Raw genomic sequence first — 144,179 nt, 5'->3', positions numbered from 1 at the left:
GCTTGTGTGCCTGAATTCTCAGAGAATACATTTTTATTTCCCTCTCCATCCAGAGCCAGTGGCAGACAGACACCGTCTGCCTCTGTAGGATGGACATTCCTCTAGTTCATCATCCCCACGAGGGTGTCCTTCTTCACAGGTATCGGCATTATTCATCATTCTCAAGTCTAATTTCCCTTCCTGTGAGGGTGCAACATATGTCTCTGGTCTTCCCGTAGATGTGTCCATTACACTGAGTTCCAGTCCTTCTCCATTTGGAAAGCATTTCCAGGGAAGGCTGTGGCTTCAGAGCCTTCCTGGACATATACTGCTTTGCTACTGGCCTTAGCAGATGTCCCTTACTTTCTTGATAGCTTACCTTTGCATGTACAGAGTACTAAAATTTTCATTTAGTCTTATCTTTCTAGGTATTTTGTGGCAGGAGGGTGTCAGGCTACTCATCTTTCACTTCACAAATATTTACTGAGTGCTCAGCTTATAGCAGACGCTCCCCATGGCCCTCACAGGGAACAAAGATCCCTGCCCTGGGGAAGCACCTCATTTGGCCTTACTGTTCTTTTTTTTTTTCTTGTGAGGACATCAGCCTTGTGCTAACATCTGCCAATCCTCCTCTTTTTTTTTTTTTTTTTTTGCTGAGGAAGACTGGCCCTGAGCTAACGTCCGTGCGCATCTTCCTCCACTTTATATGGGATGCCGCCACAGCATGGCTTGCCAAGCGGTGCGTGGGTGTGTGCCTGGGATCCCAACCGGTGAACCCGAGGCTGCTGCAGCAGAGCGCGTGCACTTAACCGCTTGCGCCACCAGGCCAGCCCCTTGCCTTACTGTTCTAATCATGGCAACAGTAATATAATTATGATGTACTGGAAATCTTTCTAAGCATTGTTTATATTTTAACGTTAGTATTTCTGTAATGACCTAGTGATAAAGATTTTTTTATCATTACCATTTTACAGATCAGAAAACAGAGGCCCCAGGTGTTAAATGCAAACTAATTGATATAAATGATTGAACACATGTATGAATGAATAAAGTAGAAATTCAAGAGATTCAAATTCAAATCCCTCTGAAATCAAAACCCATCACAATATGCTGTCACCAGGAAGCCAGTGGCTTGTAATTCTAGAGGAGTTCTTATAGTGTTCTTCATTTAGGATTGGTAGTTTTGACCCATCTCCTTTGAACACCTTTTTGTTCATGCAACTCTATCCTGAAGGTTCTTTCAGGAATAACGCTGCAGACAGGCTGAGAAACAATTCAGAGGATGCGAGACTGGGGGCGAGCCAGTGAGCCGCACCTCATATGTGGAAATTTTAAAACTCAAGACCAGTGAAGGTTTTTCAGATGTAAGAGTGCTCATTGTGTGGTGGATCAATGATATGTCAAATTATAAAATATTCATTAAACGTTTCCTCCCAGTGACTGGAAATTCTAAGCAATCACTCTGTCATTGCTCCTTTAACTAGGATTTCCTTTTGGTGATGTAACAGATCTTCGGGTCTAGCAAACATGATTCCTTTCCGTGTGGCTTCACTAAGTGCATTATATATATATCTTTTACTAGGAAGTGTAGTGTGCCAAACATTGCGTGGAAGCACTTTTTTTTTTTTTTTTTTTTTTTTTTTTGTGAGGGAGATCAGCCCTGAGCTAACATCCCTGCTAATCCTCCTCTTTTTGCTGAGGAAGACCGGCTCTGAGCTAACATCTATTGCCAATCCTCCTCGTTTTTTTTTGTCCCCAAAGCCCCAGTAGATAGCTGTATGTCATAGCTGCACATCCTTCTAGTTGCTGTATGTGGGATGCGGCCTCAGCATGGCCGGAGAAGTGGTGCGTCGGTGTGTGCCCAGGATCTGAACCCGGACCACCAGTAGCGGAGCGCGAGCACTTAACCACTAAGCCGTGGGGCCGGCCCCCGAGCACTTTTTGACATTCATTCATTCTCTTCAAATCCTTTTATGCAGAGGATATCCTTGCTATCGATACCACACTCAGAACAAAAGGAAGATGGCATTAAAATACTGCATGATGCTTATATAGGAATTTCATCACATGATAACATCATCTTTGTGGTTGTCATGCAAGTCAGACATTTCTACAAAGTCCTTCCACAGTCTAGTTATTAAGGAGATCTTTTCCAGCTGGGCTACCTATTGCAGAAAAAAAACAACAAAATTTCAAAATCTTATAAGAAAATATTGTTACCACATCATCAATTCGTCTTTTGTTACTGGTTGTCTATAAGCCTCTAATGAAAAAACAAAACAGTAAATTCAGATAGAAAGTAAAAATTCAGCATGCTGTCTGAAATTGGAAAATAGCTTTTATAACTAAGTAGAAAATAAGTACAAATGTCAGAGGTCATGAGCTCTCATGTTTACTGATACTGTAGAAGTATTTTTCTACTTATGAGTAGGTGGGTGGATAGAGACGCAAAATTTGGAAGACAGTTTCTAAGGTATTCAGCTGCAGAAAAGATCTTCAGAAGGATTTTTAGCCTATTCTCTGTAAGAGCCTCTCCCATCTCTACAAATCCTCTCATTTTGGTGTCACCTGGGTTGTTGTTTGAAGGTAGAGTCCTCCAGCTCCCAGGCAGGGTTTCTGTCATTGGCTGTGTCTACAGGGATTTGCCATCCTTTCCTTTTCCTTCCCCATTGAGTGACTCACAAAGTAAGCTGGGGGCCATGTGAGGAGCTTCCAACATAGTCATTTCTTAAATGGCCTGAAGCTTATACTAGTATAATTACTTAAAAATATCCCCAGATACCAATGAAACTGGTTTCTTAATGCCTCTTGGAGGAAGCCTTCCAAGAGTCCTGCACCACGAAACCTTTTCTCCTGCCTCTGAATTTGAACTTGTTGTTCCCTAGATTTTAAAGGTCACCAGGGCCGGGACCATCTATATTTTTTTAACTATTGTTTTCCCAGAATCTAATATAAGTTCATACTGTAGCTGCTTAATAACTATCTGTTGAATAAAGGAACACGTGATGCCCACTGCCTACATCACACGTTTGGCTAGTGGCTTCGCTAGTATCATCTGGTTCAATGTCAACAGGTAATGAGTAACTTCTGGAGTTAACCACAAACCAGGCTAAGGCACTGTTGGGGAAGCTGCTTACATAGATATTCTCTATAATCACCAGAATTTTAAATTTAATGGTCAAGAAGGGCCAACTCAAATGAAAGTTCATCTAATTTGAAACAAACTTTGAGGAATGCTTTAATTCTGATCTTTGCAGAGCACAGACATAAATGTACTTTATTTTACTCAAGTAAAATAAAGATATTTTAATTAGATATTTTATTCAAGTGTAATTACATGCAACACACAAGCATCTAATACAATGAGTTCTGTTACTAACTTTAATTCCTTTTCATTTAGCCTAGTGGTTCTCAACTGAGTGTGCTTTTGGCCCCCAGGAGACATTTTTGGAGACAAATAAGATTGCAACTAGAGGGAAGTGCTACTGACATTTCGTGAGCAGAAGCCAGGGACACTGCTAAACATCCTGCTATGCAGAGGACAGTCCCCACAACAAAGAGTTATCCAGTCCGGGATGTCAATACTGATGAAGATGAGAAACTCTCACCAAAGGTGGCTGTGGCAGTGTCTCTCCCTCTCACTGTTCAAATGTTCTCTTTCAATATGTTTTACCTTTTCCTTTAGTCTCTCAATTTTTCCTGGTCCTCCTCTATATTCAGCCTGGTCATTGCCAGCTCTGGCCTTATCCCTTGAAGCCAGGCCAACCCATCCATTATTGTGACAGTGTCATCTTTGAGAGTCACACCAAACTCTATTTTCTTTTCTCCCATCTGCATCGATCCCAATTTTATTTGCTTTTATTGGTTGATCCTTGGCTGTTTTTCATTATTTTGGTCCTACTTTTACTCTTTGATCTTGACATCGCTGTTTGGTTTCCTCAGCTGTGGTTTTGGGCTTTTGGGGACTTGCTGGTAGATAGCTAGATATCCCATTCCCATTTGAGAGAATCCGTTACCGCAACTCCAGCCTCACACCCTACGCTAACTCATTTGGCCAATTATTAGCCAAAGCTCATCTGTGTCTCCAATAATAAGTGCCTTCAAACACTTACTGATGATGGCAGAGGACTCAATTTCCACCTACCAGAAGCACACAAATATATGTGTTCATTGGAAATTGGAGGAAGCACGGCCTTGCCATCTTGAGACCACAGACTTGGCACATAGTCATTGGACAGGAATAGACGTTATTTAAGGGCAAGTGAAGGTTTCATTCAAACTTATTTTCCTTCTGTCTGATATACTTTATAATGCCTTAGGTTTATGATTCAGCTTTAGGAAAATTAAACTAAACAACAAAAATGTATAGAATGAATTAAATCCCGTTCTAATACCTGGCTATTCCATGCTTGCTAGTGTGATATCTGGCAGCCTTCAGAGCATGGTGGGTGAGCAGGAGGTTTGGCACCAGTTCTCCTGGTCTATATCTACTTGTCTTCTCATCACAAGGAATTTGGCAAACTTATTTATTAGTTTATTAATTGATAGTTTCTCAGGATAAAGGGTGAGTGACAGACTATGATGACCTATATACATATTTTGATTGTCGTGGCTTATGCAATTGCTCAAAGTTAATTTAAGTGTTACCTTTGCATTGTGTAATACTAAGTATATTTGCTTCTTCCAAGGTGCAATGCTAAATGCCAGATGCAACATACTTGCTTTTTAACTTTTTGTTACAACTATAACATACAGTAAAGTGCATAAAGCTTAATACATTTTTACTTTATTTATTCTACTGCAATTTTTTTAGCCTAAAGCAAACACATCCGTGTAACCATCACTCCCAATTTATAAAACATTACATAGAACCCACAACTCTCCCTCTTGCCTCCTTCAAGACATTACCCTACTCTAGAAGAAAACCTTTTTTTTGATCTTTATCAGCATACAATGGCTTTGTCTGTCTTTGAACTTATAAATGGAAACAAACAGTATCTTTCACTCAGTGTATTGTCTATAAGAACAATTTAAGTTATTCTATAACAAAAGTTCATTTTTTCTTTTTTTTTTTTTTTTTAGTGAGGAAGATCAGCCCTGAGCTAACACCCGTGCTAATCCTCCTCTTTTTGCTGAGGAAGACCAGATCTGAGCTAACATCTATTGCCAATCATCCTCCTTTTTTTTACCCCCCAAAGCCCCCCCCAGTAGATAGTTGTACGTCATAGTTGCACATCCTTCTAGTTGCTGTATGTGGGACGCGGCCTCAGCATGGCTGGAGAAGTGGTGCGTCAGTGCGCGCCCGGGATCCGAACCTGGGCCGCCAGTAGTGGAGCGCGCACACTTAACCGCTAAGCCACGGGGCCGGCCCATCATTCTTTTTTATATATATATATTTTATTCTTGCTTTATTGAACTGACTAGCATCTCCAGTTTGATTTTGATAAGAATATTTTTGGTCCCATTTTTAGCAATCTTTTCATCAGACATGGAGGCATAAAATGGAGAACACACTTTCCTTAACAAAACCACAAAGCTGGAAAGAGGCATAATGAAATCAGAGTTCTACTTAAATTAATTTTTAATTATACCTGTTTGGTAGACTCACAACTCTAGACTCATACATCATAAATCTACAGAACAGTGATAGAAATCTAAAACCCAGCTAATGGAAGAAAAGTACATTTACAGTATATTAATATGTCAAAACAGTATTTTAATATGGCAAATATATCAACGGAACATTTCTTTGGTCATATTTTTGAGAAGTATTTAATGACTTGGAAATGTGCTTTTGACAGAATAATAAATGATAAAATGCAGAATGCAAAACTGAATACATGTGTGTGTGTATCCTATACTATAGGATACCAAACTGCTAATTTTGATAAGCAAAACATTTGTAGAGCTATAAAACAGAAAGATTAAATTTAACCACTGTTATTTTAAGATTGTGAGTTGTTTTAGGGTTGTTATAATCTGTAATTTTCTATTATACTGTATTTTCTAAATGTTATTATTAGTTTCAATAGTGTAGAGCTAACAATTTTAATTAGCTTAAACATCTTTAAGGAAGATGTTTAAGGTAGCTTGTCATGTCATCTGCAAATATGCTAATTTGCATCCTATCCTGATGGGTCTGTTTGTTTGTTTCAGGTCTTATGTGTTGGCTAGAAATGGAGCAGGCATCTATATCTGTTTCCTGATTTAAATTAAAATGCCTGTAGTGATTCCCTGTTAAGTACAGAGTTCAGTATTGATTTAAGAGATGTATTTCCACAAAATCTTGATTAGAATTTCTGATGCCATTTCTTTAACTTTCTGTTTCTAATAAAGATTATAATTTGGTATTGCATTTCAGCAACTCCTATAAAATATTAAAAATGAGTGTTACTTTTTTCTTTTGTGAACAATATAGGCACAACACAGAAAGAGAAAATGCAGTTAATTAAAGGTTAAAGAAAATAGAAGAAATTAGAAAAACTAGAGCTCATAACCTCACCAAACAGGGATAACCAATATTAAAATTTTTTCCTTAAGTACAGTCACTATGTATGTGTATATAGTTTTGCAAACTAACTTTTCAATAAATATTCAATAAATATTCATCTATATTGTCATTTTTAATGACTATTTCATTGTATAGTTGCACCATGAAAATTAGCAAATCTCATAAAGCAGTATTTGAGATTTCATGACTTGAGGCAGAGGATGAGGAGGGTGAAGTGGGTCCCCATATGGTAGATGGATGTGATTTTTCTGGCCATTGTCCAGTCAAGCTAAGTTCCATGGGGACAATGTGGAGGATGGGGGTGGGTGGCACAGTGCACTTCGCCTCTCTATCATTCCTTCCTGACAGTCTCTATTTGGCCTTGGACCCTAGTTCAGGCATCTGTAATCTTGGCTTCTTGGCGCTGAGGTCAGCACTTCACCCGGGGCCCACAGACTGTGTGTGTGGGTGTGGATGCACATTTTTATGGGGATATAGTGTATGAATTTTCAAAGGGACCTGTCAGTACATAGACATTGAGTATTAGTTAAAGAAAAAGTTCTTTCTGGAATCTAGCAGATCGTGGACTAATGTTTCTAGATTCTAATTTAATGAATATTTCCATAGGAACTTGGGGAACAGTGATTCAGAAACTTATTTAGCCAACATTTTAACATGGTAGTATCCAGTTTGGAAGAATTTGTCATTTTTGAAATAAAAAAGATAGCCAGTTAAAAAAAATGTTTTTTAAATGTGCATTTGTTTTTCCATTTGTATTATCTCTTTGTTGTCCTATTGACATAGTCAGGATAAGAATGGTCATTGATGATGATAATGTTGATAAGTAAAGATTACAGTGCTAGCTGTTATAGAGACAAAAATAATATAATGATATTGACTCAGTATAGTCATTAATATTATTTTCTCCTCCTGCTTAAACAACAGATAATTCAATTCTTTCTGGTTTTTACATCCAGAGTGGGCTAGTATTCTGGATCCTAATGAATTCAGTCCTTCATGCTTTTCTCTGAATTTCTCTAGGATATTCATAGACTATCTCACTTTTCTACGAGGACCCACGGGGACCCACCTACACACATGCTATATTCTTTTATATCATGGTGGCAGCAGCAGTAGTAGCAGCTGCAAATGTTTATCAAAAGCCAGATATTTCAGCTCTTGCTAGAACTTTATATTCCCTTCTGCAGTACTGACTCTACAAAATTAGAGCAATGTCTTAGATATAACCCAATCAGTTAAGGCTTTGTTTTGATGCTTTCATTAGCACATTGAGTCCATTTGATACTAGGGATGGGACAAAAGAGAAACAAGTTGAGAAGTGAAATACTATAGTTTGAGGGTTTATGCTATAGGTCAACATATCACATTAAAATTTGCACAATGACCCTATAAGTAAGTGCTATTATAACCATTTGTATAGATTCGAAGATAGAGGTCTAGAAACATTATGCACTTTGCCAATGTTTGGACAGTTGTATACAATGGAGAGAGGATTTTAACCCAAGTTTCTCAGACACCAAAGCAATGTTTTGTTCCACTACCTTGTATGAGCTCTGAAAATTGTCAGAGGCAATGACAGATAGCTTCAGAGGTTGCACTCGCTGTGGTCATCAATGATAGTTTTTCAAGCTCAGTGATCATGTGGTTTCAGTGTGAGGGGGCATATCAGTTACAGCAAAGTGTGGTTGCACAGGGGTCAGGGTTATTAATAGCTTCATCAATGAAGGGCATGAATTTAGTTCTACCCAATCCGATGTGACTCAATTCAATTCAAGCTAAAATTACTTTTTTTTGAGCACTAATTACATAGTCAATCATCTACTGGGTCTCTGTGCTATGGACAGAAAATAAGTACAGATCTAGATTTTACCCTTCAGAATCTCATAGTCTAGCTAGTGATACAACTAACAACCATGGAACAATTAACAGGCAATTTCATGTTAACCTGTGAATTGATGATAGCAGCAAAAGCATATAGTTTGAATCAGATATCTCAGGTACTGTATTCAAACTTTGATACGTCCTAGCTGTATAACTGTGGAGCATTCTTTCATGTATAAGATGAGGATTAAAAAATTCTTCAAGAGATTTCTTTTGAGGATCCAAAGACAGACTACCTTAGAATTCCATTTTGATTGCATATGAGCCATGGCTTGGGCTCTGCTGGAGGATTAAATTAAATGTAGTGGTCTCACTTCTCTTCAGATAATTAATTTCATCAATACATTCAGTTAGGTGCTGATACCCTTCAGAGAATAAAAGGAACCAAAGCCTTATTCCTGAGATTCGAAGGCAGAAAGTGAGTATGCTGGACTGGGTTGGTTCTGTATAATTCATAAATTCTCAGAAAGGAGAACTAGTAACTGGCAAGGTATATAGATGATTAGAGAAACACACTTTGATCCAGCTATCTTGGGAATATGAACTGAAATAATTGTGCAACTTGAAGCCAAGGCCGTTTTGGTCTGAAGCACTTCTGACTGTGTGTACCATGGAAAGAGGGAATGTTTCTCTATCGCCTTGAGAAGGATTATTTAAGGCTTATGTACTCAATCTGTCAGCAGAAACAAGTGGTTCAGTAATGCCAGTGGCAGAAGTGGTGGGGAAGAGAAACTCCAGAACTAGAAACTCATGGGGATATAGATTTTTATTATCTTTTACTTTATTATTATTATTTTTTCCATTGGACACTTGACTCCATCAGCAGAAATTGCCGTAGACACATGGTTTCAACACTGGCTATGTAGTCAGCATGAGGTTTTGCCTTGAGCATCATCTGAATGCTTACTCTCCAGACCAGAGCATCAAAGAAGTGGATTACATCCTTATCCTGGTCACACATGGATCTCTCTGAGACCCAAGAAAATATTGGTGTAAGGCACCTTGCGAAGAGTTGGGGATTTTGCTAAAAAACAGATTATGACTTAGAAAAACCACAATTTTAGACATGAAGTTGCATAGGACTTTATTTGCACTCAGAGGTTAGTGAAATCTGAAATATACTGGAGACTTAGTAAAAATTACCTAGCACTGAATTGATAATTTTAGAAATTATTGTTATTTTAAACCCAGATGGACTACGTCCCTTTAGGTGTTTTCCTTAGGCAGCAGAAACAATGTCGAGCAGTGGTAATCTTTTCTTTTTCATAGGAGAGCTTGGTGGATACCACATATCCTTCACAATTTATTAACTGTTTACAGAAAACACTGCAGTAAGAAATTAGCAGGTCTGTATATTTATATTTGAAGGCCACATGGCACAGGTGGAGGATCGACCTGGCGTGTCTCTAGAAGGCCTTTGAAGTATGTTTCAACTTCATAACATAGGGCGGCTTGAAATCTGACCCCTGAGAAACCCCACTCAGAGGGTGGTTGAAACTGATTAGAAGCGTTCCTCCCAGGTGTTGACCAGGAACTCATCACAACACTGGAGTTGCAGGAAGTGGGGGAATGACTTGCTTTATTGTCTGTTTACCCTCTGTATACACTGGGCTCTGGGTTAAGCAATTCCCATGTGATAACTCTGCTCTGACTCTGTTCCTTTAACCCGGTGGTCACCTGTGCACCAGGCTCTTACCAACAGATAAGGAAGAGTCAAATGTGGCCATCAGCTGTTCCCTGAAGACAAGTTTCTCTCTCTCTCTCTCTTTCTCCCTCTTTTTCTCCTAATCCATCTTCTCTGCTCCTAACCCTGTTTAGTGCCTAACTACTGATTTTTGTTTTCTCTTTTCAGATCTCTTCTGCCCCTCATATGGTTTTGTTATTTGGTCTTCTCAGTGTGATACTAAGATTTTCCAAATCGTAAGTCTTGTTTCCTCTCCTTGTTATTTCATCTCAGAAATGCTCCAAGAGGATAATCTGTCCTGAGGCTGATTCCGGACAAGCCCTGACTTGGGCTGAGAGCTCAGTCAGACTCACCCATATGCCAGGAGAGGTTGGAATTCATGTTACCCAGTGCAATACTAAAATATCCCTGGATGACAAAGTTCATTCACTATTTCAGGGTCATTGGAGGTGAGGGATAGTTTTTTTCCTCTTAATGAAAACGGGTCCTTTGTGGAAGAATTGGGGCCTTAGCAGTCAGAGCATCCCACCTCATCCCATCCTGCAAATCTGTGAGAGCAAACTCAAGCACAGAGAGGATGTGTGTGTGTGCGTTCACATCCGCTTCTGCATCCCAGCTTCCCAGTTCACTACGTGAAAGGTATCATTGCCTCGTTCTATAGAGGAGGCTGAGTCCAGAGGGGCTAGTGAGAAAACTGGCCACTGCCAGCTGTGCACTGACTGTTTTGTGCCTGTTTCTGTGAGCCTATTAAGACCTCCTGCCTCTGGCCCTTGAGACGTTATAGAACGGGAAAATGCCCAGTGAAGTTCTGGACTCATTAAGAGGATTTTCAGTGTTTTAAATGGAAATAGGCCTAATTAATAAAGATGCCCTCAAAAATAATATCAGTTACTTTCTATTTAACTTACAAAATGCACATTTTTTCACACTTGCTGAGTGCCAGGCTTAGGACTAAGTGTTGGCACTTATAGATTTGACATTTTCATGAGAAGAAATAAACAGTGAGTATGAAAATTAATAAAGAGAGATGAGGACAAAGAGCGATAAGTGCTTTGAAAAATCGCCTAGGATGATATGGTAGGGAGTCCGTAAGAAGGAGGGCACTTGACTATAGGAGAATAGAGTGGACCTCTCCTAAAAGATGACACTGAAGTCAAAACCTGAAGACAAGCATCAAGCTCAAATCGTGCTGACTCAAGCCGCCCTTCCTTCCAATGCGATTCATACTACAGAGAGCAGTCATGGGTTAGGGGCCAGTTCCTTGGTGATAGCTGGGTCCCTCAGGCAAACTACATTCAATAAATGGGTCTCAATGTCTTAATTCTAAAAAGATGGACTGTAGAGTGTCTCTCTTGTCTACTTCATAGGAGGATCTGTGAAGATGGAATGTGATAATGCTAATGAAAACTATTTGCATATTTAATAAGTTATACCAGTGTTACTTATTACAGAGGATGGGAAGAATATATTTGAGTATTGACTGTGTGCAAAGGATCTATATGTATTAGGGGCTTTATATATGTTCATGTTCATGTCCTGTAATCCTTAGACTCACTCTGTAGTACTGGTATTATTTCCATTCTAAAGTTAAGCCAACTGCTCACACCAGGAAGAACTGGAAACCTTGGCGATCTGACTCAAAGCTTTGTGTTAACTCCCGTATTCCTCATGTCCATATCTGTTAATTCACAGATTATGTCAAATCTCTTGGCAACAAGTGGCTTCAAGAGCATAATCCTAGATTCAGAATAAGAAGGAAGTGGAATCTTGTTATTGTCAATTAGGGTGGATTTCATTCTGTCAAAAGGGATCAAGACAGCCCCATGAAGATGTCTGAGCAGTAGGCAGGCAAAGAGGGCCTCAGGAATGTAAAAGAGAAGAATCTGACAGAGGGGTGCTGTGTCACAGATGTCAGCACATCATCAGCTTAAAACTACAATAACAAAATAACACAGTCCCATGCTTCTAGCTCTCTCTCTCTCTTTCTCTTCCTCCCTTCCTCTCATTTTCCCTTCTGCTCAAAATCGCCATTTCCGAAACAGTGTAATATCTCCTAGGGGGATGTCCATTTCTGATTGATTTGCCTAATTAGGCACTTGACAGCTTTACTGTAGCCAACTCTTACTTTGTGTAGACTGTACACCAGGTGCTGAGGTAGACCCAGCTGTATGCTCCACACTTTGCCTCTCTCTTTTTTTTTAAAGCTGAGGAGGGCAGAGGTGTTCCGTCTGGGACACTTGCAGAAAAACAGTTGCAGATGGCATCGACCTGTACCTGTAGGCATCCAGCTCAAGCATCTGTAAATAACAGTCTCCAGAAGGATTTCTGTTGACATTTTCATTTTTCTCCCTATCCTTTTTATATTTTTCAACCAGAATTTTTATGAAGATGCCCAGTCTGTGTGAAGGTGTTAGACACAGTTAACCACACATAGACCATCACACAGAGTCGGGCAGGATCTCCCTCTCCAGCTTCTCTTTACTAATACTTGTAAAAGCCCCAAACCCTTGAGGTTGGGGCGCTAGTTCTCTTTTTGTCTGGTGAGATGGTTTCCCTGCTCTTGTCGCATGTGGTCTGGCCTGCAATGGGACATAGGCTTCTGACTTCAGAGACTTCACTGGGTCTTATTTTGCTTCAGCATTTGCTCATAGTAGTCTCTAAGTCCCACGTGTACGGAATGACGTCTAAGCCTTGCTCTGCGTGTTGCATCCTGAGTCTGTGTTAAAGCAGCAGGTCTCTATCTAAACCAAAGTCTGCATTTTCTCTGCAGGATCAATCATTCTGTGACCTGGAGCAGTAGGAAGGATATTTTAAACCTTTCTTTGGAGGGAAGCATCATTTTATGCTTAGAATCTGAACATGTGGACTCCAGGTTACTTCCTCTGTAGCATCATTAAACATCAACCAAGCAGCGGCAGCTTGTGAGTAGTTTGGGGTATTATTATTTATCACTTCATGCGTGGTGTCATCTGGGCTACATTAGCAGCAGTTGGAACACCCCCAAACAATGACTCCATCCTGTGGGTCCCTGGCCATCTTTAGGCCAGATGTCACTGCATCATCTAAGTCTTATGTGGTACAGATGCAAACCAGGCAGCCATGAGCTGTAAAACTCCAGATGATGGGCATTTGTCCTGCCTAGGTGCAGGAGTTACAAATGAAAAAGAGTGAGGGCAGAAGCTCTGTAGCCACAACCCTGAACTGATATAGGGCGACTGCAGCCTTGCCCATACAACTCAGGGCCAAGGATGCTAAGGGGACAGGTGGGCCCTCAAGAAGCCTGGGAAATGTCTCAGTTACAAAAAGCACTTCTTTCGGCCACCTTGTAGCCAACAGACCAACTTAGGGGAAGAAATGACTGTTCCACTTGCCCTCTACCTATACCAGCAAAGGCCCTGGTATCAGTCAAAAGCCTCTGAGACTGTCTGGATCTGCTTAATGGTTGAGAATGTTCCTTTATGCCTCACCAACATCAAACTTACTCTTTATCCTCTGCAAGCAAAATCCAGCTACCACTACCTGGAAACATGATAAGCCATCTTAAGGAGCATGGAGCTTTGTTTTATAGGGAAAAGTCAACGTACTTTTGGCTTATTCTGTTCATGGCAGACAGAGCTCTGGTTCATTTGCAGTAGAAATATACATCTTTGAACTACTGTAAGATCCTTGCATACAGAGGAGGGACTGGATTGATTCTTATATCATTATTTTCATCGAGTATAAATAATAAGCCCTGCTAATTAGAACATTCTGCTTCCAGACCCAGCACACTCTCATTTCACCAGAAAAGGCAAGCATCTGAAAGACTTTTAATAATGCTATCCTTTGAATCTCTAGCCGCAGAGAGGAAATAGAAAATAGCTATATCATGCTTATTGCTTCAGAGTGTGGTTAGCTTGTCCAGAACTGCGTTTAATTTGATTGTTAGCTGTATCTCTATATCACTCTGAGTCAGCAAGCAAATTTCCAAAGTGATGTATGCTCTAATTCTTCTCCAATTCCAGAATTCAGCTCTTCCTTCTTCTTCCTTCATCTTGATTAGAAAGGTGATATGAACTACTGGGGAAAACATCAATTTTGAAATCATCAGACCTTAGTTCTCATCTTAGCTCCCAAGTTACCACAGGGAGACTAGAGGACTAGATTATTTATACTTTCTTAGCCTCAGTTTCTCTTACTATAACAGAGATATAGCCACTTTTGTTTTTTGATGATTATCAAACGAGATAAAATATTAAAGAGCCAACTGCAAGTAAGTGATAGTAAATATTTCTTAGTTCAGTTTTCCTCTTTTTCCAAAGCATCTCCTAGTGGAGATACCATCTCAAGATATATTGCAATTTTGTTCTGAAATGCCTGTTCTTTGCCCTTTTTAAAAATACAGCCTTTCACTATTCCTGCTTGCTTCTTAATCCTTTAATCCCTGTACAATTGTACTGACCAGTCTTCCAGCTTTCGGACACTTCTCATCCTTTGCAGACTCTCAACTGCCACTAGACCAGTCTTCCTAAGACAGCACATTTTATGCAACATCTTCTGCTCCAAATTGGTTATGGCGCTATTCCCCATATAGGCAAGTTTGAAGATTGTCATTCATTCACTATTTTATTCGCTGATTCAATAAATAAATGTGCATTGACTCCGTGGGATGTGCACATACCCTTGGAAGGTGCTGTGGAAACAGATAAACAGCGACCGTCCTAAGACCACAGATCTAGTGAGAAAACAGACAAGCAAGCGACTTGAGTAACATGATGTGATAAATACTGTTCTAGAAAAGCAGCAGTCTCTCCCCAACTATAAATTCTCAATTTTAGAAATTTGATTTTACTTGACTTGACTTCTGTATATTTTGCCTCAATGATGAGGATCTTGAATCAACGTACAAGTGTTGCTCTGAGTTGATGACAAACAATTATTTCATTAGAGCATTTAGCACACTATTCAAGTGTTGGATTTCTTGGTATAACGTGAATGCCCACGAGCAAGTGCTTTGCTTCATTTATCTCTGAATCTTCAGATGGCACAAGACTGCTTTTTCTAGTAAATGGACGAATGACGAATAGAAGGAGTATTGGCTTTAGAGATAAACATTAAGAATTAAATCTTAGCTTCATCGTGTAACGATTGTAGGCAACATAGATGAGACTTCATGTCCCTGAGACTCAGTTTCCTCAAGTATAAAGAGAAGCTGATATAAACTACCATCAACGATTGTTAATTACATTTATGTAAATTAGGTACATGGTTCAAGGTTTAGCATACAGTAGATGCTCAAAACTTGTCACTTTTTTTCTCCTCCTTCTCCTATGAGAATCCACTGAAGTAGCACAGATAAGGCAGTTCTCACAGTGCCTGGCACCTAACTAGGAAATTATAGTTAGTGCTTTCCTCTGTCCACTGTGGATAGCCAAGATGCTGTTGGAGAGCTTTGCTTTTGTATGGCAGCAGTTGGGTGAATCAATACATGTCACTTGCCCCCTGATCTAGGCAGCCTTCGAACATAGTTCTCTAAGAGCACTGCAGACCTGAGACCCGAGACCTCAATACTTAAGAACCAAACATCAGCAGGCATGTTAGCATAATTTATCATTAAAAAGTATACAGGCTTTTGATCTAGTTGCATAAAGAATTACTTAAACCTCCATGAGTGCTGAACCTGCCTCCTGCGTGAAGTTTTTACTTAGCTTTTACCCCTTTCTTTAAAATATTGAGTGAGGCTCTTTCTAACCCAGGTACATAGATCTTTTGTACATTTGTTCTGATTTTACTGAAATGCTGACTTCGCCTCAGGCTTTCCAAACAGTTGGAATTCCCAAGACTTTAAATTCCTTTCTGCATAGATAAGGGAAAATGAACAGTTTCCCACACTATGAAATTGTGCTACGTATTTATGGATTTTTGAAAAGTTCTTTCAAGTCACAGTGCATTATGTATATGTGAGAGGAGCCTGAGAAGATGGGAGACCAGATGTTTAGGCCACTGTTCCTCTTCCTTGTTGGGATGTAATTCAACCTTTCTACACCATCTGCCATGGTAGCAAGACACTTGGAAATTCTTTACTGAATGACTTTCTTACAATTAAAAGCATATGTATAAAGTATAAGACCAGGAAATGCATAGTTTTATACCTTATATTTTTCTTTATGGTTCTTTCCCCAAAGATTCAAATATTAAAGCCATAAATTCTCAAGTAAAGACAGGAGGAGGTCTGCGGCTGGAAGCAAATAGACGGCCACATGGCTAGAATCCAGGCTTTTCTGAAGCCCAGACCATCACGCTGTTCAGTCTCATCTGTTTGATGTATGGTTGAGAGAGAAGTTAGGAAAAGCCAGAAGCTATGGGATGGCATTTGGAAATTGTATCAGCCCCAATGTCCATTCTGAATGGTTTAGAGGACATACTTTTTTTTCTTTTATATATTCACTCAGCTCACAAGTACTGAGTTCCTACTATGTGGCAGGTACTACTGCGAAGCAAGCACTATAATAATGATCCAGTGACGAAAAAACATCATATCTGGTGAAGACGCAGAAATCAAAGGAATAAATTTTGGAAAGTATTTGGCAAAATTGTCATTATATTTGGATGATACGATTGCATAACTGAAAAAAAAAAAACCAAAGAAATAAATGATCATATAAGAACATTATAAGAGTTTAATAAGATACTCAGATACCAAAAAAATTCAGCATGTTAAAATCAAGAGCTTTCTTTCACGCCACAAATAAGTAGTTAGAAAATACAACGAAAAGAGACAGCAATCCTTATGGCTATAAATCTCAAGGGGAACCTGCGCTGGGTTCTCCATGGAAAGAGGAGGGTGGACCTTACCCAGTGTTCTGCCATGCTCTGCCCAAAGTCTTAGAAGTAGCCCTTTCTGTGCTCCCATGTCACAAAATCTGTCAAGTTTTGGCTCTTTCCAGCTCTCTGGGGAGAGAAACCAGAAGTCCCAGTAACATCTGAAATGTGTGTATATTTTATTGAAACACTGTATATATTTTGTTAAGAAAAATAATATCAGTCTTTTCTAATCTCATTTATATCCATTATGGTGTGACTTTTGCTACTCTCTCCAAAACCAACTCTCACATTTTCTATAAATATACTGTACATGCCACGCTTACCTCTCTACATAATGTTCCCACTGATTGTACTTTTCAGCTCCAGAATTTCTGTTTGGTTCCTTTTTTATAATTTTTATGTCTTCATTGATATTCTTTATTTGGTGAGACATCGTTCTCCTTTTTTCCTTTAGTTCTTTTTTCATGATTTCCTTTGGCTTTTTGAGCACTTTTTAAAATGTTAATTTAAAGTCTTTGCCTAGTAAATCCAATATGTGGGTTTCCTTAGGGACAGTTTCTGTTAATTTTTTTCCCTGTGAATGGGCTAATACTTTTTTCTATCTTTGCATGCCTCCTATCTTTTTGTTGAAAACTATACAAGTTGAATATTATAATGTAGTTAACTACGGAAATCCAATTTTCCCGCTTCTCCCCAATGTTTGTTTTTTTCCGTCATTGTAGGTTGTAGTTGTTTGCTGGCTTAGTGAATTTTCTAAATTATTTTTATAAAGACTGTGTTCTTTGTTGTCTGTGGTTACTGAAGTCTCTGTTCTGTTAGCTTAGTGGTCATGTAGTGATTTGACAGAAATTTCCTTAAATGCCTGGATCCCCTTCCCAAAAAAGATAAGAAAAGAAAACAAAAGAAAGAAAACACTATTCTCCTGGCGTTTGCAGACTGACTTTGAGTTGAGGCATTCTTTCTATGTTTAGCTAGTCTGTCTACAACTCTGCCTTAGCTTTCACTTCCTGCTTACATGGAGGCTAAATGTCAGCCGGAGGTGAAAGCTTGGGGTCTTCTCAGGTCTAAGCATGTGTCTAGTGCTGGGCATGCATGTGGACTTCTAGATTCTCCAGTACATATGGGAGTTTCTCAAAGCTTTTATTTTCCATATATTTCCTTCCCCAGTCTCTTTGTTTGCAGGGTTTTAGGTCTGTCTTTTGTTTGCCCTGACAGTTATCCCTTGTCCAGGTGACTGCAGCTAGTGTATGCCTTTAAATGTTTTTGACAGAAACAATTCCAGAGGCTGATCCAGCCCTGAGACAGTTTGACGGGGACAAAACAAAGCCAAGCCCTTGGACCTATCCCTCAGCAGCCACCTGAGAGGTACAAACACAAACCACGTTGCTTTGAGATCAAGATACACATTTCCCCTTCTGCCACCAGTAAGTCACACCAGGAATGTGAGCTTCCATCCCCATGGCAGCCTCCAGACTGGGCAATGGGAGATGACAGTTAGGAAAGCAAAAGTGTCATGACACTGTTGTCTTACCAAAATTCAACACCTTCTTTTTTCATTGAGCACTTTTGTGATTATTGTAAATTTTTATTAGATTCCAGAGGTCCAAAAAGGTTTTATCCCTCTTAAACATTTCTTCTGTGAAGCTCCCTACTCTGCCATATTCAGGGATATCACTCTGAATTGTCTTTCACAGAGATACTTCAGAGATCTCCATTCAACTGGGTGAGTTGAAATATGTCATATTTCCAAATGGCAGAGATTCCAAATGGGATGGAGAAAGCCGAAAGTAGAGGATGTTTAGGTCAAGAACCTGGCAAAGCAACTCTATATAAAGGGGAAAAAATGTACAATGATGTAATATCTATTGTTACAGACTGAATTTTGTCCCCCCCCAAATTCCAATGTTGAAGTTCTAACCCTCAGAACCTCAGAATGTGACTATATTTAGATACAAGGTCTTTAAAGAGTTAATTAGGGTAAAATGAGGTCATATGGGTGGGCCCTAATCCAATATAACTGGTGTTCTTAGAAGAGCAGAACAGGACACAGACATATACAGAGAAAAGATGATGTGAAGACACGGAGAGAAGACAGCAGCACCTACAAGCCAAGGAGAGAGGTCTCAGAAGAAACCAACCCTGCTCACACTTTGATCTTGGGCTTTTAGCCTCCAGAATTGCAAGAAAATCAATTTCTGTTGTTTAAGCCACCCAATCTGTGGTATTTTATTATGGCAGCCCTAGAAAATGAATACACCTGTATAGTAGGGTTGATTAAAAGACATGAACTGAACACACATTTAACTTTGTTAATCCCTGAGGAACACTGTTTAAACAACAGTAAAATGGTATGTTGAAAGGACCATAAGGGCAAAGAGAATGAGACAGTGGCTAGGCAATTTTGGAAGGTGGAAAGCCGGTGATAAAAGCCAAATTTTAACCCAGCGAACAAGAAAGCCTGGAAAGCAACCCGATTTATCTGGCATCAATCCAAGAGATTCAGGAATTAATGGCTCCAGGTATATTTAAAAAAGAATGAAGGTGGCACTAAAAACAGGAGTAGTTGTTTCCACCTTTAAGAAACATTTAGACACTTCTCACACTTCCTGCAGCCTTGTTACTTTCCTTCTCCCTCACTGTAGAAAGTGAAGGTTTAGTCTTTGTAGAAATACAGCAAAGAATTTTGTGCCTGGAGGAAACAAGACAGTTTTGAATAACATAAAGAAAAACCAGAGGATTAAATGAAGCTTTACCAGTGTTGACACCTTCAGTTTTTTCTTCTCTTGGTTCCCAGAATGCTAGGATCCCAGAGTTCCCTGGGGAAAAGGCTTCCCTGGGAAATCTGAAGAGCTCAGGAGAAAAGAACTGATGATATTGACAGTGGAGGATCCTCCCCAAAATGGCCAAGTCAGGTCATTCTTTCAACCAGATTTCCACATGTAAAATACAGAACATGAGTTTAGTGCCTATTTTCTAAATTCTCCCGTGTTATATAATGAGTATATTTAAGATTCAGAGGAGAGAAGTTAATTTATTACATAAACAGATGCCTTAAGGAATTAGAGATTGATTCTGATACAATATCCAGTTGGGAAAGGCAGAAGACTGGTCAGACAAATCACAGAGCTTCCATTCTGTGTTTTAGTGCCCTAATCTTAAACACTAATAGACAAGAAAGGATCACCAGACTTTGAGGAAAGCATCTAATATGAAATGAAGAGGAAACCAACTGGAAAAAAATAGTAACTTAGAGAAAACCGAATCTATGGGCAAAGAAAACATGAAATAAAATGAGGTTAGTATCACCAGAGAAATAAGAAAAAAAATGCTGTATTCATGAAACAATGATAGGTTTCTTTAAAAAGTAATTTTTAGATAATTAAATAAAGCTTTGGAAATTAAAAGCATGATAGCAGAAATGAAAATCTCAAAGGGTTCTTTAATAATGAGAAAAAATTTATAAGTAATTAGAACAAAAAGTCAAAGGGATAGAAAATAGGAGATGAAGATAAGAAAAGTACAGAATGAATGCAAATGTGCCAATGTCTGAATAACAGGATCTCCAGAAAGACAGACTGGACAAACAGAGGTGAGGAAATCATCCAAAGAACAAATTAAGAAATATTCTCAAAACTGAATGATAGAATTTTCATATTGATAGGGCCCATCATGTACCCAACATAAGAGATGAAAATAGACCCATAGACTTTCCCCAATGTACATCATCTGAGATTTCAGAACTGATGACAAAGAAGATAGGATAAGCTTCCATTCAGAAAAACAAAACAAGATTTCAAAGAATGGTACAGAATCAGAATTTCATTGTTTCCTCTTCAATAATATTGGCAATTAAAACACAGTGAAGAATATCTTTGACATTTTAAAAAATAATTTCCGACCTAGAATTTGATATCCAAGCAAACTATCAATTAAGTGTTAGAGTAAAGCCACTTTTAGAAATCTAATTTCTCAGAGATGTTATTTTTTGCACCTTTGGTATGGATTTAAACTAAAATACAAGAATTAAAAAATTTTACAAGGTAGGAAGATTGACATCTTATTTTAGAGCTACAAAAGTAAATACAAAAAGAATCAATTGAGAGAACTAAAATTGGGTATCTGGGAGATAGGAATGAAAATGCATTTTTCTAATAAGCTTTGTAGAACTGTTGAACAATTTCAATTATATGCAATTATAATTTTGATAAAAATAAAACTAGCTTAAAAACATTAAATGGGATAATATAATTAAGGTACCTGGCACACAGTACTGTTTCAGTACTTCCTCTTTCTACCTAATATTCTAACTGTTGGACCTTGAACAAGTCATTTTCCCTGTGAGGTTTGAGTTTCCTAAGTCAATAAATGAGGAAATTGACCTAGATTATGACCCTTTTAAAAACTGTAAGAGTTTATTAATCTACTTAATATTTACTAAGACCTAAGTGTAGTTATACTGATGCAGTCTTTGAATATTAAGTTTTTTGTCCCTAATTTTAACCTTTTATCATAAGCCTGATATTAAAGCAAGCAGAATCTAAAATGTCCTTACAAATTTTTTGATTGTTATAAAAAATTTAGTGAAATGAACCATCTAGAGGAATGTAGCTTGCACATCTTCCCACATTCCATAAAAGGTCAGTATACTCCTCTTTTCTGTCTCCTCTTAGAGACTGTGTCGCCTGCTTTCTAGAGAGGGTGAGGCCAAGTGTACCAGCAACAAAAGAATTCTCTCCAGTCTTAGAAATTGGATGCCACTAGAGAAGCATAGCAATTTGATAGACATAAATCTGCTCCACGGTGCCCGGTCCACACTAGACTTTTAATAAATGCTGGTTTATAGGATCATAAAACCACTACATATATTTTGGTGCAATTTAAAAGAAAGAAAAGATTCTAGAGCAGTGGCAGCCATACTTAACTGCCCAGTTGGCAAAAAGTTCCTCCTAGAGAGAAGCGTGTGCGCCTCGCTCCGTGTCCTTGTAGGGGCTGTGGCTGTGGTACCTGCCTCCGGCCTGCTCTTCTTCTTTCTAACCCTTCACCTCTCTGAACTGGTTCTTTGTCCTTGCCAGTAAATCAAAGGGAAATTAAAATTGAACTCAGGGATAATGGCTGGTGAGAATTAGAAATAGGAGAGTGAGAATGTTCGGATGGTTTATGTGACCCCTCCTTCCCACCCCCCACACACTCAATTTAATTAATTTTAAGTTGAAACAGATTTACTTATATTTATATCTTACAGAACATTCTAGTGAAGTTTTCGTGATTTGAGCCAATTTCTAAGTGCTTTCCTCCCTTTTACTTTAAAAGAAACTTGAGACTCTGGTCCCTATTAAAGAGGAAGAAAGCATCATCGACGTCCGGCTTCCCTCCAGCCACCCTGAATTGGAGCAGACCGTATGACTCATCTTTCCTAGAAATACAACAATGAGATCATCATGTCTGTTTCCTTCCCACTCTGAAGACAGTTGAATTGGTTTCCTCTGTGTTCAGAGATATTTATTTATTTTTTTCTGAAAAGCCCTTTGCTTGTTAATACACAAAAGTTTAATCATATAATTGGAACACAGCGAGGAAGAACATGAATAGAGATTAATACATTCTTTTATTCAGGCAGCTCAATTCCTGTCTCCAAAACTAAAATGGTGTGAATGATGGAAAGATATAAATTTGTATTTTGTTTTAATGCCTTCTACGATAGGGAACTCACCGCTTCCAGAGGCCGTTAGTTCCTCATTTATCAATTCGTTTAGATTATTCTTAGTTACAAGGATCTAAAATCTAATGGCTTACAACCTTTGTTAGCCCTCGTCCTGACTTTTAGAACCAAAGAGAACATGCCTAGTTCTTCTCCAGCTGATATCCCTTCAGATACTTGAAGAAAATGATCATGTCATATGATCTGTTCTACTTCAAGTATAGAACCCATAGAATATGGTTTACTTTACTTTAGACATTTAGTTGTGCTTCTAGATTAGCAATTTGGCCTGAATTAACGAAAAAACTCAAATATCTGGTTTTACAGTTCTTTAAATGGCTGTTTCACGAAATTGGCAAGTTATTGCCATAGAATAGGCAAAATGTCTAGGCAAATATCTTTTGCCTGAATTACGTTGATGATGTGGCACTGTTGTACAACCAGTATCTAGACCACATTTACTCCAAAACTATGATCATTTCTATTTTTTTTATAATTTCTCGCTCTATTCCTGAAAGATGTTGTCAAAATAAAGTTACTGCATCAATCTATGTACAATTCAATTTTAATAAAATTTTAATATAATTCTCATTTATTCATTTTTTTGTGTGTATGAGGAAGATTGTCCCTGAGCTAAAAACTGTTGCCAATATTCCTCTTTTTGCTTGAGGAAGAGTGGCCCTGAGCTAACATCTGTGCCAATCTTCCTCTATTTTTTTTGTATGTGGGGTGCTGCCACAGCATGCCCCAATGGGTGGTGTGCAGATCCATGCCCAGGATCCAAACCCGTGAACCCCGCCAAAGCAGAGCATGCAAACCTAACCACCACGCCACTAACTGGCCCCTCGTTTACTCACTTTTATGTTGCTTGTGTGCAAACAGAATATAACAAAATGTATGATACTTATTCTACTTTCCTAGGACATTAATGTTCAAAGACCATCTTACCAGGATTTTCTCAGGTTTCCCTTGAAATTGGAGTTGAATAGAATGCCAGATTTATCCCCAGCTACAAAAATAAGGTTGCCCAAAGAAACAAACAAAACAACTAAAAAACACCCCAAAAATCCCCCAAAATACAGTAGTAAGAAAATATCTGGGTATCCTAAATAACATTCCAGCTGTACATCCACACATGAAGAGGCATAAAATGAAATGGAGTTTTTACATATTCAATCTGGAAAGAAACTTATGTTTTCCTGTGTAAGTTTAAGGGGACCAGTAAGTTAGTTTTCAAATAAATCTCGAAAGTACAGATTCAGAACTTTAAACCTCAAATAGAATCTACAGATGCAAAGGGCACTGGAATGAGAGGCAAGATACCTTGGCTTGAGATACGACTATACTATTTATGAGCAGTGTGGCATAGCTAAGGAAATTACCCCTTCAGAACCTGCTAACCCAAGATCCCAAGTTTCTGATACTCCTGGCGAACTGTGACCATTATAGAACTTTAGAGCTTGCAGTAGAGCCTTTTAAATTGACCTTGAATTCCCTGCTAAGAATTTGGGGTGTGCCCCATAGGAATTGAGGTGTCCTGAAAAATTTAGAAGAATCAGTCCCTGGCACGACCAGGTTCACAAGGCAGAAAGATCACTCAGGTAGGAATTGACAGGATGGGTGAAGTGAATGATGACATAACAACAATACTGGGGAAATAAAATGAACACTGTGGCTGAGATTCACTCAATATGCTGTGGAATGTGCAACTTGTCCAATCAAAGAAGATCGCCTATAAAAGGCCAAATGTAATCTGAGCATTGCAGTGTGACCTGGGGGACTCATACTTACTTTCTGAAATATCCAATAACAACAATACACCAGCTGTTGTACCCTGAGTTCCTAGAATTATTGCATGAACAACTCTGTGCATTAATTTCCTATGTATTATTCTCTAACCAGTCTTCTTCCTCCTTGATCTCCTGTCTACCTCTGAGATGTTTTCCTTCCATCCTCTTCTGTGTAGGCCTAATCCACACTTACCCAATTGTCAAGTGATGTTCGGGCAGAGAAGAACCTTAGGTTTGCCATCCCTCAGTGGGATCCACATGCAAAAGTCCTCTGGACACAGCCAGGACATTTTCTGCTCTCTCTCCTCAAATCTGTTACCTTCCACACTTAGCAAAATGAGCCATAAACTTTTCCAATTCCTCACGATAGCTATCACCTCACTTCCCAGAAAACTTTTCCAGCTTTTCCTAGAAAACTTGTTCAACATTGCTTCAGCTTTAGTTGATCATTTTCGGTAGGTGGAGTAGAGACCAGAGTGGTCTTCACATATACTGGATATGTGCTCACTTAAGCAGCTGCAAAATCATTGGGGGGTTCACAGGTAAAAAATGGACTGTCAGAGATTGGGCAAAAGAAACTTGACTCGTTCTCTTAGATTGGGCCACTGAAAATTGCAATGAGAAGTACAGGAGGTGGATGTTCTCTACTGACTCTTTGAGATATAGTCTCTTCTTTCCACTGTGCCCCAGGAGACAGACTTGCATTCTGCACCATTAACTCCTTTGACTTCTGACGTTAGGTTGGCTTCAGCCAATCAGAGAACTTAGCAGGATATTGGAGGCTGGAGAACAAGAGAGGTCTGAGGATTTATCCTCACATCTCCTGGCCCCATCAGGCCAATGTTTTGAAAGTAGCTACATCTCCACCAACTCACAGTTCCTGCTGGGCAGCCCGTCTCCCGTGGCTCCAGCTCTCTTGCATTCTCCCCTTGTCCTTCCAGGCCTAGAGGCAGTACCTGCTCCCAGCTAGGGTGGAGACTGTGGTTGTGCCTTATTGGTTTTCTTAACCCTGCTCACACCTCTATAAAAAAGCTCTTCACTAAACAGCCTTTGCTTACTCCTTTGAGCCATTTTTCTACTGAGATCCTGATTGCTACAGCACCTGCAGATGTCATGATAGCAAGAAAGGTGAATATTTTGGAGGCAAACACATGTATTTGATGTTTTGGAATTACATTGGATTCAGAGTAAGAAAACCTAGACTCTCTTCTTAGTTCTGCCACATGCCTGTTTTGTGACTTTGCCAAGGTTAATTATCTTCTCAGAGACTCAATTGTCTCATCTGTAAAATGGGGATAATATTTAACTCTCAACCTTACTGTACAAATTGAATTATAAAAAGCCTAATATAGCCATCTGCTGTTTTTCCTGAATTTCCATTTCCTTTGGTTTCTGATAACATTTTACAAATAACTAATTAATATATGGGATGTTTCCACTATTTATCTTTCCCAGCCAGTCTCCAAATATCTCCTGGATTTACTCTTCACTTTCCTTCCTTTACCTCCAAACCCCAAAAGATCCTGTAAGCAACAGCATGGCACCTAAACCCTGATGGAATGAGTTCACTATCAATGCTTGTGAGGACCACCCAGGCTGGGAGTGGCCCACTTTGGTCAAAATCTGTTTCCATCCATCCCCACCCTCCCATACCCACCAATAAACACTTTCTTTATACTCTCTTTTCTGAGATACAATTATGTGGCTTGGACTAAGTGCATTGTTTAAGACTTGTCTGAGTATTTTCAGAGCTTTTACAGGAATGCCTTTTCTGGCTGATTCTAGGTTGGGGTGGGAAGAGTTTGTGCCTAAAAGATTCCCATCCTGACTGTACTAGATGTCTCCTTCTCTATTTAATTCATTTGGGAAAGTTGAGGGGAGAAATCCCAACAGCTTCTCTTCACTACACGTAAGTGACCATGTAAACTGCAATATGCGTTGAAAGTCATTTAATGAAAATCCCTTTTATTGCAGCCCAACTGGGTTGGATAAGAGCAGGATTTTCATAATGGGACCGACCTGAACCACTTTGGGACCTCAGTGGCCTTAACCATTCTGAATTCAGTTTTTCTCACTTGTAGGATGAAAATAATCATGTACCTTGATGAGGAAGTCACCAACAATGAAGGCATTTGGGAAACAAAAGATAACACATGAGAAAGCACTCAACATGGTGGCAGCTCATAAGCCTTCACAAAACCTTTTCTTAAGTATACATATTTTTCTTTTCATAGCGTAAGTTTTTAAAAAGTTCATTTTGAGCTCCTTTTGTACATTTGAACTATTTCAACCAGCTCTCCTACCAGACACTGTTTCTTGATATTCAATGTATTTACTGTGCATAAATGAATTGGTGACTTAGAATATATCAAAATTATCAATTAAAAAATGAATGATTCATTCAGATTTCATGTGCAGCTGGGAAGCTGAGTTGTAATGTTTGCTCTCCATTTAGTAAGTGAAGTGAAACTGTAATAATAACGAGAGTAGTAATAGCCACTACTCGTCAGAAGCCTCTTCAGTGCCAGGCGCTATGGCAAACATCTTACATGTTTAGCTCATGGAATCCTTATAGCGAAGCTACAATGTCGCTATTACGAACCACATTAGCAAACAAGAACACTGAGGCACGGAGTGTGACTTGCCCAAGGGTTGTAGGATGAATAATGCACCCCTGGATAAAAAGATGTCCACGTCCTAATCCCTGGAACCTGTGAGTATGTTTCCTTACATGGCAAAAGGGATTTTGCAGATTTGATTAAATTAAGGACTTCGACATTGAGAGATTATTTTAGATTATCCAGGTGAGTCAAATCTAATCACAAGAGTCCTGCTAAGAAGGAGTCAGAGAGGGTATGTGATGACGAAAGCAGAGGTCAGAGGGATGGGGCCCAATGAGCTAAGGAATGCAGTCAGCCTCTAGAAGCCGGAAAGAAAGGAAAAGATTCCCACCTAGAGCCTCCTGAAGGCACCTTGATTTTAGCCCACTAAGGCTGATTTCGAAGTTGTCACCTCAGGACTGTAAGAAAATAAATTTATGCTGTTTTAAGCCACTAAGTTTTTGGTAATTTGCTAGAACAGCAGTAGGAAACTAATAAATCAAGTGACTCACCCAACGTCGCACAATTAGTTTGAGTGGGAATGGAGGGAGCTTGAATTCTAACCAAGGCAGTTTGATTTCAGAATCTTCACATTTAACCACTATACATTACTTCTTCCTAAATTTGTTAGATGATATTTAACAATGTGAAAATTAATGTCCATCTCACAAAGCACTTGTAACGTTAGATTGATAAAGTGTGGCCACAGTTTTTGCAGCTCCATCTACGACGAGATGGCATCTATCTCCTCACTCCGTGAATCTGGGCTGCCTTGGGGCACGTTTTGGCAACAGAATGTGGTGAAAGCGACTTGGTGTAAATCCCTTGTATTTTCTGCACTTGTATCTTGGAATGCCTTTGCCATCATATGAACAGGCTCAGTCTAGTCTCCTAGAGGATGAGAGACCATATGGAAAGAACCCAGGGGCCCAGCGAACAGCCAGCACTAACTTCCAGACCTGAAATGAGGCCGCTTTGAATATTTCTCCCCCAGCCAAACTTCCGCCTCAGTGCAGATGCATGGTGAAGCCTCGAGAAGACCAGCAGAACTGCCCCACCAACCCACAGAAACATAAAGAACAATGAAATTGCTATAAACTACTAAGTTTTAGAGTGATTAGTTACAAAACAATAGATAACTGATACACATGTAAAGTGTATGAAATATAGTTTATTTTCCGTCTTCAGAGTAAGAAAATATTCAATTCGTAAGAAGCCAAATATTGGTTTGATGCTGACTGAAATTAATTCCCTCTCTCAATTCTAGGTCTTGGAAATAGATTAACAGGACGAAGTTAATGTCTACACGGGTGCTAGGAATCTTGTGTATTTAATTTTCTCAATAACCTAATCAGAATCCTCATTTTTAAGATAAGGAAATTGAGACCCAGAAAGATTGAGTCTCCTGTCTGAAGTCCTAGAGCCAGAAAGAAGCAGAGAAGTATTTGTAACTTAGATCTGTCTGGCACAAAAGTCCATTCTTTTTCCAAGCTCAGTTGAAAATGTTCGTAGCCGTCCCTGTAGACATCATTTTACTCTTGTAAACGAGTCCAACTAGTTTTCACCAGTGAGTGGAAAATAGCCAAGATATGATAGTCTATCAAATCTCCCTTAACGTTCAGGATCCACTGGTAACGGTTGCCAGGCAAAATGTCTTATGCTAAAATTGCCTGTCTTATAAGAAGACGTTAAAGTAATTTTAAAGAGCTTTCTCCTCTCAACATGCATTCTATTGTTAGCTTTGCTCTTTTTTTTCCTCTCACTGAAATACAATGTGAAAAAATCTATATCTTAAATGGAAAACTCTGATGTTGTAAATTGCAATTGGAGACTCGAAAACAGTTGGAGAAGGAAAGGTGCAATCAGTTGAGATTGTGTATTATCTTTGCAAAATCCATTTGGAAACACATAGGTACAGAACACACGGAAGAAGAAAAACCTTTCTGGTTGTTTTCTGTCATTTTCCTTGTCTTTCGTTTTTGTCTTGTTACCATTTTAAATCAAAGGGCGTGTGTGATTTGACCTGGATTCATAAAAAAATGGAAATATCTAAGAAATACGAGTGTCTCTCTCATAGAAGCTGGTCACAGTCCACCTGATATAATAAACTTATCAATTATTTCATCATTAAAACACTTTTGAATAATATTTTTATGTTTTTATTTTAGAAGAGTACTACATACTAATTACAAAAAAATTTAAAAGAGAGTAAATAAGAGTAAAAATTACTCGTAGTTCCAACATTTAGAGCCGATTATCCTTCACATGTTGGTATATTTCTTTCTAGCTTTTAACATACTTTGCACACCTTTTTTACATTGATGGGATAATTTTGTATCCTTTGTATTTTTTATAACATAAGCTTTTAAAGTTTATTATAAAATTCTTATAGAGATCAATAAGTTTTAGCATGGGTGGTATATTTTCCCCTCTGCTTGAGGACATTAGAATTGTATGACGGTGCTTTTGGCTGTAACAGTGACTGAGGGTATTACTGGCATTTAGCATCAGGAGCCCAAGAATGCTAAATCTCTTGTAATGTGCAAGACAGTCTTGAAAAACAAAGAATCGCCCCACTCAAGTGCCATTAATGTCTCAATTAAGAAACACTCAATAGGGTATTACCATGATTGTCTAACATAATTGTCTAACTCATTCACTGCTCGTGGGAATGCAAAATGACATAGCCACTTTGGAAGACAGTTTTCATAGACTTACTAAAGCTAAACATAGTCTTACCATACAGTAAAGCAATTGCACTCCTCGGTTTTTACCCAACTGATTTGACTACTTACATTGACACAAAAACCTAAACGTAAATGTTTATAGCAGCTTTATTGATAATCATCAAAAACTAGAAACAACCAAGATAAAAAGGAGAATGGATAAACAAACAGTGGTTCATCCATACACAGATTATTGTTCCGTTATAAAAGGAATAAACTATCAAGCCACACAAAGGCATAAATCGTCTTAAATTTCATACCGCTAAGTAACAAAACCAATCTGCAAAGGTTACATACTCTATGATTCCATTTATATGACTTTCTGGAAAAGGAAAACTAGAGGGGCAGTGAAAAGACCAGTGGCTTCCAAAGGCTGATAGGTGAAGCACAAGGGAATTTCTTAGAGTGGTGAAACTATTCTGCATGATATGCTAATGGTGGATAAATGACACCAGGCATTTGTCAAAACCTATTGAAATTTATACCACAGAGTGGACTTTAATGTATACAGATTTAAAAATATTTAGGAGAATGACAGATCCAAGGATGGAATGTGAACTTTGACAAGAAAACCTAACCATATTATAAATGTATGAAATAACCCTACTGAAGAGGTTGGGGGAAAGTTGTAGCCCTGGCACTTTGGAAATGTATGGAGTCTGTAAGGCTAAAGGCAAAAGAGACTGTATAAAAGCACTGTATTCTAGTTGATAGGATTGTTTCCCATGGGGGTACAGGTTAACAATTCTGATGCTGCTATACATATATGCTAGAATTGAATGAGCCTGGAGCATCCTGTAGTCCCAGCAAGCAAGTAAGTGCTCATAAAAAAAAAAAAGATGGGGCTGGCCCCGTGGCTTAGAGGTTAAGTGCACGTGCTCCACTACTGGTGGCCCCGGTTCGGATCCCGGGCATGCACCGACGCACCACTTCTCCTGCCATGCTGAGGCTGCATCCCACATACAGCAACTAAAGGGATGTGCAACTACGACATACAACTATCTAGTGGGGCTTTGGGGGAAAAAAGGAGGAGGATTGGCAAGAGATGTTAGCTCAGAGCCGGTCTTCCTCAGCAAAAAGAGGAGTATTGGCACGGATGTTAGCTCAGGGCTGATCTTCCTCACAAAAAAAAAAAAAAAAGACAATGATGAGTCACAATGTTGGGGGTATGTCAGAGACACAAAAACCAACTGAAAGACCACCAAAGCTGGAACAATTTGAGATACAATATAAATGAGGTAGTATTGGATTATAAAGCAAATGATCTCTCCTCCCTGATTTTTTAATTCGTTTGTTTTTATTATTCATATTTAATTTATTATTTATATTTTAATTATTTTTAAATTTATTTATATCGGTATGTACTCATGGATATATATTCATTTAAATAACTATAAATAAGTGATTGAATAAATTTTAAAAAATTATGAAGAAAAGACAAATCTCCCATGCAGTAAAATTCTAAATAATTTATGTCTCTACTCTGCCTCAAGGAGGTGGAGCATAACTCCCTGCTCCTTAAGTGTGGACTGCATGTAGTGACTTTGCAAAGAGGACCATCTAGAAAAAGAGGAAGAGTGACTTTAAGTGGAGAAACCAGACCAACACTAGCTCAGCCGGATGGTCAAGGTCACTTTCAACAGCGATAAGTTCTGTTGATAGAATGTATCCTTGACATGATGTAATGAAAACGGCACTTCACCTCTGTGATTTTCCTCTCCAAATCCCATAACTGCAGTCCGATAATGAGAAAAAACATCAGACAAATCCTAATTGAAGGATGTTTTACAAAATACTTGACTAGCAGTCCTCAAAACTGTCAAGATTACCAAAAACAGGGAAAGTCTAAGAAACTGTCATCGCCAAGAGGAGCCTAAGCAGACATGACAGCTAAATGGAATGTGATATCTTGGATGGGATCTTAGGAAAAAAAAATTATTAGGTAAAAACTAAGAAAACTAAATAAATTTGGACTTAAGTGAATAATAAAATATCCATTTTTGTTCATAATTGTGGCAAGTGTACCACATGAATATAGGATATTAATAACACAGGAAACTGGGTGTGGGTATATGAGAACTTTCTGTACTATCTTTATGATTTTTCTGTAATTCTAACACTATTCTAAAATTTAAAGAGTTTATGTAAAAATTTAAACTCAAGGAGACAATATGACTTTTTGGAGTGGTTTTTGATAGGGAGCTATCAGTCCCTGGGTGGCATTTTGTAAATTTTGGGGGATGCTTCTCTGGTCACAATAATTGAGGGACATTACCTGAATTTAGTGGACCAAACAGGATTGCCAGATGTCCTACAATGTGAAGGGTGGTCCTGAACAGTGACTGGTTCTTGAATACCTTTGGGTATTCATGTAGGTAAAAAAACAAAAAACCCCACAAATACTTACAGCTATCTGTGCATAAAACTCAACTTAATTTTACATATAAATACAAAGTATTTTTTCATGATACTAATATGCAATATATATGAACACATTTCTTGTATATATTGAGAGAAGATTGTAAATTTTTTCTTTGGAAGTTTACTACGACTTGTTCACTATGTTGGAAAAGCATGTAACCAAAGACATCTCTGCTAATGAAATTTTCATGTCTAATACAAACACAGAAGTTCCTTTGTGTTTGCAGCTACCACATACACAGTGATTCTACACATGTGTACAAGCAACTAATACGTTGTCTTTTACGGGATTTGTTTCTCAGTATTTATGTCTTGAAACATATCTTATTATAAGTTCCATTTATTTCTCCATTATCTTACATGAAAGAATTCTGTTTACTTTTTGAAAATTTGTGTGTAGGTAGGTTATATAATTTATGAATTTATTTCCAGATGGTAGAGAAAGCATTCAACTATTTGTTATAAGACAGGGACATTTGGTTCTGATAGGGCTGAGAACCACTAACTTAGTATAAGTAGGCCTAGGATGGAGTCCCTGACAGAGACAGCTAATTGTCTACTAAAAATCTGAGCTCCCTCTCTATAGTATACAGTAGTTTCTGGGAAGTGGATACCCAGCCTGGAACTACATTTTCAAAGCCTCCTTGCCTCCATGTAAGACTGTGTGATTAGTTTTCGACACTGGAATATTGCAAGGTGGGTAAGCTTTCTCCACTTTCAGTGGCTAGCAGCAGGGGACTCCACAGACTTGGGAAGTGGATCAGCCACAAGCTGTAAAAAACTAAATTTCAGAATTAAGAAGATGAAGAATCTCTGATGATCAGAAACAGCCGTATTTGTCTGTTCAGGAGGGGGAAATTAACTGTGATGTCATTGAAATTTGGGGATTTTTGTTATAGCAGCTGGCATTAGTAAACTAATACATAGAATACCAGCTTCATCACTTACTCACTTAAGCAAGTCATTTACCAAATTTAGGTCCTTTTTTTTAAAAAAAAAAATCTCTAAAAGGAAGCTAAACCTAGTAATAGTCTTACAGGATTATTGTGAAATTTAAGTGAAATCATACTTAGAAAAACACTTGCACTTAGTAAGCCCTAATTAAGTTCTTTTGTCCATCATCTTTCTTATCCATCTTATCCATCTTTCTTATTCCAACTTGTCTATTTATTTACCTGCCCCTTAACTTCTAACATCCAATAATAAACTCCTAGACCTCAAGTTCACTTGACAGTGGAAGATTGTGACTAGGGCTCTGTAGTGGGTTTTTCTTATCCAGATACTGCCAGGTCATAGCCTTTCCCTCCTCATTCTTTATATTAAGTGTGTCATTTGAAAAATACATATACATTATTTTCTCTCTAAAGGAAGTCTTACATATCATTGTAAGAATATTCAACAAGTGTGTTGAATGAAGTGTGCTTCATTTATTCATCAGAAAAATTTAGTGTTTATTTCTTGACGAAAACTGTAATTATTACTCACGTGTATTACATTTTCCTAAACTCTGGAGAATTTGCAAATTAACATAGTGTGGACATAGGAGAAGAATTTCAATGTTCAAATCCTGTTTAAACCTCTTGCACAAGTTCCCAAGGGGGCTTCCAGACTTTGCATTTTTGCCCTTGATAAAAATACAGGCATTTGTTTAAAAATCATGTAGAAGCTATGAATATGGAAATGCTGAGGCTAACGTCAGTGGATGCGTCAGCCATTCAATGTTTCATTCAGGGGCATGGCCCACAGGCCCAAAACACTGTGACAAACCTTTTCCCAAAATGCCATGCTTCCTATAGGCAAGAGTCGGAAACCTTTTCAAATAGAGTACTTTGTTTTCAAATAATACCTTTCTCAAGACTTCCCAGAGTGCCCATTTTTGAAGAAACAGAGAAGTTGCCAAAATTTAAGGAGTCTGCATATCTGGTCAAAAATCTTTAAATTCTTCAAGCTTATCACAAAGAGTATTTTTCTGCACACCATGAAAACAACAATTGCATTTATTCATCTTAATTACATGGGAGCAAATGGTTTCATTGCATGTTAAGAGTTTCTAAAGCACTGACTTGATCATTTCCTCCTCATCTTAACAATCGACAATGGTACATTGTTGCCTGAAAATGGTTTCAAAATATTCTGGGTCAAAAATGTCTTTGAAAAGCTCAACACAGTTTTGTACTATTGTCTTCTCTCCTCCCAAAATTGCATATATATATGCAAAATTGAAAATATATGACATTTTAGGTACTTTATGGATACTTAACATCAGCACATGGACCTCTGGACAAGATCCTCTGGCTCTTAGCATAAATGTCCACCTGCTCAGACTTCTTGCAAACTCTCATCTACCCCTTAGCGTCATCTACAGGCCCTTCTCACTCTGCTTTGCCCTATGCCTTCTTCCCATCAGTGGTACAACACTCTTAATACATCTGCACTTTCATGCTTCTGTGCCTTTGCACATCCTAATCTCCTTGACTTGGAAAAATCATCCTCTTCCCTCATCCATCTGATTCATCTGTTATTCTTCAAAATGTTAGCTCAGATTCCATCTCCTCTGTGAAATCTGGTTTTCCAGGTATACTTTCTTGCTACCTTCTCTGTGTCCTAACAGCATAGCCTGTGCACCTCTATGAAAGCACTCAAGCACTCGTCACCGATATTATATTAATTCTGCCTCCTTTCGGGGGGGCACTGAGCTCTACTAATATTTATATCTCTAACCACTAACATGAAGTCTGATATAAATAGAAGTGCTCAATAAGTGTTTGTATAATGAATGAAGGAATGAAAAAATGAATGGCCTCCTTTATATTTTAAAGACAGAGAGGACCAAGCTTAAATTTGAGCAATTGCAAGAAATAATAGCTCCTAGCAGGAAGAGCAATGTGTCAGCACACTTTATCAATGAAAAGTGATTGCCAAGCTAATTTAATTCATTTATTTCAGATCAAATCCGAGGCTGGGTCAAGAGACGAGAACAGGAACAAAGTGCCCGTGCTGCATTAAAACATAGTGGCCAATAAAATTGTCAGGTGAAAAATGAATAGCAATTTTAATGGCTTTCAACAATATTTTATGAAATGAAAACATGTTACAGGCAAACTCATTTAAAAAAAGAAAAAAAAAAAACAAGCCTAATAAGAAAAGCTGAGTTGAGGCCCCAGGAAGGGAGTGGGTTGTTGTCCTCATTAGGGTGTAGAATTTGGATAATAGTATATAGTTTTCACCAATCTGCCTCTCTCACTGAGAAGTAGGTGAGAATATAAAGAATATAAAGGTAGAACAGGTTTCCCCAGCTATATACCCTTTCACCTCTATGACGCCTCCACCCCATGAGGTCTGGTGCACACCTAGTTCTCTAGCACATGCCTCTGCCTCAAAGGCTGACGAAGAGGGCTGGCAAGCAATAGACAAGAAATCAGAAGACCTGGATTCCAGTATGCTCCGCAACTTACTTGCTGTGGGATGCTGGGTAGATTACTCACACTTGCCGTCTGGATTTCTTCATCTGTTAAGCTGGGCCATTCATACCTCCCTCACTGGACCAGAAGAGGGAGAAAACAGGAAGCTCTGTGACACCAGATGGCACTGTGAGCATTTATTGTGTTATATGCTGTTGGTTGAGTCCATGAGTGTATCTTCCAAGATAATATGAGCTCCTTGAAGGCAAGAAACAATTCTTATTTATTTTTACAGTCTGAGAGCCTAGAATATGATAGACTATTACTATTAACTAAAAAAGAGAAAGAGATATTTACCATAAAAGTGAATTCTTTACTATGATATTTCCTGGAGAATAAACCATGAAAAAAATAAAGAATAAACTGTGGTTTATTGGTGCCTAGGAAGATAGGCATCTTCCTATGCGGTCAAGACATAGGCTACATGTAATGCATTAAGAAGCAATATGAGATGATATGTCAATACGTCCTCATGACAGAGAGCAGGAGATATTTGCTATAGTAATTGAGTGAAATGAAATTCTAGTCCTTGTTCACACATATGTCTTCACGCACCTTTTTAAGTAAATGAAGAATATCTTCCAATGACAAAATATTTCTTATATTTTTCAAACATGTTATTCTCCCACTTCATCAAGCAAACCATATAAATTTGACTTTAATCCACTGGATAGAAGTTCTTTAAATTCCAAACACAAATACAGAAGCACAGTTATTAGTTTAGCTGAAACATCTGTTTCCAACTTCCTGAAAGGAAAAGGAGAGGTTGCCAATGTATATACATATTTGAAACGGGGCTTGTACTGCACACATGGATACAATATGCATTTGTAAAAGTTTTCCAAGTGGTCTAATGTCCCATTTGGTCAGGAGAAATAAGATGATGGAAGCATGTGATATAGCAAAATGAGCAAGTACTGCAACCTCCTCCTAGGAATTCTGGTCTCAAAGAGAGTGCCAAGATCACCACTTAATGGCCAAGGCAGACCAGATTCTGGCCGTTTGATCTGATGTTGACTTCCTTGAAGGATGCCATCTCTTAGCAAGGAAGAAAAGGGTCTAGATAGGGTGGGGGTGAGTCTGGATATAAGATTCCGTAGTTCTGAGTTCTGGTCCATTTCCTTTTACTAATTTGCCTTATGACTTTGGAAAAGACCCCTCATCCTTCCATCATTCTGAGTCTCAATTCTTTCATCTGTAAAATGAAAAGCACTGACAGGAAATGGGTCAAGCTTTCTGGACTCCAGAGCTCTTGAAATAATAATATTCTTTAAGTCAATAAACAAGCAGCCAATAGGAGTGAGAATGCAACCCAAATTTCCTAAACAATATCCTAATTGTCTTAACAGTTAAATCAGCTGGCATTTAATAAATCCCAACCTCTCCCCACTCCAGATAGGAGGGACGTGGTTTATCTCAGAAATTGCTAACGACAATCACATCCTGTTGTAGGCTCCCGCCTGACACTAAAGCCCCACCCATGTGAGCTGAATTTGGAGGAAGATCAGCTGAGAACCAAAATCTGCCAGGTGTGACACGATCTGAGAAAGATGTTTCGGATAGGGATTTATGAAAGCAATGACAAAGGAAAGCTCTTTTCTGACATTGAGAAACTAAAACAAAACAAAATACAAATTTAGAGCATCCTAAGAATTCTGAGATTAGAAACTAAACCCGGTCGTATTAATACACTAAGCAATAGGACAGACCAAAAAGGATCTTCGTCTTCCCCCTGCCATGCTTCTCAGCTATACCATAAAGAGCACTGTCTGAATTAATGGATGAATTAATTAATATAGGGACATGTTACCTAACATCTCTAAGCTTTAGTTTTCTTTTCTATGATAAAGAGAGAATAACAGCTGCTTTACTGTTAGATATTAAGGAAAATCAGTAAATGAAAGATCTAGCACAGTATCTACATTACATAATAGATTAAAAATTGTTAGCTTTACTATGCTACAGAATTGCTTTTGCGAAACAATTCCTTTTAATGTAATGTGATCTAATATCAGTTTGCTTTTCTAGACCTTTTCAGCTGCCTTTTCTTGCTGTGCCTACTGTTAGCATCAGAAACTTAGGTTTGCCTGGTCTCTGCTAGCCACATTTTAAAATTCAAAATTAAATCCCCAACATGGAATTGTGAGATCTATTTCTTGTGTTTATTTGGCTCTGAGGTCATTCTCTTAAAGGCATCAGATTTTCTCTAAGTCTGCTGCTATTGTCCGGGAAAGGAAACACTTGAGATGAGAAAATTGAGGGGAGAAAGTGGCAAGAATTTTTTTCAGAGAGTCATGAAGCAAAGGTACAGACCAGTCTGTAGCATGACTGATTCACCAAGGTGAGCAGAGGTGTCACCTGGCCAGCCACCTCAGAGGGAGGGAGGGGGTCAGTTAAATGCCCTGGGTGGGTGCAAGGGGTGGGCGTGATGAAACCAGGGGTGGTGGTGGCAGTGGTGGTGAATCTCTTCAAAGCCATGGGGCCCACAAAAGAGCAGGAAACAGAATCTTCTTAAGATTCTCCCTATCTCTTTACAGAAATATTTGCCAAGCATTCAAAATAATTTATGGCTTGTGATCCAAAGAGGAGGCTCACCATATTATGAATTCCCTACAAATTTTGATAGATGTTTGAAGCAAATGGGTCAGAAACACATTCTGCGAGGCTACAGAGCACAGAAAAAGAATGACTGGGTAGAAGTTACGGGGAGAATGATTTTGGATGAATCTAACACAGTTTTGCACAGAGTTGTCTGACAATGGGATGGGTGGTTTTAGGAGATATTAAGTTCAACGCAATTATTCATTAATTTAGCCAGGAAGCTAACAAATTCAAATAGACAAAAGTTGAAATAGATGCTCTAATTGGTTCTTGGCAATGTAGAGTTCCTAATGTTCTTGGCTCTTTCAAAAATGAAGATATGTCTGTATATATATATATATACACACATATATATAGTGCCGGAGAGAGTTATTAGGAGCCTTTGTTGATTCTCACACTCTTTTTGGGTGACATATATTTTCAGGGTTTCAACTACCACCAAATCTCTTGCTTCTTGTCCCTAAACTTCAGACCTGTATATCTAGTGCTTGCTGGGCATCTCCACAAGGCTGTCCCACAGGTGCTTCAAGCAACATATCAAAATTAAAATGTGACTAATATTGAGAAATGGCTCCTATCATTCCAATTTCCTTCTAGCAGAGCTGGGCTATGGTTGCAGATGTGAGATGAATGGAAATTTTTGATTCGGTAAGGTGTGGCATTTCCAGAGAAGCAGGGTAAAGGACATGTCTTTTTCTCGTGTAGGTAGTTGTCCTACAATGCCTCAGCTTACAGCCAGCTTCTTGAGCCCTTCTAGGAATTTCACCAGAAACTTTATTATTAAATCTCATTTTTCTTTAACTAAATAGTGTGGGTTCTATTTTCTTCAACCAAATCCTGATTAATGTAATATTAGGGTAATATTTCACACTATATCTAAATCTGCTTCTTTTCGTGTATTCCTTGCCTTGCTAAATGGTACCATGAACCATGTACACCCAACCATCTGACTGAGATATTGACTTCCAAGGCTCAAATCTAATTTCATCTCCCCTATGAAAACCTCTCCTTCCTGCTCTCCAGCTTGGGTGTGACCACTCCTTTTTTTGTGCCAACTGTCCAGTCTCATACAGTAGTTTTATAATTATACTGATTTGCTCTCATTTCACTACGATGGAGTTAGGACTGACTGTTGATTGGTTGACTAAATCAAACATTTTAAGCATAAAATTATTGCCTAACAGCAGGCCACGCACTTTGGGAAATCATTACAAAAGGGATATGTTGGGGATCCCCCTGAAATCATAGTGTTCCGACGATTGTGAAATGGAAAGACTCAGTGCCCAAAAGAGAAGAGAAATTAGCTTTTTTGGGAAATGACATTTAGAATATGAGATTTGATCCAACAGAATACAATTATCTCTTTGAACAGTGACCAATAAAACTCAATTCCATTGTGATTATATTTTTATTTGCAGTCTATTTTAGGGTTGTCATCAATCATTTGTTCAGACAATAACAAGATTTACAGAAAAGTGAAGATTCAAATATGTAAGTATGGCCTCCTGAAAATTACCAAGTGAATCAGATTTTACAAAATATCTGCATCACTGAAAATGAATTTTATTTCTTAATGACTAGATTAAAAATATATATATTTATAAATGTATTCATTGAAACACAAGATAAGTGTAGTTTGGCCAGTTAAGATTTTGAAAAAAAGTAAAGTAATACATGTGAAAAATTGGATTAAAATGTTAAGGAGTCTGTGTGGCAACAAGGAAATGTTTGAATTTAATAGAATTAAGATGATGAGACGATATCATGATTAAGAAGTATACGAAATGAAAAATTAGATATATAGCTGGACATTAGATTAAAAACAATGCTAAGACAAATAAATATAAACCAGACTAATTTGTCAATGATATAAATAAAAAGGAAAATATCCTAATCTCAAGAAACATAACACCAATATAAATTACAGACCATCTAATAGGATAAAATGAGGATATCTGATATTTAGTGCTGAAATAATTCCCTTTTTTAGTTATGACATGGAATGAAAGGATAAAATATCACAGAAAACATATTGCTTATCTCGAAATTCAGTTTCCAGTACTCCAAATGACTTGGAGACAACATCCTTCAATAGATGGAGAGTGATCTAAGGAATGGCTTGGAAAAAGAAAGAATAATCCATGAGGCTGCAGAGAAGTCACAGGTGAAACCCCTGTGCAGAGCATCATATTCAAATTGAATACAACCAGAAACTCAGATAGAAAGGAAAATCAATGTAGTAATTTCCCAACATAGGTTTCTTATCATTCTGCTACACACAAATTATATGTGTATGTGAGTGTGTGTGTGTGTGGTAATACGAAACAACTTTTAATGTTTCTAAGTCTGTTGAAAGCAGTTTCAAATCTCTGTCAGATTTGTGCTTACAACAGCTAAAATTTCAAATTGACATAGGTGTATTATATTGGTAACTTAAATATCATAACCAGTATTGCTATTAGTAACATGATATTCCAAAAAAGTGAATAACTCTGAGTAAATATCCAAAGAAAACTAAATAAAATATTCCCTAATACACATAGTTTCATTTCTGGAAAACATGTGTATAAAAAATTTACAAAATAAATTTTGGATCTATATAGAAAAATGAGTTAGGTTCTAAACTCAGATAATTATAAATAGATATTTCACCTACATTACTGTCTAGCAAGATATCTTTCATATTTGACTTCGACCCTCTAAATAAAATCCAAATGTTTTCTTCTAATCATTGTGATAAGAGGAAGGAAAAAAAAATACTCATAATTTTTTTGAATTGTCTCCTAGGGGGCGTACTACTCTGGTAAGAATCACTGCTCTGCAAACTCTTCCAGGATACTATCATTTTACCACTTCTATTAACATCCGTATTTAAATGATTCTCAAATCTATAGATCCAGCTCTGATCATTTTCCTGAATTTCTGATCCATAAATCTTACTGATTACTGGATGTAACTATTTATACATCTGGTGGGTGCCTCAAATTCATCATGCCCCAAACAGAGCATTATTTACTTCCTTTTGGTTAGTTTTGAATAACCTGCTTCTTCTCTTACGTTTCCTACTTCAGAAAACGCCGTCACCTTCCATCCGGTTTCTCAAACAGCTCCCAAAGAATTTTCTCTGTTTTAATCCTCTTTCTTGTCCTTTACATTTTATCAAACCTGTCTGTTTGATCAGTCTCATTTGAATCTACCTTAACTTAAATCTCTCTCAGGGCCCCTTACCTCCCCCATTCACTTTTCCTTTATCAAAGTGCAAGCTATTATTATTAATTTTAACCTTTGTTACTTTAAAAACTTCCAATTTTATCTCCTTTCTTCTGGTTTTGCCCTCTCTCTCCCCAAACCAACACATTTTTCTCTTCGTTCCCAAGTGATTCTTTTTCTAAACACAAATATAGTATCTAACTATATTCCCCTTGTTTAGTAGACCATTTAATGATATTTAAATAATATCATACAAAAATAATATGTACTTTCAGATAAAGTACATAATGTTTACACAAACTGGTAGTTAGTTACCTTTCCACATGCATTCTCATAATTTCTCTTCCTTTTACTTCATGTTTCAATCAATCTGAACTTCTTTTAGTTCCTCAGGTATGGCATGATGTCCTAGTTTGGGTTCCCCCTAACACAGACCCTGAGACAAGGATTCCCATGCATGTGTTTTAATTGGGAGTTGACCTCAGGAAACACCAGTAGGGTGATGGGGCAATGAGACAGAGAAGGAAAGGCAACAAACAGGGCCTGGATTATCAATTGTGTTACCACTGTGGTTTATGAAAGCTTAATCTGACTGTGGAGCTCTGAAATCCAGTACAGAACACGAGCATTATAGTTAACCTACCTCAGGGGCCAGAGATCAGGGGTATTCACACACCAAATCCTGCAGAAGGAAGGGCATTAATTCCTTGGCACTTCCAGCATTCTGCACATGGGAAGTACAGGTTCCAGCAGCCAGAGATAGCCTTAGGGAAACAGACAGGGGTGTAGAGGCTTGAGGAAGCATTTTAGGCCACTAAAATTACACGGACTGAGCGTACATTGGTGGGAGATTCACACTGTCTGCTACACAGAATTTTTGTGCCTCTGGATCTCCCTAATGCTATTTCATTTGCTTGGATAACATCTTGTCCGTGCTCCTGAGGCTCAGCTAACTTGTCTTCCTTCATTTCTTAGTTTAGATGTAAATATTCTTAATGCTTTCTCTGGCCTTTTAAATCTGTGATAGTTACCCTATCTGTAAGCCTATTCTGTGTATACTGTTATTTCTATCTTAGAGTTTATTATACTAACAGTTCAGTGAAGAGAGAGAAACAGGTAGACACAGATAAAAACATATTGCCATAGGATTATGGGAAATGGAGAGATTAATTTATGTTCAGAAGTATCTAGATTTCTATGGTTCAGTCCTAGAAGTAGCAACATTGCTCACATGACACACCTGTAAGGCTGGGAAATGAGTTTTATTAACTCTCCAGTTAATAAGAACTTCCTTCTTCCAAGGAAGAAATGGAAATTGTTACCAACAGTCAGTTTCATCTTCTCGTGCAAGGAACAAATGCAGCGTCTACCTAAGGAAGATAACCTAAAGGCACATCCAGTTGCAGCATTCAGCTCAAAAATCCAGGATTTCTGGGTAATTAGCCATTCTATCCATCACGTCTGGATGTAGCTCCTTGTAGTGTAGAGACCTATCATCTAAAGAAGCCCAAATGTCTACTATCCACTTTCAACACACACACAGTTCACAATGGTGGAGAAGATGCAGTATAAAAACAGTGTATACTCTTACTAGAAAAGGTAAGGAAGAGAGAGATCTTGATTCTCAGTAATTGTGATTCTGGCTGAACAGAGGTCTCTCTGTCCTGGCAGGACAGAAAGTTTCTTTTTATAAAAACCAAAAGTCCAGTGTTGTTGCCGGCTCTCCGGGGACGTTCTTCCTTGTCTGTTATCCTCCCTGGTCACAGCTGAAATGAGACTGGAGGGTATACCGTCCTGGCGGGTTGATCAGATTTCATAGCCTCTCTCCTGCTTGTGCAATTTTCAAGCCCAGAATTTATTTAAAGCTTGAACAGCCAAGGGCTTTTTCAGTCTCCACCTGTGAATTCTTTGAGAATTCACTTCTCTCAAAAATTTTGTAGACTTCTGATCAGTTTTCTTCTAAGTGGTTCTATGACCTTATAACCACAGTCAAAGCATTTCTTGGACATGATTCTCCTTCTTTCAGTTTTTCAGCCTCTTCCCGTTCTTTTCAACTCAAGGGTGATCACCTTGACGCTATGTGAAACAATATTCAGGAAGGCCATGCCATTCATGAACGGCTGCCTCAGATTTGAGCTATTTAGTTCAACTGAGAGTACTTACTGGGCTTTAGACACTAAAAGTTTCTTCAATCTTATGTGTTACTATTTGGGATCTGGCAGCAGCTTGCTTTTCCAACATTGTAGAATGCGGTATCTGTGGATTTTCTCAATTGTCATGGACATCTGTTTGAAAATTAGTCTATTCTTGCCGGAATTCATCTCTGTCTTGTAATACTGTGCTAAATCAGGTCAATTAAATTTGACATGCAATTATTCTGACTTTTTCCAACTACTTCCTCTAGAGTTAGAGAATCAAGTGGCTGATTTCTAAAATTGAAGGCAATAGTTTACCAAATATTTTGCCACAGCAAAACAAAGCTCTTCACTCTTCTGGCCTAATTTCTTTCTTTACTTGCCACCCAAAAACCAACCACTAAGCCAATACCAAGGTAGTGATTTCTATAATAGCTGGGGGTAAAATATGTTTTTGAAACAAATAAACCCCATACCTCGGTAGCTTAACATTATAGGTGCTTATTTTTTCATCACATAAAGTCCAATAAGATATTCAGCGATGGCTTCCCAATGGTAATTCAGGGACTCATATAGGTATCTCTACTTAATTTTTCCACTACCTCTTAGGATAATGGAGTTATGTGTACCACTGGACAAAGGAGGGAGACTGGGAGCCTGTTTGCAGGAAGCTATTACAATGCAGGCCTAAAAGTGGTATATGTCACTTTCATCTACATATTCATTGGCTAGAAATAAGTCATGCACGGTCATATGTAACTGTAAGGAAGGCTGGGAAATGTCTAGCAATGAGTTCAGATTTGAGAGGAAATAAGTTTGTGAATACCTAGCAACTTCTACCACATTTATCAAAAAATAAACAACTAAAATGCTTAGTCTATCAAAGGAAAAAATAGAACTCTACGGTAAATGCACTAGTCTGACACAGCTCATTTTTCTCCTGTTTGCCTGTCTAAACTCTCCTCTTAGAACCTACTGAGCTGAGTTAAGCTGGGGAATTTGGGGCCTGGCTTAAGCATGGTGGTGGGGAAACTCATGGAAAGTCTAAAAATATTGGGACCTAGAATGTTTTAAAGCTGGTTTCAAGGAGCAAAAAAGAAATTGAAACCATATTGGATCATTCTATCAAGGTATTAATCAAAAGTGGCTGGGAAGAGATATAAAAACTAATTTAAAAAGTCAGAGAGATACTTAAGGATATTAAAAATCAAAATACAATCTTGGAAATGGGAAAGCAGAGCTAGAGAGAGCATCTGAGATGTCATGAAGTCAACGGCCATTTTCCTAAGGATTCTGCGGTTTCTGTTGGGAGTGGGAAAGCAGCTATTCAGAGCTCTGAGCTCATCAGATAACACCAACTGTAAGTGGCAGAGTTCTGTGTTCTTCTTTGTAAATAAGTAATAAAGCCTCAAAATCTAAAAGGGGGAAAATGTTCTCAAGTATTAATATTGCCTTTGCTATCACATTTTCCCTGGCTTTGCAGAGGTTAAAAGGATTATTACATAGCAGCTTCCAAGCACGGAAAAAAGAGGTAATCAAATTGGCCCACATCCCAGGGAAACTGTGAGGTCTTACTGAGCGCTGAGTGCCAGCGGAAAGAAGCATTTTGAAATGTAAACTAGGGGAAAAAATATCCAGATACTCTGTGACCAGGAACTCTCTCTGGAAAGCTGTTTCAGCCACGGGGTTTCTGCCCAACTCAGAAAGTTTGCTCTCCTTGTCTCCTCCAAGTCATATAGAAAATAGGACATATTCCCCCACCTTATATCTTTATACTAAGCTTGCCAGCATTCCAGACAGGATTTAAGAAACCCAAGAGTCACTCCTTAAACGTGGGTTGTGGAACAGCCTGATGAGGGGCAAGAGGGCTGTGATGGAATCAGAGGACCTTGGCTGGAGTCCAGGCCAATCAATTTTTAGTCAGTGGCCAGTCGCTTGACCTTGCTGAGCTTCAACTGTTCTATCTCTAAGATGTTTACAGGGCATTCCTCAAGAGCAGGGATAGTATTTCCCTCCCTATGTGTCCTCAGGCACAGGGCAAGTACTCAATAAATAATCATTGAGATTATAAACAAACAAGCTTATCCAGATCATAGATTTATTGATGTTCAAATTACGATAAAATTATTCATAAAACTTTTTATAAAATCACCATATGCGTGTTCTGACTGTGAGCCAGTACTTGACTGAACCTGTTCCCTAAAAAGGCAGATTCTGCGGGGAATGTCTATTTCATCAGTTGTGTATTCCTCTTTAGGTCTTCTCTCTTTCCATAGAATTCCTTAAATCAAACCAGCAAGCTCTGGCTATATGGCAGGTCACAGGCAGGCACTGAGAAGATCCAGATTATACCGAATTTGGAGTTTCTAGCTGGAGACTTAACCTATTCCCACACTCTTTGCTGACAGGTCCTTCCCTACCTGATAAGGTTTTCTGTTCTCTTTGGTGGGCTACACAGCTTTGACACACATAGTCAACGGTGAGGGGAGAAGGAGTCTGATAGGTTCCTCCTGCCCTCCTAATCAATAGTACATCAGGTCCCCAACCACATTGCCCTTGCAATCTATATAATTAAAATAAAACATAAGCTTGACTCTAAATTATGGCAAGATAGAGATGTACTCATGAATAAAAGTATAAATTAAATAGTAAAGAAATGCCTATAGTGACCAATACAGAATATATGTGCCATGTGTTTAGAGGCAGGGGGATTAGAGGCCTGGAGTTGTCAGAAAATGCTTCCTAGATGCAGAAAGACTTGACATGGATCTTGAAGGATGCTTTGTGTTGGGAAAGAATGAGACTTGAAAGAATTTGGGGTGGTGGCCTTGGGCAAGGAGAAAACCATCAATTAATGTGTGATACACGCAGGATGTGCTTGGTGACCAGGGGGCGATTCTGACAGGAGAACTGTTGGAGATGAGAAAATGTAGGTCAAGTGAGATCAGAACGTGGCGTTGCTTTTTTGTTGGTGATGGGAAGTCAATGATGGATGGATTTTAAGCAGAGGAGTGACACGATTAGATTAGTGTTTTAGGAAAAAAAATGTTCTAGTAACAGTGTGAGGAAAATGATTACATGGGAAAAGAGTAGAAATAGGAAATGAATATAGTTGTGGTGTGTTACCCACCTAAGCTCTGGAATGCATTCTTGGACCAAAACATCCTTGGGGTCAAAATGGTCAGGTCAAGGAACATGGTCAAAACATCCTGCTCACATTATACAACAGCTGCTTGGGAATCCAAGTGATGAGTCAGTCATTACTGGAAGGAGTTTTAGTGGTGATGTTTAGGAAAATTCTTTGGGTACAATCTGTTGAAGGAGTGAAAAGGGCATAATACTTGGAACAATGATGCCGTCTGTGAAGTTGTCCAAAAAGGTGATTATCAGTGTCTGGGTAAAAGTTGTAACTCCTGAGTGAACTACCTGGATCAAATGGTCATTTGCCAGACCAATCTGGTCTGCTGTTGACACACAGGCAGGTGCATTCCGTGGTGACTGGAATATATGTGTTTCCCTGTAATCCTTTGGTGGGTATGCAAACACAGCTTGTGCCAACCTCTTCCCTTTCTGATTCTCATACGTGGTTTGGGCTCCAGGTATGTTTTGAATGAATAAATTGGGTCAAGTGAAGGGTATATTGCTGCAATCCGTTAAAGAACAGCAAATCCCAGGGCCAACACCAGAAGAAAATTCTCCTGGGGAATGAGCGAATGTCCCTGTCTTTGCTCAGAGAAATGTGGCCAATAATTATATCTGAACTGTGAAATAGAACGTTTTTCCTTCCTCCAGCTGGCACAGGGATTTGGACCACATCTGTTAAATATTTATCAGTAGCGGATACTAGTATATCTTAGTTTTTCTTTCCTGCACTGATCATCAGGATTTTTGTCTCATTAATCTAAAACATTGCTGGTGGGACCTGATTTCTCTTACAGAGACTGGTGTGAGTTGTAGCTAAGGGTTAAAGAGAGAGTGACCTCTGAGTAGATAGAATTGTGCAGATAGCGAGGAGATTAGCTCTCAATTGCTATATCAACGTTTTATTTTTTTCCTTAGGCTTGTGGGATCTTAATTGGACATTTGTAGTCTTAGTTAACACTCAAGATTTTGAGAAGGTGACTTAAATGTAAAATTTTTACTGGAATAATTTATGCTTCGTGATATAGGATTATGGTATTTATAACACTTTAGAGTCATTACTTTTGTGTGTGTGTGTGTGTGTGTGTGTGTGTGTGTGAGGAAGATCAGCCCTGAGCTAACACCTGATGCCAATTCTTCTCTTTTCGGCTGAGGAAGATTGGCCCTGGGCTAACATCTGTGCCCATCTTCCTCTACTTTATATGGGACGCTGCCACAGCATGGCCTGACAAGTGGTGCATCCATGCGCGCCTGGGATACGAACCTGCAAACCCTGGGCTGCCGAAGTGGAGTGCATGGACTTAACCACTGCGCCACCAGGCTGGCCCCACAGAGTCATTACTTTTGATGAGAGAAATTTGGTAGTGAGCCAGGCTCAAGGAGTTCAGTATCATGCCTGAATTTTCTGATTTTTTCTTCAAACTTTATATATACTGGTATGGCTCTAAACTTGATTATTTGATGCCCCATATTTATCTAATCAGTTACTCTTCAAAAACTCCACCTACTTGACTTCTGGCAAAAACATAATATGCAAAAGGAGCAACAATATTTTTCCAATCTGTCCGTCTAAATGATTCAGCTCATTAACTTTTCTTTCTGCCAAACTTTTTCCCAACTGGAAGAATTTTATAACGTGGATAAGCTGAGACATGATGGCAGAAGAAAGACCATTGTACCAGGAGGTAAAAGAGCTAGATTCTTGTTGCAGATCTGTTAAATTCAGCCATTTATCCCCCCTGAGTCTTATAGATCCCCCCTCTGTAAGACAGGGACAATGACATTTGCCCTGGAGACTCCACCAGGCTATTAGGAAGAGAAAATAATAATGATAACAATGATGATGATACTGATAACTATAATAACATTTGACGAGCACGTACTCCATAGTAGGTATTGTGCTCTAAACCCTGCAAACATTCATTATTGAAAGCTCATAAGAAACCTATGAGGGAGGTAGCAAAAGAACTTTATCAAGTTCCCATGTATAGAAAGTAGCTGCCAACTCCAGAACTTGGATGCATTCGACAACTGTAGCATGTGAAAGCATTTATAAATTCTACAAACATAGAACATTATAATTATATAATTGTAAACATAGACATCCTTATATTTATATTTGCTTTATGTTAGATATCTGTTTTATATCCATGCAAATCGTCAGTTCTGTGTTAAGTGAACATTTCCATCACACAGATGTGGAAACAGACTCAGAGACGTGCTCAGGGTCACAGAGTAAGTGGTAGGACTAGGATTCCATTGCAGTGCTCACCAAATCAGCTAGCTTTTCGCACCAGCGGTGTGCTGCCTCCTGTAGGAGTTTGATTCAATCAATATCCACAATACCAGTTACTTCTCTGTCTTTCTACAACATTTGTCTGCAATCCCAGATATCCCGTTCCTTGTCTTTAAAACAGGTGGTCCCTTAATCAGGAGGAACATGGCCAGATAACGTTGCAAACTACATTTTCAATTTGACTCCTTCTACCTCTTCTCTTCCTCAGTGGTGCTACAGCCAAACTCCATTTGCATCCTAGCCCCACATTACCTATCTCATCGCCATACTTTGTTCTTCCTCTTCCCTGGACCTTGACTTCCCTTACCCACACCCCATTCTCCAGCTCCCCAGATGACATCTCTGTGTACTGATGACCTCTTCTTTCTTCAGAACGTATCCAAAATACTCTTTCCTCCACCAATATCTCCTTGAGCTCACCAACCAGATTTAATCTGCCCATCCTTTGAATTTTAACAGAATTTGTCTCTACCTCTTTTATGTGCTTACCACTTATTTCTTCCATTTGTGTACTTACTTTAAGTCACATGTTACTATCATGTTAGACTGCAAGCTCCTTGAGAGCAGAGGCTATTTTTTCCATCTTTTTATTGGCCACTTCTGTGGTCTTTGGCCCACCTCCACCTCTGGAACTCCTACAGGGTCTATCGCACACTATTATTATTATTTTTTTTTCAGATTTTGATATTTTCTAGTAGGGTCCTAAGGTGATGGATGACTTCTTTTTTCCTTCTACAAGTCTCTCTTTTTTTTTTTTTTTAGCTTTATTGAGGTAAAATTGACAAATAAAATCATAATATATTAAAGTGTACAATGTGATGATTTGATGTATGTATACATTGTAAAGGAATCCCACTATCGAGTTAATTAACACATCCACCACTTATTATGTTTGCCATTTTTTTTTTGTGAGAACAACGTAAGTTCTACTTTCTGAGGAAATTTAAATTATACAATACAGTGTTATCAACTATAGTCACCACATTATACACTAAATCTTCAGACTTTATTCATCTTGTAACTGAAAGTTTGTACCTTTTTACCAGTCTCTCCCTATTTCTCCAAACCTACCCCCAGCCTCTGGCAACCACCGTTCTGTTCTCTGTTTCTATGAGTTCGACCATTTTTTAGAGTCCACTCGTAGGTGATGCCATGCAGCATTTGTCTTTCTCTGTTTGGCTTATTCCACTTAGCATAACGCCCTCCAGGTTCATCCATGTCATTGCAAATGGCAGGATTTCCTTCTTTTTTAAGGCTGAATAATATAACATTGTATATATACAACTTTAATGAATTTGTTTGTTCATTCTAACAGTGTTTTGGTGGAGTCTTTAGGGTTGTCTGTATGTATTACCACGTCATTGGCAAAGAGAGATAATTTTATTTCTTCCTTTACAACTCAGATGACTTTTTTTTCTTTTTCTTGCCTAATTGCTCTGGCTAGGGCTTCTAGTACTATGTTGAATAAAAGTGGCAAGGGTGGGCATCCTTGGCTGATCTTAGAAGAAAAGATTTAGCTTTTCATCAGTTGAGAATGATGTTAGCTGTGGGCTTGTGATGGATGACTCTCATTAATACCTTTTCTCAGTGAGTATTTGTTGAGCTAAATAGAATTGGAAGTTCTAGTTACAAAGAATTATGCTATAATGGATGTACAAAGTTCAGAGGTACCGGAGAGGATGGAGGGACTAATTGTACTAAAGAAGGAGGAAATTCCAGGGAAGTCTCTCAGAATGAATGGAATCTTAGCTGAGTTCTGAGGGAAGAACATGAGTGCAGAGGGGAACAAGTAATGAGAAGAGAACATCCCGTGAAGAGCAACTCAATTCAATCCAACAAACCTTTATTTGTCATTATTATGTGGCTGGCACAGAATTCTTTGCTGGATTTAAAATAGTTCATGAGGGGCCGGCCCTGTGGCTTGGTGGTTAAGTGCGCGCGCTGCAATGCTGGTGGCCCGGGTTCGGATCCCGGGTGCGCATTGAGGCACCACTTCTCCGTCCATCCTGAGGCCGAGTCCCACATACAGCAACTAGAAGGATGTGCAGCTATGACATACAACTATCTACTGGGGCTTTGGGGGGAAAAAATAAAAGAAATAAAATCTTAAAAAAAAAAAAAAAAATAGTTCATGAGACCAAGCTGGTCACAAAAGTATCAAACAAATTGCAACAATAGGCAGTTTGATGGGAGAAGAGGATTGAAAATCTTTTTAAACACTTTGACCACTGTTTCTCACATGTAATATATGGATAATAACAATGATGATAAAAACACCTAATTCACAGTTTTTTGAAGAAGGTCGGGAAGATAAAATGTGGAAAAGAGATCACAGCCTTCAAAATTATCTATAAATACCAGTTCTTCTTAGCCAGAGAGAATGACTTTCATTATCATAAGACTCAAAATTTCCTTCAATTGCATGTATCTTACATATAATACTCTTAAAAAAACCGAAGGGAAAAAAAAATCATTGTGTAAGACACGTGGCAAGTTCTAAGGGGAATCAGCAGGAAAATGAAATTATGAATCTAGTATGAGAAACTGAAAGATGGATGACCTGATGTATTCAGGAGCTATCTTTAGCAAGGATGAGAATCTCATTTAGGTAGTAATTAATTAGAGGTGCCTCAACATTTTCATTTGTTATGATTAACTTGGCCTGGGTGATCAATCTTCGTTGTCAGCTCCAGTAGATAGGTGGAATTTCCAGTCTGAGATGGAAATTATTGTGATATTAATCAATCCTTAGCAGTTCTCAGATGACAGTTTTTTCCTGTTACCAAGTCTTGAAGCTTGATTCGTAACCTGGACATTTTATGTACTTTCCACAGTAGCAAAAGGAAAACCATGAATTATTTCATAAAAGTTTAACCTGAGGCTGAGACTAAAGCAAAGTCTCCCTTCCTTGGTTTTGCAAAAAAAAGAGAGCTGATGCAATAATCTCTGGCTTCCTCTGTCAGCACTCTCCTCCTTAGCTCACACCCTTCCAGAAACACTGGCTTCCTTCCTCTTCTCCAATATACCAGACATGCCCCTCTCTCAGATAGTTTGCACTTGCTCTCCCTTTTGCCTGGAATGCCCTGTGCATATATCCTTTGTATCTGCAAGCTCTTTCCTTGTCCAACTATTTACAACAGAATGCCCCGCCTCCCTTTCAAGTACTTCCTGAACTCCTTCCCTCTTTTGTTTCTTCTCCAGAGCACTTACCGCTATCTGACATACTATATTATTTTACTTGTTTATTGGCTGTTTCCTTCCATCAGCATATGAATTTGTGAAGGCAGAGAATCTGTCTTTCTGTTCCCTGCTTCATCCCTGGAACTAAGCAGTGAGTGCCACGTAGAAGCACTTGACACATAGCTTGTGAATAAATGAATGAATCTTCACATTCAGTAGCTTTCTCATGCTATTAAAAATATTTCACTGTTGTAAAAATTTATCATCTTCATGACACTTGTGATATTCAGCATACCTGTAACTTGCTAAGGACACAAATAAACACTCAAATGTGATTTCCAAGAGGTTATTATTTAAATTTTGGGAGTTTCATTTTTACTTTCTGTACAATTTAGGTTTGACTTTGAAATTCATAATATCTTCAAGGAAAATAAAATTTTGGAATTTCTGGAATAAAATCATTACCCTTTTATGTCAGAATAAAAGGGAAATAGAGCCAATTTGCTCATCAGTCAATTGGCACAGTTTTTGGTGCACCTGCAAAGGCTTTGCCTACACTGAGCCTCGGAGGACGGGCCTTGATCTGTATGTGCAAGCTGCTTATATTCCGGCTGCTCTGGAGTAATATTGGGCAGTAAGGAGGCACTACTGGATTTGGGAAAACTGTCTTTAATATAGTTGCTGCTAATAACTCTCAATGATATAAGTCAGATAACCTTCCCTCTCTGAGCCTCAGTATCTCTCCCTATTAAATAGGGGTTGGGGATAACCGCAAGGAGAACTCTACGTTCCTTCCCAACAGCAAAATGCGAAATTTTAAATCAAGAGATAGGACAGAGCCAAGCACATAAGTGGTTTTTGATAAATGCTTCTTGGCTAGCAAACCTGAAACTCTTGTTTCATCCTAGTGGGAAACAGCTCCTGCAGTGGGCGAAAGGTAATCCTCTTTCTGCCTGCTGAATTGAGCAAGTATGGTGTAACAAGGAATGGATAAGATCAAGATGATTTGCAGGACCAGCCTGGATGGAAGAAGATCTAGAGAGGAAGCACAAACACATCAAGAGCTTGAGGACAAACACTCCTCTATTCCTGGGAGTAGCCTTTAGGCGGCGTTGTAATGTGGCTCTGGCGCCACCTGGTGATTCCTCTCAAAATTCTCCTGTCACTCCAAGGACACCAACAATAGATTTTGTTCTGGAAATCACACCTCAAAGGAAGGCTCATCCGATGAGCCCATGAAATTGGAAAGATTCATTGATGTCATTAAATATGTAGTTCAGAAAATGGGAGGGGAAGAAAGAGACTATTCTGCTATAAGAAAGAGGAAGACAAGAAGAACAAGAGGCCAGGTACTTACATTTAAAAATGGCGTTCCCACAGTGGCTGGGACTGTTTCCAGACAACGTAAAGCCAAACTGACTGAGATGTTCTCTGCCTAGTTGAAACAGCTCAATAATTTTAAAATATATTTTTATCGATGATTTGAATTCACAACAACAAAAGTTGTTGTGCTGCTCTTTAGCGTTGTCCAGTTGACACAGTGTTCGGTGCAGTGAAGGACAAGGAGATGCACAGTGCTGTGTCCAGGCCACAGGGAGTTCACGTTCGGAAGCGCTTTTCACCCAGCGAGTTGAACACAGACCAGAGAATGGTACTTCTCCTGTGAGAGCTACCGAGGGAATGTTATAGATGCTCATAGATGAAAGTGATGAATTCTGGGCTCAGGGAAGCTGGGCATAGTTAGTCGAAAGGTCAAAAATGCCTTGTAGGTGACTTTGAAGAAGGGTTAAAATTTTGATGATCAAAAGTGAAGAAAGATCATGCATGTTGGAAGGTGCAAGAGCATGGAGACTGGTAAACTCACCTGTCCTTGATGAGGTTGGCAGAGTGTCCCAGATATAAGAGCCAGGATTAGAAAGATCAGGAGGGCTCGTGACAACCCTAACCCTAAATCAAGGGGTTGGACTTAATGGCCATTAGGTGGGGGTAGTGGGACATTGGGAATTCGTGGGGCAGAAGCCCCATGTGGATTTATTGGAAGGAAAAGCTGCCATTTTACAAAATATCTGTGACCTTTAGATTTAGTTCTGGTTAACCTCCGGGAATCTCCAGTTGGGAAGCATGTTTCTCACACGCATGCTAATGTTTTCACCCTCATGATTTTTTGGTGGGCAAATACACTTCAAAAGCTATTAGTTCTCCTTCAGAGATAATTGGATATCAAAGGAGTAGGAATATGTATGCTTTGTCAGGAGTAAATCAGACAGATTAATTTATGACATTTTCCAGATTTATGAATATTTTTGACATTTCCAGTGAGTTTGGTTTCAGGGGAATCAATGAAATGATTTAGGTGAGTAAAAACGCAGTGCCAGTAATAAGTAGGATTGCAGGGACTCTGCTCATTGCCTTAAAGCATGGATGACTTGAATGTTTCCAACAGAATGAGTATATGTCAGCTATCAGAACGGACCATAAGAGAAGTAATGACGCTGGTTATGTTCAGGGCTTTTAAAAAACGTACACAGATGATTGGATTGAAAACATTTTTAGACATTGTTCATCTTTGACCATTGATTATTTTAAATGTTCTGTGAAAAAAATGCATACTTTCCAAATTTACTTAATGTTTCACATTTGTATGTTATCTTCATGTTTCCCAAACTTGCTTTTAAAAAATACAGTTTTCTGGAGAACATTCCAGATCTCTTGAATCAGGGTGGAATTACCAGGTGAATTTTATGATCTGGTAATTTGGGGAAACCCTTTGGAGTTGCCTTCTCAAATCCTCATCAGACAGTCATCCCCACAGGTGAGTGAAGGATGGCTCGGAGAGGCTGCGTGGCCCAGATCCCCGAGGAAGGTGGGATTCTAACCTAAGTCTCTCTAGGTGTCTCCAAATCTCCAACTCTGCCCAGCATCCTTCACTGCCTTGCCGTGACAATGGTTTTATGGTTGGAAGTCTGGAGACACCTGTCTGTAAAGCATTCCTTCCACACTTGCAAAGGCAGCGTCAAGAGGTAGGTCACTGACTACACTCACAGACAGAGCTGGGTCACACAGCGTTGGAAAACCCAGGGACATGTACAGGGGTTGTCTGGATGGCTCATGGGTTACAAAGGAGACCTCTTAGGCCCTTGACTCTGCCCATGATCCCCAAAGCTGATCTTCAAAGGGCTGGGGAGGAAGGAACAGCACTGTCTCATCTTGAATCAGGGAGCATTCATAAAGCTGGCTGATACTGTCAAGCAAGCATTCCTGTGCAGTCTGGCTTCTAATGAATCACACACTAAAATTGTGTGGTTGCTGTTTGACAAAAGCGTACTCTTTCAAATAATGTATTTACTTAATTCTAGTTTAAATTTTGTCACCCCTGAGACCCACAAGGAATTAACACATCTTTTAAAGATTAGAATAGAATCAAGTTAGAATAAGAATGTGTATAAATAAAGCTAGCAACATAGAATGGGATTTCTCAGAGCAAACAAAAGACTAGTGTATATCTACTCTGTTGCTTGGGCTGAATAATACAGTCTAGCATGTCCTGAAGATCTGATAAAAACAGAGCCTCTAAGGTGGATTATTCTGTACGTGATAGACTGAAAGAGATTTTCCTTTTCTGGTGTAGTTCTGGAGAGGACATCCTCAGAGGTTCAGGAGCTGATTTCTAAACAGGTGGCACGTGACCAGGTAGTGACATTAATGGATTAATTTTTAAATAAGGGCAGGATTTGGGAAACAATCCAACAGAGAAAACCTGTTCAATTCTTGAAGCAATCACATTGGTAGACCAAGGGAATAGAGAATAATTTTTTCATTGTCTGGTATAATTTGATAACATAAGTGTCCAAACTATCTAGTTGGTCAGAAATAGTGTTTCAATGAAAAAAATGTATATAAATATATATTTAGATATATGTATATATAAAATTACTATATACTATGCTGTAGTATACTATACTATACATATTATACAATATGCTCTATACCAATATATTTACCCAACTGGTAGTATAGATCAAAATATTTTGGCTCCATAACTCAATAAATCCTAATTTTGTCAGATGGATCTCATGGAGAATCATTCATTAGATTATTTAGGCACTAGGTTATGTTAACATCAATCTAGATTTGATTCACTGTAATGTCCCCAAATTACAGTAGTTGGGGTGCAAGGAGAATGAAGAGAGAAAAAGGTCCGGAGCCCAGTGTTGAGGTTCTTGGAGGAAACTGTCAGCTATCTAATGCAGCCATCATGCAGATGTATAGTGAATTCTTGTTTTTTCTGTGGAAGATGGGGGGGATGCAGGACCAAAAAAAGTCCCTCTTCACAATGAGAGCACCCCAGGCTGCCTGCTCTGGTTGGCAGGACTGTGGCTTGCACTGACTTTGTTTGTCAGACACACACGTTCCGTCACTGAAAACCCCAAGCTCTTGCCCAGCACTGACTGTGATGTGGTAGATAACGTATAGACTCTAGCTCTGCATGGATCCGCTGCTCAGTTATGCTGTGGCTATCACGCTTGATGGAAGGTTCTTAACCTCTTTAAATGCATTTCTTCATTTGTAAAGTAGGGATAATGGGAATGACGTCACAGGATTGTGAAGAGGATAGAGATAAAGTGTATAATACATCCCGCAAGCGCCTGACACGTGGTGGGTAGACAGTAGGTTCTCCGTCTCCCTCCCTCTCTCTCTCTTTCTCTCTCTCTCTCTCTCTCACACATGCGCGCGCGCACGCACACACATGCTCCAAGCCTTGTTCCAAGAAAACAACAGACTGCGACGAGTCTTTTTCTTTTTTTCCTACTCTGGTTGCTGTTACTGCTGCTGTCATCATTGTGCCCCAGGTCAGACCACTAGAGCTCACTCAAAGATCGTGCACCTGCTTCCTTATAGCTAGGGAAATCCAGGCGGGTGACTCATCTGGAAAAATTAAAAGGATGTGAAATACTACTAAGCCGGAGGGCATTTTAAAATTATCTGCCTTACTGCTGTCTTTTGTCACTGCAGATCTTAAAACTTTTATTATTTGTTCTCAATGAAGAGATTGTAGGTTTGAACTTCTTGGCTTCTGTTTAGAAGTCTTTCTACTTAAAGACACTTGTAGTGTGTTAGCATTTCGGGCAAGGTACGTGACAATTTTGAGTATGCCAGCTCTGGGTTGCAGAGGAGGCTGGCACATACCAAGGCCCCATATTAGCTGCCAAGCAGGCTTCAAGCAAAAAGATAGTAATCAACCTGTAATCCCCAGTGGATATTTGGGGCTTATTTAAATCTTGGTTCTATAGCCCTATTTCACTTTTCTTCTGCTTTGTTGTTAGACATATTTTCTATGATAGCCTAGCTCAGCCTAATTTTCCTGGTCTCTTTGCCCTGGGTTTCTGAAGACATCTCCACTCTCTCTTCCATCTTCCCAGTACAGGATTGTCCTGGCCGCACCCCTACTGAGCCTGGATGTCTGCTTATTAAGCCCCTCGCTCTTTGCTCCTCGCGGACCCTCCCACAGGTGGCTCCCCTGGACTTCCCTGGTGCTCTCATCCATGACAGATGTTGCTGTGTTTACTAGCAGCCATTTTCGTTTTCTCCCTTGCAAGCAGAAGCCTGATTTTGTTCAGCTATCAGATGAATAGCAAGATGTTAAAGGATGGAAGGTGCTTCACCCAGTCCTAATATTTGTGTTTAGTATAGACCATATAATTCCAGTACTCTTGACTAAGGATGAGCTAAACTGGCTGAACAATAGGACAGAAAGGCACATCTTTTGAGGTGTTCTTGGTAAGATTTTCTTTCTTGATAGAATAAAAAGTTGTGGGGAAAAGAGAGACACACAGACACACATATATTTTTATGTGTATGTATACGTGTATATATATATTTTCTCCGCTGCCTCTTCCTTCCCCTCCTGCAGCTCGTGTGAGGAGCTCTTGCTGCTGTACAGCCACCATTTTATAAGCATGAAAGAAAAACAAGATCTGTGGTGTCACAGAGACACCCACCAAAACCTCATATCCTAACGCTAATTCTCAAGCCTGGAACCACCTATCTCTAAACATCTCTTTAAGCACAGCATCAACATCATTATGCAATCGTTATTTGTATCATCTCTTCCGCATAGCTTCAGCACACTAATGGCTGTGTGTCCTTGCTTACTGCTTCCCGAGCTCCAGCTCCAAGCCTCCGGGTGTCTCCAGTCTGGGAGCTGATCGTCACAGTAAGAGGGGGTGAAGAAAACGGACTGAGAATGGCCTGCTGCTATGAGAAAAATCCTGAAAGAAATACTTTTTGTTTGTAATAGCTTTTTGTCTCTACATGAGAAGTTAGTATTGTTAGTCCTATTTAAGATACTAGAAAACTGAAGTTGAGAGAGTTTAAGTGACTTGCCCAAAGCTGCCGAGCTTGTAAATGATGTAAGGTTTGTTTAGTTATGAGGCTCATGTTTGATACATTTTATGACTCTGCTCTGTGTGATAAGAACAAAATTGAAATACTTAACATGGTTTACAAGACCCTACATGATCCTATCTCTCATCACCCACTCCCACCAATGACTTTTACTTAAAATTCCTCAAATATTTGAGGTTTACTCTCCCTCTGAGTCTTTACTTATGCTGCTCCTTCTGTCTGGAATGTTCTTCCTCCTCTCCTCACCTAGAAAATTCCTGTTTCTCATTAGAACTTTGGTAAGACATCGCTTTGTCTCAAAAGCATTCTCTACACTCTGTATCAGTGGGGCATGCTACCTGCTGTATTTAAGTTGAGCATTTATGTGCCTACTTACATAAATTGCCAGTGCCCTGGGAGCTAAGACTTGATCATGTTCACTGCTACATTCTCTGAGCTGAGGGCAGACTCTGGTGCTTCACTGGGTAATGGTCCTTATCCATCCTTATCCATGGGAGCACACCCACTTTAACCTGGGCTTCAACTCTGCATAGTGTATTACGCATTCTAGGGCTTGAGGCGGGGAATTTACAATTATGAAAGCTCCATTGATTATTATAATGCATATTCCTGTTGATAAAACAGAGTATTATGCACCCAAAAGTATTTTTTGAGTAAATGCTCTGGCAGTTCCTTGATCAGTAAACAGAAAACTAAAAACAAACAAAACAACAACAAAAGTGTTCAGTATCCTCCAACTAGTTATACAGACTAATTCAGTTCATTCACAATCATTGAAGCCACGTATATTGTCTAGAAATCCACAGTAAAGCAAGGAAAACAAAACATAAATTATCCAGGGGTATCCACAAGCAGTCCAACTCCTGAAGGTCTTATGAGAATGTTCCAGTATCTGTCACAGAATTCAATAGTACAGGAACAGACTAGGTAAGCTTCCATATGAAGTTCTATGATCCCTGACAAAGCATACAAATTACATATTTTTATCAGAGTTTAGAAGAAATTGATGATTTAAGAAGGAAAAGCAGTAACTAGAGTAAGAATGAGGATGAATTATTTGAAAACCACATTTTATTCAGGTGTAATTTTTCTATTTCTGATAAAATCACATGTATGTGTGTGTGTGTGTGTGTGTGTTAAATTCCCTATAACCCAGAGTGCTGTTGGAGAATTAGGAGCTTCAGAATAGAGAAAACAGGTCACTGACAGATGTCTTGCCTCAGGACAGAGAACAAAGCAATTCCAGATGGCGTCCTGGAGATGGTAGAGGAAATTCACTAATAATTATAGATTACAGGGGTAAACGTTAACTCTATTGAGCAAAACAGAGTCCTTTAATAAACAGTCAGAGATGCTGCTGATAATTTAAAATAAAAAAACTTAGACATACTTAAATAGAAAGAGAGAGAGAAAAAAAGTAAAGTTCTGAACTTTGAGAAAATTGACTTTCTATTCACAGAGCTACAGTTAGCTAAGGGAGAAAATATTATAAAATTTCCATTAAAATGGACATAAACAGGGACTTCCCTGTTTGAAGGGGAATATTGTAGTCTTAAAAGAATCCAAAAGGACAGAAAAAAGAGATTGAAACAATCTTATGTATAATCCTAAAACATCAGTGTACTGTGGCAGAAAGGACACATGATTTGGAATTATTGAGACTTTAAGTTAAAGTCTGGATCTTCTATACTAACTGGGGCCTGATGCTTGAGTCTTAATTCCCTCATTTGTAATGATAACGATTATTATTTTTTTCCAATTTGCATAAGATGCCATAAGTAAATTTCCTGAGACAGAATCTCAAATAAGTCTTTCAAAAAATCACAATTTTATATTACTCTGAACATAGAGGCAGAAGACTGGAAAATAATTCCCCAATAGTGAAAAATTAGTTTGATTTGGTCTTTGACATTGCTGCTACTGTCCGTGTTCATGTATTTGAAAAAAAACATACAATCCGAGGGGTTTCCCTGATGTTAGAAGGCCTTCCATGAGAAACAGATGTTGACATTGGAATATATCACATATAATGGCAATAAGACCTTGCTTGTGTATAACACTTTTCAATTCTCAAAGCTCTTTTCTTTGTTTAATTTGATCTTCACAGGACAGGTATTATTTCCTCCTCTAACAAATTCAGAAGTGGATATACAGATTAAGGAGCAATGAAATTTCCAAGTCAGAAAATAGTTCAAATATTTGTTAGACTGTCCCAATATCACAGTTTCCGGCTTTTACTGTGTGTTCCAGGGTAGTGAGACAAAGGCTACAGGAAGGATGTATTGTGGAGAGAGATTCCCTAGTGTCCAGGGCCTTTCCTGAACACAAGACAATAAATGACCCTCTGAAAAGTGGCATTAGAGCAGGAGACTGAAGTTAAATCACTCTGAGACACGGCAGTTCCTCACTGCAATGGCTCTCTGAAAACTGGAAGCATATCGGCAGGAGTAAGAGATATATCCTAATGTACAGAAAGCTAGAGGAGGAGATGTACAGCAAGAAAACGTCATGGTAATTCAACAACCATCAGGCAGGATGTGGAAGGGAGCAAGTATTTCCCGAGTTTTGAAAGCTGATGGCTAAGGTGGAAAAAATAAATCTTTAGAATCTTGTCAGTGGGCAATTCCCAAAGTCATGTTGAATGGAAAATTTTCACTATGCCTTAAAAATATTGGAAGCAAGTTGAGAACTAAACAAAACTGCCACAAAGCCCAGACCTAGCTTAACTGCAGATTAGATTCACTCAGCCTCCATATTGGCAACCTGACAGAAGAAGAGTCATCTCCTCCTTTGGAGGATAAACATTATTTTCTCAGGTCTCTACTGTTCTTTCACATATAATCTCTGGTATACAATTATAAACTAGGAGAAAGCAAAAGAGCTGAAAAATGTAACTCATAATTAAGATAAAAAATAGTCAGTAGAAATAGGACCAGAGATGGCCCAGATATAAAAATTATCAGACAGTGACTTTAAAGTAACAATGATAATTATGTTGACCAATATAGTGAGAAAGGAAGACAACGTGAGTAAAGAGATAGATGATTTCAGCAGATCCATGAAAATTAATTAAAAAACACTTGAAATGGAATAGAAATCAGAAATCAGAAATGAAGAACTCATTCAGTGGGTTAAAGAGCAGACTTGACACCAAAGGAGAAAATACCAGTAAATTTGGAGACAGGTCAATTGAAATTAACTAAAAAATTGAAATCAGGATCTGAGATATTTGAACTCCCAAGTTTACTACAGCATTATTCACAACAGCCAACATGTGAATACAACCTAAATGACCATCAAAAGATGAATGGATAAAGAAACTGTGGTATATACATACAATGGAATATTAGCTTTAAAAAAGAAGGAAATCCTTCCATTTGTGACAATGTGGATGAGTCTGGAGGACATTATGCTAACTGAAATAAGCCAGTCACAGAAGGACACATAATGCATGATTGCACTTACATGAGGTAACTAATATATTCAAACTCATAGAAGTAGAGAGTAAATGATGATTGCCAGGGCTAGGGGAGGGGAAAATGGGGTTTGTTGCTCAATGGGTATAAAGTTTCATTTATAGCAGATGAATAAGTTCTAGAAATCTTCTGTACAGCATAGTGCCTATAGTTAACAATACTGTATTATACACTTAAAAATTTGTTAAGAGGGTAGATCTCACGTTAAGTGTTCTTATCACACACACAAAAAAAACTAAAGCAGAAAATGAGAAAAGAATTTTAAAAAAATGTATATGAGGGGGCCAGCCTGGTGACATAGTGGTTAAGTTTGTGCGCTCCGCTTCAATGGCCTAGGGTTCGCAGGTTGGGGTCCCGGGCATGAACTGATGCACCACTTATCAAGCCATGCTGTGGCAGCATCCCACATACAAAATAGAGGAAGATGGGCACAGATGTTAGCTCAGGGCCAATATTCCTCAGCAAAAAGAGGAGGATTGGGAGTGGATGTTACCTCAGAGCCAGTCTTCCTCACACACACACAAAAAAATGTATATGATATTTGTGGGACAAAACATAATGGTTTAGTAACACACGTAATGGGAATCTCAGATGGAGAGTAGAAAGAGACTAGGTTACTGGTAATATCTGACAAGATAGTGCCTGAGAAGTTTCCAAATTGAAAGATACCAACCCAAATATCCAAGAAGTACAGATAACTCAAGCAAGGTAAATACAAAGAAAATCATACCCAGGAAAAGCTTAGTCAAACTGAAAAAAAATCGCAAGATGTGGAAAGTCTTAAAAGCAGCCAGAGGTGTCTTAAAATGACACCTTACATAAAATGACAAATAATAAGAGTGACAGTGGAATTATCCTAACAACAACAATCATGGTGTATAGAAAATAATTGAATGGCATGTTTAAAACACTGGAGGAAAAAAAGGAAAGGAACTTTCAGCCTAGGATTTTATATCCATTGAAAATATCTTCCATAAAATCATAAAGTAATGAAATTTTAAGAAGTAAAAATGCTGAAATAGTTTATTCCAAGCAAAGCTGTACTACACAAAAAAATTTTATGTGTCTATATATTCATACACGTGTGTATACACACATACATGTATATGCACATATACACATATGCATATATCATATATACATATATGAATAAGGATATATATGATACATGAATATATATGACACTTACATGTGTGTGTGTGTGTGTATATATGTGTGTGTGTATATATATATATATATATATATATATATATATATATATATATATAAATAAAATGAAGGACTCATATCCAAAACACATAAAGAATTCCAACAAATCACCAAAAGAAAGGTTAAGAAACAAATAGGCAAAATCTTTGAATTTATACTTCACAAAAGAAGATATGAATGATCAATAAGTGCATTTAAATTTGCTCAACATCATTAGTTATCAGGCCAAATTAAAGTAAAACTATGATAAAATACTATTTCACATCCACTAGAAAGGTTTAAATTACAGAGACAACTGTCATAAATTGGGTCCATTTTTGAAGTTTGGTTGATGACAGCTTTCAAGGCCCAACCCTCACTTTTCTGGTCCATACCTGGGCACACTGATAAGAGAGCCTCAGTTCTCCCTTTTTGAAATCAGCTGGAAGTTCAAATCACAGAAGCCCTGGTCTACATGCAGGAGCCCTCACTCCAGCACCACCCGTAAAAACCATGAAACCCCAAGCTAGTCACCCTTTCCTATTTTCTCAAGCCATTTTTGGATCTACTTAGGAGCATTCTCTACCTTTCTTAAGAAGTCTTATTTTGTCAGTAATAAACCTTTTTATACCTTTTGGTGTGTATGTGGTATTATAAGTCTTGACATCTGAACCAAATTTTGGATGGGAGGGTCCATCTCACATCTCCAGTTTGATTATAGCACAAACAATACCAAAGGTTGTCAAACATGTCCATCAACTGGACACTCGTACATTCCCACTAGGAGTGTGACACGGTATGAGCGCTATGGAAGAACTTTTGATAGTTTCTTATAAAGTCATACATGCAACTCCCTTCCTACCCAGCATTTTCCCTCCTAGATATTTTCCCAAGAGAAATGAAAACAGGTACCCAAAAAGACTTATTCAAAGATGTTCATAGCAACCTTATTCTAATAGCCCCAAACTGCAAACAACCCAAAGATCCATCAACAGTATTATAGACAAATCGTGGTGTGTTCATGGACTTGAATAACAAAAAAGAGTCACATGACCACTTGAATGGATCTTAAAAATATTATGTAGAGAGCAAAAACCAAACAAAAAAGAAGACATATGGTGCAATTCCATTTATTTGAAGACCAAAACTGACAATGCAGAAATCAGAAGTGATTGCCTTTCTTGGGAAGCAGGCAGCTGGAATTGTTTGGAAAGGGGCCCAAGGGAATTTTTGTCATGGTGGAAAACTTCTATATCATGTATCCTTTGGGGGTTACCATGAGTATATAAAATTGCAAAGCTCATTCATCTAAACACTTAAGATCTGCACAGTTGGGTGTATATAAATTATACATCAGTTTAAAACAGTGAAAAAAGCCAAGCATACTATACATTAGGATAGTTAATATGTTAAATTTACCAGCAGGTACCCCTTTATGCAGCACATGAGCAATTGTTTCAAGGGCACCTTATTGCATAGGACATAATAATGTGAAGTGGAAATTTAATTTATAGACCTGTATTCCATGTGAAGAAACTCGGTCCAGAAACCCAAATATCTGCTCAGTTTAGGTAGCTACTTAAGTGTTGCAGCTGGAAAGAGAATTCTAATCTTTTGACTTCAAATCTCATGAAGGATCCCCCCTTGTGGCAAGTGTATGATGTGATGTTTTCTAGATGTGTCTTTATCCTAGTGTGGCTTTAAGAGTTGTTGAGCAAAGGGCGTGGATTCTGTCCACAGATGCTTGCCCTGCATGAGTGTTTTCAGTGCAAGTGACACTGCCTGGGATTTATGATTCTGAAAGCTAGAGACTTTCTGGAAGTCTTTTCACTGACTAGCAAGCAAGCATGAGCACCAAAAAGCTAATGGCATCTTAGAGTATGAGGTAATGATTTATATGACAAGTTCCTCAAGTGTTAAAAATGCTGGCAATTCACATCCATGAGGCCACATGCACAGAGCTTCTCTCTTCTGCCATGGACTGCTGATAAAATACTTTTAATTGTATTATGCAATCATCCCAAAGAAAATAGATAGCTTTCAGCTGCTTAGTTTCCTTTCAATGACCTGATTAAAATGCATCCAGGGAGATAGGCCCCAGATGTTCTTGTCATTAACTGATAAGATATTGCTAGTAATCTTTCTGATTGCTGAAACTATAGGAGAAAAACAAATAACAGGAAAAAAGCAATGTCTTAATAGCAAAATATAAATAGCATCTCCTATAAGCTGTATCTTTTAAGGATTTATCTTTCTTTACCTTTTAATGTTCATATGTATTTTCCTTGGGGTTGGATGGAGTTTCCATGCTCTTCTGCTTGTTCACTGGGGAAAAAACTACAGCAGTGATGGCAGGCATGCTCTTTGAATTAAGGTTATAAATAGTGTTGATTTGAGGCAAGATTGTGAAATAAGGTAACTTCTGAAGCCTCACATCTTTGTTCATAGAATAATTCTTTCTATTTTGAGTTTCTAAATAGAAATCAATTCTTACTCAGATTGTGATAATAGCCATTATCCTTGCAACCACGCTCTCTGTGTTTCTGTTCATCCTCTAAAAACCTCCAAGTTGATATTTCTAGGAAGTGCTAATCACTCTCCCCAAAAACATTCAATAGCTCCCAAGCTTGAAAGACAAATTCACAGAATCATAGAATTCTGGAAAATGATATTGGAAAGATACTTAGTGATTAAGTAGGCCAGAAGTCTAATATTAGATATAGTAATATCTAATGTTAGATATTAGACTAATATCTAATCAAATATCTAATTCAATATTAAATATTAGATATTAGGCATTAGATATTAGATACAGACAGGCCTATTCTTTCTGTAAAGAGACAGAAAATAAAGTTTCATGCTTGGCAGACCATACAGTCTCTGTTGTCCTAGCGTCCACAGACATTATGTAAATGAACAGATGTGGCTGTGTTCCAATGAAACTTTATTTATGAAAACAGATAGTAAGTCAGTTTTGACCCACATGCTTTGATGACCCCTGAACTAGTAGCCCAACAATATGGTCTGATATAGAATTGAGCCTTTAAGCTCCTGGAAAATTTAGGCCCTTTTCTATTCTCCGAACATGATTGCCAAAAAAACCCACAAAAGTTTGTCCACACAATGTAAAAACAGTCAAGGAAGCACTGTTCAGCATGCTGGGCATAGCTTCCATCTATGTTAGTAATTAAACTCCTCACTCCTGACAGGGCCAAATATATGTACAAACATAATTATAAACAATAACTAAGCATTGAGTTTATTTTACCAAATAAACTTGGAAGGATGATCCAGATCACTTTATAATTTATGGATCCAATATTAGAATACTCACTATACTCTTTGTTGACAAAATATAACATCCTTACATTAGGAGAGAAAGAGTCAAAAGGTTAATTGTGTGGTCAGGTCTTTTTTCTTGGACAGAGAAGTCTGAGCTGGCAGGTTATAATATATAGTAATGATTTTCTTTCATGTTCATAGTTGAGGATGGCAGCAAATTTTAAATAAAAACAGGAAACTCCAAAGACAACTTCAATGTCAAGTTATCCACTTGGATGTTTCTCCTTATTTTCAAACCAGTATGTGTTAATCATAATTTTTCTCTCCCAAACTTTTTCTTCCCATGGGTTCCCCATTCATCTGGTATAAAGATATTTACTGAACAAATATGTGGGTAAGAAAAGGCATGAATTAATATTAGAGGGCTGCTTACATTGTTTTTTCTTTTATCACAAGAAAAGGCAGTGTTCCTCGTGGCATTCTGTTTGTGCTAGTCTTTTGCAATCAGAGGAAAAAGCATTATTTTCCTCTTCTAAAAAAGCTGGCAATAGAATTTTCATCAGTGAGAACAAGTGTAATCAGTATGGATGACTTCTCTCCTCTTGTCTCTGTTAGAAGTGCACAGTTCCCCTGTGTCAGGCAGCCCCGACCACAGAAAGGAGGGTTCTCTGGCAGATAGCACCAGTGTCTTGCTCAAGGGACTAAGCTAGTGTGAAAGACACTTTCAAAGGTGACCCAACAATCCCCAACTTCCTGCATGCTCTTTTGCAAAGTGATCTTGCCTTTCCTCCCATCAAGAGGTGGAGTCTTCCCTTTCTCTGGAATCTGATCTGGCCCTGTGACTTACTTTGACCAATAGAGTGCAGCAGAAGGGATGCTGTGTGGCTTCTGAGCCTAAGCCTTAAGTGCCTTGCTGCTTTCATTTTCTCCCTCTTGGAGCCCTGTGCCATCATGTATGGAAGTCGCACTACTTTGCTGGAGAAACCACGCGGAGAGAGAGGCTCCCAGTTATTCTAGACACCCCAGCTGAAGTGCCATATAATGAAGGCCATCTTGAGTCATCTTGCCCTCGGTGAAACTTCAGATGATTGCAACAGCAGTACTGACCTCAGAGGACACTGGAAGAATGACCCAGATGAGCCCATTCCACATTGCAGACTCATGAACAATAAATGGTCGTGGTTTCAAGTTTTGGGGTGATATGTCATGTGGCAAACATAATGGATATGGTTAATTCTATATATTTGTTCTACATGAGCATGATTGAAAGAATATTTGCCATTTCAAGGCTCTATGAAGGTGGAGGGTTGAGCTGCTGCTGTATGTTTGCCTCCACACTTAATCATGTATGCAAATTTTAATAAACACCAGTATCTCGCTTTAGATATTGAGACAATGGTGTCTATTTACACAATACTAGCTATTCAGAGAGCTTTGTTTATGCAGAAAAAGATACTAACAATTATATTTCCTGATATTTTATAATTTTCAAAGAAATTTCATAATCATCATCTTATTTCAACTTTAAAATGCACCCATGAGATTCACAGGACAGATATCATGACCTACACTAGATAATGATATTTGAGGGCCCAGAAGGTTAGTCATGACTTTCTTAATAGCACAGGTAAGAAGTGACACGGTTAAGATTTTTGAAATCACGTCTTCTAAGTTCAGTCTCTTTGTTCTTACTACTCTTCCCTAGGTGTTAAGCTAACTTTGTGTATGAGAAACAAGGACATGTATTTGATACAGAGGAAAATTCAATTTCTGCAGTTAGTGTTCTGTCACTGCAAATGTTTGCCAATGTCTAGGCTAAAAATACAAAGATGGCACAGAGGTCTATTTTCATTGATCTGTGGGTAAACTAAAGCATGTAGTGTGGTGAGTATAGTGCCTGTCATGTAGTAAGTTCTAATAAAATGGTGATTATTATCCTTGTTGTTATTCATTCTGCACAATAATTATATTAAAGACCCCTCTCCTTCTCCCTAGTACACACCAAGGCATCACTCAGAAACAAAGAGCCCAAGAATCTTAGTGTTCAACTTTCAAGACTGAAATCACATTTTGGTGCATGAAAATACTGCACATTTTTTTGTACCTGTGGCAGCCTAATATTTTCAAGTGAGCTTTGATTTTTACCCTAAGCTGCAAGTGAACCGGCATTTTTATAACTTGAATGCTAATTTAAACATCTCAGCAGAGATAGCTATTCAAAATAGTCCTACATCAGATTTGATTTTTATGTGAGAAGAGACTTTTCTATTTTTATAACTTTTTTGTAAAGTATATTAATAATTCTATATAAGAGGTTATGAGAAAGTTTATATAAGAAGTTTATTTTTATTGTTATTATTAACCCTCTTACATTTCAAATTTTTAAATAGTTTAATGTTATTAGTAATTATAGGTAGACGAGTATCTTTGCTTTCTCACAAAATGATTTTTCTTGCTTTTCTCTGTAATTGCTTAGTCGTTTCTCTGCTAGATGCCTGACCTGATAGAGCAGTGGTTTTATAACTAAATTCTTCCAACTTCACACTAATCTTCATTTTCTATGCAATATCTGAGCTCATTTTCTTGTCATATAGATCTTTCTACTCTTCACATTAGGGTTTGCTTTTTAACCTATCCTGGTCTTTCTTTCAGAATTGAAATCCCCTACAATGAGAATATTTAATGGAAGAGAGAGTGAGAAAAAGGGAGGAGGATCTGAGGAGCTATTTTCAGATGAGTTTTACGATTTTCAATTTGGCCTCTACTTGGAAGAGAGTTCAGGCAAACCATGGATGTGTTTGAGATAAGAGGTAGCATTTGGATTCCTGTGGTTCTTTCATTAGACAAACTCTTTCTGTCCTCGACTTGACTCGGTCCTATTGCAGAGTTCTTCTGACAATCCATTTCCTGCCTGCCCAGGTGAGAGGAGCTCAGAGTGTGTTCCGAATACATTTTTAAAGAATCCTGGTCAAGAATTGCTAATTTTTTACAGAGAGTTTTGTTCCTTTCTACCTGTAGAGTTTCCCCTGGAGCCAGATCAACCTGGACTTGAATCCCAGGTCTGCCACTTCCCAGTTCTGTGACCTGGGAGGGCCACCTAACTTTTCTCTGACTCAGTCTCCTCATCTGTACTAGAGGGCTAATGAGAGAATTTTGTTCATATGGTTGTTGTGGCCATAAAATGAGTTAATTTGTTTGAGAACGTAATGCCTGGCACATAATAAGCTCCATTTAGATTTGTGAGCTACCTTTATGATATAAATTATACATGTTATCTAAAGGAGTCAGCAGTGGTGAAGACCTATTTTAATGTGGAGAATCACTACCCAATGAAATCTCTGATATTTGTCACCACTTCTCACAAGTCTCCTTGAGAGATAGTATCTGTATTTTGGGTCTTGCTATTTCAAATCAGTCCTCCAATGGGCAGCCACAACCATTGGGCTCTTTCTGAATCATTCTATGTCATCATTTTCCTTTTAAAAACCATGACTCATGTCCCATTCCCCAGCAAATCCAAACCACTAAATATGACATCCAATGTGTCCCACAATCTGGTCTTGACTTATTTTGCGTGCTCTGCTTCATCTCACACTGCACTCCTCGTTCCATCTTCTACTACATTAACGGTCCTGGAATGACTGTTCCTCTCTGCCTACATGTGCCATTCATGAAGGTCTGCATTTCACTACAACTTTTATTTCTTTGGTTTTCTTCTCTTAAAGTCTTCTTGTGAAAACATAAATAATCTTAGAAAAGATAACAAAATTAAGAGATAACAAAGATGCTCTCTGTTGTTCTTTAAGAGCCTGGGTGAAGACACATGAAAAGTATTATTTATTTAGGTCTGATTTAATTCCAGCATATCAATCTCTTTACTATGTTTACTGCATTGAGTGCCAGAAAGGGGACATGTCTTACTTTAAGTCAATTCCTCATTAATTCAACAGTTTCTCCCCTTCTAAACCTTCTCTCCTCTCTCCATGCCTCTATTTGATATCCAAATCTTTTCAAGAATTCTGTCTTAGCCTTTCTGAAATAGGTCCTTTCTTCTCCATTGCCATAGCCTAGGCCTCATAGTTGTAAATCCAAACTTTCACAACCACTTCTCCATCCCGTCATCCTCCTGTGCTTTATCACAGGTCTCAAGTTAAAAAGGAATGTTTTTAAAATGCTAATTAATTTTGCTTATTTGCTAAATACTCTTCAGTAGCTTCACTATAAGTACAGTCCAAACCTCTTTAAGTGCTTTAGCAAGTGCCACTTTAGGAGTCTCAGTTACATCCACCTTTGGTGCGAGGCACGTGTGAGCAGCTGTGGGGACCAGAAGATGGCCCATCCACATGTGTTTACAGTGAGGACCCCAGCTGCCTGCAGGGAAGGGGGTCTCCTGAAAGGACACGCTACTCAAGGCGCCTAGGAATGATGTCTTCCCATTATTCCAGTTGTGAAGGGAGAGGGATGGGACAGGAAGGGATGATTTTGAATGAAGCCCAGTGCCTACACTCAGAATGTCGTCTAGCCAGTCCCCCTGGAAGCACAACTCAGCTTGAAGGGAAGTGACTACAATAAGATAATAATCTATTTTAAAGGTTCTTAATAAGAGGGAAAAAGTAATCTTTCCAATATTAAGAGAATAAAGTAGCAATGATAAATTAGAAACCTGGGTCCCTTGACTTTTATTGGATTTTATCACAGCGTTCTGGTCTTTTGAACAAAGCAAGTCAGGAAATGGGGTGACAAGTGTTACAGGTTAATGTATGTGATTTGGGAGCAATGAAGAGGATTCTCTCCTTTATATTCCCGGTAACTGCATGAAGAACAGAGTACTGGGATCTCCTGGGAAGTCTTTGCCCTAGTTTTAATGTTTTTATAAGCTCACCGTGTGGCCCTGAGCAAGCCATTTCCCCTCAGGAGGCCTCACTTTCCTTATCTGTCAAAAAGAGTCTAAGATTAGAAGTTTAGGGTTACTCACCTATGAAATATTTTTTGTCCACTAACGAGCATGAATTCTGAGTAAAAACCCAGTACTGTCTCGTCGGAGGGTGTCACTCTGCAGCGACTGCTGCAATTTTCCTCTGTGACTCAGAATCAAGGCAGAGGCATCACCAGACCACAGAGCTAGCTTATGTAGGGATCCTCATACAGGTATGTCTATCTCTTTTCTTATGCGTCACTTCTGGAAATGTAAGAATTCCCTTTCCTTTCAGTCAATGCTTCATTATTCAATAAAACCCTGGGAGGTAACACAAGCCAAGAGGCTTACACTAGATGTGACGTAAAGTCTTTGAATTTGCTAAGAATTAAGACAAATTGTGGGCAACAATTTTAGAAGGAATGAAGGAAGGAAGGAAGGAAGGAGGAAAGGAAGGAAGGAAGGAAGGAAGGAAGGAAGAAAGGAAGAATATCCTTCCAACACTAACTGCAGCTGAACATAGAGACAAAATAGCTGCGACGTACAAAGATAGATGATTATTGTCAAAAGTAAGGAAGTCACTCAATTGGATTTAACATTTATAACCATAAGTCATTCAGAGAAACAGATTTGACTTTTGATCTGTCTTATCATAATTCTTAGCAAGTCTCTTTACTTAAGACCTATGAACACTGCCCTTCACAGGAGCTGCTCCGGGTAACTCACTCTACTTATTTCTGCCCTCTCACCAGTGCTCCTTGAACTTTGTGAACTTCTTTTTGTGTTTCCGGAGGAGAAAACCAAGATCTCACTGAAAAGCAAGGGCCTGAGGCATATTGCCTGGGTAAGGAGAAAAGGAGCATGTCCCGGCATTGGTTAAAAGTGGACACTGTGATGAAAGGAAAGTGAACATCGAGCCAGCCTTCAGAAGTTGTGGGTTAAAACCCACTTTGCTAAGGAATCCTCATCCTTCCTTCAGTTCTCTTCTCTGGGCACAGTGCACATAGTAATTGCTCAATAAATATTATTCTTTGAAAGAACAAAAAATTAAAAAAATAAAAGTGCTTTTATTCCTGCTGCTAACTTGCTCATTCTTACTCCATAGTTTTGCCTTTTCCAGAATGTCATATAGTTGGGATTATGCAGTACGTAACATTGATACAGTTTGGTCATCCCAATTTCATTTAAGAGCTAGGTCCATGTAAAATTGATATTCAGGCATATTCCACAGATGGCAGATGTGAAAATTCCCTCAAGTCATTGGACTAAGTGATTGCTAGTACCGTTTTTTCAGTAGCATTTCAATATTCTATAATTCTAAGGCAATGAAAATTTTCTTAGGGGTATTTTAATGGCTAGAGAATAATAAAGTCAATAAAGTCTTAAAAATAATAGCTACTAGTTGTTAATTATCTTCCATGGTACAGGAACTATGCAAGTCTCTTTATACTTATCATCTGAATTATTTAGAAAAATGCTGCAAATAATTATCAATTTACAAATGATAAAACTGTCATTCTTTGACAGTGACAGTATTTTTAAGGTTACTTACGGTTGTAAGTATAAGATAAATATTTATGAATATCTGCTTCTGAGTCCCTGCTCTTTTTCATGCTCTAAGCCTTATCTTTATTCTTTCCCAGAATTAGACCTTTCTTTTGTTGCCTCAAATGGTTTAAAAATGTTTGGCACCTCTCCAATACTAGGCTTTTTGTTGGCTAATTATAATCTGGAAAGTGAAGGTCTTCAGTTGTCCTTCAGGGGCCATTGAGAAAATATCCCTACACGTTCTGTTCTTTAATAGCTCCACTGCTATAAATAATGTATATGGCATAGCCCATATCAGGCCTCATTAAAAAAGATGGAGTTTCCAACATTTCACTCATATAACCAACTGTGAATCAACAATGCTGTGTGATTAATCGTGGGCTCCTGCTTGAGAGTTGCCTGCTCTGTGCAGCCACAGCACAGTGCTGTTGTGGTATCGACGAAGGGGCTAGGAGCTATGTTTTCTATGTGAAATAATAAAGGATGCAAACCAGGGCTGTGGCTTCAAGGAATGACCACTCATTTGGCAAATAAAATTTAGAGAGTCAAGGTATTTTTAAAAACCGTAGATCTAAAGTTTAACCTCACAGGGTTTACCACTACATTCAGGCATGGTGGGGGGTGTTTGCAGGTCTGAGCGGTTGGGGAAGCCTAGAGTGTGTTTTGAGGAAGCTCAGGAAGCCTCTTAGGACTAAGAAAGAGAACATGTGAGTGCTCAAGTTTACTGGAAGGGTAGTACGTTCAGCTTTAGAGACTATGTAGAATTTGGAATTACTTCCTTGTCTGTGTCTTAAAATTTTCCATTTCTCAGCACCTAGGGAACTATACTTAAATTCTTAGTAGGATTGTGATAAACAAGTAGAAGGTAAAGGATCTAGGAAACTATGAATGCATCCTAGCAGTTTCTACAACAACTAGGTAATAATACCCTTGGCCCACACATTGGGGACCAAAAGCATAGGCACTGATACTGCTGGTTATGCCAACAGTGGCACTTGTGTTGGGCACCAGCATTGTGGCAACTTCAACGAGATGTGTCATTTTCTTCTTCTTCTGTTTGTGCTCAGGGGAAGAGGAAAATGGTAGATGCCATGGATTGTCATATTAATGTTAACTTAATGAGCTTGCTAGAGACACTCTCTTCAAATCCATTAGGTAGGTAGACTGAATTGGTCTTAACAGGAGAGAAACAGGAGGTGGGAAATAGGATATAACTGCAGAGGGCATGGGTGAGACTACAGATTTGTGGCAGGGAAGGCTCACTTATTACCTGAAAATTTAGAGGGATTCACTCACTCAGTGAGTGGGTATGTATGAGGGTGTTTACTTAGTGAGATTTCTAAAGCCTCATTCTGTTGAACCCTGTGGGATTCAGGATGTGCGGCTGAGCCAGTAGAGCGTAAACCAAAGGATTTGGCCCCCAAAAGTTAATACACAAAGAAAAAAAGGTTATTTGAATTTTATCATTTGAACAGATAGAAAACAATTAATACCTGAGAGAATTAAGAATTAAGATCCCGCAGAGACATAGGGAATTATTAAGTGAAATTACAAACTCTTTTAGGTGGATAATGTAAGGGATAAATTTACATAAAAAGAAAGATTATCACCAAAAGAAGAAATTGTCATTCTAAGAATTCTAAGAATTTGAGTAAAACAGCCTACACGGGTCTGGAAGGGTGATTATTAAGTAATAATACTAAACCACACTGAAAATTCTTTATTTTGCACAGTGACTCAATCGTTAAAGGTTTTTTTGGTTAGCTAAATTCAAGTCTTGATTATTTATCCCAACCTGTCTATATTCCTAGATAAGAGCTGAGATCTATGGGTGCTCAGCCTGCCAAGCTCAGGAAAATCTCAGGAGGACATGGCTCAGGATTGAGGTGAGGAGGTGATAATTGTACTACAACAAAGTATATATGAGGGGTTACCAAACACTAAAACAGGGACTAAAAGTGACAGCTCTGACTAGATAGAGTTTCTCAATTAGCCCTTCTGCCTTTGAACTTCCTTAGTTTACCCAGAGATGTTACAGGAGCCCTAGCCGTTGGACCTGGTTTTCATCAAACCAGATCCGTGAATGGGGAGAAGCTACTTCATTCATCAGCTTGTATTAAGGACACTCTGTGTCTGAAATGCCAGTGCTCTTTCAGGGCACAAATTGCTAGTTAATATTACATATTTTACAGTTGTTATCAAGGGCCTACATTGAGCACAAGGCATTGTCAATGCTGTGAAGGAGGCATATCCTGTCACTCAACAATCTGTGTGACAGATGAATATGAAACTGCAATTCAGCTTAATAAGAATTTTGGTAAAAGGCATTGCCAGATATGATGAAAACACTGAAGGGCAATGAGTCCAATTTAGATATTGAGTAAGAATTCCTCAAAGGGTTTCACATAAGCTGTGTGATGGAAGACATCAAAATTGACAGCTGAGAAATGGAGCAGAATGTTGGCAATACTTAGCTGGAAGTCCTGATGGGAAGCATTATTCTCCACTTCGCAAAATTGGAAACATTCCCTGACAAAGTTTCCTCGAACAAGTTGTAAAGCCACCTCCAACCAGGTCAAAGGGAATAGAGGAGGAAAAGAGTACATCAACACCCACAATTTAAAAAAGGAGTCCTTTTCTTCCAAGAGGGTACATTTAGTTAGAGCTCAAAGTGGAAAACCAGAGTTCATAGATTTTCTCCCAAGCTCACAGGCTGCTAACTTGTTTGGCTTTGTTTTAGGCAAGATCATAAAAATTCTACCCAGTGTAAACAGGAATTGAAGTAAGTTTTATCTCGAAAGGATTTTTTAAAAAGTGAATTATTTCAACTCAACTTAGTTGAACTAAACTCAAGAATATCTTCTGAAATAGCAGCTGGGCTGGCTCTAGAATGCCAAAGGGCCAAAAAGCTCTGTGAAACCACAGCTCCAGCTTTCAGGCCATTTCCAAGTGACCTTTCTCCTCAGTGTAAGTAAGTTGACAGTCTGCAAATGTTCTAAAAATAGGAGGGAACAAAAGAATTAAGTTGCAATTCTCAACAGGCCAAAAAAGTTTCCATTTAAAAAAATAATGCTTATAGTAAATGTTACCCAACCGTGTTTTACGTATTTTTCTTTAATGGACATTTGATGTGAACAGGGTATGAATAGGAAAGGGAATCTCTTCATTCGTGTCACAAGAGATTCAGTCAATACCCACCTGTGTTACTTCAGAGCAACACTTGCAATCCTCCTAAATATGAAGCGCCAAGTAATTTGAGTGTTTATTCTCACACTCCGAGGGAGACTGAATATGAATAATTGGTCTCGTGTTGAAACAACTAAAATCTAAATGCTATAAGAACTTTCTAATAATAAGACAGTTTAATAAAATAGTTATTCTGAAGCGCATATTTCTAAGGAATACTTAGTTTATTGCTAATGAACAGTAAGAACTTTTGAAATGCTGCCCAAGGCAAGAGACTCTAGTAATTTTTGAGAACCTCAATATCCACCCTGGGATCCTTAGAATAGACTTGGTCAACACATAGAGACAGAGAATGGATTGGTGGTTACCAGAGGGGAAGGGGGGAGGGGGGAGGGCGAAAGGGATAATTCTGCACATGTGTGTGGTGATGGGTTGTGATTGGTATTTGGGTGGTGAACATGATGTAATCTATGCAGAAATAGAAGTATAATGATGTACACCTGAAATTTATACAATGTTATAAACCAATGTTACTGCAATAAATAAAAAATTAAAAAAAAAATTTTAAATATATACCAGCAGAACAAATAAAACATATTAATTGATGGGAAAAAAAAAAAAGAATAGACTTGGTCTTCATAGGTCTGGATTTGAGTGCAGACACCTCCACTTACTAGCCTGGCCACTTTGAACAATTTATTAACCTCTACAAGCCTTGATTTCTTAAGTTGTAAAATACACATAATACTCATTGAAGGATTCTTATAAAGACTACAAATCATATATGAGTTGCCATCGTGTTCCTGACCCTGCCAATGTGTGCCAATATCACATTTTCCTTAATACCCATATTTTAATAGCCCAATCTTGCCAAATTAGCAGAAACTCTAGTATTTTTCATGGGGCCAATTGCCATCAATATTCTTGAGAATCCTTATATTTGCTTATACATGTCTACATATCCGAAATTCTTGTTGCTTCTTTGTTTCCACCTGTCAAAAATGCAGAAACTCTGACATAATCCTTAAGAATGGACTCAACAACCAGACTGTCCGACACCAGAAAATCCCGTCATTTAGTGTCAAGTCAAACTCAGCTGCTCCCTGACCAAGAGTGGTGGGATGCCAATGCCACGGGTCCCTGTGCTGACGCCCTGGCAGTTTGCAGCCAGACAGCCTTTACCGAGGCATTCACTTTTGCCTGGTGCCCTGCTCTAACACTTGATTATTTACTCAGGTTCTGTTGATTATCAAACTGTAAGAATTCTACCACAACTAAACAGCCAAGGCCCTGATCTTGGAATATGTTATGTAATTACAGTGTTCCCCTCTAGAGAACCACTAATATATACTTTCTGTTTCTATAGATTTGCCTACTCTGAACATTTCATATTAGCAGAATCATACAATATGTGGTCCTTTGCGAATAGCTTCTTTTACATAGCCATTCAGGTAAACGTTTTCAAGGATCATCCACACTGTAACACCAGTTACCTAATTCCCCTAGTTGATCTTATGTTTAATATGATAGTCTACCCATAGGGCCTAACACTGTCCAGATACACACACAGAAAAGTACCTTCATCTTCTCTGTATGGTCAGAGAGGGCATATAATATGGTAAAGCTTTAACCGGAGTTCAGGGATCACACATTGGGAAATTTGGATTCTAGTACTGGATGTGCCTTTAACAAACAGTGTGTCCTAGGTCACACAATTTTCATTCTACACCATGGCCATCAAATATAATAGGCACTCCAGCTGTTGGCTTCCCATTCTGGGCCTGCCTGCGTCCTAGCGAGACGTTTCCTGCTTGCCAGGCCCAGCTGTGATTCCCTGGCCTCCAGCCCACCTGCAACATGGAAGGGTGTTTCCACGTGCCAAGCTGTGGTTCCTTGTCCTCCAGCCTTGGTCCAGCAGGAATGGACCAGCTCTGGCCCAGGACAACCAAGTGAACTTCTCCATCATCTTTTGAATTTTAACCACAACTTCTCCAACAAAGTCTAAATCCTAGCCCTGGTGAGGGCTCCCCACTTCCAAGTTTATTTTTTCCTTGGGTACTCTTCCTCAAATCTGGGTTATTTAGAATTTTCTCTACCTTTTAAAGTTAATCTCTTGTTACTAGACAACAGTTCTTGATATTAAACATTCCCTGTTCAAATTACTGTGATGTAATCTATTCCTTCACTAGATCCTGTCTAACACAAAGCTGACATGGGAGAAGGGGCTAGAAGTTTGTCTATTCCTTACTCCTATTTACCTGTGGGAAGAATATGAGGATCAACAGAGAGACACATTTTGGAAACCACTGGACTGAGTAATCTTTCAATCCTTCTACCCTGACATTGTCAGGTCCATAATGATGATAGGCATAGTGAACTCAAGTTGACAAATGTTTTCACATGTGGAGATCGATGGGATCCATCAGCATCTCACAAATAATATTCTGTAGCAGAAAGTCCACTCAACTTTGAATGAAGACATCTGGGTTTACAACTTGGATCCACTACTGAGAAATATACTTAGTCAAAATATGAAGTCTAGGTGAGCCTTAGTGTCCTCATTTATAATTTGGGATCTGTAACTCCACCCTGTGAATTTCACAGGATTGTCATGAAGATCATTATGATAACATATGTGGCATTTATCTGTATGCCGTGGCCATCAAATATAATAGTGGTTGTGATATCTCTTGCTTTTGTTATCACAACCTTCCTTATTTTTCATATGGAAAAATTGAAGCCTAGGAGGTATTAGAAATTTGCCTAAGATCATCTAACTGATAAGACTCATCTTTGTGTTTGCCCGGTGAAATATGCTTTCCTCATAACATAATACGTTTTGATGACATATAGGAAAGCCATCCCAGAAGGATCTAGCATACATACTGTCATGTTTTGAATTAGTGTTTATAGGGAAATACCATTTCTAAATACGTAAAAATTAATTTTGTATAATTTATTTAAATTCTATATTAAATATTTATGATTTTTAATGAAGATTTCTGATATTCTCATTTTCACCAGAAGAGGCCACTATGATCCAACTTAATGGATTTGTTATCACATTGAATAATTTCATTTGGTTTAGAAAATTGCCAGGCATTTCAAAAGGCCATGATTAGGAATATGTCTTTCTTTTCTTGTTACTCTTCTTTTGAAAGGCAGCCTCCTCTGCCATCTGAAAGTAGTGATTGTAGACACTCTTCCCTCTGAATCCTTGGAAGAAGCCAAAGTTCTAGAGATAGACAGATGTAGATTCAATCTTGGTTCTACCACGGAGACAAACTGTTTAACCCTAGGAAGTAACTTAAGCTAGTTTGCTTTTACAAAAAAAAAATGATAATCTCTAGCTTGTCTGCTTTTTTAAAAGATTAAATGGGCTATTGTCATTAAAGTTCTTAAAATAGTACTTGCAACATAGAAGAAGATGAACACATGTTAATTCCCACACCTCTGGAATCTCTGATGCTCTGTGGCTTATACCCACTCCACTGTCACTTAGTATTTTTTAAAGAATTCTAAAATGGTTTATATACATTCCCCTGAAAATGGAAAAATGAATGAAAGGCTAAATTCATTTATTTATCATTTATCATAAGGCATTATTTATCATAAGGCATTTACAAGGTTAATACAGAGATGTGAGAATAGTGACTGGTAAGGAGAGATTTTGGATTTATTAATTTTTTTATCTTTAAATTGTAATTAAATTTTTATCTTTATATTTTAAAAATAATGAACACATACTACCTTTTAAATATAAAATATTAAAATAAATTAATAATAATTCATTTTGCCTTAGGTAACTTTTCTATTTCTGTACTCCTTCAGCAAATGGGTGTATGCAGAACTGCAAGCTAGAATACTAAACGCAATGGTCATTTTGTTGCTTGTCAGCACAGACCCAAGCCATCCTTTTGAGTTAGAGCTATTGGATTCGGTTTTCTTTTATTATATTATAAGAAAAAGATTATCGAATATGGTTACAATGGATAGAGAATTATTCAGTACACAAGACATAAGCTGGAGTAAACCTTCGAAGAGAATGATCAAGAATATGTCTTTCTTTTCTGATCATTGCATTTTGTAAAACACCGCATAATGAAATTTTTATAAACCTCAAACACAAACGCAACTGAATAAATGTGTTGTGTGTGTGTGTGTGTGTGTGTGTGTGTGTGAGTGATATCAATCTGTACTAAGAAAGGCAAGGATATTATAAACAAAGTTTAGGGTTTTGATTGTCTTTGGGAAGGGAGGGCATAAGAGGATGAACTAGGAAAGGAGTAGATAAGATGGTGAAAGTTCTTGACATTGTTCTAGTTCTTAAGTTGAAAATGTGTGTTCACAGTTAGATGGTGAGTTTCTTTAACTATTTTAAGTCATAGTGAATGCACAAATGCGTGTACATTTATATATTTGCACTTATTCTAATGCATACATCAATTCTTATATAATGATAATTTTATTAATTTTAATGAAACAAAATGTACCTGAAAAACTCATATCTAGAACTTGAGCAATATTTATCAGTATCAAAGGTAAACTATATGAGACCCATTTTTTATTTTCCTAACTTTCACATTTTTTGAGAGTTTTCAGCATGTATCTTTGTTGCGTATACTGTTGTCCTGGGACTAACTATCTCAGAAGCAACAGCTGTGTCAAATAGCTTGAGCGTGAATTCTGTCATGTTCATTGCTAGATTACTCTTTTAAAATTTTCTTTTTTGGCCAGCTGTGCATTTACAATTTTAAGAATTTATCATATGAGCCTGTTTTGTTTCGGGGGGCAAAATTATGCTCAGAGACTAGACTGTCTTTGCCAATAGTTTATTAAACACAGGTTCACTGTGGGATTTATAGTAGTTACACAAGCCAGCAGCATACAAGATAATGTCTCTTAGTAAGCCAGTAAAGAAATTACATAGAATACTCCAAACCAATGATAGATTAATCATTGGTAATGGGGAGATGAAAGGAATAAGGCCGAAATTTACTTCAAGGTGTACCTTTCTATATGATGAAGCACTCAGGAGAGATGGCTTGACCAACCGAGAGCTGATGTCCAGCTGCCAGTGTAAGAGGAAGGTGAAAAGTCCCCCGTTGCTAAAGCACGTTGCTAGGGAACGATGGTGTGGTGTTGGTGGGCAGGCTGACCTCCCTCATGGGGCTGCTGTGCAGTTTGTCACCACTACCCATAAGGAGCTAATGACCCAGGGTCTTCAGGTTTATTTAGGTCAGCAAAATATCATCTTGTCCAGACTGAAACTCTAGAAGAGTCCTCACAAACTCACGGTATTTATAGTCTAAATGTCCCTTTGTCATAGTTGCTTCTCCACATGTTCTTATTGATAAACCCCCAGCCAGGCCCCTCTGAAGCTGGGCCACTGACTTCTTATCAACAACAACAGATGAGATGATGACATCCTGACACAACTTACTTCATTCTTATATCAAAACAACAACTTTTTTTGTCTTTGTCCTAAATAAGTGAATTAAAACAATTTCACTTAAGTCATGAACAAGTGGATTTGAAATCATATCAAACCAATACACAACAGAGCTGAAAATATGACACTTATAAATATGTTAGGAAAGAGCCTCACAGCCTATAATAAATGCCACTATAATTAGAGACATATCCAGTAAAACACAACCTAATCACAATGGGAAAAATATCTTTGTAAAATGCTCTTTTTGTATTTGGATGGGTTATTGTACAACTGAACATTAAGCTATGACGAAATGTCCAACACATCCACCAGACCCTTGTCTGGCGGTTTATGGACTACTATGCACCTTGAGAGTCAATCTGTCTCACTAATGTGATTAAATACTGGCAGACACGTTTGGGCTTGAAACGAAAGGAAGTTATAGACTAGCTGCAACCTTTATACTCAAGGACACACTTTCAAGAAATTTAAATATATGTAGCTGTTTATTCTACGGTAGCCTTATTCTGAATTCTGGTCGATCAATAAATAAACTCATCAACATAATTTAAATCGTTGATGTTCTCTAATGCTAGTATTTACTATATGACAATTTAAATTTGTATGCTATCTATTAGTTTTAAAAGAGAGCGAGAATGTATGAGATTTAAATCAACTATTTTCAGAATTCTGAAAATCCTCAGATTTTCTAAAGAACCTTGGAGTCTTGGTGAAAACCACAGAACGCTGCCTGGCTACAACCATGATTAATTGTAGGCGCTCCAGTCTGGGACCCTGATGCAGAAGCTGAAGTCGGGTGGGTTAGCTCTTGTATTCTGGTGATGAGACACTTGAAGACTGTTCCATCCTGCTAATACCCCCTGTTCATGTCTGGCCCACATGAATTCACATTTTGCTTGTCTTTTTCTTTTTTCTTTTGTAGGAACATTGTAATTTCTCTGGCAAATAATGGAAGAGAATACTAGTTTGGGAACCTTGACTTAGCTGTTATATCCATGCTTGGAAGGAGTCTATTTGTCCATGGAAATGCTTATTGGAGGTTGATGTTTCCAGCCAAATATGGAAGACCATTATGGGCTTTAAAATTTATAACAACTTGTTTTCTATTTCTTTTTGTTTTGTTCTCAGGAATCTCTCCTTCAAAAGGAATATTTTCCTTAAAAAAGCTCGGGAGATCAAGGTCTCAAAGAATAGAAATGAACATTATTTCTATTTCTACACACCAGTCTACCATATATCTGAATTCAGAAGACATGAAGATACTTTTCCATTACTAAACTTTATATCCCCACTCCAACCCACCTCCAAACACAGAGGCTTATGGGGCCTTTCACATCCCAGGGCAAATCACCATAGTAAAACTTATAATAGATAAGGCATATGGATTTCTTTCATAAAGAGGGGAAAGGACTATTTGTTAATTCAAAGATATTTACGGGCAAATTTATTGTAAGAGATTTACCAATGAAAGTTAAAGATCCGGAAAATAATCTCCTCTGGATCTATGTGACCAATGAAGATCCTTCCTTTAGCAGACTCTAATCATATGCAAATATTTAAGACAAGTACCACATAGAAAAAAATGTAATGCTTGCCAAAGATATTAAAAACATGGATTGAAAGTTTTAAATATTCATTCGGCAGCTCTAAAATTTGAACTAAGATTTCTGGATCTGGATGGCATTAAACATTGTCCAAACTTGATTTGTAGATTGCCACTTTTGAATATGTCACTCTACTAGTGGACACTTTTCTCCATGTGAGCCAGGAAGGCTAAAGTGCTGACAAGGCAGGGAGGTCTGAAAACAATGTCTCCATGAGGCTCTCCTGCACTCTGGAAACCAACGCTATGAAAAAGCCATATCAACCAACTGTGAAAAAGCATAGTTCTTGTCCTCCTATGTCCACAGGATAATCATGCCGACAGACATACAAGCAGATGATAACTACACATGGCTGTTACTGTTTGTGGGTGTGTGTGCTACAATGGGTATCGTTACAAGATGCCAAGGAAGCACAACGCAAAAGTCTCCTCCAGATTTCTGGGTATCAAGGGAGTCTGCCTATCACAAAATTTGTCTGCTTTGATCACCTATGCTACACTTTTCTCAAGAGAGTATGAGAATCCAAAATCAGCAAGTGTTGCTACAATGCTTTCTTTGACAAAGCCATATCTCAACATGGTATCATAATAATAATAACTTTAGATGACATACGTGTAATGATTTCTTTGCTGCTACCTATGCCCCCATATTCTTTACGAAGCTTTAAGCTGTGCTAAAATCGAATATTCCTTTTGAATAACTATCATTCCTACTAATCAACTAATTTGGTCATTCTCTCGAGGTCAACAGAGTAGATGGTTCTGAATTTGACTCCTGTTGAAAAAAGCACACTTAGCCCAATAGATGGCGCTGTGATATAAATTAGTAAAGTTATGAAATTGAAATAAAAAACCGAAAATGTAATCACTATCTTTTTTTCCCCTCAAGCAGACTTTATGAAGCATTAATCAATTCAGAGAAGCTAATAAAATGCCTGGAAAATGAATCCCAAGGTTATTTAAATTATCGCTGTTTATCAATAAACAGAACAAATTTATGGGCCAGCTATTGGAGTATACTAAAAGGCAAGCTGGTCAAAATAGATTTGACCCTGACAAAGTTTGAGGATATATTTGATGCAAAGATTAAAGTTCTGATTTTTCAATGTTTGCAGGATGAATTCCATTATCATTTTTCTTTCAAGGGGTCAACTTTGACAATTCCTGAGATGAAATCAAGTAGTCTACACAGCAAATTCTTCTGTAAATTTTAAAATCCTGCCAGCTCTTTGCTTGAGATGCCAATCTCTTTGATATGTCAGAAGAATGTTTGTCTACCACAGTGAACTAACATTTATTTTTGTTCTAAATTAGAAAAACAATAGGACTGAATCAGCTTGACATGACATTTAGCTGAACGCCGCCAGGGATGTTTTCACTGCTGAAGATGAAGAAACAGAAGAAGAGAAGAGTCAAAAAATTGAAGTGGATGCTGCAATCAGAAAGAGGCTGTGTGAGGTGAGGCTGGCTGGAGACCAGGGGAGTGTTTTCTGATCATCAAAACCCTTGGATAACAATAGTCTAAGAGCATGTATAAAAGGTTCTGTATTTTACAGAGCATTCACAGTCAGTATTTCATTTGATTCTCAGCAATATTTAAGTAAGGAATTAGAAAACAAAGGAGAGTGAAGTATAATCATATTCTGATGAGGAAACCGAGTGACATAGATGTTAGCCTTGTCGTAGTTCATGGCCAGCATTTGAGAGGAATACTTGACATAAGTACAAATACCATTTTGTTGTTTTTCATTCTGAAAACATTCATAATGAAATGTTCATGATGATGATTCTGATGACCTGTCAGTATTGAAAAAGAGAAAATCTTCACTTTAAGATATCTACTTCCATTCAGGTTCAATTTTTTGCAATGTGGGATGACATAGGATTAGAAGTTATATTTTTATAAATGAAAATTCCCTTCTGCATCACATTCCACACCCTGGAAGACAAGGTGATATAGTAGGAAAGACACAAAGCTGGGAGTTAGGACACGTGGATCCTGCCACTTCATCTTTCCAGGCCTGTGTTTTCTCATTTACACAACAATAAGCTAAAAAAGATTATTTCTAGAGTCCCTATTAACACTAAGTCTATTATTATTTCATTTTTCTAATTTTGAATATAGTAAATGATGTAAAATGGAGTGACCTCATTACCATAAATGGTAAATCATATTTTAGAATAAAGGTTGACTTACTCATTAGTAAGTCTGTGAAGATAGCAGTGAATTTCTAGGTTTCCCTGACGTCATCAATATTTTTGGAAATAAGTTCAATAGAAAGAATGATTCAATTTCATTTGTAGAGAGTTTGCTTTTGTTCCTTCCCTCCATCTCTCCCTTCCTTCTTCCGACAGATGTTTATTGAGCAATTACTGTGTGCTAGGGACTATACCTGGTACTGGGGATAAAGCAGTTATAAGTCAAACTCTGACACTGCCTTTTAGAGCTTACAGTCTAGTAGACAGTCAAGTTAACAAATAATTAGAACATAGACAGGTATGTGCTAAGAAGGGTGGAAATATGGACCAACACGTGGGGCCACATATATCCAATTCAAAAGCAGAGCCCTCCTCTCTGCATTTATCAGTTTATTTCTTTGCATCATCCCTTTTCCAGCTTTGAGGATGGCACCTTCATTTTCTCAAACACTCTTGTGACAAGGGGAACATCTCTAGATGCTATCTGTACTAGTTTCCTAAAATTCCATAATCAAATACCACAAACTGGGTGGCTTAAAACAACAGAAACTTATTCTCTCATGGTTATGGAGGTCAGAAGTTCAAAATAAAGGTGTTGGCAGGGCCATACTCCCTCCAAGGGCCCTAGAGAAGAGTCCTTCCTTGCCTCTTCTAGCTGCCGGTGGTTGCTGACTATCCTTGGAATTCCTTGCCTTGTGCAGCATAGCTACCATCTCTGCCTCTGTCTTCACGTGGCCTTCTCCTGAGTCTCAAATCCTTGTGGCTTCACATCCCTCTCTCTCTTTACAAGGACACCAGTCACTGAATTCAGGGTCCACTCTCATCCTTTAGCACTTCATCTTAAACCCTTACATCAGCAAATACCCTATTTTCAAATAAGGTCACACTCACAGTTTCCAGGTGGACATGAGGTTTTGAAGAACACTATTTGACTCAGTACAAGACTCAGTAGCTTAAGGGAAAAGCAGATATGAAGGGAGAAAGCAGAAGTAGAGATTTTATTTATTAATATGACATATATATTGTTAACAGTTATGCATATTACATGTATTAACAGAAAATAGAACATGGTTTAATAATAACCATAATTTAATAATAATTTTTATACATTTATAATGAATCATATTTCCATGTGTTTATAAAACATAGTCAGTCCAGAAATAGCTGAATTCTGAACTGATCATAGGCAGCTGTAATCCTAGACTTTGCCCAAATCTCGTGGCTGTCAGTAGCCTCATCCTCATTGCCCATCACGCCAGAGAAAAGTGTCCTTTTCATCCTCCTCCTCATCCTTCAGAGAAGACACTAATGAGGTGGTCAAAAGAGGAAGGCCAGAGGAAGATGCAAAATGCCAAGTCTGAACAGTCTTAGAATAATTAGCCTCTGAATTATTGAGAATGTGAAGAATTCTTGACAACATAATGATTCCACTAAATTTCCTTCCAATTTTCTTCAATTCAAAATTAATTTCAAATTTACTTGTCTTATCATCAGAGACGACATATTTAATATGAGGGACTTTAAACAATGACAACATAAAATCTTTTGATGACAGATTTGTTGCTAAGCCCTCAAATCACAAATCAAACTTCTTAAGACATGATTTATGTTCTTTTCAGTTTTTTCAGTCTTTGGAGAATTTTAATTGAGGAAGAATTTGCTTCTGTAAAACGTAAGTCAAACTAAGGCTCTGAAATTTTAGGCTTTTCCCCTTCATGGGTCAGATCCCCACTGAGTGGCAATTTTGAATGAGTATAGTCTCTATTCAATAGCTTCTGTTCTTTTTTTATCTTTTGGCCTCAGGGACTAGAAATGGTTCTATAATGAAGGCTGAAAGTTCATCAGTATGCTATTTTCTTTGTAAACCTGTCCTGAAAGACTTCAGTAGACAGAATTCAAGCTTTGTAGCCAAAAATAAAAAGAAAGAAAGAAAATGGTAACTATATGAGGTGATATATATGTTAGTCAGCCTGATCGTGGTGACTATTTCACAATGTATCCAAATATCAAAACATCAAGTTGTACACTTTAAAATATACAATTTTTATTTATCAATTATACCTCAACAAAGCTGAAAAAAAGGTAAAGCTCATTCTATAAGTTCAAATGCAGTTTCTAGGCTCATGTGCTTAAGTTCCCAAATGGGAGGAGGTAAGAGGAGGTTAAAAAAGAAAAATAGGCCTGTCCAACATCACTCAGAGTTTAGGGCATACCAGAGAATGGGATAGCTCCTTGCCAGCACACAGGTAGCTGGAGCCTTGGGTGAATTTTATAAACTTATCAGCTTGCCAATTCAAAAGGTGCCTCCTGGGTACAGAAGCACCACACACAGAGCCCTTTCCCCTTGCCAACACAGGCTGTGCAGAGCTGGAATTCATCCCTCACTTATCCCCTCAGCTGGGCAGCGTCTGTAGCTATAACTCGCATACCTAGAAGGGGGCAGCCTGAGACCTGAGTTCCAGGACAGACTTTCTTCTTTCCCCCTTCACTTTCTTTAGCTTTGATTAGTACTCCTCATTTGCTGTGATGCTCATTTCCCTGACAGAGGAAAAGCATTTTAGAAGTTGGAGAAATAACAGCTGCATGTATTTGTCAGCAATCATTGAGCACATGATTTTCTAGCAAGTGTCGTGTATCTGGAAGGTACTGGGCACAAGGGGGCAGTGAAACTCAGTGGTTATTCTGATTGGCTCCAACCCTTCTAGTTATAAAACTTTAGACAACTTATATGAAAAGTTATTATTCCTCCACAAAAAGGCTGATTTCAGTAGCTAAAATATAGGATTATATGGATTAAAAGTATTAATGCATGTGAGGATTGTTGAAAAAACAAAGTGTTTGGCACACATAAAGTGTTAGAATTAGGTATTATGTTTTTAATGAATGAAAGATAGAAGCAATAAGATACTTAGACACTGATCATGAAGGACTTATCATCTCATGAATCCTACTTTAAATGTTTTGGAAACAATTATTGAGAATTAGTAACTGATTTTACTAATAACACAGAAAACCAACAAGACAATGTTTGTCCCTGCTAATCACTCTTTCTTCATTCATAAACACACAATTATAGTTCTTAAATCTAATTTGGCAAGTCTAGGTTGAACATATTTGGTACTCAAGGTAAGAAATTGTCCATGGGTTTGTATTTTAATTCCAATAGGAATAATCTCATATTTCATCCACTTCCATTTGTGTGTGTGGGTGTGTGAGAGAGAGACAGAGAGAAATAATTTTGAAGGTCTTATTCAATTTTTCTTTTAATCCCACTTAAAATAAATGAGAGAGGCTTCTGGCTTCTTTCTCAGAAAGGAGTAACTTTGACCCTACTGATAATCTCTGTGCTCAGCTTATTAATTTTAACCTAATAAGATCATGAACATTTTCAGGAACTAAATCTGAGATGATATTAGGAAGAAGAGTTCCCATTAATATAAAAAAGTCCAGAGTATTTTATCTCTTAAAGTCTTTTTTTTTTTTGATTTGTTTGTTTTTTTGAAGTAAATACTGTGATCATATCCATGGATACCAAGATTCTTCGTATGAAAGAGTCACCTGTAAACTTGCATAATTTTTGCAGAAGTTGCCAATAGAATGCCTGCATAGCTGCAAGAAGTGGATTTACTGTGCCAAATGGAATGAAGCTGACTGAAAGCATTGTGTGAAAGGACCAGTCTTTCCTTTCCTCTGCTAGCATTGAGCATTGTAATTTGTTTATCGCAAAATTGTTTTGAAAACCATAGTGATATATCACTGTACACCTATCATAATGGCTGAAATGAAAAAGTGATAACACCAAATGCTAGCAAGGATGTGGAAAAATTGAATCCTCATCCATTGCTGGTGGGGGTGTAAAATGGTATAGCCAATCTGGAAAACAGTATGGTGGCTGCTTATAAAACTAAACATGCAATTACCATATGACCTAGCAATTGCCCTCTTGGGCATTTATCTCATAGAAATGTCAAACAGCTACTGAAATTACACAATAGAGGTAAATGTGTTGAGTTGTGGTGATGTTGCCAGTAATTATTAACTGAAAAAAGTTGATTATAAAACTTTTATAAATAAAAATTTTTATAAAGCAAAAGAAAAAGTATGCAAATGTATAGAAAACATTTGTGTGGAATATGTATACCAAAGTATTAAGTTGTTTTGGGCAGTCAAATGGTAGGTGATTTTTTTTGTAATTCTAAAAATCCTGATTGTTCTGAATTATCCTATATTACTTGTATAATACAAAATAATTTTATATAGTTCAAAAAGCATTTTTTGATTGAATGTACATTTTAAAATCTTTCCTATAATTATTTTTAACTATTATTAATATTAAATACCCCATAAATGTCTGTTGTATTTGTTAAATTAAACTTTTTATTTTGAAATAATTGTGTAGTCACATGGAATTGTAAGATGCTATTGGGAGATGTTGCATGCCCTTTTCACAATTTCCTTTAATGGTAACGTCTTGTAAAATTATAGCATGATATCACAGGCAGGATATTGGCATCGATACAACCCACAGATCTCATTCAGATTTCCCCAGTTTTACTTCTATTCCTTTGTGTGTGTGTGTGTGTGTGTGTGTGTGTATGTGTGTGTTTAGTTCTATGTGATTTTATCATGTGTGTTGATTCATGTATCTATCACCACAAGGATGTCATCCCCAAGACCAGTCCATAACCCCTGGCCACTACCAATTTATTCTCCATTTCTGTTATGTTGCCATTTCAGTAATGTTATGTAAATGGAATCACACAGTATGTGACCTCTTCAAGATTGGCTTTTATTACTCAGAATAATTCCCTAGAGATTCACAAAAGTTGTTGTATGTATCAACAGTTCTTTCCTTTTCATTGCTGAGTAATATTCTATTGTATGGATGTACCACAGTTTGTTTATCCATTCACTCATTGAAGGACAGCTGGATCATCTCCAGTTTGTGGCTCTTATGATAAAGCTATTATGAACACTCATGTACAGGGTTTTGTGTGACCATAAGTTTTTTCAACTAATAATTATTGGCAACATTGCTGTAACCCAATATATTTACCTCTAATCTGTAATTTCAGTAACTGAAATTGAATATATATACATTTCTTTATAGAAATATATAAATTGAATTTATATAATTATCCTTTAAATTTTATAAATTATATATTTATAAATTTATTATATAGAATTTATATATAAAAATTAAATGTATAAATAAATATGTTATTTTATAGAGGAAGAATGATGTAGTGGAGAGAGAAGCAGCTTTGCAATTAAATGCAGCTTGGTCTCACATTTCAGTTCAGCCATTTACTGATTGTGTCATCCTGAGTAAGTCACCCCAACATTTGGAATCTCAATTTTCTTAACCAGAAAATGGAACTAATTACAGCTTGAGAATTTGCCATAACGGTACACAAGCATTTGGTAAATAGAAGATGTTCAGTAAATCATGACTGCTGGTTTTTGAGGCCAGAACAACATTTTTGGATATTCATAGAGCTACAATTTTGTGTTTGTGCTGAGAAGGCAGAGCATTAGCTTCCCAGAGCAGCAGCGTCTGGCCATCGCTGGGCAGCGAGTCATTAGGGGATTACTAACAAATGAAAGGCCAACTTCTCTGAAATCTCTGAACAATTCTAATCATAATCCACAGAAAGCTTTATTCCTATTTTGGCAGTATGATTTAATGATTCTTTCTACTTTCATTTACTAGCACGCACCACACACAGAAGCTCACAGTTTTACTTAATTCTTAGGATTATTACCGAAGGGAGACTGCCTCCCTACATAAATTCAATTCCAGCAAGTTTGACAAGATTTTCTTCAGCTTTCTCTGGCATCTTCCGGCTTGGTTCAGGACTTCATTAAGTCTCACATAGAGTGTTCCAGCAGCCCACTAACCAGTCTCTCTGCCTCCACACTTTCCCCACTTCAGTCTGTCCTTTGCAGTACAGCCAGAGTGGGCTTTATAAAAATAAAGATTTTCTTATTATGCAGCTTTTGATATTTGAAACCATTGTCCCAGTGAGTAATGAGATGTCCTGCAGGATTATTGTTGGCAAAAAGAGGCTTGTGAAGACTGAGCAAGGATTAAATTGGCTTTGATGCTTACATAGAGTGCTTTTCCCCCCATTAACCCTGAGTAGAAAGTTCCAAGCCCACTTTATAGGAGGAAGGAAAGATCAGCAACAACTCAGGACAAGAAGAGAGAGAATTCTGGTGAGATTATTCTCATGTGACATCACATTTCCAAACCGTCTATGAATATTCTGGCTGCATAAATAAATGTGATATACTCATTTATTGAGAAAAATGATGGGAGGAGAGGTTAAATATTTAGTAGACTACTTCCAAGCAATATAAACAGGTGTGGGCACTAGACAACAACAACAACGAAGGACTAATATTTTTTGAGTACTAAGTGTGAGCAGGGTGCTTTCCATATGCTGTTTTATTTAATCCTCACAGTCATGTTACAGAGCAGGTATTCACATCCCTACTGTAAAGATGAGAACGCGGAGGCTTGGAAGTGCACAGTGACTTGCCCCAGAGATTCTCATTAGCAAATGTCAAAGTCTCTCTGAGCCCCTTGGTATTACTCTTTCCTTTGCATCACCCAGCCTCGTGGTAGTAAAATCTTATCTCACAATAGTCTGTATCCAATATTTGTGCATGTAACTTTCCACAATAGTTTCATTCCAATAAATATTTATTGGATGTCTATAGCATACATGACATAAAATGCTTCTCCTCTCTCCAGGTTTTAATATTAAATAGATCTTGCTTGCTGTTTCCTTTCCTGTATACCTGTTTGTTTGTTTGTTTGTTTTTTTGTGAGGAAGACTAGCCCTCAGCTAACATCTGATGCCAATCCTCCTCCTTGTGCTGAGGAAGATTGGCCTAGGGCTAACATCTGTACCCATCTTCCTCCACTTTATAGGGGACGCTGCCGCAGCATGGCTTGACAAGAGGTGCGTCGGTGCGCACCCGGGATCCGAACCCCGGACCGCCACAGCGGAGCACACACTTAATTGCTGCGCCACCTGGCTGGCCCCAGTATACCTGTTTTCTAAATTCAATGCCATTAGCAGCCTCCCATGAAATGTGAATAAGAGCAGTAGAAGAAATGAGCTGAAAATTCTGGAACATGCAGACAGGGAAGCTGCTCAGGGTGTTTGAAATCATCTAGTCCAGAGACTTTCAAACTTGCAGCAGAGAGTTCAAAAGTTTCGACTGGGCACCAGAAACAATTAAAGTCATCAGTTCCACAATAATAAGTTCTGCATAATAAGGACTAAGATACAGCACCAAATTAAGTAATATCTTACTTTAAATTTAAATTTCTTAGAAACATTCAATTTATATTTTTCACAATACACAGATATATGATCTAAGCCACAAGCATAAATTTAAATTACTTAATGAAACCGTAGAGCTGAGCTCATAGTTGTTCTGTTAATGACCATTTGTTATTTGTTGTATGCTCTTTACTGTACGTGATTAATAGCTGACAACTGACTATATAGTCTTCAAGAGTATGAGACAGATACTTGGATGCTCATTTGCTAATAGTTTTCTGCATCCCACCTAGTATCCCACACTAACACAAATAGGAATCTAACAAACAAATAAACAAAAAAACTTCTGTGATGAAACTTTCAGTGCATAGATCGTCGCACATCATTAATATCCCATAGAAGCAAAGTCGGAGCCTAGAGGAAGCACAGTCTGCTTTAGACCAATAATCTCATTTTTTAACCAGGCAAAATGAGGTCTGGATAAGGCATATCATTTGAACTGTTGTAACAACTAGATCTTAAGTTAGCATGAGGGAAGCCATCTTAGGGAAAGAAAGCAATATTTTAAATATATATATGACCCTGACTCTCTAGTTTCTGTGAATGCATTCTGGCTTGCACACAGCCTGGATGACTAAGCACCTCTTGCTTTTGCAGTATATGTGATCTGCTAGTTCTATGACTCTTGCCTACATATATCTCCCAGTGAGGATAAAAGGATAACTTTGTTCTCTGAGTTCCTCAGGAACATGACGACCTCCAGAAAGAAAAATTTTGCATCGGTATCCATCACGAATGACAGAAGAAAGAGATAGTGTGACTGCATCACACCAGATGGTTGACATCCCTAAATCCCACTTCCTTACCAATTAGCCCTCTATAACTGCCTCAAGACTCTGTACGATTTTAAGATGGTTCTTTAGGACAGTAGTCCACCATCTTCCGATTCTGCAGACTAGTGGTGTAAACCTTCCTGTCTCAACCACCAGCTCATTTGCAATTGATTGGCACCAGATTGCGGCAAGCAATGAATGAACCCCCCCCCCCTTTTTGGGGGGGTACAATATCTTAAAACTTTATTATGCTATTCCTACCCATCAAGTATAAATTCTCAGGAGTGGTAACAGGAATATTTACAAGTTTAATATCATCTTCATCTGCTTTGTCCCAGGAATTAGAATTGCCACGAGCACAGCTATGACAAGAATTGACACTCTGGACAGACGCCAAACTCTGTGCAGAACCTGAGTGTTTACTGAAAAGTCCTCCATTAGCATAGTTACAAGACTGAGAGCCTTTCTCTTTGGCAGAACTTAAAGATAATGTCAAATTCTGTCTACTACTGGAACAACTTGAACATTTGTCTGATGCTGCTCTTTTAGTGTATTCAAGTATGAGGTGCTCTGGTTCCCATGGTAATATTTTTCCTTTCTTCTTTCCACGTCTTCTTCTAAAGTGATGGGCCAGAAAAATTACAGATACAGCACCTCACTGCAGTTACCACAAACAACTTTTTAGCTACCAGTGAAAATTTGATCTGCAATGACTCTTTATATTATTTTTAAAAATATTCCATAGTACAAGTCGAACAATAGTTCTGGCCTCAGAAAATTATCCCCGCACTGTGCTCTTCTCTGCGCTCTTCCTTTCTCTTAACCAAGAGGCCCAGAATGGGGCTCCCACTCGGCCTGGCCTCCCGGACCCTCGCTTTGGCTCTGAGTGGTCGCAGGCCCCCCTGATCCAGAGCTCACCTCGAGGGCCTCACTCCGGCATGGGGAGTCCTGCAGCTTCCCATCTCTCCGGCCCGCATTCCTGGCCCAGAGGGCTCTGGCCCACACCCCCAAAGGAACCCCTTTTGGCTTGGTTTCACTGTCAAACTGTTTTCACTTGTAAAGATTATTACCACTGGTTTTAGTCTTATTATTATTTCTCAGGGGAAAAGGATGCTTTGGGATACCACATTTCTAGGGCTCTTTGCTGGTAGGGAGGGGATATGGTTGAACACTCTCTGCCCTATGCACTTGCAAACACACACATTCACACACACACACACACACACACACACACACACATACTCTCACAGTTGTAACCACTTAAAGAACAGTTTACTGTTTCCTTTTAAAAAAACTATGTGTCTTTGTTCCCAGGACAATTTGAAAAATGGTCAAAATCTGTAAAGAAGAAAATAAAAATTATCCTTATTTTTCCACTAATTCATTTAGAGAAAAATTATGGAAATTAAAAATATAAAGCATTTTTAGAGTACGTTGTAACTACAGTAGCATTCACCAAAATTTCAATGAATTTGTCAAGAAGTTATGCCTATATTCAATGATTTTAACTAGTATTTTTATATTACTTAAATTGAACAATGTCTTTTGAAAGGGAAATAAAACCAGTTATAATAACACAAAGACTGAGCTTCAGTCTACAGATCTCTCCACTTGAGAATTAACCTCCATGAAAGATAAGCTTCTCATTAGCGGCCTTATTTCCCTGTCAAATACCCAAAGATCCACTACTCAGTCAATGCACTTTATCTTTTCAAATTAAATCCTCCTGTAGTGAGCCTGATAAAGATGATTTAAGTAGCTGGAAAAACATGATTTTATCTTTGTTTTCTAAGTTACATTTTATTGAAATAAATGTTCTTCCTCCTCCTATTTTCTTTTTAATTTCAAGGACCACGATTTAAAGTTGATTAACCACCATTATTAAACTAAAGGACATGTAAATGAGAACGGGTTTTCTTCTGAGAGAAAATACTTTCAATCTTCAAAGAAAAAGTACTAACTGCTACCCAAATCCATTTGAGAAGACGTAGAGAAATCTGGCCTCCTTCTGGTAGGAAGTCAGAAAGAAGCCCAAATTCTGCATGTTACAGGGAAGAGCTTGGATAAAGGAGCCAGTAGAGTCAGGAAGCATGGCGTCATGGAGACTGGGATTTGGGGATGAGAGGAGATTGGGAGCCTAGGAAGCCTTCTGAGTGTCAGTTAATGACATTCTCCAGAAACTCCTCTGCCATTAAAAAGGTCTGCCACAAGTGATATAGCCTGGTTAATTAATTGTCCTTAATTACATTTGGGCATATTAACTGTCTAATTCAAAATGAGAGAAGCTTCCAGAGAGACAGAGTATTCCATGGTTAAAAGCTGATTCAGGACACTTCCCTACCTATTGAAGAGCCGGGTATTCTCTGGTCTATGGAGAAACACATGTCTTCTAGAGTGAAGAGTGTACATGGGGTTCTTGGGAGGAAAGCCCATTGCCCAGGTTACGACTTACCCAGAACCAAGTCTATGTGAGATAAGATCTATTATATTGGACCCTGTTACCTTCGGCAATGGCATGAGGCATCACCCTTTGGAACTTGCTAAGCTGAGTTGGATTTCCCAAGATGACTATGTGACCAGCAGGTAGGCATGATTATCACAGTCAGTCTTTGAACCAGGGGTTATCATCCTCTTGATAGTTCTGAGAAAGTAAATATAGGGAGAAGACGATGGAGCAGAGTTTTAAATTCAGAATGATAGGGCTCTGTGGGACAGGGTGACATTAAATACCAGAGATTCAAGGCAGGATGTCAAAGCCAAAGGCAGAAAGTGTAACTGAATTAGTGGACATGACCTCTGCTTTACATCTCAGTAGGAGCAAACAAAGTAACCAAAGGCTGAGATGGTGACTTTAAGATCAGCTCTAGTTAGAAGTAGAGGTAAAAGGACTCGAACTATGTGAAGTCGATTCAGATTTTTCTGCAAAAACTATTCTATATGGTAATCCTAAAGAACAACTAGAGGGTAGGAGAGGAGTTGAACAGAGAAGGAGAGCAGATGGCCTCCTGCAAAGGCAGGCTGTAGGGAACCACAAGCCATAGGTAAGAGAGGGGATGGAGTCTCATTGCGGAATGAATAATTCAATGAACCATTCATTTTATTCAACTACTGGTCGAGAATATTAAAAATTGTGCGCTTTTTGGTCTGAAAAAATGGCCGATAGTATTATGTAATTACTTAAGAATGAACTTGAAAAACATGCATGGGATCTGCTCAAATTTTCCATCCTGGAACCTCGAAAAGATTATTTCCATGTAACTCATGTTAAAGTAATGAAGGGGGATGAAATACAGTTGCGTTTTGTTGTATTTTATGAGTTATCTTTAACATAATTCTTACAGAAGGAAGAAAGTATAGGAGGGGAAGGGAAAATGAGGAGAAGGAAAGAAGGAAGGAAGGAAAGCACATAGATAAATTTTCCTTGTTCTTTATCATACATGGAATAAAATTGAGGAACAGAGGATTGACTTGCCCCAAGTTTCAGAATATATCTACAAGATCTGTTCTATATTTTACATTCTATTCTATATCTATTGTACCCAGGATAGAACTCACATCCCCTTATACCTTAATCTTATTTTTCTCATTCTAAACATATTCAGATTTGAAATAATAATATTCAAAGGAAGCCAGAAATAAATAATGTATGGGAATTCAGACTTCCAATTTTTTCCAATCTGCTCCTTGCCTCATAATTTTAAAATAATTCCAGTTTAAAATTCAGCTAGGCATCAGTGAGCTATTAAATATAGTCTAAATGTATCAGAAGCTAATTCTTCAAGCTGGCAACAAACCCAAATGTACCAAATTAATAGCTCAGTTCTTCCCAGGAATCTATGGTACATTAAGAACAAAATGTGCTTATAGCAAACGTTGTTTGGGGGTGTTGGAGAATTATCTCAATGAACACTGCAGTAATCATAATTATGAATTAAAATAATGAAAGCTCCTCTAAGGAGTAAAAACCTCTTTTCTGAGAATTTTTTATGATTTCAATCTGAGCTTAAGATTTTTCACCCAGAGTCAAAACAGAGAAAGAAAGGAACAATTTATTGATAATAAACTAGAAAATAAATTATAAGAAATGCTCAGAGCTAAAGAACCAGATGTATAATTACCAACAGAGAAATTCAGAGAAAAAAAACTTTGCATCTGCATCCTATAGGTTTAAATCAGCATTAGATTGAGGAAGAAATTCAAGATAATGGATGGACTGATAGGTCAAAAACTATTGGTCAGTTAAATATTATTATCAAGGTAGTACTACATTATGCCCTGTGCTGAGTTAGGGTACTTTGCAAGAAATAAAGAAAAAAGAGACACAATCTTTATGCTACTAAGGAGCCTACAGGAGAGTCAAGACACAAATAAAGCTATATTGTTTAAGTCTTTAATGAAGTGTTTGCTGTGTGGGAATCAAATAAAATGCTGTAGGAATTTTGGGGGTAATGAGAGCCAAAGAGGTCAAAGAAGGAAGGCATATTCAGGGGGGCTTTCTAAAGTGTTGTCTAGTTTAAAGGATTATTATAGTATAAGAGTAAAATACTTTGCTCAGTAACATACTTGGAAATTCTAGGGGATCTGCTGTGGTCACTGTCCCATCCACATCCCTAAGCTCCTGAAGGTCACATAGGCAAGTCCACGACACTGAATTCTACATGTTCTCTTCTATTTCTGCATTATCCTTTGCACATGTGTGTAGCAGGTTTTAAAGTAATAACGCCATTTCCTGTCCACTCTTTTCTTTTACTCTCACCTCAATACCCCATAGATTAGGTGGAGTGAGGATCCAGCACCTCTTGATGACTTAGGCATCAGGCATCAAGATGAATTCCAGTGGGGAAGGGACTTGCCATGTGTGGCTCCAAGACAGAGATAGGCAAATTAAATGATCAGTAGCCACAGATAGTGCTTGGAAAGTACGCCATAAAGTCCACCTGAATTCAATTACCTCGTCCAGTTGCTTGCAGTAATAGTAATTCATTGATGTATGTGTGTGTGTCTTTGTGTGTGTGTGTGAGTTTACGTACTTAAATGACTAGCTAATGTTTGCAAATATGTCAGATATATGTATGTATGTATACTCACGCACACATTCTGTCTCTCCAGTCACCTACAATAATAGAATATATAAGTTTAACTAAATATATCAGATGTCAACTGTCATTTTTTTTTTAATTTTTTTTTTGGGGGGGGTCATGAAGATTAGCCCTGAGCTAACATCTGTTGCCAATCCTCCTCTTTTCGCTGACAAAGATTGGCCCTGGCCTAACATCCGTGCCCATCCTCCTCTACTTTTATATGTGGGACACGTGCCACAGCATGGCTTGATAAGCAGTGTGTAGGTCCGTGCCCGGGATTTGAACCTGAGAACACTGGGCCACCAAAGCGGAGAGTGTGAACTTAACCACTACGCCATCGGGCCGGCCCCTCAACTGTCATTTTTATGGAAGATGCCTCCAGGTTTTAGAAGTCTTTAGGCAGGAAATCAGGAACAAAAACTGGTATGCGAATGACACAACAGAATTGTTTTTCTTGTTGGTATCCACCATACTGTTTCACAAATCCTGTTGCACTACCTTGGACAGCTTACGAATTAAGTGCAAAGTTAGATTCCTGATAGTAAAAGTTACAAAAAAATATTCATTCAGAGCATGGCGAGGAACTACTTGTGCAGTACACAAAGTTATAATTTAAAGCTATTAGAGGTCTTCTTAGGACTGTCATACCAAGAAATAGCAACTTCTCCAATGAGGAATATTCTCTAGCTCATTCTAACACAGCATTTAATCGTATTATCTTAATAATGAAGAAAATGTCTCACTTGTTTTACACACAAACTTCTTTGCTACTCTGCACATGCTTCTTGCTCTGGTGGAGTATCCCATGATCCTGCCTTCACATACGCTATCCTTGGTGTCGGAGTGACATCCCCAAGCCCGGCAGTCACTCTGTCTCCCTCTTCCATTCTTTCCTTGTGAATCTTACTCTATAAGTTTTCCTTTCTTTCTGTTCTGATTATCAAAATGCCTATCTCTGACAGGTCCTGCCTCTCAGCATCATTGCTCTGCCATCTCCCATAGCTTCTTCCTAGTACCACCTCAGCTCTCTCCTCTTTCACAGCCAACCCTCAGCAAAGTGTTCTCTATATACACAACCTCCATTTGTTGATTTCTCACTTATGTCTGAAGCCATTTCTAGTCTGACTTTTGCCTCAACTACTCAAGCAAAGTCCTCAGGTGAAGGTCCCCATGCCCTCTTATGTCTAAAGCCAATGGACACTTTTCACTTCTTACGTTACTGGATCTCTCAGAAGCAGTCAACAAAGTTGGACACTTGCTAGTGTTTGATGCATGTCTTCTCTTGTGTCCACTTACACGGTTCTTTCCTAATTTTTCTCCTACTCTTTCTTCAAAGTCTCCTTTGGATACAATTCCCCTTCTCTCTCTTTTATGAGTTGAAATTCCTTTGCACCGAGATCCAGGCCCTATGCTCAATATACACGCTTTCCTTAATTTGTATCATCTACTGCTGTAGAAACACTGACTGTTCCTAATTGTATTATTGTAGAAACAACTTGTCTTCTCTATTCCAGACTCGTAGAATCAATTGCAAGTTAACATCTCTTCTTGCAGGTCTTATGAGTGCCTCACACTGAATATGTTATTCTCTGAAATATACTCCACCTCCAGTTCTTCCCATCTTGTAAAGGCCATGAATATCTACTTGCCTCTTCTTCCCAGAATCTTGGCAGCCATTTGGCATTTCTCTCTTCCTTACTCTTTACATTTTCTACATTCACCAAGTCCTGCCCAGTCTGTCTCCTAAATATTTCTTGAATCTGATTGCTTCTTTTTGTCTGTTTCAAGTTACCATGAACTCTGACTTTTCATACTATAGGAGTTTCCTTAAGAGTCTTCCCAAATCCATTCTCTACAGAACTAAAAGAGGGATCTGAAAAGTGCAAACCTAGTCACGTCACTCCCTTTTTAGAACCATCCAGATGCTTTCCACTGTTGTGAGGATGGAACCCCGGGGGGGCTCCACGATCAGATCCTTGCTGCCTCCTCAGATCCCTCCTTTGCTCTCTCTCTGCATTAAGCTCCAGCCACATTCGCCTTCTTTTAGTTCCTTTCGTAAACAGAGGACATTCGTCCCTCTGGGCCTTTATTCATGCTGTGTAGCTGCTTTGCAGTCTCTATGCCTACTTCTTTTCTTGGAGAATTCTTTCTAGATTTTCAGATTTCAGCTACAAATGCAGGTTCAAAAAGAAACTTTCACTACTTCCCACCATCTTGTAGCTCCTGCAAGCTCCCCCAAACCCCACACAACACTAGCATCCCTGGTTACATGCTATCCTAACATCCTCTGCTTCTCCTTCTAATCACTTATCACAAGTGTAACTAAATTAGTAATTTAATGTCTGTTTTTCATCCTAGACAGTATTGAACAAAAAAGAGCAGAATCTGTCTCGGTTGTCTTCATTACTCTGCCCCCAGCACCTTTCACATTGAAATTCCTTTATAAATAACTGTTGAATGGATCAGCTTGTTTTGTATTTAATGCAATATCACTATTATTTCTCAGGTAACTCTCCTTTAAGTTTTTCTTATAGATCATTTATTCATTTATCAACTACTACATTTACTTGATAATAACAGGTGGCACATTTTCCATGTGTCAGACATTGTTACTTAATAATAATAGTTGAACATTCTTATGCACCAGACGGGCTTTAGCACATTAGGTAGATTATTTCATTTAAGCCTCAAAATGCAATGGGGTTTCCACTATTATTATTTTTATATCATAGATGAGGAAATTAAGATGTCATAAATACTAAATACATTAGAGAACACAGTTACACAGAAATCAGGGTCAGCGCCAGGCTTCAGTGCAGCAACCTGTTTTATGCTGTGTCCTATCGTGGATACTTCACTGGGGACAAGGGCATGAATGGGCATGAACAATGTATTTCTCCTTTCTTGAGAAGCTCGGAGTTTAGTAGGGAATGCAGACAGGTAAATAAACAATTATAGAATTAACATAGTGTTATAGAAACCTGGAGAAATAAGAAATTAACTTGGAGGCGTTCTAAAGAGAAATATTTCATGTACAAGTGACATGAAATCTTGAATGGATTTCACCAAGTTGGGAAAAAAAAGTGTTTCCATGGAAGAGGGAAGCAGCAAAGCCAGTTTCAGAGGTATGGAGGAGCGTGGTAAGCCTGTGAGGGGCAGAGAGCTCCAGGCAGGTGAGAAAACACGGCAGGTGGTGAGAATCTCAGAGGAGGTGTAGAGACACGTTTTATCTCCCTAAATTGTAGAAAAGTATCATAAAAGAAATGATTGGACTTTTACTGCAATTATCATTTTGCTTACAATACATTTGAGTAGAGGACATTTGAAAGGTGTTCGACTTGGGGTAGTGAAACCAGCATCACGCTTTCAGTGACTAGAAAAGAGAGAGTCTTGACGTCCTCACCGGCCATGTGAACTTGAACCCAACAATTCTGTGTGAGGAAAAGAAATAATCAATGTCTTATACACAATGTAATGGGAGAACTGGCTGAGATATTGTGCATAATGCCAATAGAGGCTCTCTATGTGGCAGGAAATAGTAACACGTGTGCCTGTGTTGTGGCTCCAAGGATGTTCCTTTCTAGGGAGCAAGGAAGGACTGGGGACCATGGCCAAGAACAAACCTGAGTATAAATACAAGGATTTGGTGTCTCAAGCTGTGCAGAGGGTTGTTAAGCATCCTGATGTTAGGGTGGTGGAGAGTCATTTTTTCTTCACAGCCTGAAGATAGATTCCCAATTCTCTTTCCTTTGCTAACTGGCCTGCCTGCAGTAAGCTTTCAGGTGTAGAAAACCTACCAAGATCAAACTTTCTCTTCCATTTCTGGGTTTCAAAAGACACTCAGGGGCACTTTTTTTTTTCTTTTTAAATTTTAAAGCTGATCATCAAAATGGGGAAAGAGTAAGTTATAAAAAAAAGAACTATATGAGAAAAATTAATTCCTTCAAGGGATCGTACTTTTTCTGCCCCCCCACCTCCTTCATCCTCAGAAGCTGAATCATCAGATGGTCCCTGCTATTTAATAGGAGTTGATGTAGAATTAAGTAACTCTTTTAGCCTAAGTTGATTTATTATTGTCTTCCTCATCCAGCCTTACTTCTGTTTTTCTGATTCCTTTTTGCTATTAACCAATGCATGCAAATCCCAAACAGATATCCCCTTCTTCAAGTGGCCTTCCATGACCCCAAGGAAAGGTGAAATTCCTCTCCTCTGCACTCCACGTTTTTCAGGCATTCCTTTGTCACAGCACTTTCCCATTGTACTGGAAGGAATACAGCATAGTGGTTAAGAGGGTGAGCCCTAGGAACAGACTGGCCAGGTTCAAGTATTTCCGTCACTTATCACTGTGTGGGCCTGGGGCCAATACTCAGCCTCTCTGAGCTCAGTTTCCTTCTCTGTCAAGGATGGGAAATATCAAATCACCTCTTAGCGTTTTCTTGTAGATTAATTGGATTAAATTGTGTAAGGTACTAAGCACATAATGAGAGCTCAATATGGGCAATTGTTGTATGTGTCTGTATCTGGTGAATCCCTCCGGGACAGTGACTCTATCTGCTCCCAACATAGTGCATCACACAGAGCAGTCTGGACCACGTGAGTTTTTTCTCCTCAGTCTGGTCACAGCTTCTCACCTGAATGTCTGCTTCTTCTTAGGGTCCCACTGCTAACAAGTTTCATCTTGGCCTGTCTTCTTGCCCAACACTTTAGTTTCTCCACGGTACCAGATCCTTTTTCAGAACCATAAAATAGAATATGCTGTATAATTTTTCTCTGACAGGGTGTGGTCTAGGAGAAGAGATTTCTTGGAATGCATATCAGATCGTGTGATTGTGCAACCACTGTGAGGTTTGAGGTTACTTTATGTAAGGTGCCCATTGCTGTGGTCATTGTTCCCTTTGCCTTTCCTACTGCTGGACAGGGAGGCGTTGCTGGGATCTAGATGTTCTTCCCTCATCTGCACATTCATCCTCTTTTTCACCTGTTACAAATCATTAAGTCGATCACTCAAACCACTCAGCCATCATTTGTACAATCACCACCTATCTGATTCTAACTCCTGTTGGTTGACTGGGTCATTTTGTATCAACACCCCTGGAATTGGGAAGAGACCTTCGTTGGATGAGAGCTTGCCTTTGGAGCCCACATTTGCAGTGGGTGCAGTTCTTCTGGTGATGCCTGGCTAATTCTGGCTGACTTCTCCTTCCTGTTAGCCCCATGTTGCTAGCGGCCCAAATGCAGTCCACGCAGACGCGTTGGACAGGAGGTCCAACTGCAGAGGTTTCCAAGACGGTGTGAAGAAGTCAGCAGCAACATTTTAAGTCTCTCAAGTAGACTTGTGTGGATGTGCCTGAGGCACGTGAAAGAGGTCGGAGGGAGTGGATACTTGGAAGGGTTGCTATATTCACCTCATATTTGTCTCCTTCTAAGAAATTTTAGTAGTATTTCCCAAAACAATGCAGGCAACTACGTGTGTTTACTTCGTTTTCTTTTTTGTGTGTGTGTTTTCATATGTATATATGTCTTCAGTTATGGAAATCAGTGCATATTGTTTTCTCAGCCACACACATAATTTTTTAAAATCATCATTTGTACTTTTCATATATTCAGTTATGTGAGACTTAAAAGTAAAACCTAATAATGCCAAACAAAAGTATTATTTGCCAAAGAGAAATAGGAATATTCTGCTCATTACAGAACAGCCTGTGTAAAGAATCAAGAGACACTTACCAAATAATTATGCAAAATGTTGGCTAAAACACACATAGATTTGTTAGTAAATGAAGATATAGCCACTTGCTTGGATGGAATTATTCATGTGCAGAGAAGAAATACAATGGACATAGGATGGCATATGACTGCCCAGAGTTGAAGATACGTTGGTGTGGTTTAGCCAATGAAGATAAAAGTTAATAACTGCACTCTGTAGCGAGCATCAGTAGAGTAGAATGTCCACATGATACGTCACCTCTTGCAAAAGCTGAAAATAAAATGTTTCCTACCACACAGTATATGTTCTGAAGGACAGAATATGTTCCTGAAAGGCATCCTACTCTCAGCTTCCTCACATGTCATCTGGACATAGTGACATGTACCTTGAAGTGCTGCTCTGTGGATTAAATGAAAAACAGGCATTGCATTAGGACATAGTAATTGCTCTGAACATTTATTCTCTCCATATCAGCATGCCAAAACTTTAGCATACAAGATAGATCTGTAGACACAAAATGGCTGACCAGTCTTCTCAAAATGTGTTTGAGTCAATGTGGTTTAATGGAAGGAATGTTTGATTCTAGTTGTGTGACCTTGGGAATGTTTTATATAGTCTCTCATCTTAATTTCTTCATCCTTAAACGGTGATTTGGACACTAACCTGCCCTGCCAAGAGGATTAGAATTGAGTAAGTAAGTCACCTTGTAGAGTACCTGGAGCTTAGCAGCATTTAGTAAGTGGTAGCAGCATTCTTAGTTGTTATGATTATTATGTTTACTATTTTTTTCCATCAAAACTGAAGATATTCTCCTTGACCGAATATATTCTGAATGACAGTATTTCTGTGCCCTGGAATGTTTGTGAAGATAAAGTAACTTACAAAAACTACTGAACCATGAAGTATGTTAAGCCTGAGTTATACAAAAAAGAGGAGGATGTCCTCATTCTCCTTGAAGGAAAATCCCAGTAAGATGGACAGTGGACATTAGACCCATTAATGTCACTTTTCCAAACTCTGCTTAGATATTCTGGAACCCTGCTGCTCTTTCTGTGTCCTGACACAGTGCCCTACTTTGGTAGGGGTGTGATGCACAACATCTCAGGTATAACAACCTTGCCAACCTCAGCATCACCAATGAGAATCCTGCTGAAAGCTACTAAGGACCTAATGGATTTCACAGGTTTGTGAGAGTTAATTTATGTGATATTTATTTAATATAATTCTCAATATATTTCTTGGTCTGTTTAATCTCTGTACTGCCTCCTAGTCATAGTCAAGCATTTTTCCTTCTTCTGCACGCTCACATAAAAATTACTTTCCACCTTGCATTCTCTTTGTAAAGCACGTTCACATCTACGAGTACCTTTGATCTTCACAGCAGCCCTGTGAGTTTGGCAGGGTAAAAATTACTTTCTCCTTTCAAGGAGAATTTGAAGTTCAGTGATGTAAGAGACTTCTTCAAGGTTAAACAGCTACTATGTGTTTAGGATATATCTCAAACTTAGGTCTTCTGGCTACATCCAGGTCTGCTTATTCTAAAATATATAGTTTTACAGAAATAATATTTCTGGCTTAATTTTAAAACCATAACTTATGTTATGTGTAATTTAGGGTTTTATTCACTCATTGATTTATTGGTTCAGTCAGTTATTTATTGTCTCACTGAATACTTATGAAGTGTATGCAGAAGCCTGGTATAAAGTTAGTCACAAAAGACCTTAACAATCCTTGACTAAGCAGCATTATTTACAAAGTCACTGAGTCAACTAGGGTTATATATAAAATAACCAGTTGGCAATCTAACCACAGTTTCATGTATTGATACACAACTTGAGAGTTGTTAAATTCTGAATTCTTCTGCATGAAAGATTTATCTTTTCTCCCCATTTATTTGATTGTTTATTGTCTATTTATATTAGAATGGACTCATGGATATTTATTTTACACTTTGGGCTATAATCTAACACTAGTTTATTTACTTTGTTGTTCAAATTCTTCCACATTGGCTTTTGGGAATGCCTTCAGTTGGCTCTTGTGTCCCCTTGACATTATCCCCATCATTGTGGAGTTTTGTTTTTTTGAGCACTTTCTTACTTTTCAGTACTCAAAATGCTCCAGGCTCATCTTGTATAGTTCCTGCCCCAGTCTTAGAATCAGTCATTGCTCCAAAGAGCTCTGGTTCCTTTTACTGGAGAATGGTGTTAGAAACCAACCTCTGAGCCCCAGGCATGCTCAGTGCTACCGAAATGTCATTGCTTTTAGGCTCTCTCAACTGACAGAGCAAGGAAATAAATGTATATACTAACTTGTGTATATTCAGATATCTATAAATATTTTTATATTTAACTATCTGTGTCTATATTAGATAGCTGTGTTTGTTTCCAGAGTTTTGCCTTTCCAGTATGTCATATAATTGGAATCACACAGTAGGTAGCTTCTTTCATACAAACTAGCTTCCTTCGCTTAGCAATACACATTTAAGATTCATCCATATCTTTCCACGTCTTTATAGTTCATTTCTTTTTATTGTGTGCAGGTTTCTGTGTGGATGAAATTTTCAAATCAGTTGAGTAGTTGTATTAGTTTCCTAAGGCTTCCATAATAGAGTAACACAAATTGAGCGGCTTAAAAAATATATAAATTTATTCTCTCACAGTTCTGGAAGCTATGAGTCTAAAATTAGGAAGTCAGCATGTTTGGCCCCTACTGGAGGCTCTGAGGGAGAATCTGTTCTACGCTTCTCTCCTAGCTTCTGGTGGTTGCTGTCAATCCTTCGTGTCCCTTGGCTTGTAGACACATCACTCCAATCTCTGCCTCTGTCTAGATGTGGTCTTCTCCCATATGTCTCTCTTCTCTTCTTATAAAGATATGAATCACAATGGATTAAGGACCCACTCTACTCCAGCATGACCTTATCCTAACTTAACAAATTACATCTGTAATGACTCTATTTCCAAATAAGAGCACATTCTGAGGTTCTGGGAAAGATATGAATTTTTGAGGGACACTATTCAACTAAGTACAGTAGTTAGGCTAGGTTTTTTGTTTTTTGTTTTTGTTTTTTTTACATCATAAAGATATACTCAACATGCTTATACACCACACAGCACAGATTTAACAGGACTCTGATAGTCACCCACAATTCTTCCTCAGAAGAGAAGTGTTGAAAAGACTTGGTCAGATTTTCTTAAAATAGTAGTCTGCATTCTGCTCTGGTCAGACAACATTACATTTCTCTTTAGAGCCTTCAGTGAATCCACAGTTGTTGTTCCATATTCCGGCTCTAACACTTACTAATTATATGACCTGGAGTAAGCTACTTAACCTCCACTTTGCATTTCTATTTTCTCACCTGTAAAATGAAACTACTAATTATAGTTCCTGCTTGTAGAAGGAACCAAGATGTTATGGGTTGGAGGCCATCACAGAAACAACACAAGTAGAAACTGAAACAAAGGCACAGTAAAATAAATAGTTCCTTGACTGATAAAAGCTATCAGAAGCAACTGATAAAAGCACAACTGTGTTCCTCGGATCGTAGGTATCAAAAGGGAATGCAGCCCCTGCCCTACAGAGGCTCACCCGGTTGGTGGCCCCTGCACATAGTGGGCTTTGACGGGTCTGGACAGCTGACTTAGTGAGCTCGCCTGTCTCGTGTAGTCAGCTGCTACTTGATATAATCAGGAAAAGGAAGTTAACCCAAATCCAAGCGTATTACTTTCCTCCAGCCATTGTGCTAAAAAAATTAAAACTAAGAAAAACAATTCTCATAAACATTTGGTTTAGAGGGAAAGTTCATAGAAAGTTCATCTAACATCGCTGTTGGAAAAGCTTTCCATGAATAATTATCTACCTCAGAAGGTTGCCATGAGGCTTAAGTGAATGCTGCATATAAAGCATTGTAAACTCTTTTTGACACCCAGTAAGTAGAATGCACTGGAATTTCTATTTCTTTAAATTAGATCTTTGTAACCATATGTAGAAAGAAATTGTCTCCATTTATACTGTTACCCGGTTGCCCTTAAGTAAAAACAAATCAAAAACAGAAAGTATTGTTTCCTGCTGTATGAGTTGCAGGATACCTACACCCTGTGCCAGCCCGCTCTAGAAATAATCTCATGCTGAATTTGCCCTTGTGAGAGAAAAGCAGCTTCCAGATTTGCTGAGATGAAAATACATCTATTCCTCTCTCCCCTACCCAGCACTTCCAGACAAGAGCGTGATCACCATGATACTCTTATACATTCTTCTTGAGAGAAGCAATTTTAGTCTATTTTCATGTAACCATTGTCTCTGCCTTATTCTACTTGTGCCACACCAGAAACAGGAAAATGGGGCAAGGTTAGAGGAAGAGAGATGCAGAAGTGAAGCTCACAAGAATTCTACCCTCAAGATAGGTGTTGGTTTATTTATTCATTCATCCTGCATGTATTTGTTGAACTTTCTGATGTGCCTGAAGGACTAAAAGTTCCTGCCTAAGCACTGTTTACATTCTTGCAGAGAAACATAGAGATATCAGCCATGCAAACCAAGGTCCCTAACAGACCTAGGTGGAATACAATTTTGATTCTGGAGTATGAAGTTGGATGTGACTAAACAATACAATTTCTCTAGTAGAACCATTGGAGCACATAAGCAGCTGCCCCATTAATCCTGATCTAGTCTTTGTAGTTCATACAGGGAGCTAACTTGGAAAAGAACACTTTCTGCTTTCTCTGTCAGCCCGGCAAATGGTAAAGTCCTTAGGATTTGACCGAGAGCAGTGTGTGGTACTGGGAACTTGTGTTGTACTAAAAGGAGTGGGGGAACCCAATTACTTTCTGTAGCAAAATCAGATTTCTCCTGGCTCCCTTGTTCTAAAACCAAGAGCTGCGTGGCTTCCTTTGGGAATTTCTTTTTCTTCAGGCAAAATGAGTTTTATATTCAGAAAATGATGCTATGAGGTAATTTTCTGGATATTTGACCAAAGTTCATCAATTGGATATTGGATAACTTGTCATCCTTTGGTGCCAACACAGTGGGTGCAATTCCATTTGGGGGAAATGAGAATAAATATGCAATTCATTATTGATGTAAACATACATCAGGGACAATAATTCTAAATAGTAGTCAAAATGTGCACAATGCTTCAGAATTGGTAAAACGTTTTTAAGCACTATACCACCTTATTTAATTCTATTGCATGTAAGTAACCTATAAAGTTAGTGCAATTATTTCTGTCCATTTTACAATAAGCAAATTTAGCTAACGGTGGTGGCAGAAATGTGTTTGGGGGAAGGAAGAAAAGGATATTTACATTTATTAAGCACTAATTATTTGCTTATCTTCATTTATTTTTTATATCATTTTATTTTTCACAAGGCCACATGATTTGTGCATTTTATCTCCCACTTCTATTGTTGATGATATTGAACCTAAGTTCCGAAAATGAAACTGCTTCCTTCCTGTCTTTGCACACATCTGCACTTTTAGACATGCTGAATCTTCTGCCCGGAATAGAGTTTCTTCTACTTGTCTGCCATTAAACTATTTTTTAAGCTCAAATATGACCTCCAAATATATTTCCTTCAAGTGTCTCATAATGTATTGGACAAGAAAGAAATAAATTAGTGTCTACAACAGAATGTAATGAATGTGTTAGGGGTCTACATAAGGCACTGAGTTGATAGGAAGGACAGAGCGATTGAATCCGTCACACGAGCATATCTCATTTACGTTTTTGCCCTAGTTCCAAACATGAAAGAAAACAATTTTCCAGAAATTTGTCATGATAAATGTATAAATTAATGATTTCTATGCTATGAATAACACTCCCTTAGGATGATGTGCTGTAACACTCCCTTAGGATGATGCGCTATCAGTAGCAGTGCATAACCCTTTCAAGAAAACACAGACGCCCTGGAAGGACGTATCTTCGAATTTAGTGGAATCTATTTTGGAGTTCTAAGTATTGCTTAACAAAGACCAGAGTATGTTCACAGCTAACCTGTGGGACGTGACAGAGCCAGAACTGTAGCAGAGCCTTCCGAGGGACCTGTCTCAGTAGATCCAACCTTTGAATCCTTCTCCCCTTGAAAAAGTGTTCTTTTTGCCATTACTGGGTTACATGCTTAAACCAGAAGAAAGCAGTATTTCACTAAGATCAAATGTATAATGAAGTTTCTTCTAAATCCAGTTGTTGAGACTTCAACTTGACATTCTGGTGGTCTCTGAAGTATTAAAATACTATGTAGTACATTTGAATGTGTTTTTACCTTTTAAAAAATAGTCATATTACATACAGAATAAAATTCAAATCAAATATTTGTAGAAATCCCAAAGTACACTGAGTAGTAGAGTTCTATGAAACCCACTTTGAAAACTACTGAGTTAGGTGCTGTGCTATACCTCCAAGATTTCGTGTCTGGAGTTTATAGAAGCACAGCTTGAGGGCAGGTTTGGAAGTGGAGGAGGTCTCAGTGCTGCTGGATTCAGTGAGCCATGACCACTCTGGGGTCAGGAGGAGTCCAGACCGCCCACTCTGCGTGTCCCGTTGACTACGCCATGCTCCTTCCATGAGAGGATCATGAGTCCTGCCTCAGGGATATGATTTTTCAGGTGACTACTTGATGCTTGTGTTCAGCCAACCAAGCCCAACCGTAGTCCAAAACAGACAGAAAGAAGCATCAGACTCACCTTGGAGATTTTTAGAAAAACAGAATCTCTGGCCGCTCTCAGATCTACTGAATCAGAATCTACATTTTAACAATGTCTCTAGGTGATTTGTATATACATTGAAGTTTAGAAGAATAGCTTTAAAGAATTAAAAGCAAAGCCACTTAGGCTAACATATATATAAATAGTCTTTTTTGTTAAAAGTTCTACTGCTTTTAAATGTTTCCAAATGTAGACTGCAATTGATAAGATTTCTTCTATAATCTAGTGTTCTAATAATTATAATATATCAGAACTACTGTTATTTCTAATCATTATAATATTGTTAAGTATTATTGGTTCTAATTATCATTGTATTATTATTTGTTAACTATTATTGGTTCTAATTATCCTTGTATTATTATAATATATTAGAGTTATTAGAACACTAGATAAGAGAAGAAATCTTATCAATTGTAGTCTACATTTTCCAGATAACTCTTGGAAAGGGATGCTATGAGACTCTTATGCCCTGAGACTGATTCCACAGAAAAGAAATGACATCTGACTTAGGAAACAGAAGCAAACAAATGCAAAGCTCTGCTCTTATTTTTTTTACATACTATTTTGTATAAATTTTACACAGATAACCCAGAGCCTCACATGAGGCACTGGCCAGAGGGCCAAATAAGGTATTGCACAAAGGAGTTGGGCTGGATTTGGAAGACTTGGGTACTTCAGGAAGGCTGCTTGTGGACTGAGAAATACAGGTTTCCGTATCTTGTAGCCAGCTCTCTTAGCTACAACTTTCCTCTCATCAACTGCTAGAGGACAGACGCTATGATACATGCAAAGAAAGGTGAGGGCCCAGTTCTTTAACACTGTATTCCCTCAGGTGAGATAAGTCCTGGTTAGAGGAGATATGTAGCCCCAGGTGTCCTGTACATATAAGTGCACCTACAGTCTTAGGGTTATTGTAAAGCCTAATTCAGATTATTTTACATGAAAAAATTTTTAAATTGTACTACGCTCTTTGAATATTTGATGTCTTCTCATATTCACGTTCATATCTAAGTGAGTCTTTCCCAGACTTATATTTTGGTGACCATTTGGTGAGTTCCTGAAATTTGCTAGGTTTACTCTGTATACTAAAATGTTTACAGTCACTTTGTGTAAAATTCCTAATTGCATATCATATTTATAAAGAACTTTAATAACAGTACATGTGTAAAAGATACCATTAACACATTTTTAGATGGAAATGACCAGAAACACACCAAAGTCCAAAGGGCCTTTTTGAATCCTTAGCCCTTTAGATTTCAACAACTGCTGTGTTTAATTAGGATGAAAAAGTATTTTTATTAATTTCTGAGATCAGGTAAAATTTCTTATATGTGCAATTTAATGACTTTTTATCAGCTTGTCCAAAATGCAAGAAGCCCATGGAGTAATTCCCCTTTAATTAAAATGTTCATAACATACTTAGATGTTGAAATATTTCTACTGGCTTGAGTGCTGACACTCAAGACCCACTGCTGAGTCACGAGCATCACGGAAAGGTTAACCAGGGCTCTACTGGCGAAAAACAATATTTCCAGTTGGAATATGAAATTGTTATTGGAAGGTATTAAACCTAAATTGTACAGTCACTACTTTTAATTCATTCCCTCATTTAATAGGCATTTACCGAGCACCTACCGTAAGTTAAGCATTGCCTGATAAATCTTGAAATACAAAGACTCAGAGGATCCATTTTTTTGAGGAGTTCACAATGTAGCTGAAGAAACAATCATGAAGAGAAAAAATTATATTGTGATAACTGTTTTAATGTTATATAATATAAAGAACAGTGCATTATGGGAAGGAGGCCAGTAGTTAGATTAGAGAATTTGCAGAGAACCCCTTCTTGGTGATAGAGAATGGGACCCAGGCAGCTATTTTGTTCCTTCCATATTTGGGGCCGTGCCTTGTCCCTGACAGCATTAGGCTCCCCTTTAGTATTCGTCAGGACTGGATAGAATGGGTGTCCTGGCACACAGCCCACACCCCTTCTTTCCCCATTAGCCCAGCTCTGTCTTGCACTAGGAGGGAGCCTTGTATATGCCCAGATCTCATCACCAAGCTCACTTCTCCCAACCACACCTTGGACACATCTGGCAGTGCTGTCTGCCCTTGAGAGGACTGACAAGGGATGAAAACCACCAGACCCTGAAAACGAGTTCCTGGTACTGGCCGGGATCTAGACGGGTGGGTCTCTCGTTTTGACACTGCAGACTCCATGACCCGTGGGGAGAGACAAGGACGAAGAAGGGTCCGATGCGTGGGGCCCCAAACAGGGCCTCCAGTTGTACTGATACGTGTACAGTCAACAATTGTATTGTTGTTGGTTATAGCAGAGTCTTCCTTAGTAAGGAAAGAAGGAGCTTAGGGCTGCAGTCAGCTCTAACTGACAGCGTGACTTTAGGTAATTAACTTCTCTCTGGGAAAATGATCCCCTCTCTCAAAGATGGACTAAATCACTTTTGGACTAAATCATTTTTAAGATTCTGAGGCCTGGCTCCTTCTTTCTAACTGTGTAATACTACTTGGACACCCCTCTGAGACTCACTTTCTCACTTGTATAATGAGGATTCAAAATTTCTACACATTTCACGCACTGTTACGAGGGAACCAGATAACGTAACAAAAGTGCTTTCAATATTGTAAAGCACAAATTCACGTAAAAACTGAGATTTGCCTCGGCTCCCTTCCGGCTTGAAAAATCCAATATTGATTCTGTGAAAGGTTTTAGTGAATGAAAAATGTCATTTTATTCCTGCTGTTGGTTCAGCATTGCATTAGAGGGATGGTTTGCCACAGCCAAGTCTCCCATCACAACTGGCACGGCCCCTCTCCACCCCCCGATCCCACTCCACCCCCTTCCCTGACCCCAACAACCAAACTGCTTCCAGGCACATGTGAGACCTGAGCAACTGGGGTTTTAATCCAGGCAGCTTTCTTGCTCCTGTTTGACTGGAAGCAAATCACTCTCCCTAAGGCTCTAATCATTTGTGAAATGGAACACTTAGTACACACAGCATAGCATTAGTATGAGGTGTGAGAGTGAAAGTGGCAGAACTTTAAAACACTTAGTACGATGGCTGCTATTTGATAAAAACTCAATAAATGGTAGCTAATATTATTGCTGCCCATCTTTTTGTTTGCTTAGCAAAAAAAAAAAAAAAAGCCTTTTGAATTGTGCTACTTTTTCTCAGCTTCATTGAGATATAATTAACATATAACATTGTGTAATTTAAAGGTGTCAATTTGATACACTTAATTTTATTTTATTTTATTTTTTGCTGAGGAAGATTTGCCCTGAGCTAACATCCTTTGTCAATCTTCCTCTTTTTGTATATTAGCTGCTGCCACAGCATGGCCACTGACAGACAAGTGGTGTAGGTCCACGCCCAGAAACCAAACCCGGGCCACAGAAGCAGAGTGTGCCAAACTTAATCACCAGGCCACCAGGGCTGGCCCAATACAGTTGATATTTGATATTGAATATGATTACTACTGTAGTGTTAGCTAACACCTCCATCACATCACATAATTTCCATTTCTTTTTTGTGGTAACAACATTTAAGATTTACTCTCTTAGCCACTTTCAAGTATATAATATTGTTAACTGTATGTAATATGTTAACAATGCTGTGCATTAGATCCCCAGCAATTACTCAACTTATAACTAGAAGTTTGTACCCTTTGACCAACATCTCTCCAATCTGCCCTCTCCCCACCTCCCCTCATGCAACCACCGTTTGAGTCTCTGTTTCTACAAGTTTGGCATTTTTTAGATTCCACATATAAGTAATATCATGCCGTATTTGTCTTTCTCTTTCTGACTTATTTCGTTCAGCATAATGTCCTCAGGCAATTGGCAGGATTTCCTTCTTTCTCATGTGAATTATGCCACTTTTGCAGAAAATAGAGAGTGGCAATTAATTTCACAATTTATATACTTATTTCCTCTCCTTTAACTGGAAAAAGCTTCAAGAAATGTTCTTTTCCACTTTGTCTCTTCCAATGCTAATCTAACTGGTCCTGCTTCCTCTCTAGCATAAATGTATTCTCTCTCTTGCCTTCAAGGATAAAAATGCAATAAACAGAAATAAACAGAACATAGTCATTCATCAGTGAAGTCTTGGGAAAGGATTGCCCACAGTGGGCTGATGCAGCTCTGTTGTGCCACATGATTGATACAGATGTGCACAGATGCATCCAGGGTGCAGCCCTTTACTCCAAGTGCCCTGAGCACTGAAATTGCACAGTTGTCAGACGTGCCCTAATGGTTATTGTTTCTGGGTCTTCTGGGGAAAATGAGTCTTATTTCCTAGAATTTCCTTAATATTTGAAAGATAAAACAAAGACAAGTACAAAGGTGTTTCTCTAAGACACTAAATCAAATGTATTAGTGATAATACAAGATTCCAAAAGGTTTTCTTATCCCATTAAAAAATGAAATATTAGTGATATGCGAGAAAGTATACTTCTATCTATCAGTAAGAGCAGATAGCTGACCATCAGTCTGTAGTAAAGATAATATAAAATGCATGTATTTTTTGTTGTTTTGGCAATACAAGTAGTTATAGATTAGATACTTCTATGTTACAAATGTGTTTTTAACTGATAATCACAACTTACAGACTGAACAAATTCCTGGAATCTCCATTCAGGTTAGAAATCTGAGTAATAAAGCACAAAATTCCTTTCTAGATGCAAGAGAGAGCCCTAATAATTCCACAGTCAACTTTTGAGAATTTCTGATACATTTATGTAGTCCTTTTGACAGCTAAACCTCCTTTTAGAACCCAGAATTTTTGAGAGCTCTACTTAATACAGGATGAGGCACTTTGGGGATATTTGAGCAAATGATAATTTTGCACAAAGCTATTAAGCTTCAGGGAATAGACAGAAAAGACAGATCTCTGGGCACCAGAGTGGAGCAGGAAGTTTTGGAGCTATTAGGGAAGGTATAAGCTTGTCAACCTTGCCCTCTTGATTCTGGCTTCTTCTAGCCACATACAGGACTTTTACGTAGAAAAAAATTTCTATGAGGTAGGTTGGTGAGAGATGGAAAGTGGGACTTGCTTTATTGATTTTTATCTCCTTGTGTCACCAAATTTTGGAACTGATTAGGCTTCACCAAGTCTAGTTATCTGTACATGCCCCTATTTGTTTCTAATTTAATTTTGCACATATTCGTGACTATATATTGCATACAAGCACCAGGGTAGTCACAGTATACACACAGCTATTTCTATCATTTTACTGTTTTTGACTTTGCTTGAACCTCCCCCTTCCACTTTCTGTCTTCCCAACTCCAAACTTGCCCTTCACTACAAAGCAGATAATTCATGCCAACAAACTAACATATAGATATATCTTTGTACATATACTGAAGCTTATAAAATCATTGCTTTGCTTGTTTTTCAAAGTGAGGCCATACTATATATACTTTCGAAGTGAGGCCATATTATATACACTTTCAAAGTAAGGCCATGTTATATACACTTTCTTTTAATGACTTTATGGTATTCAATATTCCTGTGGTGACTGCAGTGTGATTTATTCTGACAATCTCCAGCTGATGGACTTTCACTGGTTTTCTAATGTTTCTGTCCATAAAACTGTGTTTTAATAACAATTTTATTATGTGTACCCTGACATGTTTGTCTTTTCATTTTGTGGAATAGATTCCCAGGAGTGAGATTGCAGGGTCAAAGGAAATATTAATTTTATACTTTCATGGATGTTGATAGACTATTGTCTAAAAACTCTTTAACAATTTGTATTTCTGTCACAAGGTATGAGGGGATCTTTTTCCTGCACTCTTGACACTATTGTGTATTGTAGAACTTTAAAATTTTTACTAGGCTTTTAAATGTAAAGAGATATGTTACTAAGTAGATATTAAATAGGGTGAATGGGACGGGGAGGATACCTTCCCGGGTGGTGAGGAGGCTCTGGGTAGGGGGAGCACACCCCAGGTAGTGACCTCCAGCAGCCCCCTTCCTCTCCCCGAGACTCGGGGTCTTCATCTATTTGTATAACATGCATTTTCTTGCCAAACCCTTGCTAATTGTTTAATAATCAAATAGGTTTCCATGTGTGAAGTTGCATTTTAAGGTTCAAAGTTCTATTGTTGATAGTGATGGTGATTTTTACTGGGTTCTGCGAGTGCGGTTTCATAAAGAGTGACGAACTTGATTATTTACTTTTTAAAACCACGAGTTTAATGCTGGATGCTGAAAGAAATCCATATTTAAAAGTATTAATAAACTTGCTTCTCTGAAGGGAAGGGAAAAAGGATGGGATTATAAACACATTTAAAATGATGTACACCTGAAATTTTTGCAATGTTATAAACCAATGTTACTGCAATAAAAAAAAAATAAAAAAATAAAATAAAATAAAATGCTCTTATTTGTAATTTAAACAAAGTTCTTCATGGGCCTCTTCGTTTTTCCTTCACTTGGACATCTGCCTCTCTCCCCGACCCCATGCCCTGGTTCCTCCTCCTTCCTCCTTCTCCTCCTCTCAGCACCAAATATGTATGGAGTGCTGTGGATAAGGAATTGAAATAATAGCTTTGTATGCGTTATATCATCATGCTGCACTATAAAATTGTATAGGAGCTATTATCATGCACATATCATAGATGAGGAAAGTGAAGCTTAAGAGATTTAAGCAACTTGCCCAAAGCTCATACCCGGGTCCAGGAGTTTAGTTCTAGTCCCTGTGGACAACCACATTGCTATCTTGCCTTCAGGGATGGTTTACATGCAGTATATATTCAGCTTTAAAGTTCTAGAGTTTCTGCCCTCTTCCACAGGAGCACCAAATCATCTGTATAGCAATTAAGACAATTACTGTTTCCCTTTTACGATGATTGAACACAGTGCACAGTGGCAGTGTCAAGGGAAAGCTGGCATAGGGACGTCAGGTCTGACCTATCATGATTTCGATCATCTATTTTTTATCAACAATTGACATTTTCTCATACTGTTCATATGCACCTTCAATCTCCCATTCTATCAGGTAACTGCTATTTAATCTCTCTCAGAAAGAAATTCTGCTGCTTTCATTGCATGTTTTATCAACCTAGAAAATCAACAGAGTAAACTGCAAACAGCAAGAGACTTGCGTATATGACATGAATTCAAGTTATTGTTCGCTACTTCCTATTGGGGGATTGTACATATTAGTTTTGTAGGGTTTCCTTAACAAAGTACTTACTACAAACTGGGTGGCTTAAGACTACAGAAATGTATTCTTTCACAGTTTTGGAGGCTACAAGTCCAAAATCAAGATGCCAGCAGGGCCATGTTTCTAATTGTTACTGGCAATCTTTGGCATTTCTTGTCTTGGAGCTGCGTAACTCCAGTCTCTCCCTCCGTAGTCACATGGCTGTCTTCCCACTGTGTGTCTGTGTCCTCAGATGGTGTGCATCTGTCCTCACATGGAGTTTTCCTCTTCTCATAAGGATATAAATCCTTTTGGAGTAAGGGCTCACCTTAGTCAACTATGATCTCAACTTAATTACATCTGTAAAGACCCTATTTCCAAATAAGGTCACATTCAAATGTACTGAGGGTTAGGACTTTCACATATCGTTTTGGGGGGCATAATTCAACCCAAAACAAGGGCACTGGAAAATCAATACTTTCCCTCTATCATTTTATAGAGGTGATCTCTAACTTCCTTTCCAATTCTGATAGACCATGCCCCTGAAACCTAGGTGATGGAGGGTATTTTCGTAGTCTGGAGAGTTTGTTTTAATTGAAAGAACAGATAGAAAGAATACTGCTGCACACACATGTGCGCGCGCGCGCACACACACACACACACACACACACACCGGGATTCAGGGAGTGCGGTTTGAAGCGTGCAGTGTGCTGATGGGGCAGAAAGATCTTTAAGATATCAAGCCCACAACGGACTGCCAGAAGCTTATATATTGCCTTGTTGCTGAGGTCACCTGCCAAGCAGCTTACAGGAGTTGTGTTTGCACAAAGATTAAGTTAGAGATTACCAGGTGACTTTGCAACAGCCCCTGAAGGCTTTTCATGAAAGCTCATAAAACGTATTTGTGGGTGGTTGTTAATATTTAAGAATGTGTGTATATGTTTGTGTGTGTGTTTAACCATAGTCCCAGCTCTGCAGAAACAGATTCGCATGATCCCTTAGCTTTCTTCTTCCTGAGATTTCATTACCTGAATGATTCCATACCTCCTAAAATGTAAGCAAAATATTTTAGGGGTGCAACCACCTATTTGTTGGATGACAACTATATGGTGTATTCAACACCCAGCCGTAGAGAATGAAAGTTTATTCTTAGTGCTTCCAATGACTATAAACCAAGGAATGACTGAAATGTGTGTGTACTCAAAAGACAATGAAACCCAAAGGTTTACAACAGGGATTTTCTTCCAATTATTGTGCATTTCTCTTCTTAGGGGAGGACAGAGAGGAAAACTGAAGGAGAACAGAGAGGAGGGGGAGCTAATATACACTTGCACTCACTAGAACTAGGAGAAGGCACTGATACTTGTAGTAGCTTTTACATGACACGTGTTTTGTATAGCTCATCTCACCTTGATCTATGGGCAAGTTCTTTTACTGTTCTCATTTTATAGAAGAATAAATTGAGGCTTCTGAAGTTAAGTCATTTGCCTCTGATTATACAAGTGATAGGAAATGGAGCAAAAATTTGGACTGAGATCGATTAGACTCAAAATTCTGAGCAGTTTTTTCTATGCCATGATGTGAGGGTGTGTGTGTTTATGTAGAGATAAAGGCAATAATTATCCCCCAAAGAAAAGCTTTCTGACTGAATGTTGTTAGGACACTTGAAACTTTCCTCTTTCTTTCTCGCTTCACAGATTCTTTATTTCAGAGTGCTCCTTGTGAAATATTGGAGTGTTTAAAAGCATAAGTCTGATATATATACATAATCGGCTTTAATCAGTCTACCAATTTAAATGTTAATCACATCCAAAAACACCTTCACAGAAACACCTGGAATAATGTTTGATCAACTACCTGGGCACCCTGTGGCCAGGTCAAGTTGACAGAAAATTAACCATCAGTGCATCAGTGAACCCTTCCTTTTGAAAAAATGAAGTTCACTCTATTTGCCAAAATGAATAAAGCTTAACTCTATTTGGACCCAAAAGGGAAAATATAACTTGAAAACTAGGAAAAAACTTACACTATTTCTGCAACAAAGCTCTTTTTTCCCTTCACATCTAATTAGAGTTCTCTGAAATTCTCTGTAAGCAACATATCCCACTGTTTCTTCCCACTCATGAGATGTGCTAAACGTGCCAGAATACTCATATTCCCTGAATACCCCGTGTAGCCATGCACTCGTACGCCCCCGAGCCTTTGAGCATGCTGTGCCCTCTGCATAAAGTGACATTTCCTGCCCCTGTTCTCTACTTGCCACAAACCTGTCCAACTTTTACAGGCCAATATATACATCACCTCCTCTGTGAAACCTTTCCTGTCCCCTTGACCAACAACATGGACCTGTCTCTCCACTTGATCAGAGAGTTCTGTTCAGACCACTAGCAAACCATCCTGATTACTTGTAGGCAGGCTTGTTGTCCGTGTCCCACAACCCATCAATCAATAGCAGTGACTTGACCACCACAGCTCCTTCTGCAAGCATCCCTCAGTGCTTTCTCACTTTGCTCCCAGCTTTGACTCACGTCTCAGCCCGCCCCTGTGCTTTGCCTGTGCTTCTCCTTTGTTATTTTATATGGGCATTGTTCCTGCTGATTTTGGCTTCTGAAGTTCCCCAAAGAACCATTATTTTCTATGTTGCTGCACTCTTCTGGTTTGCTTTGAGCGATACCCTCCTGGAGGGCTACATGCCCGTTGATGGCTCTCTTCACCTCTGTACGCGTGGAGTCATTCACAGAGAATTCATTAACTCTAGGTTCAGTCTATGTAATTACTTTTCTTCTTTTGGATAGTGAGCTCTTTTTGTGTAAAAATTATATCTTATTCATCTTTGTGGGTCTTCTGATTTCCTTATGCCTAACATATTTTATATGCTTAATAAATAGTGTGACATGAATCAATGGATAAAATTAAATACGTCTTTATCTTGAGTGTCCCCTTTGCTCCTCTAAGCTTCTAAATTATTGCTATATTTTAAGTGCTAATTCTAGTCTTCTTGGACTACCCCAGCTGGAGGTAATTTGTTCTTAACTGAGCTCCTATTTCCCATAGAAATGAGATATTTTTCGTTTTAGTATGTGTGGTCATATGCTGTGTCTCTCATCGAAGCTCTATGAGCAATCAGTGTTTTGTTCCTTTCATATGTCTACACGATGCTTAAGAGAGTACATGTTTTAAATAATAATTTTGTGCTGAAAAATTCGTTCCAACTTGCTTTCTTTAACTCATACTTTGTGCTGGATACGGATAAGCCATAGTGATAACTGCTATCTAAACATTTGTCACATTCAGGCCTACTGTTTATGAGTCTGTTTCTCAGGCATTTGTGAGCATTTTTGAGGGCAGGGGCAATAGTTAATCATCACTGTAAACATAGCATCTTACACTTGACTGGAACTGAATAGTGATTAGGTCCATGTCGAATAATCATTGATATATTATCAATTGCTTCTTAATTACTTAATAAGGAGAAAAGATGATTCATATTTATTGAGTATCTACTCTGTTGAATACATCCTGCTTGGTATTTTACATTTATGATCTCATTCAAGGCATTGAGGAAGTCATTTAACCTTTCTTTGCCTTGGTTTCATCATCTGTAAAGTGGGGGGGATATTAATACTTACCTTACAGGGTTTTTAGGATTAATTGAGTTGATAAATATAAAACCACTGAATTGTACACTTTAAAAGAGTAAATTCTATGATGTGAAGTATATCTTATTAACCATGTTATTAATTTTTAGAAAGCCTATGGATATGGTGAAAATAGTACTTTTATATTCGAGGGGGGAAGATTAACAAGATGGACCACCTTCTCTACTCAGCTTTTTGAATGTGATAAAGTTCTACCCTTCAATCAGGAGACGCAAATTTTCCTAGAAAATCAGCCCATTAGAAAAGAATGAAAGATATTAATACTAGGTTTTTGCTTTCAGTTTTATAGGATCAGCTCAGGAAGATCATCCTACAGTAAAGACCTGTGTTTTTAAATTAATGTGTTTTACTTCCTTGCACAAAGAGCTTACAGTGTGTTTTTTAAAAAAATTGTATAAGGATTATTCCAATAACAATTTTAAAATATTTTTGAAGGATAATATACACACAAAAATGCATGAATTATCAAAAAGTAAACACAGTTAGATAAGTTACACCCATATCAGGAAATAACAAATTACCAGTACCTCTGAGAGCCCTTATGCCCTCCCTCAGCAATTCTCCCAAGATAATTGCCACCTGACTTCCAACAGCGTGGACGAGGTTTACCTGATCGAAGAGCATACGAATGAAATCACATAATACATATTCTTTTAGCCTAACTCCTTTGGTTCAACAATATATTTATGAGACTGATCTATGTTGTCATATATTTCGGTAGCTTATTCATTTTAAATGCTGTAGAGCATTTCCTTAAGTTAGCTTTCTGATGGCCTCTTCATAAATGTAAGCAGACAGACAAGGATGATCAAACATTGGGGAAATGTGTCTATTATAGAAGACCCAAAACAAAGGTATCATATAAGAAAAAAGTAATATTTAAAAAGAAAAGACAGAGAGAAGATACAGTGAGAATGCTTCAAACAAACAAAAGAAAACAAAAAACAGAACCAGAAAACCAAATATCAATTTGCTCAGAGAGATGATAGAATGTATTGTATTGATGAAGCAAGAACAACATGAGATAAAATGACAACTCAAAACTTAAAAACAACATGAATTAAAAAAAAATTCAACTAATATCTGGAATATAAAGTTAAGCGAATCTCCAAAAAGTAAAACAAAAAGTTAAAGCGGTGGAAATGGGAGCAGGAAGGTAAGGAAATGAGAGGGTGAGTGCAAGAGTTCTGGCGCCTGAATTATCTGAGAGCTAGAAAGACAAACCTTTAGAAAGGGAAGGAAGAAATAATCAAACAAATATTTCCAAAAGGAAAACAATGCTGTTTCACACTGAAATGGATAGCTGGTACTTAACCCAAAATATGAATTTAGCACCATTCCTAGGCATTAAAATTGTGAAGTTGTAGACCAATAGGAGGAATGAGGTGGCTCTACAAACTTCCAATGAGTAGGGAAAAAACTGCCTCAAACAAAACAACAAATGTTGGAAATGGATCACACTTCTTATCAGCAACACTGAAAACCAGAAGTATTTTGTAGGGAGGAAGAAATTTTCCTCTACCTTTCTAGGTTCTTCTGGATGGTCTAAGAATTAAATTGACACAAGACAAAATAACAGGGGAAAATCAAACAAAGTTTAATAAAGTATATACATGGGAGAAACCCGAAAAAACTGAGTAACTGGTCAAAATGGCTGAAGTCACCACCTTAAATACCATCTTCAGCCAAACTCAAAAGAGGATGTTGAGGGTTGTGGTTTGGGGCAAAGGGGAGAAAGGCAATTCACACGGAGATGGAAAAGTAGATGTTTGGTAAACAAATGTTTGCTATGCCTTGCAGAGACAATGGGACATGGAGAGGACTTGGATTAAATGGGCCTTCCTAGGTTCCCCCCTAGTTCATATTATGCTATAGTTATCTATGATGATAGCTCCTTCCTGGAACAGAACTTCCATCTTAAATTCCTTTAGGCACTTAGCGGGGAGGTCAAAGTTTCTTTCTGAGTCTTTTGTTCTTAAAAATAATCAAGCCAAAGAGTCACATTTTGGGGTAGCAAATTCTGCCCCCCTACAATATAATGCCTCCTATTTCTGAAAACAAAACATTTCCAACCTGAAATTCTACATCCCAACTATTAATTAAATGTGAGATAGAATAAACACATTTTTAGATATTCAGCGTCTCACAAAATTACATGCTATGTACCTTTGAGAGTAATGAAGGGTGTTTCCCTTTCAGATGGCTTCTTGGTTGTTTTCTTTACAAACACATCACCAACTCATGCCACTGGAGCCTCTTCCAGAGATTTGGCAGATTATCTGCCTGTGTATCCTCTCTACTAATGTTTGGTGAAGGGGTAGCTTCAGTGAGCCATGAAGGAAGGCCAGAATTCTGCCTCAAATACCAGTTTGTGTCCTAGTTTTGAGCAGTTTAATTCCCATTCTGTACCAAGGGCAGTGTTTATTCTAGAACTCTAAAACACCAAGTGCAGACATGTGCCAGGCACAGAAGGTATTATGCTGTCTTTTTTGTCACTGCTGCATTTTTTTCTTCCACTAAAGAACATTGAAATGTAAATGTCTATATTTGAAACACTGGGTATGGTTTTAATTCATCTTGGGCTGGAAAGAGCACAGAGTTCCTTTAAACACAAAGAGAAAATTAAAGAACTCTGGGGGAGAATGAGAAATAACGAAGGCATGATGTCTTTACAATACCATTTCTGGCAGTTTTCATGAAGGCGGATAATCCTCTCACTCATATTTTCATCTAAAAGTTTTCTTTTTTCATCCAGCAACTGGGGGAGAGAAAACAATACCTATAGGAGAATAAATTTGGTAAAAAAGAGAGTCCTTTGTAATATTTTGGGAGAAAAGCAAAAAATAAATAAATAAATGGTTCTCGCATACCTTTTGCTGAGTTGTGAAAAATAGTCAGCGCTGGAAGATCTCAGCATCAAGGGTGAATGTGTTAGGTGGTTGTTAGAGTTTTCAATTCCGGGAATAGAAACGGTCAGCCAGGAGCCACCGATTTCCCTTCAGTTAAAGGTGGGGGTAACGTGTCACTTTGAGAACATAAGCCCATCTGGAATTTTAGGGCAATCAGGAAAGAAAATTGCTATGATCCTACCATTTAGATAGATAACATTGTTCCCTTTCAGGAAGAGAAATATTTCCTGCAATAAAAATGATGAGATTGACTTTTTAGTAAATGATGACCCATTGCCTTCAAAATCAGAGGTTCCATATATTTATTGAATATATGTATTTAAATGTAAGATTATGGTTTGATATTTTTATCTTTTTGCTTACAAAGACATGGAAATTAATGTTTATTAAGGGTACATATATATATATGGCTTTATATGTATATATGCATATATAGAGAAGATCAGATGGGAGAGAAGAGGAAAGTTGTGTTCATTGAAATGTTACTATGAAATTTTTAAATTTAATTTAATTTTACATTTCTTTTATTTAATCTATATCTTACCATAACTGTGTGAGAGAGATATTGTAATTTCCATTTCATTTAGGTAGACTTGAACCACAAAAAAGTCAAATGACCCACCCACAGTCATATGAAAAATGTGCTTTGGAGCCTGAACCCAAACCAGGCATATCAGATTGCAAACTCACGTGCTCTTTGCTGGAGCTGGTGTCTTCTGCCATGGACCAAGGGGAAGCAGCGTGTGAAGTACGGAAGCAGACAACCCTTGCCTTTTAGGAACTTGTAGATCTAGGCTAGCAAGCCTGTCACAAGGCCATGTCTAACGAAGTGATCTGTTTACAATTAAAACTGCAATTCTATGTTGCATAGCATCCATCAAAGGATCACTGGTCACTCAATCTTATTAATTATCTAAGATGCATCAATAGCAAGGATCATCAGCACAGTATGGAATGAGAAAGCCAGATGCAACTATGTGTTCAGATTTAATAAACATTCAATTGGGTGTCTATGTGTTCCAGGGACTGTGCTAGGTGCTTTCACATTCATTGTATTTATACACTCTATAAAAATATTGTACTTACTAATGTGTTCAGCAGAAAGAACATCTAATATAATGTTTACAGTGGATGTGTGGGGCACCATGCAGGATTTTGGAACAGGAGAACCTGAATTTCAATTCTGGCTCTGCCTTTTATTAGCTGGGACGCCTTGGGCAAGTTAATTCCTTCAAGCAAAAGCATTAGACCATGAATGGGCTGCAGAGAGGTTTCATGTACTGTTTTCTGTAATGTCCTGTTCAATTAGTTGTTGATGGACATCTAGCTCATAAATACACTCCCTATTTTTTCAGATGGTTAATCTTATTTTTGCATTTTTAACTCTTTGCAAAAAATCAGTTAAAACAATAAGCTTGCGATTTATAGCCAATTTTAAAGACTGATTGGTCTCATTTTCTTCTGATTCTTCATTTATCCTCTGATTTTCACACTTCCTGTTTTTCTTTCACACTTCCTTTTACACTCTTGGTTTTGTCACTTACACTTCCCGCATTTTAACACCAGAAAGTGTTACTCCCCTTTGCTTAGCGGTAGGTAGAATTTGGTTTCTTATCTCTCAAAAGGAGAAAAAGTAGCTAATGGGGAAATAGATTGCCAATTATTTTCCCTCCATTCAAGATAGGCCAGCATTTATATAGCACAAACTTTGAAAGAAATAACAATGATAAATAAAGACTCAATTAGCCACAGAAATGGTGTCATGAAACAAGATTCATTTCCATGCTGGAGAGGGTGGAGAGGAAGCTCTCTGTAAGTTCATAACTGGAAAAGCTTGCTAGCTTCCCAACAGGACATAAGTGCTTTTAATGAGATTGTGGATTTAATAGTGTTCTATAAAATGTAGAGCTATAGATGGAGGAATTGTCCAATTTATTATTGTATTTTAGTGTATGTTGAAGAATTTAAAAAATTAAATAAACATACAGCCATTGATTAATCTCCAACTATGTGCCATGTGTTCTTTGTTTTGTGTGTTTTCTCATTTAATCCTCTAAATAACTATTTTATTCCCCATTTTATAGATGATGAAACTAAGGCACTGAGATGTTGGCTTGTCAAATTATATACATCTAGTGTTCTTAGATTAGGCTTCCTGGAAAGAACCTCTGAGATGGAGAGCTATGTGCGAGTCTTCTTTGGGGAGTCACCTCAGGAGATACACCATGAGGGAGGAGCAAAGCAGAATTGGATAGAGGGAAAAGTTGACCCACGAGGGTTTCAACTGAGGCTTCAACTGTTCCTACAAGGAGATCTGGAGCTGGGATCACCCTTTGAAGCTGTCCCAAATGGAGACAAAAAGGCTGGACAGGTGTGTATCCACTTTAGGTCATCGTTGGCCATGGGCCACCCCCTAGGAGAAGACATAACTTTGAAGAGGCAGTCTCCAGTGGCTGGGAGCATGGCCCAGATATTCCCAGCAGCTAGAGATGGTGCATCAGCCTGAAGAAGGGATCAGGGGCAACAGCAATGTGTCTACCACATGTAATAAGTGGGAGAGCAAGGATTGGGATCCAAGCTCAGGTATTTTAACATCCTTGTTATTCCTCATGCGATAATTTTCAATACCATTACAATCCTGGTTGCACTTCTGTACAAGCCATGATGTTATTATGTCTCACTGAAGTGTGATGCTCAGAGCGCCAGATGGGATATGATTAGTGTTGAGGTGAATACAGCCGCCACCTTTTCGTTTTGTACATCTTATGAGATCCCATGAGATTTTCAGTTTAATAAGCTGATATACATATTCAAAATGTCTTTCTGATCTACTTTTGTTTTTTCTGACTCTGAAGGAAATATTTGGAAGAGCACGTAAAGAAGTGATTCTCAAGGAAAAATTATAAGTTTGGGGTCTTGGTGAGGTTATTCTTTTATGCTTCAAGTTTTTGGTTCTTTCTTCTCCCTCATACTGTCTACTCATCCCCCTTTTAAGGCATCCGATGATGAACCATTAGATGCATTACATGGGAGGCAGGACTATGCAGTGGTCCCAAACTCTTTATCCAAGTTACTTTAAGATCTTTAAAAAAATACAGATTCCTCCACTCCACACCTGAAGATTTTGATTCATTAGCTCTTATAGCTCTCGTGGGGCTCAGGAATCTATACTTTAACTTTTTCGCCGGGTAAATATTGGAGAGCTAACTCAGCTCAGGTTCCAGGGCCAGGTGTCCAGAACTGCTGGTCTAGTTAACCTGTAGAAGCCCTTTCATTGCATAATACAGGCTCCTACAGAGTAGGGACTACTCATTTAGCATTGCTTTTTATTCCCCGGTGTCTAGAACAAGGTCTGGCACAGAAATTGTATTCAATGAATATTTTTGAATGAGAAAAAATAAATTCAATGAATCTGTGAGTCAATCCAGTCAAAATTCAGAAAGCAGCTGTGTTTGAGCAGAAAGCACAATGAGTACAGAGGCAGAAAGAAGCATTGCCTTTTGGACAACTCACTAAAATATTATTTCAATGCAAATTGACAGGAAGTCATGATATTTCCTATTGGACCAACTGGCATGGTGTAATATAACACATTCTGATATTAAATGAGTCTTACATTTCTGGAAAAAATCTCTAATTTCCTATAACATCAATTCCCATAAAATCTATCAAGTTCTGTTGGATTTCTAGTATATATGTTAGGATGTTTGCCTTTATATTCATAATTGGGAGTTATAGGTTGATCTTACCTCAAATCTTGTATTTTTTCACTAAACTCTGATATGATTACATGAAATGCAATAAAACAGAAAACCAGGTAATAAAAGTGAATTTACTAACATTTATGTTACCCCATCAATTTTCAAATAAGACATTAAATAAGCTTACAAAAATAATACATAAGACGAATATAATAGGTAGGGAAAAAGGATTGAGAAAAAGGAGGAAATATATGTGCTAACATGAAGTGTCAAGGTATTCATTATGATCAAGGAAATACTTGAATCTAATCTTGATGCCTTTAACACAGAAAGGGTCTATTATCCATTAAAAAGCTCTTAATAGAAAAGTTGAAGTGAAGAACTTCTCAGGGATAGAGGTTGCTGTTGTTACTGATATTATTATTATTTTCAAAATATCCAGACTAAATTTTGAAAGATTGTTTTCCCCTCATGTGGTGTCTTACATAGAGGATGATAAAATATATCAACAACCAAGTCTTTGGGTTGTTCATATATCTGTCTTGGGGTCAGATGTTCACAGTAAATGAAGAAACCAGATTCATATATATATTTTTCACTGGATTTCTAGATAAAACCTAAAGGTTACATTTTTAAGCTTCACACAGAAAAGATGCTTCTGAGAGACTCTTTGCAGTTTTAGTCTGGATGATAACTTTCTGATGTGTTAGCAAATTAAAATTAGCAAACCAAATCCTGAGGAATAAAAGGCCAGAGGACAAGCCAGCATGGGAGGGATGAATCAGAATGTTCCTCTGTGAGCAAAATTGAAGGCACTAAAAAATGTCAATAGTCTCATGAAAATATGATCCCTTCCCCCAGTGTATACTGCCTGGGCTGGGGAAACAGAGTGCATATGATCATTAATCATAAACAGAAACAAGATCATTGATGATAATGAAGAGCCAGATAAATAATTTAATATTAAAATCCTGTCATCCTAAATGTGTTTAATTTGCCAGAGTCTATGAACTACTCATATCTTAGGAGACCCAGCATGCCATCATAGGCTGAGAATTTATCTGGTCTCCTGTGCCAACTGAGGCACCCACAAAAGATGACAACACAAACTATAGTCACTTGGATGACTTTGGTAATATTTTTTACTCCTTAACATCCTTTATCCTTCACTCTCCCCAGAATTTCTATATCGTGAGTAACACATTGGTGAGAAGAGGGATTGTGTTGAAATCTACCTTTACATAGTTTGCAAACACAGCGATTCTGTATTTATTTGGAGGGGCATCAAGTAGAAGAATGATGGAGATTAGAAGATATGTCTTGAGTTTTTTTGCAAAACAACTGCACTGTTTGCTAAATTATGTGCTGTTAGGTTTGTTTTAAAGATGTGCTAATGGAGTATATGGGGATTATTTCAATCCTTTCAGGCTAGTCTTGGTCCTGCCACCATCTCTGTTCCTTCCTCTCATCATCTATGGCTGATCTTTCCTCTAGAGAATGAAACATCTTACTTGTCTAACTCCCAGAATTGCCTTACCTGACCCCACTTCCACTATAGAAGTGGTGAAGCAAGCCCCGAGCCCAGGTGTTAATTTAGGACTGTGTAGTCTTACTGAGAAACGGCAGGTGTGGCAAGAACCAGATTGCCAATAGGGTGAGTTCAATCTGTAATCCTTATAGAACACAGGTTGTCTGTATCATCACAAGATAGCTCATATGAATAAAGATAATATATCTAATGAATATTATTTACACAGCAAAAACAAAATTTCTGGGCATAAATACTTCTATGTATTGGTTTTTAAAACTTATTCTGTACATGTCATATATTGTATAGCAACATTTAATATTTAAGAAACCAAATAAATTATCCATACTTCTCTAATGTTATTTGTCATTAGTTTTTCCAAAAAATGGCTACACAAATGTGAATAGGTCACTGATCAGGTGGAGAAGACAGGGATGTAAACTCATAATGTCCATCGAAGAACGCAGTTATTGCAATGATAAGATACCTTCTCTATGGAAGCATAGAGAAGGGTTATCATACTTATCCCAGTGGAGTCTAGGAGAGTTACTGGATAGGGAAATGAACAGATAAAGTGCTTTGTAATTACCCCATCATTGCCTTTATTACACCATATCAAAATGATCTGTATGAAGTTCATCTACCCCACTAAACAGAGCTTCTCCTGGGTAAGAATTGTGTTTTGTTCTTCATTGTTTGTCAGGCCCCTAACAGCTATATGATGTATTATATATACACTCAAAAAATATTTATTCAAACAATAAAAAGGAAAGAAAGGGAAGGAAGGAACGAACGAAGGGAGGGAGAGAGGGAGGAAGGAAGGAAAGAAGGAAGGAAGGAATTTGAATAGGAGTTAGCCAGAAGAAGGGGGAGGAGTGGGCAATTCATTTCAGGTGAGGAAGGATCGTGGTTAAAAGAAAGAAGACATGAAATAGTATGGTGTGTAAAGGTAAGTATACCGAGAATGTTAAATATAGGCATGAAGTTGCAAGAGATGAAGACAGAGAATGTAGCACAACTTGACCTTAGAGGGTCATTTAAACTATTCTAAGAAGGGTCACTGTGGCAGAGAGGCAGCCTCACAGAAAATGCATGTGTGTTCAACTCTAATTCTACAATATTTGGATTTTAAGAAAGTGGTTTAAAATCTCGAGTCTCAATTTATTATAAAATGAAGTAATGCTATCTCCTTCAAAGTGTTGATATAAGGAATGTAGAACGATTGATGTGTTGTAAAGTTGAATATATAGTGTTGATATAAGAAATACATATATATGGAATATATCCGTGATGGGATACGCACTTCAGTTTCCCTTGCTAATGGGGAAAAAATTTCAACTGTTTCTCTCCAGTGCCAATTTGATTAATGTCCCTTAGACTGTGTGGCGATCACAAGGTGGATGCAAGATGTATTAGTCAGGATTCTTCAGAGAACGAATAGGATCTCTATCTTATCTATCTATCTATCTATCTATCTATCTATCTATATCTATCTATCAAGATATTTATTACAGGAACTGGCTCACACAGTTATGGAGGCTGAGAAGTCACACAATCTGCTATTTGCAAGCTGGAGAATCAGGAAAGCTGGTGGTGTAATTCAGTCTAAGTCTGAGGGGAGAATTGAGGGGCTGATGGTATAAGTCCCAGTCTGAACCTGAAGGCTGGAGATCTAGGAGGGCCCATGTCCAAGGGCAGAAGAGGGTGGATGTCTCAGCTCAAAGCAGAGAGAGTGAATTTGCCCTTCCTCCACCTTTTTGTTCCATTTGGGTCCTCAGTGGATTAGATAATGCTAACCCACTTTGAGAAGTGCCATCTGCTTTACTCAGTTCACCAATTCAAATGCTAATCTTTTCTGGAAACTCTCTCACAATAAGAGCCAGAAATAATGTTTCACCAGCTCTCTGGGCATCCTTTAGCCCAGTCAAGTTTACACACAAAATTAACAATCACATAAGGGAAATGGGCAGTCTAGAGTTCCAGAATCTAGGAATCAAGAGTTAGTGAGCAACTGCTCGGGAATTCACTCAAGAGTTCAGCAGTCAGCTTTCCCCCAGTCCTTTCCTCTCACCTCCTCTACATCTAAGGGTGAGGTTCATCTAATCCTTTTCTCCTATTCAAAGTAAAAATACCCTTTTGTAAAAAATATATGTGTATCTTTCTGCCTTTTTGACATAAAAATAAGATGGAGAAAAACAAATTTGAAAGAAAAAAATCATTAAAAGTTGCTTATTGGGGAGGAAAGAGTTAAAGCAGCTGGCCTGTGATCTATTTTCTCCTTTTCAGGGGAGATATATCTTAACCCAATAAGGTGGGTTACCCAATCTAATCTCATTGTAAACATGATAACTGACCTAGACAGGTTGAACTTGAACCCATGTGAAAAAGCTAGGTGAATATTTCCAGCCTTAACTGGCTTTATAAGTCTAAACACAGGGCAGACCAGGGGAGAAAATAGGGCTCTACTCTCCACATTGGCACTACAGCACTTCATAGAAGGAGCAGTGATCAGTAGTAACAAATGCAATAGACAGACATGAAAAGGATTGAAAATGTTCCATGTGACTTATCAACTAGTCAGTTAGTGATTTCTATCAAAACAATCTCAATTGAGCTTGGGGCTAAAAATCTGATTACCATAGTTTTAGGAGGAAATAAGAAGTGCGAATGTGCAGAAGTTGCGTTAATTTAGGTGCCAGTTAAGAGCAGGGAGTTGAAGCTATGGGAGGCAGATGGCATAACTGATGATAACCAAAAGCTGATGGGCATTTGTCTTCAACCAATCAACACACCTATAGCCTCCCTGGATGGGCTGGTTTAGAATTTTGACAGACACAAAGCCAATGAAGTTTCCATTCTTCCAACTTGCCATGATGTTTCTCTCTAGTGATATTGAGGATTTCTTCCTGCTTAAAGCCTCCTGTTTTCCTCATTGAGAGTGAAACCTCCCCATTAGAAAAAAAAAAATGAAGTCTGAAATAACTGAGGGGAAGTAGAAACCTCGCAAATTCATATCCTACACTCTTTTTCCCTCAATCTTTAAAATTTTTCCATTACATTTACTCTATACCAATGTCAAGAAAGTGAATCTAAAGCCATGAATATCAGTAGCTTGAGGCAGAATAATAAATATTATTCCTTTGGGTCACACATTTTTTTCAATTGTATTACCAACTTTATTCATTCTCTGGCTTCTTGCTTTTACTGCAACCTCCATTTCATTCACATTCTTGTTCTGTTTCTCTATGTTATTTTATAATGCTATTATGAGATACAGTTTTAAGTGTTTATTAAAGATTTAAAAACACACAGATTGGTGTTTAATTGAAAAATGTTGGCATTTCTCTATAAAATTAGTGAACTCCTTTTAATGATTTGTCTTTTAAAATTGCTTTAGCGGGGAAAAAGAAAGCATTCCTATTTTCCTTGCACTGTGATAATTTAAAATCAGCCCAGTGTTTGTGTGATCAAATTTGCAATAATCTGTCACTACTGGCAGAAAAGAAAATTAAAGGAACCAATTTATTACAAAGAACAAAAGTGAGATTTCTCCTCCCTCCATAGAAATAATATAAAGTTCTAGAGTTGTTTTAATATCATTTTCATATTTCTGCTACAATGACAGGAATATACTTTCAGGAATGAACTTTATGTCCTCACAACATCTGCAATGAAAATTCAGTTCCTCAGATCAGGTGCTTTATTTATTCCCTAATTTGCTGTTCTGAGCTTTATGGGTATGACTTTCACTAAAATCTTCAACTTGACTGGATGGTCATTCTCTCTATTTTTTTCCAGCAGGTCACTACCCTCCTTGGGAAGAGCTGAATATGCATCTTCTCATGTTTTAGCACCATGAGAAGGTCAGGGGATGAGAGAATATTGCTCCGTCTCGTGAATTTATGGATATCATTCTCCATAAAAAAATAAGCCTGAAGTTAAGTCTTTAAATAGATAACTTCAGTAAACTTCTCTATGTTATCAAGAATGAACTGTTCATAGCTGGTAGAAAGTAAAGACTTGGGCTGCTTGTCTGGCTATGGCAGTAATTAACTGCTTATTTACACCAATATATATTCAGTGCTTGAGATAATTGGAAAGATACAGAACCTTCTCTCTGGTCTCTCTCCATAAATATCCCTCCACAGCTGCTGAAGGACATATATAAACGTGTCTGTTTCTTTTAGCCCCAATCTAAGTGAAGAGAAATATGTTCATGAACATAGTTTGAAGTACAGGTGAATTAGGCTCCAATTCAGCCTTAAAAAATGTCTTTCCTAAGTATACCAAGAACTTATTTATAGATGTCAGTGCCAAAGATCATCTTTACTATTTTTTTAAAGTGCAGTGAGCCTTTGGTTCAATGATGTCAATTCTTGTCAAATTAAGCTGTTGTTTAAATAAAATTCTAATAAAAATCCCAAAAAAGTTTTTCACAGAATGTGCTTACAGATCCTAAAATACATACGGATGTGTAAGCACTAAATCAAATTGTTGGAAGGAAAAAATGAGGGAGAACATTGTCTATTATCAAGAATTCATGTGAGGCAATCATAATTAGAATAGCGTGGTAGAGAATGGATATAGAGTCCATTGGAACACAGTAAAGAACTGGAAACAGACCCACTGATATATGGTAATTTCACATATGACAGATGATATATGTCAGATATGAAATCACAAGCCAGTGGATAGAATGCTGCTCAACCTCACAGTAAACAGAGAAAAAACAAGTGAAAAACATAGGTGGTTATCATTGTATACCCATTTGTCTTGCAGCAATGAAAAAGTCTGCTGATAGTAAGTGGTCACAAGGGTGAGGAAAATCACTAACTAATGCTGTGTTGTTTGGAAAGTAATTTTGTGCAACCACTTTCGAAGACAATTTTCCAAAATCTAGTAAAGATGATTATGTGCATAAATTACCAGTCAATAATTCTACTTCTGGATAATTAATTAATTAAACATGTATTTATTAAATTTTTGTTATGTGGTGAATACTTTTCTTTGTCCTCGGGCTATAGTGGTTAATAGGATAAATGGATTTTTCTATGTACAAGAAACTTACATTTTAATGGGGTTAAAAATAAAAAAAAATCAAAATAAATTAATGAACATATTGAACTAGTAAATTGTAATAAGTGCTCCAAAGAAACATTAAAACTGAGAAAAGGAACTAAAGCACGAGGGATGTGCTATTTTAACCCGGGTTGGTCCAGAATGGCTTCTCTAAGCAAGTGATATTGAGCAGAGACCTGAAGGAAATAATGGAGGAACAAGGTCAAAGACCTGAGGATGTGGATTAGTTAGATAAGGAGTCACAGTGTGGTTAGAGCAGTGTGGAGGGAAGGTGACAGTGAAGGGGGGGATAGAGATAGTCCTGTCACAGACCACGCAAAGCCTTTTAGGCCACAGAAAATCATTTGCTTTTCACTCTAAGTGTTATAGAAAACTTATCAGAGGATTATTTTATGCAAGGAAATGTTACAATATGATTGAAGTCTTTGAAAGCTCACTCTGGTTGTTTTCTTAATAATTTGCTGAAGAATTTGGGGAGCATAGAAGGGAGACCACATAGGCAACTACTGCATTTATTTAGGTGCGAGATGATAACTGTGAGCTCTAGGCCTGTAGTCACGGGAATGGAGGAGCATGCCAATATAAGTTGAAGGTAGTTTCTACAGGACTTGCTGAATGATTGGAGACAGTATCCGAGAGAAACAGGCTCTCTACTCCTAGGATGTTACCCTACTCCTAGCTTTCTGGCTTGAGCGGCTAGGTGTGTTACGGTGCCATTTCCTGAGAGGGAGAGGACTACGCAAGAGCAGGTTTGGAAGAATGTGGCATTTAAAATCACCCTTTCACAGATTATATTTGAGATATCTATTAGATTTCCAAGTGAAGAGCATTAAGCGGGCAGTTGAAAATATAGGCTCTGGAGAAAGGTCAAGGTGGAATATATAAGTTGAATAATTATGAGCATTTGATGGTGTTTCAAGCTCTAGCATTGTATGATCTTACTTAGGCAGTAAATAGAGAATAAAAGAAAGGTCCAGTAACAGTCCTTAGCACTCGACTGTTTGTGGTTCACGAAGAGGAATCATACTTACCAAGAAGGCTGAGAAGGACCAGCCAATGCAATTGGGAGGAAACAGAATAGATCCCAAAGGATCGTGTATGTACAAGGAAGCTTGTCCAGGAATGTTCACTCTTACACTATATTTTGTCCAAACCCAAATTGAAAACAACCTAAATCCATTGGGAGGTAATTGGAAAAAATAAAACATGATATACTCATTGAAACTTATTATATATAGCTACTCAATGAATGTTCTAATACAAATAGATTTCATTTTGAAAACAATGTTGAATATTAGGTTGAATAATTTATACAGATAATTATACAATTTGTGAAAAAATTATCTCCCAGAAGTAAATACTGTATGTTTCTATGGCTTCATATGTTTGTATTAAAGACATAAAAATATAAAGAGGAAGAAAATACTTTAGGGTAGTGACTATCACTTGGTAGGGAGGCAGAGGAACATGATAGGAATATGGGATTTTAGCATTTTTTTGTGAAATTGTTATTTTTTTAAAAAATATGAAGAAAACATTAAAAAAGATTAACTTGTTGAATTCATGAGCTGGATCCCCAAATAGTTGTTATGTTATTTTCTAATTTTTTGTATATTTAAACTTTTTTTATAAATAAAAAGCTATTCATAAAAAGTCAGTCATTTCCATTGGATATATACCCAGAAGTGGGGTTGCTGGATCATATGGTAGTTGTATTTTTAATTTCTGAGGGACCTCCATACTGTTTTCCATAGTGGCTGCTTCAATGTACATTCCCTCAAGCTGCACAAGGGTTCCCTTTTCTCCGCATCCTTACCAACACTTGTTGTGTCTTGTCCTTTTGATGATAGCCATTCTAACAGGAGTGAGATCATATCCTGTTGTGGTTTTGATTAGCACTTCTCTGCTGATTCTTTCATGTACCTGTTGGCCATTTGAATGCCTTCTTTGTAAAAAATGTCTATTCAGTTGCTCTGCCCATTTTTAAACAAATTGTTTGTTTTTTGTTATTGAGTTGTATGAGCTCTTTATATATTTTGGATATTAACCCCTTATCTGATACATGGTTGGCAAATATTTTCTCCCATTCTGTGGGTTGCTTTTTCATTTTGTTGATTGTTTCTTTTGCTGTGCAGAAACTTTTCAGTTTGATGTAGTCACATTTGATTTTTGTTGCTTTTGCTTTTGGTGTCATATCCAAAAAATTGTAGGTAAAATCAATGTCAAGGAGCTTTTTCCCTATATTTTCTTCTAGGAATTTTATAGTATCATGTCTTATGTTTAAGTCTTTAATTCATTTTGAGTTAATTTTTGTGAGTGGTGTAAAATAGAGGTTCAATTTTATTTTTCTACATGTTGTTATCCAGTTTTCTCAATACCATTTGTTGAAGAGACTATTCTTTCCCCATTGAGGGTTCTTGGCTTCCTTGTCAAATAATAGTTGCCCATATGTGTGGGGGGTTATTTCTGGGATCTGTATTCTGTTCCATTGGTCTATGTGTCTATTTTTATGCTGTACCTTACTGTTTTAATTACTATAGCTTTGCAGTATAGTTTGAAATCAGGAAGTGTGATGTCTTTGCCTTTGTTCTTTCTCAGGATTGCTTTGACTATTAGGGGTCTTTTGTAGTTCTATACAAATTTTAGGATTGTTTTTCTATTTCCGTGAAAAATATCATTGGAATTTTGATAGGGATTGCATTGAATCTATAGATCACTTTGGGTAATATGTACATTTTAACATTATTAATTCTTCTGATCCTTGAGCATAGGATATCTTTCCATTTGGTTGTGTCTTCCTCAATTTCTTTCATCAAAGTCTTGTAGTTTTCATTGTACAGATCGCTCACTTCTGTGGTTAAATTTATTACTAAATATTTTATTTTTTATATTATTGTGAAAGGGATTGTTTTCTTATTTTTTTCCTTATATTTTGTTGCTAATGTATAGAAACAGAACTGATTTCTGTATGTTGACTTTATATTCTACAACTTTACTGAATTCGTTGATTAGTTCCAACAGTATTTTGGTTGAGTCTTTAGGATTTTTAAATGATTTGTCCATACTATACCTTTGAAATCCGATGTGTATTTTGTACTTAAAAGACACCTCAATTCAGACTAGCCACACTTGTTGTCAAAAACCAAGTGACTAGTGACTACAGTATTGGTTAGTGGAGCTATATAGAATGTATTTTCTTTTCCAGTATATGCAGCATGCTGATAAAATATTTATTCTAGTCAACAATATTTCATCAAATATAAGATACCATTAATTGCAAGACATGCCATTATTTTGTGTACTATTAAGAAAGAAGAAAATGATAACAATTAAACCATGACACAATACTAAAAAAATTGATTTTACTACCCCAAAATTATGGATGTTAGTACTTAAAAGAAAACATGTGAATATTAGAAACAATAAAATCCTAAAGCTATTTTAACAGGATTCCTTCAACTGCAGTTGACAGCAATCTGTTTCATACCAGCTAACCAATAAAAGGAAATTTATTTGGTCATATGAATAGTGAGTCCAGAGGTGCTGCTGGCTTTGTCACAGCTGGAATGAGGGATTCCAGAGATGGCACTAAGGCTGCACCTGCCCTACTCTTAGATAGGGTCTCTGATGAGCAAGGTGGCTGACTGATGTCATCCATCTCCTGTCCTGCCAGTTTATCAAACTCAGTGGGGGAAGAATCTTTTCCAACAGATGTAAAAGAAAAATCCCAGAGTGATTCTGATTGGAGTTAATCATGTCCTCATCTATTATTCATTCACTATAGCCATGATGTTGAAGTCCTCTGATTAGCCAAGTCTGACCAAAGTGACCTTCCAAGCACTAGATGGGGGAAAAGGGTAGGATCTGCCCCTTCCGGACAAGAAGGAACTGAGCTCCAGTGAAAAGAGCCACTGAGTGAACAAAACAGCAGATTTCCACTAAAAGGAAGTCTCACACATATAAATAAAATCTCAACAAATTTTGACTCTTATTCTCTGCTTGTAATAGTATTAAAAACATAAAAATAAATTAATAAGATGGTAAAGAAATAAAATTTTGTGTTACAAATTTCCCCAACTATTAGGAGTTAAAATGAAAGCAACTTTATTATCTATTGGGTCAATGGGAAAATTAAAGTTGTATATATAGACTAGTAATAATGCCTCCCATTCAAAGTCAATCTCAGTTCTTACACAATCCTTAGGAACACATTTGGTGCATACTGTCATTTTATAAACAAATATTTATTGACCGGCAACAATATGAAAATTATTCTTTTGGTTTCTGTAGAGATTGAAGGAATGTGAGGTCAGAACTCAAGTCCTAAGTGAGTTTAAATAATATTTGGGAAAAAAAAAACCCAGATATGTGAATATAGAAATTTAATTAGCACTGTAATAATTAAAGGCACATATTAAGCAGAGAGAGAGACTATAAAGACAAGCATGATTCTTGGTAAACAGCTGGTTTCCAGATGCCCAAGGAACTTTGCTCACTCCACGCAAGAATCATTCTTCAGTCAGTACTCTTCCTAACTCTGGAATGGGGTGATTTTCTGCTGAGCAAAGAACTGCATGTTCTAACACTTCATGCAGCCAAGAACCGCCACAACAGATGAGAGTCCAAAACAGTTGGGCATTTGTGCTAAAGTGTGAAAGATTTGGGAGGGTGTGAAATCAGTTTTTAACCATGTTTTTCTCCCTTCAATATAAATGAAAGTTAGCAGAAGGCTGTTGAGTTCTCCAAAGAATACATTTAGTACTGAAATTGTTTGGTTGGGCAACCCAGGCTCAAACATTTTCATTTTCTAAAGGGTGAGGTTTTGAATTTTGCCAGCTATACTTGAGATTTTATATTTTCTTTCTAAGGACTCTTTTTCATTCATGCATTTCCCATTCCATCATTCATAGGATGATCCATTCAATGCAGATTTATTGGTCTGTAGTATTAATCATCAATGTGGTACAGAGTCTAAGCAGAGAGAAAAACACATCTCCCCCTCTTTCTCTGGAAACTTACAAGGGCTAAGTGCAATCAAAGCAATTCTTTTTTTTAAAGAAGTACAATAATTAGGCGCAAATTACTGAGAGGTATTTAGGAACTGTGGAGAGAAGGGTTTTCTCACAGCTAAAGAAATTAAGAAATGCTTTACTAGGATCTAATATTTGGTATTTACACACTGAGCATCTCTAAATGTAGGTAAGAATGTCACAGACTCCCAGGCGGATGGAGCACTGTCCATCAGGATCTGGAAACTTGGAAGTTCCTGGCACGTAGGTGGAGCGGGGAGTCCTTCACCGAAGCTGGAGCTCTGCTGTCTCTGGCTCATGCTAAGGCTCCAAACTGTGCCTGGTACTTACGCAAATGACACTGAATATGCTGTGTCCATTATCAGCTTTTTTTGTTTTTCTTTCTTTTTTCATTTGTATAGGTCTACTTTGAGAAATGTCTCTTTGAAAACACAATTCAAACAAATTCTTTGTTTCTTTTCAGCTTGTGTAAAAGACCAGAAAGCCTGTTGCTAACCAGTTCTTTGGGGCGCTAAGGGAGGCTGCCATCTGCTGTTTGGGCCTGAGAAACAGCCATGGGAGTCTCACCTCTAGAACCACTCTGCCCTAATTTTTTTTTTTTAAACAGTTTTATTTTTTATTTTTTTGGTGAGGAAGATCAGCCCTGAGCTAACATCCATGCTAATCCTCCTCTTTTTGCTGAGGAAGACCGGCTCTGAGCTAACATCTATAGCCAATCCTCCTCCTTTTTTTTCCCCAAAGCCCCAGTGATAGTTGTATGTCATAGTTGCACATCCTTCTAGTTGCTGTATGTGGGACGCGGCCTCAGCATGGCTGGACAAGCGGTGCGTTGGTGCACACCCAGGATCCGGACCTGGGCCGCCAGTAGCGGAGCGCGCGCACTTAACCACTAAACCAGGGGGCCGGCCCCACTCTGCCCTAATTTATGGCTACTTATTTTATGAGCACTGCAGAGAACTCTTTCAGGTTAATTGTCCCAGCGGATTGAGACCTCAAGTTATAGATTCAGCCATTAATATAATGGAAGAGGACAAGGTAAAATGCTGATCATAGGAAACGAAGGCACGTTCCTCTTTTTTTTTTGGCAAAGGAGGTCCTTGGCCAATTGACCAGCCGGTAATAACAGGATTTCACCATGACTTTCAGCACCTTGTTTCCACAGCGTACCAAGCTGCCCTCCCATAAAGCACAGACAAACATTAATGAGTCTCTTTCCTTAGGAGAGAAATTAACTAACTTACTCAATGCTTTGCAGCATACAAAACAATTACTAGTATATAAACCTATTTAATTCTTACACAAACACATAAGGTAGAAAGAAATGTTCTAAGCTGGAGATCCTGAATATATGTTCTGCTTCGTTGCATGAACTTAGGAAATTCCTAATAACATTTTCTTTATGTTTAAATAGGAATATTAGCCTATACAAATCTCTCAAGACCACCTAGAGAATGATATGAAACAAAGCATTCTAAAATGCTTCATAAAATGTTCTTTATTTTTAAAGATCCATTGAAATGGCGTGGTAAATGTTTAGTGCTACCAACATCCATTTCCATTTGTTTCCTCCCTTGTTGCATTGGATGCTATATTCCCGAATTTCTTGTAATTAGGCAGGGCCCTGTGACTAGTTCTGGCCACTGACATGTGAAAGAAGGACATCACCTCTTTTTCACTCAGGCAGTGAAAGGCTCTTGCACGATTCTCAGGATCTTCTTGCCCCTACTGCAAGCAAGGCCAGGTGTTCTAGATGGTGTAGCTGTGGGACTGTGGAACCTGCTCCCATCTGAGTCTGAGTGACTATTAGTAAAAGAGTCCCCCGTTCTAATTGAAAGTGAGCAGACATTCCCTGAGCAAGAAATAGTCATAGAAGATACTAATAAATGGTTGAAGTATGACATGAGTTCAGTTTAATTTCACACATTATTTTTTTTCTCTTTTTTTTTTGAGTTTCTATAGGACAAATTCTTATATATTCAAAAGTAGAGAGAATATAATAAACTCCTATCCCTGACCGACTTTCAACCACCATTAAGTCATGGCCTGTCTTGTTTCTATGATACCCATGACTGTCCCACTCCAGATTGATTTGAAGCAAACTTCTGATATCACCTCATTTTGTTTGTAATATTTCACTATGTATTTCTAAAATGTGACTCTTTTAAAGCATGACTAAAATGCCACATGACATCTAAAATATGATAATATTTATTTAATATCATAAAATATTCAGTGTTCAATTTCTTCTATCACCCCTCATATTTTTATATATTTTCTTGTTTGAATCAAGATGAAGTAAAATTCATATATTGCAAATATTCAACGTCTTTTATATCTTTTTTTAAAACTTTATAGGTTTCCCTCCTTCAACTTTTTAAAAGATTTTTAATTCTTTATTTTTTTATAATTTCTGTTTAATATAGCAGTCCATTTTTCCTCAAAGTCCCACTTGGTGAATTTTGACAGTTGCAACTATGTGGATTCCTTTATGTTCTTCTCTTCGTCCTATGTCTTCTAAGTTGGTAGATAGATCTGGAAACCTGATTAGATTCAGGTTAGGTTTTTATGGACTTACTTCGTAGGTGGTGTCTTGTATTTCCATCAAAATGCAGCATCTCCTGGTCACCTCATTTTCTATGATGTTAACAGCCACTGATGACTATTGTCTTGATCTATTGTTTGAGTTGGGGTTGTAAAGCCTTAATATTATAATTTTAGTATTATTCCTTCATATATTATCTATAATACTTCTGGAAAAATAAAACAAACCTACTTCCCATCGACACTTTGGTTATCTTAAGGTACAGCTTGACTAGGAAAAACCTGACAGATGATTGATTTTCAAAATAAAGACTAGGTTTCCTAGCTTCTTGCTAAGGTGGCCAAGAAAGTTTTGTCTTGTTTCATTTTATAGAAATTTATTGATTTTATTGAGAATTTATTGATTCAAGTATCTTCGGTATGTGTTTTAATGTGAGTTTCCCAGATATCACATCCTAAGGCAATGGCCCATTTGCTACTATTTTATTAAAGAGTGGCCCCATTCTCAGAAAAATGGTAGCAAATTATAGACGCTTTTCTCCACCTCACTTTTATCATACGAGTTTATCCAGAAATCCCTAACTTCACATCTGCATAGTACTCCCTTATGTAGCTCTACCATATTTTTTCCTACTGTCCCTGGTGGACATTTAGGTTATTTCAAGCCTTTTGCTATAACATAGTGCTCTAATTAGTAGGTTTGTACATACAACTTTTCATAGTTTTGGCAGTGTATCTTTGTGATAGATTTCTGCTCATGAAATTGTTGAATCAACGAAGAAATGCATTTCTAATTTTGCTAGATAGTCTCCTCTGTAGGGCTCATATCCCTTGGCAGTGCCACCAGCAATATATGAGAGAAAGCTGTTTCCCAACAGCTCTGCCAACACAATATGTTGACAAACTGGAATTTTTACAAAAAAAAAAATTTAAGAAATTGTATTTCATGTATTTTTAATTTGCATTGCTCTTGAGGGTCTTTCCATATTTTTCAGGGCCATTTGATTTCTTTCTTTTTTTCTTTTTTCTTAATGTGAACTCGCTGCCTCTATTTCTTGCACATTTTTCTATTAGGTTATTGATTTTCTTCTTCCTTTAGAAATTTTTTCGATTAGGGTTATTAATATTTTATTTTTTATATAGGTTGCAAGGTGTTGCTATTGGAAAATCTGATGTCAACCTGATTTTTGTTTCCTTATGAGTAGCTTTTTTCTGGAGGAGCTGGGATGTCCCCCCAGTTTTTTTATTATCAATTTTTAAAGTCCAATAATGTTATTTGAAAATATTGGTGCATGTTTTTAATATTTAGATTCAAGTATTCTTTATTTCAGAAAAGTTTTATTAAATTATGGTTTATAATATGTTTCCTCTTTCATTGCTTTTGAATTCTTCTTTAGGAACCATTATTTTATATGTTCGACTTTCTTTTCTGTTTCCTAAATCTCCCACTTTTCTCATATCATTTTAATCTTTTTCTTCATTTTTTGAAGTTTCATTTAAAAATTGTCATCTTTTCCACATTATCTTTTACTTGAAGTATTATGTTTTAGTAATTGTTTGCTCTCAAGTTGCTTG

The sequence above is a fragment of the Ceratotherium simum genome, chromosome 11, assembly GCF_057802395.1.
Source record: "Ceratotherium simum simum isolate JZ-2026a chromosome 11, ASM5780239v1, whole genome shotgun sequence".
NCBI lineage: Eukaryota > Metazoa > Chordata > Mammalia > Perissodactyla > Rhinocerotidae > Ceratotherium > Ceratotherium simum.
Note: the sequence above shows the minus strand (reverse complement) of the source record.